The 144,179-nt window shown below is 44.3% G+C and overlaps 1 protein-coding gene across 3 annotated transcripts; it reads left to right on the top strand.

The window, feature by feature from the left end:
- The first annotated feature begins 12,688 nt into the window (after positions 1 to 12,688).
- MMT (methionine S-methyltransferase) lies at positions 12,689 to 95,697 on the top strand. Of its 3 annotated transcripts, none has more exons than XM_086525594.1 (12): positions 12,689 to 13,231; positions 37,961 to 38,157; positions 38,243 to 38,449; positions 38,543 to 38,638; positions 39,393 to 39,581; positions 40,134 to 40,322; positions 40,405 to 40,641; positions 56,052 to 56,186; positions 56,281 to 56,610; positions 80,830 to 81,009; positions 81,086 to 82,021; positions 95,207 to 95,697. In XM_086525594.1, the coding sequence occupies exons 1-12, from the start codon at positions 13,000 to 13,002 to the stop codon at positions 95,507 to 95,509; spliced, it is 3,231 nt and encodes a 1,076-aa protein (XP_086381720.1). In that variant the 5' UTR covers positions 12,689 to 12,999; the 3' UTR covers positions 95,510 to 95,697. The 3 variants fall into 3 exon arrangements, with proteins under 3 accessions (XP_086381720.1, XP_086381721.1, XP_086381722.1); XM_086525595.1 differs by lacking the exon at positions 12,689 to 13,231 and adding an exon at positions 14,228 to 14,246; XM_086525596.1 differs by lacking the exon at positions 12,689 to 13,231 and having other exon boundaries at positions 38,008 to 38,157; positions 38,238 to 38,449.
- The last annotated feature ends 48,482 nt before the right edge of the window (positions 95,698 to 144,179 follow it).

A 144,179-nucleotide genomic window follows, 5' to 3' on the forward strand; every position in this document is an offset into this window, starting at 1 on the left:
TTTGCTCCCACTTGTTGTATGACTACTGTGCGTTTTCTATGTGCATTGGCAGCTCATTTTGGTTGGGATGTACATCAATCAGACATTGTTACTGCTTTCTTGAATGGTGACATATTTGAGGAAGTTTATGTAACGCAGCCTCGCGGTTTTGTCATAAAAGGACAAGAGGACAATGTGTGCAGATGTAAGAAGGCTTTGTATGGGTTGAAGCAATCTCTTCGTGCTTGGTATGAGAAAGCTGACACTCATTTGGTTTAACGAGGCTTTCGTAACAGTCCAACAGAAAGCACATTGTATGCAAAGCGAGAGGGTGATGTACTTCTCATTGTGGTTCTTTATGTCGATGATTTGCTCATCACTGGACCAAATGAGAGACATATTGCTGAATTTAAGGCTGATTTGAATGCTACTTTCAAGATGAAATATTTGGGGCTATTGCATCATTACTTGGGTATGCAGTTTAAGCAGTGTGATGGTGGATTGCCTTGTGCCAGAAAAGTTACATAGAGACATTGCTATGTAAGTTTGGACTTGAGGATTGCAAACCTATTGCCACTCCCATGGAAACAGGTTTGAAGTTGAGTCTACATGATGCTGGCGATCCTGCTGATGTCACTCTTTACCAAACTGCTGTTGGCTGCCTCATTTATGTATGCAACACGAGGCCAGATATTCAGTTTGCAGTCTCACACGTCAGCAGATTTATGCATAGCCCAAGGTCTAAGCATTGGCAGGCTGTCAAGAGGATTGTCCTCTACCTTAGTGGCACTTTACATCTTGGCTTGTTTTATCCCAAGGGGGGATCATTGCCGCCAGGCTTACATGCTTTTTCGGACTCAGATTGAGCCGATTGTTTTGACACGCGACTGTCCACAAGTGGTTTTTGTTTCATGCTTGGCAGTTCATGTATATCATGGTTGAGCAAGAAGCAACCTACTGTGGCCACTTCGAGTTGTGAGGCTGAGTACAGGGTAGTCTTCACAGCTACGATTGAGTGTGTATGGCTCAAACGCCTTATGGCTGATTTGGTTGTTGGACAGGACACTCCCAACACTATCTACACTGACAATCAGAGCACATTGGTAGTTGTTGCGAGGAACCCAGTTTTTCATGCTCGCACAAAGCACATTGAGGTGCATTACCACTATGTCAGGGAGAGGCTCTCAGTAGGAGAGATCAGCTTGGCTTATGTGCCAACACAGGACAACCTTGCATATCTTTTCACAAAGGCATTGTCTCGTGAGAAGCTTGAAGCTTTCCGCAAAGCTTTGGGCTTACTCCCCTTTGTGGACTGATCATGTCCTCAGGGCATGGCACTTCCCTTTACTCATGTGCCAACTCTCGTTCACCGCATCACTACAGGGGGGATTTGTTATCATATACATGTGGTAGTGATGTGTGTGAACACACTAGAACCGTTGGTGCATTTTTTCCCTCTTTAGGAGGTTTTTTCCCCGAGCATTGTATATACGCCCATCGCTCTAGGGCTATCTATCTTTCCATTGCATACTAAGTAACACACTCTCTATTGTGTGCCTTGAGCTTCCTTCGTCTTCTCCAAGCTGTGTGTCTCTCTCTGCAACCCTAATTCCAACAGGAAAAGGTGCCACATTCTTCGGTAGTTGGGAGTCTCATGTTCGCAATGGTTAGCACGTAACCAGTATATTGCATTTGCATTGGGAGTAGTCAACAAGTATATGGAAAATCCATGCAGAAATCATTGGGAAGCAGTGAAGCATATCTTGAGATACATCAAGGGTTCAGATGGCAAGTTCTTACGCTTTGGGAACAATGATGCATCCATAGTTGGATACACTGATTTGGATTATGCGGGTTGTGGACACTAGGAGATCCACATCTGGCTATGTTTTCTTGTTTGTTGGAGTGACAATCTCTTGGAGATCATGTCTCCAAAATTGCATGTCATCTTCCACCATTGAAGCTGAGTATGTTGTAGTTTCTAGTGCTAGCAAAAGGAAGCTATATGGTTATCTCATCTAGTGGGAGACCTTGGTATACACCAGACTCCAGTGCTACATTGTGACAGCCAGAGTGCATTTGCATTAGCAAAGAACCCCATGTTTCATTCCAAGTCAAAACACATCAAGGTCAGGTATCATGTGATATGGGATATTTTGGCTAGCAAATGCATTGAGTTAGTCAAAGTTCACATGGATGACAACTTTGCAGATGCTCTTATGAAGAGCTTAGCCACATAACGGTTTGCACATTGCATTGAGATGATGGGTGTAGGGTGAAGCCTCATGATGCTTCACATTTGTACAGGTTTGTACTAACATATACACTTGGGCCACTATGGCCTTCAAGTGGGAGATTGTAAGGGTGCATGCCATATTGGCCGAGTGCCGCCAATCTTTGTATCTAATCTTATTATTTAATGCATAAAGAAATAAGGAGCAGTGGTGTATTATCCACTATAGCTCCACCCACACATAACGTACACTCTCTTGCATCCTGCACTATTGCACCCGCACTCACACGCATCCGCTCTGCCTCACATTCATCATGTCCACAATATGTTTTGTGTGTAGAAGAGGCATCCTTTTATAGGCCAAAAGGGTTGTCATCTCTCATGAGAGACACCTGTGTGTGTAGTTGCCCTTGAGTAGACATGTCCAAGTTGAACTCTCCCATGCACCCATGTGTGGCCGCCCTTAGGTAGACAAGTCCGCCTGAAACTCAGCCATTCACCCATGTGTAGCCATAGGTAACGAGCCTAAAACTCGTCCACTAGCCATTACGTTCGGCCACCTACCAAAGAATTTTGACCATCGGCCATTGACTATTAAGCACTCGCCAACTAACCAACCGACCATTGAGTTCATCCACCAACCATTGAATTTGGCCACCTTCAAAAGACTTTCAACCATCGGCCATTGACTATCGAACACTGGCCAACTGGCCAACCGATCAACCATTTTTTGACCACTTTTTGATCTTTGTTCGCCCTTGATATTCTAAAAGTGATTTTTTCTCTTGCACAATGGCTTCTCCTCAAAATGGGAGCCTTACAAATGTGTGTTTTTTAGACTAGAAATTACAAGGTGTGAATCAAGTTCCATACTTAACATCACTACTAGTCGAGTTATTTGTAGGCTTTACAATTGTCAACTAAACATAGGGCTTCTCTAGTGACTTGCTCAAAAGTTGTGCAAGCTTTCAAATGCATGTCCTTTTTAGAGTCTCTTTTCTCCAGCCCTCAATAAAGAAAACTGATAGTTTCTCATCTTGTGGTAACTCTCTCACGAGACACCTCTCTATGTACTGTTTGAAGCAAAGCAAAGGTTCCTTCACTTTCTAGCTCTCTCTTTGCTTAAAGGCATAGATCTGTGACACGATGTTGTGTTTGATCCCCTTTTTGATATTTCCCATGCAAATTCTTGCAAGAGTTGTTCCATGTGTGGAAAATCATCTCTATTTAATGATTGGAACCATATTAATGCTATCCCTTCTAGGGTTAAACCAAATCCTTTGTATTGAGTGTGAAAATCCTCCACTAGTTTAGCTCTCAAAACTTGTTTGAAGAGTGATATATGAGCATACGAATCCCTAACCCATTGTACTTTGTCTTGACACATTTAGCCACTTGTGATGGTCTCGTTTGTCGTGGTTCAATCACCACTCTGAAAATTTTTGGGTCTATTGGAGGACGTCTCTCACTCTCTCTTCTTGTCTTGGAAAAAATCATGGTGGAATTCTCTTTGGTATATGCTATGAACTTGATCTCTAGATAGCTTGTTATGCACTATGTCCAGGTCAAATTTTCACTTGCTTAGAGAACTTGGACAATTTTGGGATTTTGACTCGGGTTTTGATGCCCAAATGAGATGAAACTTTGGCATGTAGATCATAGTGGCTAAGTTCAGGCTGAAAAACTTGTGAAAGATACATGGATCACAATCCATGATTGGACAACTTTTGACCCCAAATTTGAACCACTCATAGATGAGAATATTTTTAGGCTATCCCCAAAATCTTTTTTAATTTGGACAAGTTTTGGTCAGTCAAAAGAGAAACCCTAGGTTTGTTTTAGCAGTTTTTCACTTTGAAGTGTTTTAGGCCTTTTTGACCCACTTTTTGAACTTTTTTGGCAACCTTGCTTTGGGAAATTTTGTTTGCATGTGTGTACGTTCCATTTACACAAATCAAAAGAAAATACCACATCGACAACAGTGTGGGGAACCCTTGGTTTGGGTCCCCATTGGGTCATTCTCCTCTTCTATCTCTTTCTCTCTCCCTCTACAGATCTCTACCACACTCTCTCATTCCCTCTCATCAAGGAAGGGTAAAAGGAACCATCATTCAAGCTGAAAGGAATCACTAATGCAAGGAAACAAAGAAAAGGATTTGTGGAATTGTAAAACCTAGATCTTCACCGTTTCAATTCCGCTGCACCTAACAACGACTTGAACAAAAACTGGCCATTAGTAAACATTTAGGAACTTGTAAACTTACTTGCTTTTCCAAAGTTCACAAGGCCCTTTAAATCCCAGTTCTTTACAAGTCTTTACAAAAACTCCCAACCAAAGCACTGATAGTCCAAACATATGCTACAAAAAGCCCCTTGAAAACCTCTGCAAGTAAACATTTAGGCACTTGTAAATTTACTTGCTTTTTTAAAGTTCACAAGGCCCTTCAAAACCCCATTTCTTTACAAAAACTCCCAGCCAAAGTAGTGATAGTCCAAACATGTGCTACAAAACGCCACTTGAAAACTTCCGCAAGTAAACATTTAGGCACTTGTACATTTACTTGCTTTTCCAAAGTTCACAAGGCCCTCCAAAATCCCAGATCTTTACAAGTCTTTACAAAAACTACCAACTAAAGCACTGATAGTCCAAACATGTGCTACAACAAGCCACTTGAAAAGCTCCGCACGACATGAATAACACTCAATACAAAAGCAATACTAGATTCTCATGTAGCCAAAAGCCAAAAGCAATACTAAAATCTTATGTAATGAAAACCATGCAATGTTGGGATACAACAAGCCCTTCAAGTACTAAGCCGTCCACATATTGGATAATAAAGCACCTCTCCTCTGTTCTAAGTGAGTCGTACATGCAATAAAAAATCCACCCTTTCTGAATGACCTTACCAAAAGAGAGTAATGTGCCAATTTAAAAAAGGAGACTCCGAATTAGTTGGGGCATGCTTTAGCGGTAGAGGCAGGAGAGCATGCCGTGAGTGGCTAAGAAAAAGACTTTTGCTATAGCAATGGGGACAAAACACTCAAGCTTTCCTTTCAAAGCAGACTCGGCTCCTTCCTCGTTAATGCTTGCACCTTAAAACACCTGTAATTGAGGCCTTTGAAGGGAGAGCAGAGTTCTGTCCAATATCAACCCCACATCCACTTGCTTCTAGTGCCGCACCATGTCCAGTCGAGTTTGCATGACATTAGCCTAGACTTGTCTGATCAAGCCCCTCACTGGCAAGTCAATGTACTTTGGAAAAATCGAAGTATAGAGGCAATCCCTTGAGTTATAGAGTTGTTTATAGAGGGCCAGTTTTAGGTTGCTATTGCATTCCTCAATTGGGCTTCAACACTATGTAAAAGCCCTTTCAAGCTTGAAATGCATTCAAGAATCTGATTATCAACGTTTTCCACGTTTCCCATCCATAGTGGGTAGCTCAATTGGCGTCTCCTGGTCCTCCGTTGACTCTTGCTCGGTTGCCTGGGGATTTTCTTCTACAAACACACGGCTTAGAGCATGTATGCTATCAAGAACTTAGAAAACAGTAGAAGCTAGGGCAAAGTGTTTTTCAATTATTAGTCGGATTCCATATTGGTGCTTACATTCGCGGATCCCACTTTGGACAATCACAGTAGCTAGATTGCATGCTTACATGATACCATTGGAAAGTGGATGGCTTTTTTTAAATCTTGAAGAGCAAGGTGCTTTCATTTATCACTTCAAGGTTGGTAGAATCAACCTCAAACCTTTTGAGAATCGCTTCACCAAATGCTAATGTAGATGTGTCGCTTGCTTAACCCAACCTGGCTAAAACGACCAGAATCAGCTCGCAAAAGAGTAAGCACAAGAAAGACCATGAGCTTTGAAGTGAGTGTACAATGAAGGACATGCCAATGGTTGCAAACTCCAAAACAAGACCAATAGGATCTTACCAATCTCTTGCTTTTGCTTAAAGAACTCAAGTAGCATTCCTCCAATGTATGTCCCATGCAATGAGTCACCCACAAGTGCATGAAGAAGGACTAGTACGACCTATTTATCTTTGCATCCAACAGAGTATACTTGATATACTGTCATAATCGTTCACCCAAGTTTGTAGTATCCACACTTTCATGTGCAAATAGACACCCAAATTTTGGTCACCGTCTTTGCCACATGCATGTGCTACTACACCAACCATTTGTGACATAACGCACGATATTCACATGTGCTGAATATTCATGCAGCAGCTCTATACATCCTAGATAAAAAAATCTCTTCAGTTTGTGCTTGCTGTTAGGTAAAGGCGGTGTGTCTCACCGTGCTTTGCCCGTGTCCGTCAGCCAGTGTCCGGCCGCCCACATTTATCTCCTTATTCTTTATACATACAAAGAATAAGGAGCTCTCACAATGAGATTTGGGAGCTCCACCCACATCTTGTGTTCTCTCTCTCTCTCTCTCTCTCTCTCTCTCTCTCTCTCTCTCTCTCTCTCTCCACACACGCACCGCATTCGCGCACTCACAATTGGTATCAGAGCTACGGCTTGGTGTGGTGGGGAGCACGACGACTTTGAGAGCTTCGAGGCGATAGCTTGCTCGCTCTCAACGATGGAGAGATCAAGAAAGCTTGGAAGCTTTGTGAGAATGCAATGGGAGCTTGTGAGCTTAGTTGAGAGTGATATATGCTCTTGTGGAAGCTCAAAAAGGAGTATGGAAGATTGTGTGTAAGTGAAGGTGCTGCCCTAAAAACTGTGTGCACAATAGCACTGTTGTCATATTCATTTTTCTCCTTATAGAATGCAGATCTGAGAATTCTGCTTAGACGGGCCCGTCCATTTCGACGTGGTCTACAACTTTTCAAAAGAAACTTTTTGCAAATTCCTCACTGTTTCGTTGATATTCAGCTCAGACTGATTGTATACAAAAAGCTTGGAAGCTTTGTGAGAATGCAATGGGAGCTTGTGAGCTTAGTTGAGAGTGATGTATGCTCTTGTGGAAGCTCAAAAAGGAGTATGGAAGATTGTGTGTAAGTGAAGGTGCTGCCCTAAAAACTGGGTGCACAGTAGCATTGTTTTCATATTCATTTTTCTCCTTATAGAATGCAGATCTGAGAATTGTGCTTGTCAAGGCCCATCCATTTCGACGTGGTCTACAACTTTTCAAAAGAAACTTTTTGCAAATTCCTCACTGTTTCGTTGATATTCAGCTCAGACTGATTGCTTATCAAGGCCCATCCATTTCGACGTGGTCTACAACTTTTCAAAAGAAACTTTTTGCAAATTCCTCACTGTTTGTTGATATTCAGCTCAGACTGATTGTATACAAAAATTGCAGGTTTTTTGTTTTCGCATAGTGTGCGAGTTTGATGCACTTTTGGAAGCACGACAGGTGCTCGAAGTTAGGTGCATAAATTTTGAGCTGAAGATGCAAATTTCAGCTTGTGCAGAGCTTGTGGTTTGAGGATTTTTTGGTAGATTTGGGCAACGCAGTATGGAGGCGTTTACACACCATAGAAGCAGTTTCTTGAGAGACACGGTTTTTGGAGCACACATGTGGAGCTTCTTTCACAGGTTTTCACAAGATACTTAGGCAATGATTTTGTGCTTGGATTCATGATCTTTGCGGATATTTTGCATATGGTGAAGCCACATGGTTGATGCCCATTGTACATGCATTTTGGTGAGCACTTTCAAGTGTTGATGAGCTCGCATTGATCAAGTTTTCGAATTGCAACTTTTTGGCGCTTGCTTATGCGCGGTCGCTTTGTTGATGTACGTTGAGTGTGGATTGCCATTGTATGTGAAAATGTGCAGCCATTTTGGCATTTCTACTCATTGGCATTGAGTAGTGTTATGGTTTATGGTAGAGATTGTACTTGAGTTTTTGCTCAATTTTAAGGGGAAACTCTATCAGATTTTTCCCAGATTCTCGCCATGGTTTATGTGTATTTGCAGTTTGTTCTCTGATGGTATAGTGGTCGATATATTCCCCCTTTGATAGTGACTGAGTGTTTACTCTCACTTTGACAGGTTTTGTCAGTTTGGACACAGTTTGGTGTTCTTGTATCGACTCTCGCAGGAGTGAGGAGTTGTGTATGCTACAGTTTTTTGGCACATTTTTCATTCATTGACACATTTTGGCAGCACTTTTTCACTCACATATATATGTCATTTGTGGCACCGTTGTGTGATACTCCGGCTAGAGCGGTTTGGTTCTGTGTATGACTTTGTGAGGCGATTCCGGACGAGCATATTCCCGGATTGGCCATTTGGGCATTTGTTGTTGTCTCTTACTGTTGAGTTTTTTGCTTCAGCTACAACGGAGACTCTGTCGAAATTTTGCCAGATATGTATGCCTATTGCAGAGGCTAGTGAGCTTGACCGTTCGCTCACCTTCTTTGCTTGAGACAGTGGTTTGCTCTCGGGTGGGAGAGTCTTGTGATCTCAAGAATTGTTTGCCATAGTTTTGGCATGGATATGGAGACGATTATGCTAGAGGCGATTCTCGCTCACGATCGCGACTGACATGTTGGCACTACGGCCACGATGGGCATGTTAGGCGCCGTTGCTTCAGGTGTATGAGGCAACGAAAGAGGCAGTTGCATGGTTCTACTAGCTAAGGACATATGCTAGAGACTATGCACGTGACGGGCATGTCACTTTTGAGTCTAGCTTGCCTTCAGACTACTATGTGTCTTGGGATAGCACATTGTCTACGTGTTTTCACTAGACGAGCATGTAGTTTTTCACATGACGCCACGTCGTGATTTGTTTTGCTCTTTCTTTAGTGAGAGACTTGGTTGTGTGCAGTTTGCTAATGGTTCAACATATGACATAGAGGGTGCTGGAGATGTATGCATGTCTTTACCTAACGGTGCATTGCTTACTCTACGAGATGTACGTTATGTACCAGGACTCAGCCAGAGTCTCATTTCAGTGCGTTAGTTGCAGAGTAGTGGACATTGTGTAGTGCTTGGAGAGCGGTTCATTTCAGATGCATTGGGGATCACTGGTGATAGCCAAAGGTGCTAAGAGTGGTCTAGTATACCCTTTGCATATTTCTGACACTAGAGGCGGTGTAGTCTTTATGTATTTACAGCCATGTTTGGAGCGAGAGATGAGGCATCTCTCTTTTGCGGATGTGTTGCATGGAGAGCCGGTTGTGCATTTGTCTTGTGGTGATGTTCACTCAGACAATGGTATCTCTGGGGATGCAGAGCTTGGTTAGTCATCAGTTGAGATGACATCAATTGAGCCAGAGACCAGAGACCGATGCATTGTTCTATGATGCATCTGATACGTTTGAGGGAGACAGTGTCCTTCAGACAGCAGTGTGTGGTTGCAGTGGTGCTGATCTCTCGGTTTTGTCGTCATTCTCAACAGATATGTCTTTGCCAGACGATGCTGACATGGTGATGCATAGTTAGTTCATTCCTGATGAGGATGCATATGGCACTAAGGTTGCTGAAAAGGATAGGTTGGCACACATAGTGCATGTTTCGTCGGCTTTTGGGCCTCTCATGTCTGACCTTTTGGTCGTGAGACCTGATCTTGCTTATGCGCTTAGTGCATTTGCATTGGAAGTTGTCAGTTGTGCGATGGCTGACATTGGCATTGTGCATCGTGGACCCATGCAGGTCGTCAATCAATACCTCCATCAGGAGTGTCATCGTGGCTCTAGCCCTAATGGTATGCATGTTGCATTTACACTAGAGTGGTTACAGATGCACTCACGTGTTTGGAGTGAGCCAGTGGGCATAGGTTGAGAGCCGTCTTCTCTCACCTCTTGTATATACTAGTTGTAGGCTAGTCTTCTCGCCACTTATCGGCACGCAGCCTTTAGTGGGAGAATGTTAGGTAAAGGCGGTGTGCCTCATCGTGCTCTGCCCGTGTCCGCTGACCAGTGTATGGTCACCCACATTTATCTCCTTATTTTTTATACATACAAAGAATAAGGAGCTCTCACTTATTCTCACATTGTGCTCATACAGTGAGATTTGGGGAGCTCCACCCAGATCCTGTGTTATCTCTCTCTCTCTCTTCCCTTCTCACTCTCCACACACGCACCGCATTCGTGCACTCATACGTGCATCAAATTTGACAAGCGATTATAAACATTGCCTCACTTGTCCTTAGGGACCTATAAATTCAATTGGGCACATTGATTATTAGCAGGGATGGTATGTATTTTCACACCAAAAGAAACACAAAGCTATGCCAACAATTGCATACATGTGGTAGTAGGTTCTCCACCCATGCTTTTTTGACATGGAACCAACATAGAAGCACATGGCATGCAACTTGTTCTAGGTCTCCTGCGTTATCTACTCTCTAACAATGAGGATCTTGATTGACCACCCTCAGGATTCGCTTCTAGCTCCTGTCAGTTCTTGTCAATGACAATAGTTGCAGGCTGAACTTCCCCTAGCTTTGTGAAGACCGTTTTGAAGGTCAACTCCAAAGCCACTTTTTCTTGATTTGTGCCCGCATCATTTGTGCATAACATCATCCAAATGGGAATCCCTATCCCATTATGGTTCGACAAGACTGCAACATAGAGTGGCAAGCCAAAAACATTTGTTTTGAATGTACTATCCATTGCCCACACAATATTACGCTAGAAATGTAGAGCAATTTCCAACATTCCCTCGTCTTGAATAACAATAACAAAAGGTCGCTTGCATTCATCATTTGCCGTTGGATTGTAAGGTTGGACAAAGCTGTCCTATCAATCAACACATGTACATGAACAACAAGAATGAAAAATTGGAACAAAATGTTGAGCTCTCAACGGTACCTTCTTCAAGTCTTGCAATCGGACAACTCTGCAAGCATTGCAGTCCATTCATGCTCTGTAAATCCTCTTAAAGCAAGGGAAGGAGATGCAAGATCAAGTCAATTGACTGGGAATTTCACATGAGACGATACAAAATTCACCTATGAGTTGTTTTTGAAGAAGTGGAAGTACCTTTTGTGCGCATTTGGTGCATCAACATTTGGTATTATGAAGAATCGATGATCACACGATCAAGTGTAAATGCGTGTTGCATGTTAAGGCTTTCCTTTGACTTGGAGCATCCTTGCAACATGGCGGCAAGTGCCAATATCAAACACATCATTCATGCAACATGCGACTATAGAGGATACATTGGCAAGTGATAAAGGTCTGCACAAGAGCCATGTATATGTCCTTCATGAGTGCCTTGGAATTTGATAATCACCTTATCAAAGTCGTCAAAGCGTTGGACAATCACCTTGAATCAACACCCATATCTCTTAGATTTCCTTTCTCATCACTTGTCTGCACCTCTTCGTTGTATGTTGCCCCCTCGATGATACAAGTAGTATTGCTCATGTTTTTTATTTCCCCATCTCTTATCAAAGTCGTCAAAGCGTTGGACAATCACCTTGAATCAACACCCACATCTCTTAGATTTCCTTTCTCATCACTTGTCTGCACCTCTTCGTTGTATGTTGCCCCCTCGATGATACAAGTAGTCTTGCTCATGTTTTTTATTTTCCCATCACAGGCTTGCTGATGCTAATCACAAACAAAAGAGAGATACATTAATACCTGGAGACTTTAAGGAAACAATTGATGTGAGGGTGTCGAGTATAATCCCATGCCTATATGCAAGCTTAGTGATTCTAAGAACATTCAAAGGATGGATACGTTCATAGCCGAGACCATCGAGAAAACAATTGATGAAACATGTAGATTTGTGGATATGAATCACACATAAAAGAGAGGGACATTGAGTGCTAGAGGTATTGGGAAAACCACATGTTGCAAGGTTGTTGAGTATATCATTATGCACATGTGCATGCTTGCTAATGTAAACCACCCACAAAAGACACAGATTGTCGAGCATCACCACAATATGCCTACATTCAATGGCCACATTAATAGCTAGAGGTAGCCAAAAACTACCTCTAACCAAAGGCATGACCAAATCAAAGGGGTCTAAGCCAGAGGACACTGAATCAAATCTTGACAGCACATATGAAGAGAAAAAAAAAGAGGAGAATGAAAGCACTCTAACCTGGCTCCATTCTATGCAGGTCCTTGAGTGTTTGCAGGCTTACCGTGGATTAGCCCCCTTCCTCAGATTTCTCAAACGCCTCTTGCTTTCTCAGATTTCTTAGATGCCCTGCGTGCCCTTCTTCTTTCGCCCTGAAAATTCGAGATGCATGGCTCCTGAGTCAGCATCCCTCTTGGGCGAGTCAGCCTCCCCCCAACCTCCACCTCAGCCACCCACTGCCCCGTCAGCCTGATGTCCGAGTTTACTTTTTAAAGTGTGACATGGACGCCTCATATCACTTCGCCGCCCGCGCCTCACTTCCCAGTTGCATAGCCACTGCTCACCCTTCATTGAAGACCCCGTGGTGCATAGTGCTGAGGGATTGATCGTGTTGATTTGAAACATTTCTTCTTGGTGCCGCTAATAATTGATGTTGATTGTATTGAAGTAGATCGCAAGATTTGAATTTTGAAACATTTCTTCTACCTTAATTGGTGCCGCTAATAATTGCTGTTGATTGTATTGAGTAGCTCGCAAGGGAAGCCAGCTGTTCTGGCACGGTCAACTCGACGCTCTCCTTCACCTTCTTCATTGAAATGCGGGCTAACGGGGGTTGGGCTTGCGCTTGCGCTTGATGACAGGGTACGCAGCATCAGGATCCCCATTGCTGTAGCTTCCCCTCATTCTTGGTCTTCTTAACTTGTACAGCTCGAAACAGTCTTGCGCCGCTCTTCATTGTAAAATAGTGTAGGACGAAAGAGAAGCAGAAGGAGAAGGAAAAAAATGGCTGAAAAGCTGAATGTGGAAATTTTTCTGGAAGAATGTAGAGAGTCTGGGGACAAAGCCTACAATGCCCTCAAAGGAGTCTTGGAGCTTTTGCAAAACCCTAGCACTCGGGTTGAAGCTCGTATTTTTCTCTCAACTTTACAGAAGATTACTAACCACAGCAGCCCGTCCGAGAGTCTTGCTGTCTACCATTTCCGCATCCACCACCTTTCTCTCACAGGTTATGAAGGTGATTCTAGAGCTCAGCTTCTTGTTTCCTGCTGCTGTTTTTAAGTGCTGAAAATCTGTTTCTCCTACTTCTCCTTCATTTTTGTCTGAATGCCATTATCCATTGCTAATGTAAGACAGCTAGTAGTCACATTTATGCATGCTGATCTGTAATCTCAGATCCTTGCATGTAACTTTAGAAAGCTTTGGGCTGGTGGCTTGCATCATATTGCATCTCAAGAATAACCTAGGGTTATGGAAGTGGTCTAAGAGAGATAAGACTAGTAGTGTGGAAAGATCGCACCAGGAGAGAACTTGCCTCTACAAAGATGTCAGAGAGACTCGACAAATAACTTCATCCTAACTTAGTTTGAGCAATGCATGCACATATGTCGTTCAATGAAACATCAAGCATAAAAGAGCGTCTCTTATAATTATTTAGAATTGCTGCCTGGAATTCAGAAGCTTTATAGCTGGAAAAAGACAGTCAAAAAAATCAACTCACCACCTGACTAGCTTGTCTCGTGTCTTTTGCACGTTCAAGAATATAGCACCCTTGCTTTCTGGAATTATTGAATCCTTTTAAGCCTATCTTAAACCTGGAAAAGGACTCAATTACATGTCTACAATAAAAATATTGTTACTATCATACAAGTCTCATTTTTGGTTTTCAAGAAATTTTTGTTAGCTTACCCCTTTGTGTATTCAAAGAGATGTGATTGTATGTAGTGACTTTATGCTTGCGTTCAAAAGTGCAAGGTATTATACACTCTCATACAATTTTGCATTGAGATATGTGTCAATAATGTGGGTAACATCTTGTTAAATTGATCAAAGGAGGGCAGGTAGTGGACCTTATTGTTTAATTGAGGGAAGTCACAGGGAATGTTTTTCTTGGCTTGCTTGAACGTTGAAACACACTTCCACACATTGGGGTTGCCTAAAACGGACTGGAATGCCTAGGATTTTAAAGGGGACATGTGACGGCAACGTTGTGTTCCCGAAACGGCCGGCCGACGGGACAACGATTGCCAATGGTCAGTTCTATTACTCTTTCTGTTAAAGTTGCAATTTTTCAGATTACACTCATCTCTACTGGGGTTCCCTTGGTCCTCAATGGGGCTTTGGGGAGGCTCTTTGCAACTTCCAATGGTCAGTTCTATTACTCTTTTTGTTAAAGTTGCAACTTTTCAGATTACACTCATCTCACTGGGTTTCCTTGGTCCTCAAGCCTCATGGGGCCTTGGGGAGGCTATATGCAACTTCCACTTGAGCCTTGAGACTTGAAGCTCCAATGCACCATCTCTCTTGAGGCTTAGGCATTCTAAGTTCCAATTGAAGCTCTCTCTCTCTCTCTCTCTCTCTCTCTCTCTCTCTCTCAATCAAGCTCCACATCTCCCTCGTTCTCCCTCTAGCTCTACATCTCGCTCGAGGGTCCATCTCCCTCAAGCCTCCCCTCTCAAGCTCTACATCTCTCGCAGCCTTTCTCCCTGTGAAGCATTCTTCCTGCCATCATCCATGGCCTCCTCTTCTCTGGCCCGTCAATGCTCATAGAGGCAAAAGAGGAGTTTATTTCTTAAAGAGACTTGAGATTTTGTTCCCATAGTCTTGGATTAGACTTTCCCATCTTGATAAACCTCCAAATTGGTTGAGCTTTGACTCTTTCAAGTTTCTCGTAAGGAGATCTAATCTTAACTGTTCATCTTATGATCACCAGTATCATGCCACTATTGTCGGGGAGTGGACGAGGTGGGAGGAGATGAACATTGAGCTTTTGTTTGTCGCAGGCGGTGCAAACTCATGGTCTTGCAAGCTTTGCCCATGCAATTGAAAAGGTAGCACTGCCCAAGTGAGGGCACACCTCCTTCATGTCAAGGGCGATGAGGTGCTTTTTTTCTCAACAATGATTTTCTAGAGAAAGCGGCGCTCAAAGAAAAGGATAGGAAAATGTTTGCGAAGACAGCGTGCTGCCTTGCATGCAATGCCATAGACCCTGCTGTTAGATTTACACCACTCTACTGCTTCACAGGTCTAGGGCGTGCATGTATGGCTAGTGTGCCTCCGGGCTGGCCGCCCTTTGCATATGCATATAGGTTGCATTGTCCGGCCGCCCACTTATGGGCCGGCTGCCTTCATTTGTCCAGGCGCCCTACTTAACACTTTTTTCTGCCGGGTTGTGGGGCATTCCTCTTGCATTGCTCGACCTCCCCTTGGGCACCTATATATGTGAGGCCAGGGGGGGTACCCACAAATACATACGATTGGCATTGTACTGGTCTCTTGTTCTAGTGAGCTATTTCATGGTCTTGAGACTAGGCGCATCATCATCAGCATAAGGTTCTTCTCCCAAGAGGACAATCAGCCAACAATCTCTGCAAGAGGGGGTGACACCATCACTTGGACAACGTTTCTCGCGACGGAATGCTCTGCCACCTGTGTTTTTGCAAGAACCCTGCAGATCTATTGTTTTCTCCACTAGCGCTAGGGTCTGGGACCCTTTTCTTTAAAGAAAAACCCCTCTTCCGTGTGTGTTTTTTGCTGCCCCTAGCATCTTTTGAGAGCTGAGTTTTTTGGACAGCAAGGCTGCGTTTTCAGCAGAGGAGGGGAGCGCTAGCCTTGGCCCATCTTGGATCGTGCCTTCCTATACCCGGTTGAGCATCCGTTGCTTTGCCTGCGACAATCCTCTTCATATCCACAGTTTTTAGCCAGCATCCACTGCTGTTTTTTCTGTTGTCAGCCCACTAAGGGCTGCGACTTTGATTTCCCACCCTCCCCAGACCCTCTGCACCCCTCTGCACCGCTTTGGACTGTGCCAGGAGCGTACGAGCACGGTGAAAATCGCTGGACAGCAGCGTTCTCATCACCTTGCAGTTGCATTTTTGGGTGGACAACAGCCACATTGTTTGTGTTTTTCATAGAGGATGAAGTTACCTCATGCCAGGACACCATACGGTGGTGGTCCATGCGGTCTCTCAGTGTGACTGCTGCAGTACACGGTATCTTCGACATTGGCTTGATCATCTATGGGCGTATGATCCTTGGGAGATCCATCGTTTCAACCATCATTGGGCGGTTGCGCAGTCCAGATGGGGTGGTGACTTGTGGTTTGCTATGGACACACCTATTCACTCATCAAAGGAGTTCACACGAGATATGGCCATGCTCATGGCATATGGGATTCCGACATTTTCGGAGATGATACCACCATCTTTGGTGGACAGACACTTGCCACTTGACCTCGACACTCCAGATCACTTGCTTACACAGGAGCATCTACATGGACTTAGGGAGATGATCTTGGATCTCTTCCTGGACAGGTTTATTGCTTGGATCTACAGACTAGAGTGGGATTTCAGTGCTTTGGACTCTCTTGGAGAGTTTACCCACGAGATGTGGGAGATCAGGCATCTCGTGACTACATCCGGAGTCACCCGGGGCTTGGCTTGGATGGTAGTGCAGTTGCTCTTCTACACCACTGATCATTTGGATTGCTACCTTTAGAGTTGCCTACACTCACCCTCGGTAACCTTACAGCAGACTTATCCCCCGAACTGGTCAGTAGGCCACTCCCAGCTCATTCACATTGAGAGCCACACCGAGATGCGGTTTGATGGCGTTGTTTGCGTGAATTTTGTTCTGGTTGACACCGGAGGATTGGAGGCCGGAGATATAGCAAGACAACACAGATTGCTCAGTCTGGCTTCCCTACTTCTTCAGGATGATAATGATGGAGACAACTTGGTCTGACCACACCTCTTCTCAGGGGCCCTTCATAGCGCAAACTGTTGAGTCTAGCTTTCCCCTCATCTTGGATTACCCTACCTACTGATAGGACACCATCCGGTGGTGGTCTGTGCGGTCTCCCGGTGATTGCTGCAGCTTACGGTAGCTTCTACAATGTAGATTGTTTAGTCTGGCTTTCCTTGTCTCGGAGGATGTTTACTACGCAGATTGCTACATCTGGCTGTCCTGGATTTTTTCACAGCTTAGCCACCTGGCCACACTGGGTTACAGGTTCATGCATTGACAGGCTTCCGGTCATTCTCATGACGGTTTGTGGGCTTTCCTATTTTCTCCAGACGATTTGACTACAGACACCACATATCCTAGTGGGCAGAACACTTGCAGGTCTATTGGCACTTCTCTTACGACAAGGAGTTGTTTTCACACTCAGTTTGGGGCCTTCACGTAGTAGATCACCCTGTATCGGCCGAGTACAAGAATTTACTACACTATTCTTTTCACACTCAGTTTGGGGCCTTCACGTAGTAGATCACCCTGTATCGGCCGAGTACAAGAATTTACTACACTATTCTTTTCACACTCAGTTCGGGGCCTTCACGTAGTAGATCACCCTGTATCGGCGGAGTACAACAATTTACTACACTACTTGTGACGGCATTTTACCATGAAGATCTCTCGGAGGTTCGGACACCCGAGACTTCTGCTACACTCATGGAGTCTCCTTCAGTGACACCTTCATCATTTTCCTCACATCTTCGGCTTCATGCAGTTTGTTTAGCATCAGATGTTGAGAGGGGTGTTAGATTTACACCACTCTGTTGCTTCATAGGTCTAGGGTATGCATGTACGGCTAGTGTGCCTCCGGGCTGGCCACCCTTTGCATATGCATATAGGTTGCATTGTCTGGCCGCCTTCATTTGTCCAGGCGCTCTACTTACACTTTTTTCTGTTGGGTCGTGGGGCATTCCTCTTGCACTGCTCGACCTCCCCTTAGGCACTTATATATGTGAGGCCAGGGGAGGTACCCACACAGATACATACGATTGGCATTGTAGTGGTCTCTTGTCCTGGTAGTCATGGGGTTGATCGCCCCCTCTTCCCTACACCAGCGTTTTTGTGGTCTACTCTATGTGTGTGTGTGTGTGTGTCTCACGCTTCCGCTCATGCGCTCACACCTGCCACCATGGTATTTCCCTCTTCCACTAGCTCTCAAGCAGCTGGCAGCTTTAACATTTGCTCCACATTCTTCCAATGAAAAAGTTCATCCGATTGTGCTCGGTGTCGTAAAGTGCCACTTGGGATGAGGAGGTGGATGTTGATAGAGTTTCATCTTTTGTTTGGTGGTGGCTCAAGTATCTTTCAAGAGCAGTTTTAGGAGAGTTGTTTTGTGGCTATGCCCGGTCGTACTTGAGATAGATGTATGTTTTTTGACGGTATGAGCCATGTGTCTTGGCCACCCGGTCGGCTGGCATGAGGTAGGATCCCCTGTTGCTAGGGTTTCTTGGGTTATTCTCAATATTTGCAGTTTCCTTGTGTTTTGTCCAATCGAGGACCAAATTTGGTCCCTTGGGCCAGTTTTTTTATCATTTGAGATGATGTGGTATCTCATTAGGGTGCGTGTCATGTGGAAAAGCTAACTCTTATTTCTAGGGTTTAGGACAGCCTAGGAAGTGTTCTGGCACCCTTGTGAGCCTATGCGTAGGACGTGCATGTCGAGGCACTTTATATTAGTTGCATACCCTCTGATTGCACATGAGCATAGCCAGTGTTTGCGACGTGTAGGCATTGGGGAGTGTTCCTATATAGTTGCATTAGTATAGAGCCTAGGTACATGTGAAGCACCTCTTATAAGTGAGTTTATTAACTCAGTAAGTGACATTTTTAGAAAATTTAGGATTTTTATTGGCATTGCCTTACCCAGCTTTAATCCCATATCTAAGTGACCCCTAGGGGTCACTTCTCGAGCATAAGTCAGTACCCTCGGTATTAGCTAGATTAACCAACATCCCATCAGCACCAACATTTTCAGATTTCAGCCATAACCTCGCCGTAGTGTTGTAGATCCAACCACTAGTACCAACGTTTTTAGTTTTCACCCCAAGGTAGCGAATCAACCAGCGTTTTCAGATTCAGCCCTCGGATCAGCCAGCGTTTTTCAGTTTCAGCTCATCAGTGACATCGGTGACAATAGATCAGTCGATAGCCTCGTCATCAGTTACAGATCCCAACAGCTACCCTAGCGTTTTGCAGTTTCAGCCCTTCATAGCAAGATCCTCTCAACATCTCAGCATCTAGGACCATTGTATCAGCATTTGTTCAATCTAAAGCGAATACCTCTCTATCACCTCTCTAGTGATAGAGAGGGGGGCTCTTGGAGGGGAGTTTGGGACCCCGTCTGGTGCTAGTCCTCTCTCTCTCTCTCTCTCTCTCTCTCTCTATCGCTCACAGAACCTTCACTCATAGTATCATTCTCTCTTCTCTCTAGTCTTTGCACATCTCTCATAAAGTAAAAGGAACCTTGAGTACGCATTGAGCACTCATCCTGAGTATTCACCACCAATCACTTTTGTTGCACCTTACATTGGTATCAGAGCTCGTAGTGTTCGGTATCACCACTCAAGAAAAGACCCTAAAGAACCTCTCTCAGATTTATTTTGTCAAAGAATCTTCATGTTCGTTTCGCAGACCTATTACCTACTCCCACTCTTAGTCCATTGCACATCGGGCGTGCTCCCGTCTTCATCGCTCTGACTTAAGGGCTATGAAGGCATAAAAGTACCATTTTTTTTTTTTGGGCTTGTTTGAGATTGCACGTATTCCAAGCTCACTTGGGCGTGTCAATCTCTAATTTGGAAGAGCGACAGGTAACCCAGAAAAGAAGGGCTTGTCCAGCCTCCCGTCGTGCCTCTTTCCATTCATTGAGAGCGGACCTTGCACATTGCGGCAGGCCAATCGATGTGGCCCCCCCTCTCTATTGCTATAGAGGTATTCGCTTTAGATTGCACAAATGGTGATACAACGGTCCTAGATGTTGAGATGCTGACAGGATCTTGTTGTAGATGCTTGGATCTGCAAGGCTAAGAGCTGGAAATGCAAATCGCTAGGGTAACTGTTGGGATTTGCAACTAGTGACGAGGCTATGGGCTGATCTATTGTTGCCAATGTCGGTGATGGGCTGAAACTGAAAAACAATGGCTGACGCGAGGGCTGAATGTGAAAACGCTGGCTGAATTGATACCTTGGGGTGAAAATGGTATTGATGGTTGGATCTGTGACACTACGGCGAGGTTATGGCTGAAATCTGAAAATTCTGGTGTTGATGGGATACTGGTTGATCTCGTGCAAAAACGCTAGAGGTGCTAAGGTACTGCGGATACTTGGGCTAGTACCGAGGGTATTGACCTATGCTTGAGAAGTGAATCCTAGGGTCGCTCATATATGGGAGTAAAGCTGGGTCGGACAATGCCAATAAAAATCCCACAATTTCTAAAAATGTGACTTACTAAGGAGTCAATAAACTCACTTACAAGGGGTGCTTCACATGCAGATAAATAGCTAGGCTCAATAGTAATGCAATTGTATGGGAACACTCCCTAGTGCCTACATGTAGCAGACACTAGCTATGCTCATGTGCAATCAGAGGGTATGCAGCTAAGCTAAAGTGCCTCGACATGCACGTCCTCACAAGGGTGCCAAATTACTTCCTAGGTTGTCCTAAACCCTAGAAATAGGAAGTAGCTTGTCCACATGCACCTATGGTTATATGCATGTGACATCCCTCCCTTTTCAAGGTGAGGTATTGGTACCGAGCTGCAGGGCTATCGTGTAGTCCGCCAACAACTCTGAGGAATCTGCAAAGAAATCTTCATTGCCCCACTTTGCTGCGTGGGTGCCGCGATACTTGAACTTCAAAAGGATTGCAATGCTTGCTTCTATGGGCCGCGCTGAAAGCGATGTAGAATAATCTGCTTTGGCTCCATGTCTTCAACTTTGTCTATGATCTCGGGTTCATCCTCTTCAAGAATCTCCTCTGGGGGATCTCCTTGAAACAACTTCAACCGCAACTTCATAGACACATCTTTTACTTTTCGGATGACCGAAAAAGGACTATGCTTCCTAAAAGACTATGGATAAAATGCAGATACAAAATGTGAGAGTGTCAAACCTTTCAACGAGTACATGCCAAAAATGTGATCTAAACTTGGATTTTATACCTAAAACTATCGACTCTGGCAAACCCCAAAGGGAATACCAATGCTTGATGGACAATTGGGCTAATGCTTTTATTGTGACTATGTCTTGCCAAGGAATGAGCATGCAAAATTTATTGACATGACCTACAATGATGAAACATTGTGTATTCATCTACCTTTCCTAAAGTGATCTTCATGCTGTTGTGCTCATCTGTGAGTGAATCATCTGCACCGTGCAATATGGCTTAACTATGAGAAGGTAGCACACAAAGATGGTGACAAAAATACCAGAGATCGTCATGAATGAGACTCGTAAAATACATACTGACTTTTCATGCGAACAAAAGATACTTCCTGAATGGGTATTGTGGACCTTGACTAAAGTGTAACAAACTTGGACACTGTCAAGATTCTACCGCGACACGGCAGAGATTCACTTCAAAACAGTTCACAATTTACACTTGATTCGACACGGCCCGGCGTAGTTCCGTGCCTACAGATATTGGCCCCAGAGATTGGCGCGCCTTTCGATATTTCTTTTTGTATTAATCTGTGTCCAAAGCACAAGAGAGTGGGAGGGTGCTCACTCTTAGACTCTACGTCCAGATGGTCAGAGAAGTGAGGCCTTGCCCACTTATTTATTGGTTACAAGGGATGCCCAAAAGCAGAGTCCCAAAAGCATTCACTTTTAAAAGCTTCTTAAAATAAAGCAATTGTGTAAGGTGCAGTGGAAGTGAATGCAGAACTTTTCTCAAGACGAGTGCTCCGAACTGTGCTCAAGGGTTCCTTTTACTTACGGAAGGGAGAGCCTTCCGTTCCTTTAGTGAGAGAGTGCAATGGACACAAACAAAGTGGTGAACACTGTGAATGAAGGTGCATGAGACTGAGAGATAGAGAGAGAAGAATACGACACCAGAATGTTGTCAAACCCTCCTCCGAAGGCCCCACTCTCTATGGCGAGAGCAGTCTACTATTGATTGCACGAATCTCTACAATGCTTTGGACTTGCCGATGATGTCCATGACGACGATGAGACGGGCTGAAATCTGAAAATGCCAAGGGCTGAAATCTGCAAATCTTTATCTGCTGAATTCTGACTCTATGTCGATGACGATGTCGACGACGACGATGCGACGACGACGCGCTGAAAACGCAGATGCTGAAATCTGTGTTTTCTGGGCTGAATCTGCAAACGTTGGTTGATCTGACTGTGCGGCGAGGATCTGTTGCGTGAAGGTGAGATTTGCAAGGTTTGGGGGTGCTATTGCGGAGTTTGAATGCTGAAAACTGAAAACGCTGAGTCTACTGTGATTTTGTCGCGAAGATCTGCGAAAATGCTAGGTCTCTTGCAGAAGCAAAAACGCTAGGCTGATTTGGGATCCTGCTGCAAAAACGCTAAGTCTGTTGCTGTGCAATCTGCTAATGCTAGGGCTGATCTGTCTTCTGCTGGTTTTGCTACCGCCGGTTTGGATCTGCAAAAGCAAAACGCTGGCTGATCTGCTTGTTTTGCAAAACGCTGGCTGATCTTTGGTCCTTGGCTGAAAACGCTAGGTTTACCGCCGGTGGGGGGTCTTGTTGAGAAGGTGCTTGTTGAACAAGTTGTTCCTGCTGCCTCTTCTGCCAGAAAGTGCTAGTGCTAGGTTTCTCTATATACAAACTTAGTAAATTTTTCCTACCTAGTTTCCAACAAAAGTCACTTAAAAATAATAAGTGAAAAATGTCAAAAATAGGGAAAATAGGTCTATGCATTGTAAAATGCTCCTGATGGGTTCTTACTGAAACCTGATGATCATGCTGTGTGCAACCAGAGGATATGCATCTATCTAAGTGTCTGGACATGCACGATCTGCGAATAGACTCACAAAAGTGCCAGATCACTTCTTAATCTAATTGAATTGAACCCATATCATGAAGTAGCTTGTCCACGTACACATAGGGTTAGATGTGTCACGTGACATCCCCTCCTTTTCAAAGTGAGGTACTGGTACCGAACTGTATGGCGTCGAGGAAAATCGCCAATAGCATCCGGAATCCTAGAAAGGACTCTTTGCCGGCCCACTCTAATCTGTGGGTCATGCGATACTTGAACTTCATAAAAGTCTGCAACGCTTGCTTCTTTGGGCCGTACCAAAAGGGACAAAAAGTCATTTGTGGCTCCTTCAATGCTTCAACTTCGTCTATAGTCATGTGTCTACCTTCTTCAAGAATCTGCGAGGGTGAAATTCCTGAAACCACTTCCAACACAAAAACATGAACATGCCCATTCTGTGTAAAGTGAGTGGAATTCTCGTCTTCCTTAAAGACTGTTCATGCAGTGTAGATGAACAAAGAGACGGAGTGCCAAACTGTTCATCATTCACACACAAACAATGAGATCGAATCTTGTCTTTTTGATCTAAATCAATCAACTGTGGCAAAACCCAATGGAAATGCCTATGCTTGATGTTCAATTCTTCTTGTGCTCTTTCGGATATTGGGTCATGCCAAGGAAGAGACATGGAATGTGAATTCCTTGAATGCAAACATTTCGTCTTTCCATGAGTAATTCGTATACATCCGTGCTCATTCATGAGTGAATCGTGCTCAACGTACAATATGTCATGCCTATGAAAAGGGATCACACAAGGACGGTGACTATAATACAGGAAAGCATCACGAATGAAACACTCGAACAATGCGTGCTGACTAATCACTCGTACACATAATACTTCCTGTGGAGGTTCTTGATACCTAGGCTTGAGGGCCAAGATTGGTTCTTCCTGAGCGTGTTCTTTCTGTCACGTGACAAACTGAGCCAAAAGTTGCCAATTCAGCTAAGGGCAAAAGCAGGAATTTCTGTACACTCTGCCACGTCAGCAAATCAGTGCAAAAAGCGGGATTTCCGTACGAATGCCACGTCAGTTTGTCAGCGGGTTTTGCGTCGAGAATTCGGGGACTGTCGTAGAGCTGCCACGTGTCATTGGTGCCAGTCTGGGTGTGTGTCCAGGTTTATTGTCCCACTCTGTGAGTGTGTCTAGGGCCATGCCACGTCACCCATTTGTGACATACTCCCCTCTTGAAAGCATTGTAATCGCCCTCGATTACGCCTGCAAAACAGACAGAGGCCATAAACTGTCTTAGCAAACACTGACTCATCATGTCCATCATCGTCTTGACCAAAGCCTCCATAGGATTTGGTGCAACCCTTGGCGTAGATGTAAGGTGCAGCGGAAGAATCTTTAACTTTGCTCAAGATGAGTGCTCCGAACTGTGCTGAAAAGTTCCTTTTACTTACGGAAGGGAGAGCCTTTCGTTCCTTTAGTTAGAGAGTGAAAATGATCACAAACAAAGTGAGTAACATTGAATGAAGGTGCTGAGAGAGAGAGAGAGAGAGAGAGAGAGAGAGAGAGAAGAATACGACACCAGACGGTTGTCAAACCCTCCTCCAAGGGCCCCCCCCCTCTATGGCGAGAGAGGTCTATGCTATTGATTGCATAAATCTGGTACAATGGTCTAGATGCAATGGACTTGCCGACGATGTCGACGACAATGATGACGAAGACGAGACGGGCTGAAATTTGAAAACGCTAGGGGCTGAAATCTGCAAATCTGCTAACTGCTGAATTCTGACACTGTGTCGACGAGGACAGTGATGGCGACGACGCGACGACGATGCGCTGAAAACGCAGATGCTGAAATCTGCGGGTAGCGGGCTGAAACTGAAAACGCTGGCTGATCTGACTGTGCGGCGAGGAACTGCTGCGGGTAGGTTAGATCTGCGAGGCTAGGGGCGGTATATGATGTGTTTAAGTGCTAAAAACTGAAAATGCTGATGCTAGGGTTGATCTGAAGTCGGGAATCTGCAAAACGCTGAAGCTGATTTGCAACCAAAAACGCCAGGGGATCTGTGTAGCAAAACGCTGGTCTTGATCTACAAACTGCAAAATGCCAGGGCTAGGATTTGGAAAACGCTGGCTGATCTGGGAAGTACCAAAGCGCCAGGCTGTCTTGTGGCTAAAAACGTTGAGTCTCCTGCCGGTTCTTGTTGAGAAGGTGCACTGCCAATTGTTGGAACTCTGCTGCCTCTTCTGCTAGTTAGTGCTAGCGCTAGGTTTCTTTTATAGAACTTGGGAAATTTGCCCTACCCAGTTTCCCAACAAAGTCACTTATTAATAATAAGCGAAAAATGGATAAAATAGGAAAAATGGGTTCTGTGCATTGTAAAGTGCTCATGATGGGTACCGACTGTCATGTTGATGATCATGTTGTGTGCAACTAGAGGATATGCAACTATTTTTAAGTGCCTCGACGTGCACGGCCTGCGCACAAGCTCACAAAGGTGCGAGAACACTTCCTAAGCTGACCTGAATCCTAGACCTGAAGTAGCTTGTCCACATGCACATAGGGTTAGATGTGCACGTGATAGATAGAGAGAAGTTCCTTATCATACACAGGATAATTCTTTTTAGCACTGTTTAACTTTCTATTGAGAAATGCAACTGGACGGCCATGTTGTTGCAGCATAGCTCCTATGGCGCGTTGCTTGCATCTGTCCATACCTGAAAGGAGTCATCCCAAGAGGCAAGGATGAGACACGGAGCCTCAGTCACCGCAACCTTGAGAGCTTCAAAAGCCTCAATGGTTGCCTTGGGCAAAACAACGCGCTGTCGGCGAGTTTTCACCCCTTTCAAAACATCAGTCATGGGTGCGGGAATGCATGTAATTTTTTTTTATATGCGAACTATATGCCTAACATAGACCTAAAAAAGAACGTACATATGCAGTTTTGGGCAAATCTCAATTATGAACCTGTTCTACCTCTAAGGGGTCCAACTTGACATCGTCTGCAGAAATGATATAGCCTAGATAAGTAACTTTAGTCAGAAAAATCCTGACTTCTTAGCTGCAATTTACAACAACTGACACTCATCTATACGGGCTAAAACCCTTTCTACATTCCGTTCATGCTGTTTCCATGAGGCAGATAAAATTGAGAATGTCATCTAGAAAAATAAAAAGATACACGCCAATCATGTCTCCAAAACGACCTACCATGAGATGGTTGAACGTACCCACGGCACTTGTCAATCCCAAAGGCATAACATACTCCCATTGCCGTCGCTCCGTGCAGAAAGTAGTCCTGTAGATGTCACCCTTGAATAGGTTAACCTGATGGTACCCACTTTTGAGATCGACTTTGCTCGTGCCATTGAGCCTATCGGGGATATACTCAATGCGAGGCATCGGAAATTTGTTCTCCACGGTCATCTTGTTGAGTGCTATGTAATCTACACACAAACGAGACGACCCATCTGTCTTGTGGCTGAAAACCTTGATGGAGCAAAAGATGTCGTGCGCACACTCACACACCCAGACAATTCAACACAACACAAGGAATTTACTTAAATTCCTCACCTCACTCACTACCACTCAAAAGCTTCCTGAAAACTCTACCCACAAGCTCAATTCAAACTCCAAACGCCTCGACCTACAAGCCCTTGCCTGCCTGCAGACACTACAAGGTGAGTCGAGGTGATCAACATTTGAAATCATGCTTGATGGTGACCAAATTATACAAGAAAAACCATCAAAAAACCAAAAACTCCAGCCACAAAAGACCACTCTCAAACCATTGCAAAAGCTTCACCAAACTCCACTCTGTTGGACTCTTTGGAGTAGCGCCAACCCTAATGGCACCGATACAGGGTCACATAGTCTTGCAGAAAGCCGCACCTTCTTCCCTCAATTCCTTGCACACACAAATCCATGGAAACCTCAGAACTTCCATAGACTCTCCCAAGTGCAAAATTGAAGAGAGAAAGCTCTCATTCACTCCTCCATACACTCGAAAACAGGACGGGAATGCAACGGGACTGCACTAGACCACCTGTAGGAACCTCGCTTCCTCCCAGACACAGAGGGGTGAAAGTGTTGATATTGCTCTTCCAAAGTCCTCCCTCAGCCTGGACCATCACGGCACCGTGAGTGATGTGGCAATTTTAAGCCATTTCACACCTTTTTTGACCACTTTTTGACCTTTTTTGGGCCAGTTTTGGCCTTTTTTACTCCCTGGCGGACATTTTTTGCATGAAAAACCCCAAACGGACTTCAAAATTCACCAAATTTTGCTCGCTTGATCCTCGATATCCAAAGCACTTTGCCACATCCCCACATTCTATTTTTAACCACTTCTAGGGCGGTGCACGCATCACCGCAGATTAGGCACCGTAAATGGACAGTTAGTGCATGTCCCAAACTTCTTGAGCGGGATGAGAGTACCCACACTTCTCGCTTGCATTATTTACATTCTAGAAAGCTCAAACACATTCTCTAGAACCAAAATAAGCCACCTAAAACCATATCCAAGGCCCCAATACCCTATACGGGCATGTACATGTGTTCGACTGCTAGCACACGAACCTGACTATTCACAATGTGTACACATTGTGAAACCGGCCTGTACAATCCAAAAGGACGGTAGACGTTACTTCAAACCTTGATTTAGCTTTCACCCATTATTAGTCGTCTATTCTACGTGTACTTTCAAGACACAACAAAGGGGAGGGGGATACAGGCTGCTAGATTGCACCTGTATGAGTAGACCGACACCCGATTGGCCCCTAACTTAGGCGCTGCTTTCGGTATATCTTTATTGTTAAAAAGAGGGAATAAACGTTGTGGTTCCCTACAAGCTGCCCCGCACAAGCTCGGCTGAATTTCAACTGTTTCGGCCCGATTTCGGCAGCATAACTGTACTAGGACCCTTCACAGTCAGTATTCCCACGCATTGAATGACTTTCCCGATGCATACGGGCACTTTGCAAAACCTGGCGAGAATGGGGTCAATCGGGTTTAACTGTAGCATCGATACCACGATGCCCTGCATACGGTGGGACATGATTCTCTTCCATAACTTTGCGTCGCAATGGCTTTGTGAACACACAATCTGCCATGCATCATCATGAACCCGTCTTTAAGAAGATAGTGTTCATGACGTTGTCCATCCATTAGCTGCTCGAAGACCCTTGCAAAATCTTCATTATTTGCATACTGTTCTCTCATATCATCAAGTTCATGATGATAAGGAATTGACACAGCTGAAATTTGTGGCTTCCTTGACAAGGCATCAGCCACAACGTTCTTCTTGCCTTCCACATGCACAATCTGAAAGTGGAACATGGACAAGATATTTGCCCATCGCATATGCTTTTCAGATGACTTTGCCTGTGTCAAGAAGTATCGCAAGGTCTGATGGTCCGTTTGGACAACAAAATTTGCACCTAGCAGGTAGTGTTTCCAACTTAAGAGCGCATGAATCACAGCCAATAACTCTTTCTCATAGACCTGCATGGTCATCTCTGGCCCTTGCAAAATTCTGCTCTCATAGGCTACTACCCTGCCATCTTGCATTAGCACTGCACCAATGCTACTACCACAGGCGTCACACTGGACCACAAATGACTTCCTAAGATCTGGCAACACAATGACTGGATCTGAAGTCATCTTTTCCTTTAAGAGATTAAAAGCTGAAATCTCTTTCTGTGTCCATCTAAAGGTGACTGCCTTCTTTTGAAGAGCATGTAAAGGTGAAGCAATCTCAGCGAAATTTCGGATAAACTTTCTGTAATAGGAGCATAGTCCCAAGAAACTTCGGACATCGTGCACCGTCTTCAAATCTGGCCATGACTTGATGGCTTCAACTTTTGCAGGATCCATTTTGACACCATCCTTTGAGACAATGTGTCCCAGAAAGTGGATCTCTTTCAGAAAAAATTCACTTTTCTTTGCATTGATGAGCAACCTATGACTGCGTAGCTCTTCAAACACAATGGCCAAGTGATGCCTATGTTCCTTTTCATTCTTTGAGTAGACTATCATGTCATCAAAGAATGTACCAACAAACTGCTGGTGTGGACGGAAAATTCTGTCCATCATCCTATTGAACGCAGCAGGAGCATTTGTGAGACCAAAGGGCATCACTAAAAATTCGTAAATGCCAAACGTTGTTCTAAAAGCAGTCTTGTGCACATCCTCTGATCTAATGCGGATCTGATGGTACCCACTCTTTAGATCTATCTTGCTAAACATAGCTGCTCCTTCTAACTTGTCCAGAATATCATCAATTCTAGGTATAGAGAACCTATTCTTGATGGTATTCTTGTTCAGTGCACGGTAGTCGATGCACATACGCCATGAGCCATCCTTTTTCTGCACCAACAACACTGGAGAACAGAATGGAGATGAACTGGGTTGAATGAGCCCCTTTTCTAACAGCTCCTGTACTTGGCCCATTATCTCTTTCTGCTGAGCCGCACTAACCCTGTACGGAGGCTTATTTGGTGGGCTACTGCCTGGCACCAAATCTATCGCATGGTCCTCGGGTCTCTCTGGCGGTAATTGAGACGGTAATGAATCGGAAAAACAGTCACTATACTGTTGTAAAAATATTGACCTTTCTTTGTCTAGCACAAATAAATTTGATTCATCACAATCTGACACTTCACGTGCAAAAACCAAGTACGCAGAAAGATGCTTTTTCATTATAGAAGTAATAGCAGAAGTTGATACAGTGGGAATAGACTCCCCTTTAACTTTACATCCAGAATGTGAGTCTTTCCCCCGCTCTGTACAGTGATCTTTTTGTTGTAGGCATCCATGATTCTCTGTACACGAAACAACCAAGGAATACCTAACAACACATCACATCCGTCCAGTGGCACGATGTAAAATTCTTCAGCATCTACATAGGACTGGATATGTAGGCGCAACTTTCCGATGATGGGTGTCACAGCCTCTGTATCGCCAGGACATACCAAACCTGCCTCTACTGTATACCCCATCTCTTCGGGTCTGATTCCCAACTTTGAAGCCAATTCTGGGGAAATGAAGTTGTCTTTGGCCCCTGGATCAAAGAAGATAAGCACTGTTTGATCCCTGACCTTTCCCCATGCTCTGCAAAGCTCACTTGCATCTGAATTTGGCTTATCGTCCACCATATCTGGCACTAGACCAGCCATGGGCTTCTTTCCTTTCCTGTCCTCCTTGTCTTCAGAATCAGCTGGCCTTTTCTTTGTAGGACAATTGTAAGCAATGTGGCCAGGTTGCTCACAGATGAATCATTTGTTCTTTGACCTCAGGACCTTCTTCTTTTGCTCTTCCGACTTGCGAGGAAAACGTCTTTTCCATTTCTTTGTTGGTCCAACGTCTCATCATAGAGGGCCAACAGTAACCTGCTCTTAAAACACGAAAGACAACCTGATACTTGCCTTGATGGCCTGTTTCTTCATGGCAGTGCTCCAAAATCAAGCCTATCTCTTCTTTGTATGGCACTTTTCTCAAAATGCTATCCTTGCCATAAAGCATGAGATTCTCACCTACCAATGTGTAGTTTCTTGCTTTTGCAACTATTCTCTTACGCCGAACCTTTGACATGCCCTCTGGACATTGCCCTTTACCAAGAAATACTTCTTTATCTTGCAATGATTCCCTTCCTGCATACAAGGCTTCCTTGACCTTTAAAGGAGCTACCAAGGCATCCAACTTGTCCCTAGCCAACTCATCAGCTTCTTTATTTTGCTCACGAGGAACATGCTTAAACTGTATCTTCTCAAACTCATGCAAAAGCTTCTTGATGCCATAGAACCACTTCTTCAAATTGTCTTTCTTAACATTCCACAAACCAAGCAATTGATTCATGACTAGCAATGCATCCCCTTTTGCAATGACCCTCTTCAGTCCAAACTCAACACACTGCTTCAATCCAAGGAAAAGCGTGAGGTACTCGGTCTCATTGTTACTTTCAGCTTCATCAAGATCGTAAGCTCTAGAAAAGATTACATCGCCTTTTGGGTTCTTAATGACTACCCCACCACTTGCCTTTTGAAGAACTTTCCTGTATGCACCATCAAACATCATTGTATACGCATCTGTAATATCTACTTCCTCTTCATGATCATCCTTGTCAACCCTTGGGTAAGATGGAAGCTCCCCCCCCTTATGTACCATTATGTCTGCCAAGTGAGCTTTAACAGAACGATCGACTTTAAACTCAAACTCATACTCTTGAAGCTCCAAAGTCCACTTTAAGATGCGCTTGTTAGGCTCAAATGTTGTACTACATCCGGCAAAAGATTCGATGTGGTGAGTATATAGAACTTTTGGGGCAACAGATAGGTTTTGAACCTGCGACAAGCAAGAACCAAGGCGAATACCCACTGTTCCATTTCCGTATAGGAGAACTCACTTACATTCTTCATCTTGCTGTCAAAATAAACTGGCTTGAAGTTCCTTCCTTGCTTTTATAAGAGAACCGAACCTGTCAAAAATTGCCAGCTTCACCTGCTCCCATGTTTGCTTTTGTCTTTCTCTAAACCTTCAAACCACTCGCGAGCTTCTCCTTTGAGCGCAAGCGGAAGTACATGAAGCTTTGCTTCATCATTCACGATGTGCATACCAAGCGTATGCCATTCGAAGTAAGCAATCCAGTCCTTCACATCCTCCTTCCTTGTAAACACTGGCCGACTATACGCCATCCCTTTGAAGTTGCTTCTCCCTTGCGTGAGTAATTCCACAAAATTTGAAGTCTTGCACCTCAACCAAACCACCACTTTTCTTCGATGAAGCTCGAACTTCACAGCAAAACCGCTCCACCTGGGTGCACAACCGGCAAATTTCCGCTCCCCAGCAGGATCGCCAAAGGATGATGGAGCAAAAGATGTCGTGCGCGCACACACACACCCAGACAATTCAACACAACACAAGGAATTTACTTAAATTCCTCACCTCACTCACTACCACTCAAAAGCTTCCTGAAAACTCTACCCACAAGCTCAATTCAAACTCCAAACGCCTCGACCTACAAGCCCTTGCCTGCTTGCAGACACTACAAGGTGAGTCGAGGTGATCAACACTTGAAATCATGCTTGATGGTGACCAAATTATACAAGAAAAACCATCAAAAAACCAAAAACTCCAGCCACAAAAGACCACTCTCAAACCATTGCAAAAGCTTCACCAAACTCCACTCTGTTGGACTCTTTGGAGTAGCGCCAACCCTAATGGCACCGATACAGGGTCACATAGTCTTGCAGAAAGCCGCACCTTCTTCCCTCAATTCCTTGCACACACAAATCCATGGAAACCTCAGAACTTCCATAGACTCTCCCAAGTGCAAAATTGAAGAGAGAAAGCTCTCATTCACTCCTCCATACACTCGAAAACAGGACGGGAATGCAACGGGACTGCACTAGACCACCTGTAGGAACCCTGCTTCCTCCCAGACACAGAGGGGTGAAAGTGTTGATATTGCTCTTCCAAAGTCCTCCCTCAGCCTGGACCATCACGGCACCGTGAGTGATGTGGCAATTTTAAGCCATTTCACACCTTTTTTGACCACTTTTTGACCTTTTTTGGGCCAGTTTTGGCCTTTTTTACCCCCTGGCGGACATTTTTTGCATGAAAAACCCCAAACGGACTTCAAAATTCACCAAATTTTGCTCGCTTGATCCTCGATATCCAAAGCACTTTGCCACATCCCCACATTCTATTTTTAACCACTTTTAGGGCGGTGCACGCATCACCGCAGATTAGGCACCGTAAATGGACAGTTAGTGCATGTCCCAAACTTCTTGAGCGGGATGAGAGTACCCACACTTCTCGCTTGCATTATTTACATTCTAGAAAGCTCAAACACATTCTCTAGAACCAAAATAAGCCACCTAAAACCATATCCAAGGCCCCAATACCCTATACAGGCATGTACATGTGTTCGATTGCTAGCGCACGAACCTGACTATTCACAATGTGTACACGTTGCATCTTTTTTTGAACTTGAAACCACTTTGCAAAGCTCCCGAATGCATGTATTTACATCCTTTTGTACATATGACTATGCATATAAATGCTACTTTGTACACGCCAAAAGCGGTCTATCAACGTTGAGTCTCTTGCCGGTCTTGCTGAGAAGGTGCACTACCAATGGCTAGAACTCTGCTGCCTCTTCTGCCAGTTAGTGCTTGTGCTAGGTTTCTTTTATAGAACTTAGCAAATTTGCTCTACCCAATTTCCCAACAAAGTCACTTATTAATAATAAGTGAAAATTGGATAAAATAGGGAAAATGGGTTGTGTGCACTGTAAAATGCTCATGATGGGTACTAACTTTCATGCTGATGAACATGCTGTGTGCAACCAGAGGATATGCAACTACTCTAAGTGCCTGGACATGCACGGCCTGCGTACTGGCTCACAAAGGGGCGAGAACACTTCCTAAGCTGACCTGAATCCTAGACCTGAAGTAGCTTGTCCACATGCACATAGGGTTAGATGTGCACGTGACAGATAGAGAGAAGTTCCTTATCATATACATAATAATTCTTTTTAGCACTGTTTAACTGTTGTTTCCATGAGGCAGAAAAAATGAGAATGTCATCTAGAAAATTAAAAACATACACGCCAATCATGTCTCCAGAACGACCTACCATGAGACGGTTGAAGTGGCTTATCGTGGATTCATCTAGGTATATACCCACGGCACTTGTCAATCCCAAAGGCATAAGAACATACTCCCATTGCCGCCGCTCCGTGCGGAAAGCAGTCTTGTAGATGTCGCCCTTGAATAGGTTAACCTGATGCTACCCACTTTTGAGTTGACTTTGCTCGTGCCATTGAGCCTATTGGGGATATACTCAATGCGAGGCATCGGAAACTTATTCTATGTATGGCTCAGAATGAGTGAACAGTTGTCACGAGGACATGGCAACTGCTAACCTTAGTTGTTGGTTTCTTTCCAATGATTTTTGTTTGATTTTTGAGACCCTCTTTTTGAAGTTGCAAATGGTCGGACATTGTATAGCCAATGTGAACGGTAGTTTCATCCGCGGATAGGAAGTTGGTCGGCACTGGAACTCGTAAAGTAAAAGGATGTCTAGGCTCAGTTCAAGATCATGTAGGTCCCCCCGTCGCACTTAGCATGTTGGTGGATAATAGGAAGTGAACTCAATAAAGGTACAATGTCAAGGTGGGGTCACCAAAGGAAAGTACCCGACATTTGGACTACATTGCATTTTTGGATGCGGTCCCAATGGGGATTGATGGTCAGATCACCAGTGGGAGTCCAACGGAAGCATCCCCTAAAATTTAGGGAATTGCTATTTTGGGCATTTTATTACTCTGCTGCAAAGTCAACCGATGCACCAGTTGAGAGATTTTTCAGCAGCAGGCTCAATGCGGGAAAATTGTATGCATGACACCGGTAATTGACTTTTTGGAGCAGTTTTGGAGGTTGATAACTGTGATTTTCAACCATTTCTCTCCATTTTTGAGCTTTCCATGACTTTACTAGGACCAAGGAGCTCATTTTCAGCATTGAAAGGCATCAGATGCGTGTTTACAGGGCTGTTTTGCTACGTTTTTAGAGATATGCAGGTTTTGGCAGCCATGAAAATCTTCCCCTTTTTTCATCTATTTGTTCACAGATACATTACAAGTCAAGCGCAGAACAGGGGGCGCTCGATTTATGGTGGGGGGATGCTTCATTGAGAACCTGTCAGGTTAACAGCTATGGAGTGCTTGCTTCCCTTCCATAGCTTGCTTCCCTCTCTCTGTACAGTGTGGTGCTAGGAGTGATGACCTGCACACTACACACTGCTCTCTCTCTCCCCTACGTGCAGTTATGTGATGCCCTACAAGAGGGCTCTTCATTTGACTGGTTTACAGCTGTATGGTTTCATGCTTTTGTGCCGAGGCAAGAGCCTCCTTGAGTAGGAACAGGAGTAGCTAATTGATACTCCAAAGCAAGCACCGGTGAGGGTCATAACCTCACCAAACAGATGCGTTTTCAGCGCTGGTTATGCTCTGTAAATTGACTCTTTTTCAGCCATATGGACGCAAGATCCATTGGGAACAGTGCCCCACTGACAGATGACAGTTCGGGGATTGTTTAGGGCTGAAAACAGGGTCAAAACCAGTAAATACAGCGTGCTGAATTTACTGTTGTTGGGTAGGAATCAGAGGGTTTATGCCAGTGGAAGTGAGCTCTAGCAAGGGAATTGGTTTTGCGCAAGTTTTGGATTGTTATGCTGCCAAAATTTGGCCAAAACAGGTGGTATCTAGTTAGATATAGGTAAAGAATTCCCAGGACTCTACTTTGTAATTTACCCTCTCAAAGTATAAAGAAATACCGAAAGGGGCACCAATTTTGGGGCCTACAGGTTGTCGGCGTTTGCTCGGAGCATTCTAGCTTCCGAGCCGTGTATGCTCAAGTGATAATTCTCGTCGCAGGTTGCCTTTGCACGTTCTCTGTGTGTGTGTCTAAAGTAAAGAATTTCGGGTGAAAGCCAAAGCCTACCGCCCTACGGGTTGGTTTCAACAGTAAGTGCTCAAGGTTACTTTTACTTAGAGAAAGGGAGAGCCTTTCTCGACTTAATGAGAGTAAATGTGCAATGAACAAACACGAGAGTAGAATGCAACTGTGAGTGAGTGTGCAAGAGAGTGCTAGAGAGAGAGAAGAGACAACACCAGATGGGGTCCCTAACCCTCCTCCAAGGGTCCCCCTCTCTAGCAATAGAGAGGTATTTGCTTTAGATTGCACAAAGTCTGGTACAATGTTCTAGATGTTATGGTACTTGATGATGACTATGTTGACGATGAGGATGGAGACTATGACGATGACGATGAAGGTCTCGTCGTCAAGTTCGGGATCTGTGACGATGGCGATGAAAGTGTCATCGTCAAGATAGGGATTTGCAATGACGATGACGATGTCAACGACTTGATGGTGTCGATGACGACGGCGTCAAGGCTGAAAACTGAAAACGCTAGATGCTCTGTTGGGGATCTGCCAAGAGAGTGCTAGAGAGAGAGAAGAGACAACACTAGATGGGGTCCCTAACCCCCCTCCAAGGGCCCCCCTCTCTATTGCTAGAGAGTATTTGCTTTAGATTGCACGAAGTCTAGTACAATGCTTCTAGATGCTATGGTACTTGATGATGACTATGTTGGCGACGACGATGGAGACTATGACGATGACGACGAAGGTATGGTCGTCAAGATAGGGATCTGCAATGACGATGACGATGTCGACGACGATGGCGTCAATGCTGAAAACTGAAAACGCTAGATGCTCTGTTGGGGATCTGCCAAGAGAGTGCTAGAGAGAGAGGAGAACACCAAATGGGGTCCCTAACCCCCCTCCAAGGGCCCCCCTCTCTATGGCTAGAGAGGTATTTGCTTTAGATTGCACGAAGTCTAGTACAATGCTTCTAGATGTTGTGGTACTTACTTGATGATGACTATGCCGACGACGACGATGGAGACTATGACGATGACGATGACGATGAGGGTGTCGTCGTCAAGTCCGGGATTTGCAACAATGGTGACGAAGGTGTCGTTGTCAAGATAGGGATCTGCAATGATGATGACGATGTTGACGACTTGATGGTGTCGACGACGACGGCGTCAAGGCTGAAAATTGAAAACGCTAGATGCTCTGTTGGGGATCTGCTATTGTGGCGGTATTGCGGCTTGCTTCGCCGGGCTAGGGCTGAAATGCAAAAACGCTGGCTGACCTGGCTGAAATCTAAAAACGCTAGGCTGATATGGGTCTTGATGGGGAAACTGGCCAGGATCTACAACCGGGTGGGAGCGAGTTCTCGCCAGGCTAAGGGCTGAAAACTGAAAACGCTGGCAGAACTTGCTGAATCTGCAAATGTTAGGCTGATCTTGTGAGAAAACATTGGGGCAAGCTATCTGGTTGCACTCTGCACTTGTGCACTGAGCTTCTACTGAGTGCCTACTGGGTTTCTTTTATAATTTCTTAGCAATTTGCCCTACCTACTTTTCCAACAAAAGTCACTTATTAATAAATAAGTGAAAAATGTGTACTTTGGCAAAAAGGGTTCAATGCTCTAAAAAATGCTCATGCTTGGTACTGTATCATGATACTAATGATCCTGGGTTGTGCAATCAGAGGATATGCAGCTACTTTAAGTGCCTAGACATGCACGGCCTGCGCACAGGCTCACAATGGTTCCAGAACACTTCCTAGGCTTCCTAAACCCTAGAAGTAGGAGTAGCTTGTCCACGTACACCTAGGGTTAGATGTGCATGTGACAACATCGCAGCATTTTCACCTCAGATATGTGTCAGAATTTGCTGGCCTCATTCACACACACAGGTACATGATGCTTTAACTGGTGTTGATCCTACTTCATGCCTTAGAGATGATGGCCTTACTTGGCGGTTCTATTTTGATTGTTGGGATGTTTTGAGGACACCTTTTGCTACAGGGATTTCAGCACGTTTACTAATAGCATATGGAGCGCATTGCGCATGAATGCATTTCTCTTGAATCCTCAATGTTTTGCCAGCAAGTGTCACCTTTTTTTATACACCAATACATCTGGATATTGGAAGGGAGGCCATATGTTCCTCCAATTGTAAACCATGAAACATAGATGGGGAAGGGTCATGGCATCTTGAATCATTTATTAAGAGGCGTGATAGGTTTGACTGCCAAATTGTACTCCATGTGACTTGAACCTGTGACCTAGAGGTCGAGAGAGGGATAAATTTTGATGGTTCAACCAAATTTTGGGGCAGTCAGGGCAGCTTTTTTTCATTTCTTACTTTACAATCTGTATTCATAAGAAGTTTGATTTTGTTTGATAGATTGGAGGATCTTTTATTCAACTAGATGACTTGCAAAGTTATCATTCAGAGCATTTAAAAGAAATAAAAAACCTCAATTTGCATCTTTCACTGATAGGACATTCCAGGTGAAAGCACTATTTCTTAGCTGTTCTCTTGGCCTGCTCTTATCCATGTATTGTTGGGGCAGGTTTTCGGGAGGACAGGCAAAGCCTCACTCTTCTGGAGCTTCCTAGCATTTTTATTCCAGAAGATTGGTCCTTTACTTTTTTTGAGGGCATCAATCGGTTACCAGATAGTGTCTTCAGGGATCGTGATGTTGCAGAGCTTGGCTGCGGAAATGGATGGATATCCATTGCACTTGCTGAGAAATGGTCTCCAAGAAAGGTACCATAGGAGTGCCAATAATTAACAAATTTAGCTAGTTTGTGTATATCTATTGATCAATTGTTGGTTTCTATTTATAGCACAGATGTATGGTTTGGATATAAATCCCAGGGCAATAAAGGCGGCTTGGATCAATCTTTATTTGAATGCTCTTAATGAAGATGGCTCTCCTGTTGTTGATCATGAAGGCAAAACACTTCTTGACAGAGTAGAATTTCACGAATCAGATCTACTTGCTTATTGCAGAACGCACAATATCTCACTCGATCGCATTGTTGGCTGCATTCCTCAGGTTGGACTCTCGTTTAGATCGTACGTTTTGAAATATGGAGATAGCTTTTTTCAAGGTACTCTTTTGATATGATGACTGATGTTTCACATGCAGATTTTGAACCCAGATCCTCATGCCATGCAAAAGATTGTCTCTGAGAATGCGAGTGAAGAATTTTTGTATTCTCTCAGCAACTACTGTGCCCTTCAGGTATAATCGAGGTGACAAAAGGTTTTAGAGAGGTTTCTTTGTAATACTTTGCTTCATTTTGTTTTCACTTTGCTTGTTGCTTTTTGCTTTGTTATATGATGTGTTTTATCTTCACGTCCATGCTTTGTCTATATATTACCATGCTTTGTCTATATATTGATAATGATATACATACAGTTCTAGCTACTCTCTTTCACAATACACATCATGATCCTCAGGGTGTTACCAACCTCCTTGCTTTCTTCATCTTCACTGTTTGTCTCTTCTTTTTTTCATCAAATGATGCTGTTCCAGCTTTCATCCAAGAGAGATTTATCTTCATACGGGAAACCTGGTGTCGAATTGATTTTGCGTATAAGTATATTATGTAGTTTGTATAGTTGTGCTATTTGTATGTCGATAAGAAGGCACATAAGTATCCAGGTTATTTGTTATTTGTCTGTAGCTCTGGCTATGCTCTTGTGGATTTTGTAGATCTAGTTAAGTCTAGAACATGATCGAATAATATCACATATGAGTTTGAATCAATTTTTCTTCACAATTTAAGACCTCTTGCCCTGGTTTGATTCTCTTAATGCTTTTTGACAGATTGCCTTGTTATAGTCAGGCTGCTTTCTTTATTGCACACTGTTTCTGCTGTTTTCTCTAATGTGTTTGCCAAATAAATCGTTTGGACCTGACTCCCTTGCTCGAGCTGATTTCCAGGCAGCCAGTTGCCTGTAATGAGAAAATCACACTTTTCTTGGTTTACCAGGGGTTTGTTGAGGATCAATTTGGCCTTGGCCTGATAGCAAGAGCAGTTGAAGAAGGAATCTCTGTTGTGAGACCATCTGGCACCATGATTTTCAACATAGGCGGTCGACCAGGGCAAGCTGTTTGTGAGCGTCTTTTTGAAAGAAGGGGATTCAGAATCTCTAAATTATGGCAAACAAGGGTAAATCAGGTAAGTAACACTGCTTTCAAACTGTAGCCATTTGGAGGCTGATATTTGCGAAGTGAATCTGTCATGTATAATTTAAAGGAAAAAAAAAAGATATATTTTTGGTCTTGCTTTTGTCTACTATAGTTTTCGTGATAAGAAAGGGTGGCTGTGGGGACATGTGAATGAACAAATGGAACAAAGAACTAATCCATAATGCTCAAGTACTATTTGCTTGTGTCATTCTCGTATTTGATGAAAATCTGTTGCTGTAAGTGACAACCTGGCAGGGAATGTAATAATTTGGTTACTTTATCCTCTGTCTTTGTGCTATAATTTAAGCCGTGTGTTTTTTTCTGAACATCTGAAGTCAATCAACAAATAACAACTTAGTGTGTTGCTTCTGGTTCAAGATGGGCCATTTGCATGGTACTAATGCATTGAAGGAGGGACTGGGCTCGTTTACTTTTGGTGCAGAGCTGATTGTTTCCTATTATGGGTCCTATGTACCAGTGGGAAACCTGTGTAATCCTAGGCCTATGGACTTCTGATACCTATGTCCATGCATTCATGCAGGCTCCTGACACGGATATTCTAGCACTGGTTGAGATTGAGAACAATAGCCGACACCGTTTTGAGTTTTTCATGGGACGAGTAAGTGAGGAACCTATTAGTGCTCGGACTGCGTATGCATATTCTAGGTGTGGAGGCGAAATTTCTCATGGGCTTTCAGTGTATAGTTGTCAGCTTCATCAACCAAACCAGGTTTGTATGCACTAGATGCGCTTGAGAAAAACAGATCTTGAATTTTTCATGTTCTATTTCTCTTAAGATTCTCTCTTTGCAGGTCAAAACTATATTCAAGTTTCTCAGCAAAAGCTTGCCAGAAACGCGTGGTGCTCTAGATTTGTCTTTCAAGGATGATTCAGTTGCAGATGAGAAAATTCCTTTTCTTGCTCACTTGGCACGTGCACTTGAATTGACTGCAAGCATTCCCTACGAGTTGCCCGTGGGAAATACACGATTCAGGAATCTTATTGCTGGGTTTCTGTGTTCGTATCACGACATACCAATTAGTCAGAATGTAAGATTTCTTTTGATGATGAGGTAGAGCTATATGCAGGTGATTGTGTATAATTTGATCTTTAACTTTTGCTTAAGCACAAATTGACAGATTTTAACATGCACGCTTGTAGAAATGTTTCATTGCAATAGCAACTGTTTGTGCTCCTAAGCGCCGATGTTTGGATATGCTTATATCAGGTTGAAGATAATAATTGCTTACAAGTAGAAGTCATTTACGTGGAATGAAGGGATCATTAGTGGATTCGCCAAAATACAAAGACAACCATAGAGGGGCACGAGCAGAGGGATGTAATGAACGGTCAAATAAGCATCATGTTGATGTGCATTAGCAAATGCTATTGCCCAATGGAGCAAAATAGTTACTTTGGGAATTTTGATGAACCGTCAAACCAGGAAGATATGGCATAAGTGTCTCCCACAGATTTGGCGCATGTAAAACTGCAAGCAAATAATTTTGTTTTCACACATTTGTGTGTCAGCATGTGCATGCAATGTGAGAATTATTAGTAGGAGCAATGGAGTTGCTGAATTCGCAAGCTAGATTTGAACATTGGACTCCCAAGGCTAGTGCCTGAAAGAGTGCCATTATTGAGCTTGATAACATCATTCGCTTAAACCAAGGCTCTGAGTACAAACCTTATAAAACTCCGGGCATCATTATAGACACCATCACTACCACATGCTCCCAATTAAGAATTGAGCCATTGACCCACATCCCTTGCATTAGGCATTCTACCAGGGAATAATAAAATAATAGCATTATTTGTGAATGTGCCCTGGAGACACAATATCAAGTAAAGGAAGATTCACCACATACTCTGGAGGATCTTATCAGCATGTTCTTTGGTTTGATAATGGCAGAGCGGCCTTGGCGCTCCGCATCCTAGCTAGACACCAATTTCTTCAGAATTTGAAGAAGAAGCCTTGATAGAAGAGGCTCGAATGCAAATTTTGCTAGAAGGTGGCAGCTACAGCAGGTTGACAAGGACTTGTAACTCGCACAAACACGAGCGCACACGCACACCCACAGATACAGTTACACAAACCTACATTTGTTTTAGATGAAATTTGCATTAATTACAATAATGTACGGGACACAACCACCCAAAATGGATGGAGCCATGCAAGAAGGCTAGAAACAGTCATAGATGGCTTCAGACTGCTGTCATGAAATGTCTCCCAAATGGAAACAAGCATGAAGCACCGGAGGAACTGAGTACGAAAGTATGGTAAAACAGAAGATATGTTGCCATGCCTATAAAGCCTGCTGAAGTTGATAAATTGCCCAAAGGGCCCAGAATGGCACCCAAGCAAGACAGTAGTTGTACTCTAGTACTGGTGGATTCAATGGATCAAAAACAGGAGGAGCATTCAAAAGTGTAGCTAGAGAAATGATATTGCAGCCATTGTGTAATCTCACCAAGAAGACCTTGAGTATGAGAGAAACACAAAGCATATGAGGTAGTGTCTTTAAGCGTATCGACGGCAAGAACAACATAAAGTAGAAGCAATACCTCGGCGTGCCAGAAGAGCCCCGACAGGGAGCACACTTGTGATAAAACATAAGTCCTCTGTTTGAGATGCAATTTGCACTTGTAGAATACTATTAAACTAATGGGATAGGTTTGGGCAAATTTGATGACCGATTACCATGCTTAAAAATCTAGGGTGAGGGAATAAGCAACCGATATGCATTGGAAGCATTAAGCACATCAAAACAAAAGGAGAGGTAGCTTGAATGATCAAAACACCAATGCCGCAAGCTCTCGTCAGTCTGAAGGGGAGGAATGTGCCAAAAAGGTGTAAGAAGCTGAATAATAGCCCTCCATATTGGTTGATGATGCATCTCCAGGTGCCTTACTCAAACAACCACATTAGCATTTGTAACAATCATATCGTGATATCATCAATGAAAGGTATACCAGTTCTAGAGAGACTATGATTTTCGGGGATAAGCCAAGGCCAATGACTGCAAAGAGGCTCTACTCCAATGTATGCTTTGAAAGTGAAACTAGCTACCCATGTGTTGTGGCTTGTCCAGAGCAATGGAGGTAGTAGCAGAATATTTTTGCCAAGCCAAAATCAAAGGGTGAAACCAGGTATACGACCAAAAACATGTATAAAAATGAGATCCACGTAATCAAGTGTCCAACGATCATAAGTGCAAACTCCTATGTCCACGCAAGTCTCCTAACATCAAAGGGTGAAACCAGGTATACGACCAAAAACATGTATAAAAATGAGATCCACATAATCAAGTGTCCAACAATCATAAGTGCAAACTCCTATGTCCACGCAAGTCTCCTAACATCTTAGTCCAGACTCCAGGGTGATTATTGTTGAAGAGATGTAGGCAGCAAAGGGGCCTTTCCGGCAAGCATGTGGTAATTAGCATCAAGAATATTGAGGCCTCCATGCATCTTAGGTGAACATACTAAAGTTCTTTTTATCAAATGCACACCCTTTGAATTAGATTGGGTTCGCCACAAACATTCTATGGCCTTGGACATAAAGTGGACAATGCCCATTGCATTCCAAGCCAATAATGGAAGATAAAACTATATGTAAGCCATGAGGATAAATTGAGTTATCTGTAGATGTACATGCAGTGGCCATGTGGAAAGCTTTGATGAATCGATCTTGCATTCAAGACCAATCAAAACCCAAAAAACCCCCTCCTTCAATGAGACATCCCAACAATTGGGGTAACCAAGATGTCGAACTAATTGACCATTAGGAATAATTTGTTGGGGCCATAGATGTGAGTGCCAAGTGCTAGCCATAATGAGGAACAGGCAAAAGACTTGACAACACAAAATTGGTATGTAAACCCTTTGAGGACATTCAGAAGCCATATGACCTAACTTCTTGCAAATAAACTTGTCCCAACAAATACATCCCATTTCAAATCAAAATATGCAAGCCTTAAAGAAACTCCATCAACATGTACCATTATGGAAGGAGGGGTAACATCCGTCTCCCATAGGGTACAAAATCTATTTGCATTGTCATCAGGGGGAGGTGGACAAATGACAAAGAAATCTTGTTGCCTTGTCATATTTTTCGACAACAGTCTTGCTTGGGTGACTTTTGCCCCGCAATGCATGCTCCTCTAGAGCGTTAGGTTGCGTGGATGGTATCCTGTAATCACTTCTGACGAGGGATCGAACGGAAACACAGAGATAACTGCAATCTACACACTCGGTGACACTTTAACACTTCAAAACACTTGAATAATTGTGAGAGAAAGAGAGTAGATGACATGACACGACGGAGATCCGAGCCAAGACGCACTGGCCCCAAAGACTAGCGCCCCTTTCGGTATTTCTTTATTATTACACTTCGCAAAGTACAACTCCAGAGGGTTTGACTCTCTCCAAGACTCTGCGTCCAGCTGCTCCCAAGAAGTTGCCCTATAGGCACTTATAAACTTAGAAGGGATGCCCAAAAGCAGAGCCCCAAAAGCATCAGTTGTCACGTGCACATCTAATCCTATGTGTAGGTGGACAAGCTACTTCATGACAAGGGTTCAATCCAGTTCAGTCAGTCTAGCCTAGGAAGTGTTTTGGCACCTTAGTGAGTCTGTTCGCAGACCGTGCATAGGCACTTAGAGTAGATGCATATCCTCTGGTTGCACACAGCATGATCATCAGCATTACCATCAGATTCCATCAGGAGCATTTTACAGTACATAAAACCTAATTTCCCTATTTTTGCCATTTTTCACTTATTATTTTTAAGCGACTTTTGTTGGGAACTGGGTAGGGCAATTTAGAACAGCAAGTATATAAGAAACCCTAGCGCTAGCATTTCTGGCAGAAGAGGCAACAGGAACAAGAGCTCAACAGGCACCTTCTCAGCAAGATTCCCCCCATCAGCAAGCCTAGCATTTTTTCATCCACAACAAGCCTAGCGTTTTTTCATCCACAGCAAGTGTGGCGTTTTTGCATGGCAGACCAGCCTCGGCAGTAGTAGTCTCCAGCAAGTAGCCTAGCGTTTTTGCATCAAGCTCCAACTCAGCCCAGCGTTTTTGATTTGCAGATCAGCCTCGGCGTTTTGAAGATCCATGGTGCAGATCAGCCCATAGCCTCAGCGTTTTCAGTTTTCAGCACCTAGACACCGCAGAAAAAGCCCCAAACCTTGCAGATCTCACCTTCCCGCACGGTCAGATCAATGAGCGTTTACAGTTTCAGTTCGAAAAACGCAGATTTCAGCATCTATGTTTTCAGCGCGTCGTCGTTGCATCATTGTCATCGCCGACATAGAGTCAGAATTCAGCAGATACAAGATTTGTAGATTTTAGCCATTAGCGTTTTCAGATTTCAGCCCGTCTCGTCGTCGTCCTCATCGTCGTCGACATCGTTGGCAAGTCCAGAGCATTGTAGAGTTATGTGCAATCAATAGTAGACCGTTCTCGCTATAGAGAGTGGGGCCTTCGGAGGAGGGTTTGACAACATTCTGGTGTCGTATTCTTCTCTCTCTCTCTCTCTCTCTCTCTCTCTCTCTGTCTCATGCGCTTTCATTCACAGTGTTCACCACTTTGTTTGTGTCATTGCACTCTCTCACTAAAGGAACGGAAGGCTCTCCCTTTCGTAAGTAAAAGGAAACCTTGAGCACAGTTCGGAGCACTCATCTTGAGCACATTCACTTTCGCTGCACCTTACATTTGTCCTAAAAGCACTTGAACTCAAAAGCATATGCATCCAAAAGATTGTGTGAAAACTTGTCCATGGTTGCCAGCGCAAAAAGCGGAAATCCGTATAGTTGCCACGTGTCATGTCAGCACAAAACACGGGTCCTGCCATATAGCCTACCACATCATCATGCTCTACGCAATTTGGACAATCTCTGAGTGTGCGTGTGCTTTATTGATCTGTTGGGCTCCCTAGGCCAGTACTTGTAAGTTGGTAAGGGTTTAGGATTATTAATTCCTTACCCTTTACTTTGGGCCACTCGGCAAGACTTCTTAAGTTGGGATTTCTTCTGTACCTTTTTCCTTTTCTAGGCTTTGGGCCTCTCGGCCGGTTCTTGCAAGACCCACTCAAGTTAGTCCAAGACCCGAAGGTCACAGAGATGTTCCTAGCACCATGCAGATGTCTTTAGATACAAATTCTACATACAAAGAACTGATCATGGCACCGAGGATTCCGGCTTTGTTCAAGAGATTGGTATGGACTACCTTTTTAGGGAAAGTGAGTTTGAGGCGGGCCAAATGAATACATTGATCCGATGTGTCTACAACCTCGACGACAGAAACCCTAACCCTTAAACCTGTTACAAGTAGAAAAGCCTCTCCTGAACACTGCTTGCCCGGTTGCGCATACCCTCTCCCTCTCTGCCCATCTACCGAGCTGTTGCTCAAGAATGGATGCGTACAACCGTGCCAATGTGTGTCCAATCATGATAATGCGATAATTCCCAGGCTCCATAGGGTCTCCTGACTTGATACAATAGTAGATAGGCTACAAGTATCAGGCAAGCCTTCACACATGGCACGGTTAAACATAACTGCCAGAAGTTGAAGAAGAAGAAGAAGAAGAGAGAGAGAGAGAGAGAGAGAGAGAGAGAGAGAGAGAGAGAGAGAGAGAGAGAGAGAGAGAAATGAAAATGAAATGAAATGTTATATTAACGTCTTCAAAAGGCCAAAATGACCTATGAGACCAATCAGTTACAAAATAGTGAATCTAATACCATGTCTGGGTACAAAAGAACTAGAAAAGAACTAGAAGTGGAACAAAATACTACTACTGCTACTACAATCTAAAACTACGTGGGTGTAGCAGCTGATACAATAGGTACCCGGTAAACTGGATGTAACAGTGTGTGAAACAAAGATGGAAGAAATGGTGAGGATCCATCCTCATCTGCACTCTGGATGTCGAGAGAGTATGGCTCGAATCTTCTGTTGTAGTCTCCGTCGATGCTGTGTAGCTCCTCTCCTCAGTCGCGGTCGTCTGTATCTCTGTAGCTGCAATGCTCGGTCGATGAGAGTGCCAGTAGTGGTCGAATGAGTGTGGGACGAGCTCTACAGTGGTGGCTGCTCCTCTGGCTGTCCCATATCTAGTGAAAAGAAATCTGTAATGTGTCTCTGGGACTGCCTCTCTCTAGCTCTCCCCAGTAAAGTGTCTCTATACCTGTGTAACTCAAGTAGATATAGTCCAAGACATCTCTGATCCTCATAACTCATGACCCTAGATAGAGGACCAAAACCCTCTCTGAATAAGCAGTGGAAACGCCCCCGTATCTCATAGAACACTGTGCAATGACATATGTAGTGCAACTCTGTCTCTGGCTCTCTCTGGCATAATCGGCATATCCTGCTGTCTGCTGGTATCCCTCTGAATCTACCAGTCTCAATCTCGAGCTGATGTGAGGATGTGCGTATCTGACCAATGGCACAACGCAAACCATGAGACATATGTGTGTCCATGTAGCTGGGTCGAATCACAAACCCATCTCCTGTGAGGTGGAGAAGATGCTCTCTATAGAAAGCCATCTTCGTGCTCAACTCCTGAGGCGGCTCTATCCATGTCCTCCTGGTGTCGAGCTGGATCAGGTCCTGACGAATGAGTCTAGTGATCTCCACCCGTGTAAGAGACAGCGAGGGTGATCTATATATATATATATATATATATAGAGAGAGAGAGAGAGAGAGAGAGAGAGAGAGAGAGAGAGAGAGAGAGAGAGAGAGAGAAAATGAAATGAAATGAAATGAAATGAAATGTTATATTAACGTCTTCAAAAGGCCAAAATGACCTATGAGACCAATCAGTTACAAAATAGTGAATCTAATACCATGTCTGGGTACAAAAGAACTAGAAGTGGAACAAAATACTACTACTACTACTACAATCTAAAACTACGTGGGTGTAGCAGCTGATACAATAGGTACCCGGTAAACTGGATGTAACAGTGTGAGAAACAAAGATGGAAGAAATGGTGAGGATCCATCCTCATCTGCACTCTGGATGTCGAGAGAGTATGGCTCGAATCTTCTGTTGTAGTCTCCGTCGATGCTGTGTAGCTCCTCTCCTCAGTCGCGGTCGTCTGTATCTCTGTAGCTCCAATGCTCGGTCGATGAGAGTGCCAGTAGTGGTCGAATGAGTGTGGGACGAGCTCTGCAGTGGTGGCTGCTCCTCTGGCTGTCCCATATCTAGTGAAAAGAAATCTGTAATGTGTCTCTGGGACTGCCTCTCTCTAGCTCTCCCCAGTAAAGTGTCTCTATACCTGTGTAACTCAAGTAGATATAGTCCAAGACATCTCTGATCCTCATAACTCATGACCCTAGATAGAGGACCAAAACCCTCTCTGAATAAGCAGTGGAAACGCCCCCGTATCTCATAGAACACTGTGCAATGACATATGTAGTGCAACTCTGTCTCTGGCTCTCTCTGGCATAATCGGCATATCCTGCTGTCTGCTGGTATCCCTCTGAATCTACCGGTCTCAATCTCGAGCTGATGTGAGGATGTGCGTATCTGACCAATGGCACAACGCAAACCATGAGACATATGTGTGTCCATGTAGCTGGGTCGAATCACAAACCCATCTCCTGTGAGGTGGAGAAGATGCTCTCTATAGAAAGCCATCTTTGTGCTCAACTCCTGAGGCGGCTCTATCCATGTCCTCCTAGTGTCGAGCTGGATCAGGTCCTGACGAATGAGTCTAGTGATCTCCACCCGTGTAAGAGACAGCGAGGGTGCCTGAAGAGAATACTGGAAAGGGGGCAACCTGTCCATGGTGAAGCCATGCGTCTGAAACCATGAAGTCATCTGTGCATACCAGCATGAAGTGTCCCCCTGTAGAGCTAACTGTCTGGAAGACTCAAGGGCCAATCTAGCATATCTGTCTCTAGTAGTATCCCATAGGCTGTGCACAAAGGACACTGATCTGGTAAGCGCCTCAATCTCCATGGGGGGGGCAGCTAGCTCTGCTCGAATGATCGCGTGAGGTACGGAGGCCTTGGCTCTAATCAATCGGGAGATCATAGATACCAAGGGCCTCTCCATACCTCTCCAACCATCCTGGCCTACAGAAGGTCCCCATACCTGTACCCCATACATCATAGCTGAGGCTACTAAAGTATCAAAGAGCCATAACTTTGTCCGAGGTTCCTGGAACTGAACCTGCGAACACATCCTCTCCAAGCCTCCCAAGGCCGCATAAGCTCTGGTCAGTCTAGTCTTTGCTGCTCTCCCCAAAGAAAACCTCGGCCCAGTGAAGACTATCCCAAGGTAAGTGTATGCATCTGTATACTCCACAATCTCTTGACCATACGTGAAGGTCGGTGCCGATCTCCTGATCCACTGCGGTGTGGTGTTAAACACCATGACCTTGGTTTTACCAAGGTTTACAGACAATCCACTATCCTCTGCAAAACTGTGTAATGCATCCAACTGTCGCTGCATACCCTCTGGTGAGTCAGAGATCAAGACAATATCATCAGCATATAACAACAATGGGATCCACGTCCCTGCCAGCTGGGCACCTCTATCACCCTCTCTGTCAATGTAATCAGACACCTCATCAACATACATACCAAATAGAGTAGGAGACAATGGGCAACCCTGTTTCACCCCGATAGTGGAGTGAACTAAGTCAGATATCCCCTCTGGGGTGCGTACATGTCCCATCACTGATCTGTATAAAGCCATAATCCCCCAAATCAACACTGTGGGCACCCCCATCTCCTGCAGTCTGCGCATCAGTCGAGCTCTCGGTACCATGTCAAATGCTTTGCGGAAATCCACAAAGCTACAATAAATCCGTCTCCCATGTGACCTGCCCTCCTCAATGATAGCTCTGAGTGTCAGAATATGGTCAAGAGTGGAGAAACCCCTCCTGAAACCTGCCTGTCCCTTTGCCCGTACACCCTCACCCTCTGCCCAGTTACTCAACTGCTGCTCAATAATGGATGCATACAATCGTGCCAGTGTGTGTCCAACCATAATAGTGCGGTAATTTCCAGGCTCTGTAGGATCACCTGCCTTGAATATAGGCACAATAGTAGACAACCTCCAAGTCTCAGGTAATCCCTCACACATGGCACGATTGAACAACACTGCAAGAACCTCCATCAGCATATCCCTAGCATGTATAAAGTGCTCCGCTACTAGACCGTCATGATCGTAAGCCCTCCTGGTCCTCATCCTGTCAATGGCTCTCTTTACCATCTCAGTGGTAAAGAAGGTGCTCGTAGGTGGACATGGCTCTGTAGGATCTGGAAGGGGATCCTGCCCAGGAACCGTATATAACGATGTCGCATACTGGCCCCACACATCAGGAGAAGTAATCACTGGGGGAGGGGAGTGCTCATGGAAGAGTCGCCATGCCTCGCCTGAGTCTCTACTCAAGAACAACTGATACAAGTCTCGCTCCATCTGGGCCAGGTAAGCTCGTTTCTTCTTTCGCACAAGGCGCCGGAAAGCAATCCGCGACTGTCTGTAGGTGATGACTCCTAAATGAAGATCCCTCTGAAGCTGGGCTCTCATCTCTCTGCACTCCTCATCATACCAACTATTCTGGGGCATGCTCCCAGAATGTCGCCTCCGATCCGGTTGAGTGTGTGGGTATGCCTCTGATGCTGCATCATGTAGTGTCTCAGTCAATAAAGTAGTGCACTCCTCTACTGAGAGGCCTGGAGCAACTGTGCATAGACGATCCCAGAGAGAGAGAGAGAGAGAGAGAGAGAGAGAGAGAGAGAGAGAGAGAGAGAGAGAGAGAGAGAGAGAGAGAGAGAGAGAGAGAGAGAGAGAAAGAAAGATTTTTAACGTCTATGTCAGGCCGAAATCGGCCTATGAGACAAATCAAATGTACATGGTGTGTATGTCATCCGTCTATCGGAAAGACAAATGAAACAAAACTGATACAAAACTGAACTGAATGTAGGTAGTGGAGTATCTGAGGAGGGATGGAGCTCTATCTCTAGGGGTATATGCATGTCTATATGCTCAAGGTAGTACAATCATGAGAATGCATCAAGCTATCTAGCTCCATCCTGTACTAATGGGGGGATGTAAGATGTGGTACATGGGCGGGTCTGGTGCCAAGGCTACCCGGATGAAAGCTGTCGTGTCGGCCCTCATCTGAGCCACTCGCTCCTCAGTGGCACGGCGCTCCCGGGCTCGGATCTCCTCGATCTGTCGGTGGTGGGAGCTCGCGCCCCTGTAGCCTGTGACTCGTGGTCGTCGTCTAGCTCGGCTCACCTCCGCCTGTGGGAGTGTCACTCCCCTCTGAGTGTCTGGTGAGGGAGGGGCGGCAATCCTCTGAAAGGAGTCTGTGAGCTGCGACTGTCTCCCCTCTGTCTGTGTAGCTGTGTGTGGCTATAGTAGTGTGTCCCGATGGCTCTGTATCTCTAGTAAGAAACGTCCGAGCTGTCTCTGATCTCGAGAGTCCATGATCTCTCGGAGAGTGGGCTGTCCTCTGAATAAGGCCTCATACCTGCCTCTGATCTCAGTGTATGCTCTGCATCTACATACAAAGTGCTCCTCACTCTCCACCTCCTCTGTGCAGGCTCTGCAGACTGACTCCTCCCTGGGAACACCAGTATGTCTCTCGATCTCAATCTCTAACCTGTGTGAAGCCACTCTCAGCTGACCAATCGCCACCCGTGAGCTATGTGGCATATATGTGTCCATGTAGCGTGGTCTCTGTATGAACCCCCCAGACAATATGGTGAGAAACTGGTCTCTGTAATCTGACATCCTCGTCCCCAAGCCAGGTGACTCCCAGACTCTCCTAGTGTATAGTTGCCACAGATCCTGTATAGTTGCCACAGGTGACTCCCAGACTCTCCTAGTGTATAGTTGCCACAGATCCTGTCTCAATACCAAGTTCCTCTCACTGCGAGAGAGGTGAACATATGGTGAGTGGGGGTCGTACTGGAATGGTGGTAGGCTCTCCATGTCAAGACCGTGTCCCTCAAACCATGCTCTGACCTGTGAGTACCATGCTCTCTCATGCCCACTCTCTGATAGCTGTATAGCTGCCTCAAATGCTCTACGAGTAAGTCTGTCAGGAGGTAGCTCTCTCATCCTCTGGATGAAGCAGACTGTCTGGAATAGTGCCTCTACAACCATAGGTGGTGTGGCGAGCTCGGCTCTAATAATGTCATGTGGCACTGTCTTCTTGCTGCGGAGCAAGCGTGAGATCATACATACCTGTGGCCTCTCAAGCTGTGTCCACTGGTCAGCTGTCAATCCTGGTGCCCATACTGTCGCCGTGTACATCAAGGCCGGGGTGACTAAGGTGTCGAAAAGCCACCCCTTCGTGCGGGGCTCCTGAAAGTGTGCCTGGTGGCATCTCCGCTCTAGCATGGCCAGAGCTGCATATCCTCGGGTGAGCCTGTCAACAGCAGCCTGCCTCATAGTGAAGGGTCCTGGTAGGCTGGTGAATGTGATGCCAAGGTAGACATAGGAGGTGACTACATCAACCTGTCCTCCTGCTGCTGTGAAGGTGGCAGCGCTCCTCACTGCACTGGATGTGTGAAAGATCATAACCTTGGTTTTGCCAAGGTTCACAGTCAACCCCCTGTGTGTGTTGAATTCGTCCAAGGCCTCAAGATGGCGTTGCAAGCCCTCGGGTGACTCTGAAATCAACACAATATCATCAGCATATAACATGATGTGGACCGGAGTACCTGCCAAGTTGCTCCCCTCTCCTCCTGCTCGTAGTATGTAGTCGGAGATCTCGTCGATGTAGAGCCCAAAGAGTGTCGGGGAGAGTGGGCATCCTTGCTTAACACCAATGGTGCTAGCAATGGTCTCTGAAAAACCGCCTGGGCAACGAACCCGACCCGTCACCCTCTCGTAGAGAGCATATATGGCCCAAATCATCTCTGTTGGTACCCCAATGCTGTGAAGGCGCTGGAAGAGTCTCTCGCGTGGGACTGTGTCAAAGGCCTTGCGGAAAGCCACAAAGCAGCAGTAAAGCCCCTTCTTCCGCGCCTTTGCCCCATCAATGAGGCAGTGCAGAACGAAGATGTGATCAGTGGTGGAGAAAGCTCGTCTGAAACCTGCCTGGCATGGAGCTCGTAAACCCTCGATCTCTGCGTAGCAGCTGAGCTGTGCCTCAAGTACTGCTCCATATAGCTTGGCCATCGTGTGGCCAATCATGATAGTCCTGTAGTTCCCTGGGTCCAAGGTGTCGCCAGATTTGTGGATAGGCACTATGGTGTGCTGTGTCCACTCCTCTGGGAAGCCCTCCCCTATAGCCCGGTTGAAGACATGTGCAATCAACGGGGCTATAGTGGAGGCCGCATAAATGATGTGCTCACTCTGTAATCCAGTATGGTCAGCTGATCGTCTGTGCTGCATGCGGCGTATGGCCCTCTCTACCATCTCTGCTGTAAAGAAGGAGGAGCACGTGGGGCGTGGCTCGTGTGGCTGTGGGATAGGAGGCTGCCCTGGCACCTCATAAAGTCGCTTTGCATAATCATGCCATATCTGTGGATCCTCAATAGCTGTAGTCGGATGTGGCTCGCGCAGGGTGCGCCATGCCGTCGCGCTATCCATGCTCATGAATAGGTGGTATAGCTCAAGCTCCTGTGCCTCTTCGAATGCTCGCCGCTTTTGGCGTGTCAGCGTCTTCATATGCCGTCTGGCCTCTCTCTCTGTGATCTCTCCTAAGGCTCGCCGTGCACGGAGGTGTCGGTATAGCTCTCTGCACTCATCATCATACCAGCGGTTCTGAGGCATAGTCCCGGGGGGGGGGGGGGGGGAGTGCGTCCTGTGTGAGTGGTGTGTGGAAAAGAGCTAATAGCTGAAGTGTGGAAAACGGAAGAGATATGTGATGTGAGAACTGAGAGTGGTGTGGATGGGTGGAGGAGGCATAGGCCATGCTCGACCTCGGCCGAGTAAAGAGAGGCTAGCTCATGTGTGAAATGGATGGTGGTGTGTGGAGTGTGTGCTGTGGAGCTGTGTGGGATGGTATCTCCGGTGATGGAGAAAGAGAGGTATGTGTGGTCGGCTCCGATGGGTATGGGTGGAATGGTGAAGGATGTGATAAGGTGTGTAGCCTCCCTGGGTCCCAGAATATAGTCGACTGTACTCCCCCCTCCCTCTGCAACTCCATGTGGCATACAAGTCAGGCCCCCTGAGGTGGGCCACTGGACCATCCCGTTATAAATAACGAGACGGTGCTGGGAGCCAAGTCGAAGTAGATGTCGTCCATAGGCTGTGACTGGAGCTCTGTCTGTTGTATCTCTCATAGTAGCCTCCTCATCTAGAGTGTGTAGTGCCTCTGGGTCCTCGTGGTCATATGCCTCACACTGCTCACTGCGCGTACGAGCATTGAAGTCTCCCATAAGGAAGACTTCACCCAGTGTGGAGTACTCCATAATCTCCTCCGTGAGGCATGCGTACGGTGACTCCTGCTCAATAGGGGCGAATCTGGAGCCTGTGGGAGCAAAGTAGCAAAGGGCAATGTAGATGATCCTGTCTCGTGAGAGAGAGAGAGAGAGAGAGAGAGAGAGAGAGAGAGAGAGAGAGAGAGAGAGAGAGACTATGTGTGTTGAGGTTGGTTATTGCATGCTTTGTTTTCTTGTGCTCTATAAATAGATTTTTGGGTGGGCATGTGCATATGGGTGCGTGCGTGCACGTATGAGTGGGTGTGGTGAAGTCCGTTGCTAGAGTAGGTTTCTCGTTTGTTTTCATTGGTTTCCTTGTTTTTTTGTTTTCTTTCATTGTGTTCCTTACCTTCCGCGATTTCTTGTGTTTTCCTCTCATTGGGTTCTTTGGGTTGCTGCTGTTCGCTTGTTGCTTTGTTCTCTACTTGCTTTGTTAGTGTTCTACATTAGGTTTCCAAAAAGGTGGCTGTCATTAGAGCCTCCTTCACTGTCTTCTTGGATTCCTTCCTGAGCTCTGGTCCTCAAGAGCCATGTGCAGCAAGTGGACTGATTTCTATCTTGACTGATAGATCCTTGTTAGCTCCAGAGTAGTGCTTCTTTGCTCATCTTGTGGCATCCTCTTGCAGTTTCTTGGTGATGTCAGTTGCCTCATCCCCCGCGTCTTTGTCATCAAGTGCTCTCTCTTTTCTATTTATCCATTGCCTTTTGTTGTCAGATCATACCAGTTGGCATGAATGCTCGATGTTAGAGCTCTGGCCATTGCAAATATTCCTTGTGCTTTTCACTGCTGGTGGTCTTTGGTGGTTCAGGTTTTGATGTACAGTAGCAAAGTTTGCTTTTGGTAGAAGTGCCTACCTTTTAGAGATTGTTTTCATCCTCTCTCCATGTAGCTTGCCAAGGCACTTTTTACTCTCTGCAACTGTCTAATGACTACAAGACTGAAGGCTATCTCACAGACTCGCATCACTTCATCTTCATTTGCATCGGTATCCTCGCCTTGTTTCCTATAACCTAACTGCACTGGCTCCTTAATCGCACCTCATCCTTTTACCGTCGTCGTGTCTGCTACTGGTTCTATAGAAAATAGTCCCAATCCTATCCCTTGATTGGTATTGTGCTACACCCTTGGTGTTTTGAGTCCTGCTTTGGAATCCATGTGTGCACTCACCCTCTACTGATATGAGTGGCCTTGATGGGGGGCACCCTTCTTGCTTGTGGAGCATGTCGGACGGCGGTGAGGGTTGACCTATGGCGGCTCAGCCGATGAAGCATGGGGGAGTAGTAGGGCTGCACAAGACAGGCAGCGACAGAGATACATCATAGGCTGCAGAACAGTGGCAACTCAGAGCACCACATGCAAAGCAGGCCGAGTGAGGTGGCACTGGACGCTCGCCATAGGTGCGGGCGACTGAGCGAGCGATTTTTGTCTTACCCTTTGGTTTGATTAATGCTCCTGCTACATTTGTGCAACACTTTATCAGGGACCAGAAGGCTATATTGGATGAACTTATGCAAGAACTTGACTTTGAGATCAGTTACAGGAAAGGATCCAGCAATTGAGTTGCTAATGCACTCAGCTAGATTCTTGAAGGTAATGCTTTATCCATAGCTGCAATCTTGACGGATTGCATATATCAAGAGGTCGATTAGGCCCACAGCTCCTAGGTGTGATAAGCGCAGTCTGGAAGGAACCTGGAATCTGTCACATTATTTACAGGCTAAAATGCCTCTTTAAAATTTCGGATTCATTTGTCTTTGAAATATAAACAGTTTGACATTGGTACTCTTCAGCCAGTAATTAGTGTATGATGGATATGATTCAGCAGAAACTGTGGAGCTTTTATTATCTATAACTCATTTTAAGTTTAAATCAAGAAGTGTGAACACATCGAAGTGCATTACGTTTCAGTACTTAGACATCACTCTGGATGCAATTTTTATATATATTCAATGTTTATATAGCACTCTTAGATGCATATATAACATCACTTTATTTTTTTTTGTCATAAGTCCAACTTTGAAGTTTCGTATTTTTGTTAGCTTTGTACTTTTCCTATTTGCAGAACATCATTGTGTATCCTTCCAGAGCAGTCGCAATCGAACATTTCTTGTGCCTCTTTTCACCGGAACTTGCTTTAGTGGATGGAAGTCTGACAAAGTTATTACCCCACAAATGGCTCACTACGTTCTCTGCGGAGGTGTTTTTTTGCAAGCATACTTCTGTTCTAATATTTATTATATGAAGTGATTGAATTATCTTGGTTGTAACAGTGGTATGCATGTTTCTTTCAGCAATTTGCAAGCAGTCCACGTGCAAGTTTGTTTGGAACAGATATCACTGTGATCGAAGCACCAAAACGAGCTGATCTCATCTTGAAGCTGCTGCTTATGCTGAAACCTCAGGTTGTTGTGTCTAGCCTGGCTGACTTTGAGATGAAGTCTTCAACTGCGTTTGAACGACTTCTTGATGCCTGCTCTCAATTTGGTGCTCGCCTACTACTGGATATTTCAGATCATATTGAGCTCTCCAGCCTGCCTGGGACAAACGGTGTACTGCAGTATCTTTCTGCTCAAGCTTTGCCTTCACATGCAACCATTGTTTGCGGGCTTCTCAAAAACAAAGTAAGAAAAGCTTTGTGCACTGTTTACACCTCAAGTGCATGGTTGTATTTGTGGGTGAAAGATGCACAGCCGGCAACTCTTGAAGTGTTTTAGTGTATGATAATGTATGTTTAAGGGACAAACTCATAGCTGATTAGTGTTTGAATAGCTGTCTATTTGCAGCAGATGAAATAACATTCTGCATTTCAGACAGGCTAGGGCAGGGCTTATTCTGCTGCTTCGGTTTCTTTATGATTCACAGGACTCGTGTAGAAAGAAGGATAGATTAGTGCCTGAAAAAGATCAAGGTGGCCTATGAGGCCCAAAATGTGTACAAGTATTGTGTGTCTCATCATTCAGTTCAACCAAAATGAAGAGGTCCTAAATACCATTTCTTTTTTCTCGTAATGAGCATTATTGCATCATTTCAAATTCATCTTTTTAGGGGGAGCGTTCTTCTACTGTAGATGGCAGGATTTATGATGGGTCTGCTGGGCTGTTTTGAGGATGGCAGCTTAGCGACAGCATTTCAGGTTTGTAGACTTCCATATTTCTCACTAGTCCTTGAGAGATCAGAGTGACATTACATGCCGCTTGATTGCACACTCTTCATGTCATCTGCCTTAGGCATGAATGAACCAAATTATTGCACCAAAGGTGCTATACTACAGAGCGCACTTCATGAGCATCTCGGAGGAGGATGGATTCATACAGAGACCTTGATGCATGGAGGGGCTTTTATGACATGGTGCCAAGATGATGATTGGTCAGCTTAGAGTATCATCACCCCATCTTTGATGATAGAAGCGGGCAGAGCAGTGGGAATTCCTATGACACAGAGGATGTGCAGACTATGCCAACAGGAGGTAGAGATTGAAGAACATTATGCCGTAAAACGGTGAACATTCTTTGCATGAATGGTTCTACAAGGGGCAATTGGGCCATCTACGGTGTAAGTTAGACTATTAGATGCGTATTGCTAGTCTTGCACTGGCCGACATCGAGAAGTATGAGGTGATGTTTTTTTTTCCAAGAAAGAGATCCTTCTATTAGTTAATAAAACTGCCCATAGGGCTACAACCACCTCTACTAGAGAGGGCTACATCAACCATGGGGGGAGACGCTCTCAATGAAAAACAGCATATGTACAATGAAGGCTAAATCAAGAGATGGGAGGAGGGAAAAGCCACACAGGTGGGCGGGAGTGCCATCTGGGCTCGCCCCGGACCATGGTGAAGAAAGGCCCAAGGTGCCAGAGTCAAAAGAGCAACTCTCTGCGCTCCCGCATGCAGATGGAGCTGCCTTGAAGTCTCTCGAATTGTCCCCTGAGAGTATGGATCAACTCCATCAAAAATCTCGAACAGTCTCTGCTGGTGGCACAAGGCGAGTCTCGAAGATGCGGAAGCAGCGGGCCCGCCAAATGAACTAGAGTGTCAGGCCATAGACGAGCTCTCGACACACCTCTCTCTCTCTCTCATTGCACCACTCCTGTGGGGTAAGCTCTGTAGTCAGCTGGAGTGTAGGTTGGCCCCTTTGTATCACTATCGTCCTGCTGGTGGAGGATAGCTCAAACTGTAGTGCAGGTCCCGTGAGAGTGGACCAAGCAGTTGCACCCCAGGTGTACTGTCGTGCTGTGGAAAGAGCTGGCATCAGTCTAAGTATCCGAAGCCAAACCTGCTGTGCCATAGGACAGTCCCATAGGCAGTGATGCTTAATCTCCAAAGGATGGTCACAACCTGCGCATGTTGCCAAAAGGCTACTATGTACTAGCCAACTCCCCACTGCTGTAGCTCTGTGTGCAACTAGCCACCGGAACAAAGTGACTTGCCGCGGCTGTCTGGCATCCCATAGCGGAACCGAGTTGTGAGACGCTCCTCCTGCCAATGAGGTGCTGTAGTAGGACGAGCCTCTCTCCGTGCTGCCAGTATGTGACGTCCAAGTCGAACAATGTACTGAAAGAAAGGGACTCCTGGATGGTCGGCTGAGGAGAAAGGGTCCCTCCAAAATCACTCCAAGATCCCGCTGCACTCGTGCAAGTGGACAACTCTCCCAAGCCCAAAGCCTCCAATGGCCTATCTCAAGAGCTGCTGGGTCACGATCGATGACACAAGTCCTCCCGTAGACGCTTACTACTCGGATCCTCTGAAAACAGCACTCTGCAACCTATGGAGCGTTTATTGAGACTCAGTGTAGTCGACCCTCGCCGTGTATCTCGAAGAACATGAAGGGTACAATCTCTGAGCAAGCACGAACTACGATGAGGACCTCCAATCGCGTGAAGGCCCCCATCCATCTGTGAGCTGCTATCTCTAGAGGTGTGAGTCACTGAGTTGGTAATGCCTTTGTGATGTCCTAACACATGCTCTGCACCCGCACCCCTCTCATGCTCTGCAGCTGGATGCTATGTCACTCCTCTGGCAAACTTGAGAATTGAAGCCAATCACCTAGAGTGCGTGCTGGACCCTCTGCCATGGGACCCCAAGAAACATGGGGCCTACTACCAACCAAGTGGCCTCTCCGAGTGCTGACCAGGGGTTTCAAACAAGGACTGTCTCAAGGGCTCCTCCGTGTAGGTGGGCTGGTGCTACTCCAGGCCTCTCCGTAGCTGCTCCCATGAGCGAAACAGGCTCATAGCAAAACGATTTTTTAGTCTCTTGCTCATACCAACTGTGCGCATCTTTGTGAAGATCCATCTGATGGAAGGTCTCCAAGGGTCTCCTGCCTGAGGTACTCGAGCTCTAAGCCACTGAAGCAAAAACTCCTTCCAGGGCTCCTCCCCTGGAAGCAATCCTCTGACAACAAACTTCCCAAGAAGGGTTCTACTCTGCTATGTTGGGTCTATGATCCCCAACCCCCCCTGAGAACAAGGTAGAGTGATGACCTGCTAGGCTACTTTGGCCCGGGCTATCTGAGTGTCCTGCCCTGACCAAAGAAAGTTCTTGATCCGCCTCTCTACTTGGCTGATTCAGGAGCTCGAAAAGATCCAACAAGATGATATGTACCACATAGTAGCCAACAACACCTGGTTGGCCACTACAACTCTACCTACCAAAGAGAGTCGTGCGGAGCTCCAATGTAACAACTTCCTCCTGACGGATAGGAGGAGGGGAGCAATTTGCTACTTAGGAGACAAGTCCAGGCCAACTTGACAGCCCAAGTATCGAACTGCAGTCCCTGGGGGGATCCATCTAAAACCCTCACCTGGTAGCCAATCAGGCGTAGGAGCACTGCCAACCCAAAAAGCCACTGTCTTCCTCCATTTGATCAGTGCGCCTGATGCACAACAAAACGTCGCTAGAGCCTGCTTACACCTGTGCGGGTTGGCCTCCTGGCTCTCCAAGTACAAATCTAAGTCGTTTGCAAACTCAACATCTAGTAGCTCATCGCCCTGAATAGGGAGCGCTAAGCCACGTAGACCAACCTGTTGTGAAACCAAGAATCTGCTCATCGCCTCAACATAGAATAGAAAGAGGAAGGGAGCAAGAGGACAACCTTGCCTGGCCGAACGTGTGAGCATGAAACGGTCTCCTCTACCTCCTGCCAAAAGCACTTGCTGTGTGCACGTCTGTAGAGAGTTGACACACCTCTGATCCAAGCATCTGAGAAGCCCATCCTGCGTAGAGTGCCCTCCAAAAATTCCTAGTCGACTCTATCGTAGGCCTTCTCAAAATCGAGAAGAAGTATCGCTAGATGCTCACCTCTGAGGTGTGTGAGAGGAGATGTCTCCCAAAAAGTGAAGATGTTGTCAAGGATACTCTGCTCCTTGAAAAAACCTGTATGGGTCCCATGTATAATGCTCTCTAGAAGTGGCTGAATCCTCAAACTCAAAGCCTTGGTTAGAATTTTGTAGGCTGAGTTGAGGATGGTGATGGGCCACCACTGTCGAATCTCATCCAAGGAGCCACCCTCCTTGGGAATGAGGTAGATCAAGCCCTCACTCATGCTGCTGGGCATCTCTCGTGTGTGCAAGATGTACTGAAAAGCATTGCAGAGGTCTGAGCCGAGCAAGTGCTAGTACTCTAAGAAAAAACTGGGAGTCAAACCATCATCACCGTGACAACTACCTCGGGGAAGTGCTCTGAGGGCCGCATGGAGCTCCTCTAGTTGAAGAGGCAGCTCAAGCCTCTGGCACATCTCCTGAGTCACAAGACAAGGCATCTATGCCCAAACCTGTTCTTTGCATGCATCCTAACGCTCTGACTGAGGCTTTGCTGACAGCAGGTCATGGTAAAAGTCAGTATCAACTGCACGCCTTTCCTCTGGCTCTGAAGCAACTAACCCCTCGGGCCTCCTCAACTAGTTGACACTGGCGTGCGCATGTTGGGGTCCCACTGCCTCAAAGAACGCCCCAGTCACTATGTCACCCACCTGGGTCCACTGAGATGCCTGTTGATGGAAAGCAAACTCATGACGCCTCTCCTGCGCCTCTCCTCTAAAGAGCCACCACTTGCTCTCTGAGCTCAAAGTCCAACAAGATCCTCTCAGGGATGCGTAGCATCGTGCTCCCCCTCCTCTGTCTATCTGTTACAGTGAGGATCACTGGTGCATGGTCTGAAAAAAATGTCTCAGCCAAAATGAAAATTGACCTAGCCAAGTCACATATGTGGTCACTAGCGTAGAAGCGATCTATCCAAGATAGATTCACTCCTCCCACTCTGCGGTCCGAACAAGAGAAGGCCAGGCTATTTGGGGGCCTCACAAAGCGAGAGTGCTGTCAAACATCTGAAACCCTCAAAGTCATACATAGCCTCTCTCTACTTGCCAACTTAGCTCCGTGCACAGTAGCATGGCTACCTCCAATCTTGTCAGAGGGGTCCTCCAACATGTTGAAGTCACCCCCAATGCACCATTGCTCTGCATGCGGCAGAGACTCTACAATGTGAGACCAAAACTCTGCACGTGCACTTGCCACATTGGGTGCATAGATGTTCAGGAAACCCAAGAGGCAGCCCTGAACCTACATGGTAATCCACTAAGCCCTGCCAGGCACAATAATACCTCTGTCCACAATGGCATGCTGCCAAGAGTCCGCAATAGTCACATACCCCTCCTTGTATACCACCATGGCGGGATCTGCGTGTCAACAAAGAAGTGTGCCACAATGTGTCTACATCCTGCTGAGTTTGGAGGTGTCACTGAGCATTTGGCCAACGGCCACAGAGTCTGTACAAGGTCTGTAACCCCCAGGCCTCCCATGTGGTGAGAGAACTCGAGGGCTTGTGCTTGTAGCCACCCCATCACTGAGTCCAGAGTCCAGTCAGACTGGTCCCTGACACATAGGGAAAAAGGGAAGCCAACCGCCCGCTAAGTCCATGGCCTCTATCCCTCTAGCTGCAAGGAACAATACATGAACTCTGAAAGAAGCTGCCTCGAAGTCTGGTGAAGGGTTATCGAGAAAACGTGTGAAGTCGTAGGCAAAGAAGTCACACCTACGACGAATGTCAAAGCTCGTCACGAGGAACTGCTGCAAAGGGAGATGTCTGCACCAGAAGGAAGGTTCGCAAGAAAGATTGTTCCTCTCTCTCGCCAAGCGACTCATGGCTAAAGCGTTGCCAAGAGGGACGCTGCTGCTGTCTGTACCCCTCTGGTCTCGCCATCACTATTGCCTGCCCCCGCCCTCGCGTAGCTTCATCCCCTCCTCCTCCTTCACGTAGCCCTCAGCCCGCCCCCTGCGCGCTACAGCTCCCCGCAGCCCCACTTGCCCGCCACGCTACTCGCTGCCCTCCCGTTGCCCCCTGCCTGCTACACTTGCCGCTGCATCCTCCCGCTTGTTGCCCACAGCCCGTTGCCCACCCGTCCTGCCCGTCGCTACCCAACCCCCCGCCTGCCTGCCCTGTGCCTCGACCACCAGCTTTCGTCTACACTCCATCGACTCCTCTTTCTTGCTTGACGGGTCTCACCGGCACCCTCGACATGCTCGGTCCAGCAGGATCTCCCTCGTTCGTCGACGCTCCTCTGCTTTCTTCACAGCAGCAGACACAAATGGAGGCTCATGCTTCGCCACAGAGGGACTCCACGGAAGCCCCCTTGCCCGACCCCACTGAGCCCACCATTCGACTTGCTCTCTCACCAACAAAGCAAGTGAGCCTAGCCGCAGAGGTGGACCTCCTGCAGGCGACTTCCGTCATCTGCAAGATTCTCGGTACTAGATCCAATAGAGGAGAGCTGCGTGATCTTCTCTAGGCCCGTCTTCTTGCAGAGGTGGGCAAGATCTTGGACGTTCAGTTTCTCGGACGAGGCTATTATCAGATCGAGTTTGAGACCTTCGAGATGGCGTCCAAGGTCATCGCCATGAGCCCATTGACCATCCGAGCAGTACGAGCCTACTTTCGACAGTGGAGACATGGTTTTGACCCTGCTTCAGATGTTCTGGTAAAGGAGGCAGACCTTCCCATCTCCGTTTGCTTTCTTGGCTTGCAAAGGGAGACCTACGACTTTTGTCCACGATAGGCTCAACGATTGGGACTGTCCTGGAGACACCTTGCACGGCAGCCTCAGTAGCTGCCAAGGCGGCCGACATTCCCTCAGTTCGTGTTCTGGTTAGGGACACCCACACTCTCCCGAAGGTCATCCTACTTCCTCGGGTGAGTGGAAGTTGGTTTAGATAGAGCGTGGAATATTCGGGCCTCTCGAATTAGTGCTGATTTGTCGACAGATGGGCCATTTTGCGAAGGCCTGTCCACAGAGGAGGCCTCGACCTACACCACAGGCCCAACCCCAGCCTTCAAGGATTGGCTAGCAGCAAAACAGGTAGAGACACAGAGCACACAGGCAGAGCCACCCTCCGAGCCTGGGGCTCCGCCGGAGGAGGGATTGTAGCAGGTTCGTGGTCGACGAGAGCATGGGCCTCAACGACAGCCTGGCACTCAGAGTGGTCCTGAGGCGCTTGCCCAGCAGCACTGGGTTCCCACGGGGAATTGATTCGGTCCTCTTCAGCAGGACGAGGTCCTTGCTCCAGCCTCCACCCAGCTTCACCCTCGACACACCCCCCCCCCCCCCCCCCCCCCCCCCCCCCCCCCCCCCCCCCCCCCCCCCCTTGTTCCCTCCGCCTCTCCTCCTCATCCCCCTACTTTTGCCAATCCCCCTCGCCCCTCTTCTCCCCCCCCTCCCATTGCTCCTGCACCCCCCCTCCCCCTCCAGTCCCACAGTCGACCCAGGGGGCAGGGCCGTCTTCCGCTGCTAGGAGATCTCTTGGCAGTGCGTTTGCTACGAGTCGCTTGGCGAGAGAGAGACAACCTTTCTTGCGACCCCCTCTTTTGGTACAATTGTCTCCCTTTGCAGCAGTCCCTTGTGGTCTGACGAGCTTCGAAATTTGACACCGATGGGACTTCTTTGCCTACAACTTTACCCGCTTTCTCGGCGACTCCTCACCAGACCTTGAGGTAGCCTGCTTCAGGGTTCATGTTGTGTTCCTTGCAGCTAGGGGGATAGAGACCTTGGACTCGGTGGTTGGCTTCTCTTTTCCCCTTTGCGGCAGAGACCAGACTGAGTGGACTCTCGACTCAGTGTTGGAGTGGCTACAGACACAGGTCGTAGAGTTCTGTCATCACATGGGAGACCTAAGATTTACAGACATGCTTCAGAATCTTTGGCCGTTGGCCAAGTTTGCTGTGACCCCTCCAGATGCAGCAGGATGTAGACACATTGTGGTTCACTTCTTTGCTGATATGTAGTGCCCACCATGCTATGTACACATTCATGAGGACTCCTGGACAGAGGACGTTGCTCTACGCACGGCTCGGTCTACTTGGGCTTGGGCCATACACTCTTTGCAGTCACACCTATCTAGAGGACGCTCGGATGCGGATAACTCACCATCCAAGCTAGCCTCGAAGATAGCACGTTTAGCTGCTGCGGCAGCATCTGTTCTCTCTCGCTCCCCATGAGGATCGTCTCATGGAACGTGCAGGGATTAGGTGGGTCCCAATTTTAGCGTCAGAGGGGCCGACTGCGTCAGGAGCTTCAACGATGCCTTGTGGGAGGAGAGATTGACCTCCTATGCTACAAGAGCATCATCTGTGTGAGAGCCGCATTACACGTTGTGGTCGGCTTTTGTGTGGACGATATGATACTTTTTGGTCAATTGCTTTTGGACCTGGAGGCATCCAGGGTGGGGTATGTATGACTATTGCGGATTCTTTGCAGCAGGCCATTGTGGGCAGAGGGATTATTGTGCCAAGCAGGGCTTAGTGGATCACTATGCAGGTACAGGGTTGCCTTGTGGGCTTCCTGAACATCTATGCGCCTAATGTGGCGAGTGCATGAGCAGAGTTTTAATCACAGATTATTGAGTCTCTCCCTGACTTCAACATGTTGGAGGACCCCTCTGACAGGATTGGTGGTAGGCATGCTACTGTGCATGGAGTTGAGCTGGCAGCTTGGGAGAGGTTTTGTATGACTGAGGGTTTCGGATGTGTGGCAGCATTCTAGCTTTGTGAGGCCCCCAGACAGCCTGGCCTTCTTCGTTCGGACCGCAGAGTGGGAGGAGTGAATCTATCGCGGATAGATCGCTTCTACACTAGTGACCACTTTTGTGACTTGGGTGGGACAGTTGGCATTCTGGCAGGGACTTTCTTCTCGGACCATGCACCAGTGATCCTCACAGTGGCAGATAGGCAGAGGAGGGGGAGCACGATAGAGAGCGAGTGGAGGCTCTTTGGACAGAAAGTTTAGACATGCAGGATTCTCCTGTTGATAGAGTGGCCTCGGGACTAGCTCAGCTTAGTCGATTCTTTCTTGAGGAGTCTTTGGCTCGCCTGGCTGCAGCGAGAGAGGAGCAGCAGCGTCTCCGACGGGGCATTGCTTCCTTGTAGAGGATGCATGAGAAGCATCCAGACAGTCCTTGGTTGGAGGAGCAGTTACAGCAGGCTCGCCAGGAGCTTGTTAGCACAGAGGAGCGGCGCCATGAGTTTGCTTTCCACCGACAGGCTTCTCAGTGGACGCATGAGGGTGACAGAGTGACTGGTGCTTTCTTTGCGGCAGTGGGACCTCGGCATACGCATGCAAAGGTCAATGAGTTGAGGAGGCCCGATGGGTCAGTTGCTTCTGAGCTAGAGGATGCATGCAGTTGCTACTGACTTTTACCGTGAGTTACTGTCTGCAGAGCGCCAATCAGAGCGTCAGGATGCATGCAGAGAGCAGGTGTAGGCATAGATGCCTTGTCTTGTGGCTGAGGAGATGCGTCAGAGGCTTGAGCTGCCACTTCAGCTTGAGGAGTTGCACTCGGCTCTTAGTGCACTCCCTCGTGATAGCTGTCCAGGTGAGGATGGCTTGACTCCCAGTTTTTTCTTGGAGTATTGGGACTTGCTTGGCCCAGATCTCTGTAGTGCTTGGCCCAGATCTCTGTAGTGCTTTTTAGTACATCTTGCACACAGGAGAGATGCTTGACAGCATGAGTGCTCAACTCAGCCTACAAAATTGTGGCCAATGCTCTGAGTTTGAAGATTCAGCCACTTCTAGAGAGCCTTATACATGGGAGTCAGACAGGTTTTGTCAAGGAGCGTAGTATCCTTGACAACATCTTTACTTTTTCGGAGGCTTCTGCCCCAGCGGGGCTCCGTGGTGAGGATCTGTTGATTCTTCTTCTCGATTTTGAGAAGGCCTACGACATAGTTAATTGGGACTTTTTGGAGGGCACTCTACGTAGGGGTGGGCTTCTCAGATGCTTGGATCAGCGGGGTGTCAGCTATGTACAGACGGGCACATAGTCAGGTACTTTTGTCAGGAGGTAGATGTGATCATTTCATGCTTACACGTTCGGTCAGACAGGGCTGCCCTCTTGCCCCCTTCCTCTTTCTGTTCTATGCTGAGGCGATGAGCAGGTTTTTGGTGTCGCAGCAGGTTGGTTTACAGGGCTTAGCACTTCCTATTTGGGGAGATGAGCTACTGGACGCTGAGTTTGCAAATGACTCAGCTTTGTACTTGGATGGCCAGGAGGCCAACCTTCACAAGTGTGAGCAGGCTCTAGAGACCTTCTGTTGTGCATTTGGCACACTGATCAACTGGAGAAAGACAGTGGCTTTCTCGGTTGGTAGTGCTCTTGTGCCCGATTGGATGGCAGGTGAGGGTTTCAGGTGGATCCCCCAGAGACTGCAGTTCGGTACTTGGGCTGTCAGGTTGGTTTGGACTTGTCTCCCGAGCAGCAGATTGCTCCCCTCCTCCTGTCTATCAAGAGGAAGTTGTTACATTCGAGCTCTGCACGACTTTCTCTGGCAGGCAGAGTTGTAGTGGCGAACTAGGTGTTGTTGGCTACTATGTGGTACATCACTTCTTGTTGGATCTTCTCGAGTTCTTGTATCAACCATGTAGAGAGTCTCAGGGTGTGACACTCAGATAGCGCGGGCCAAAGTGGCTTGGCAGGTCATCACTCTTCCTTGTTCTCAGGGAGGGCTTGGGATCATAGACCCAGCACAGCAGAGCAGAGCCCTTGTTGGGAAGTTCATCGTCAGAGGACTTCTTCCAGGTGAGGAGCCCTGGGAGGAGTTCTTGCTACAATGGCTTCGTGCTAGGGTGCCTCAGGCTGGAGGCCCTTGGCGACCTTCGACCAGATGGATCTTCACAGAGATGCGCAACGTTGGCTTGAGCAGGAGACCGGAGGACCACTTCGTTGTGAGTTTTCTTCGATCTTGGGAGCATTTGCGGCGAGGCCTGGAGCAGCGTCAGCCTACTTGCACGGAGGAGCGCCTGAGATAGCCCCTCGTTTGGAACCATGGTTAGCACTCAGAGAGGCCACTTGGTTGGTAGTCGGCCTCATGTTTCCTGGGGTCCCATGGCAGCGGGTCCAGCACGCTCTTTAGGTGATTGGTTACAGTTTTCAGGCTTGTCAGAGAAGCTGCAGGGCTTTCAGCTTCTACAGGGCATGAGAGGGGTTCACAGCATGTGCCAAGACATCTTAGAGGCAGTACCAGCCGAGTGGCTCACACCTCTCGAGCCAGCAGCGCCCAGATGGATGGGAGCCTTCACACAACTGGAGGTTCTCATCTCAGTCCGGGCTTGCTCAGAGACTGTACTCTCCTTGTTTTTCGAGTTACAGGGTGAGGGATGCTTACGGCGAGTGGCAGTAGAGGCCCCGCAGGTGGCAAAGTGCTGTTTTTAGAGGATCCGAGTGGTGGGCATCTGTGGGAGGACTTGTGTCATCGATCCTGACCGAGCAGCTCTTGAGACTGGACACTGGAGACTGTGGGCTTGGGAGAGCTGTCCACTGGCACGAGTACAGTGGGATCCTGGAGAGTGGCTTTGGAGGGACCCTTTCTCTTCTGCAGACCACCCAACGTCCCTTTCTTTCAGTACACTGTTCGACTGGGGCGTCACATACTGGCAACACAGAGAGAGGCTCCACCCTCCACCTCAGCCTCACCTCGATGGAGCATGATATCCCAATATCGCTAGGAATGGCAATCGGAAGAGGAGACTCCACAACACCCTCTGTACTCTGTGCAATAGCCTCCTGAATCTCCTGCAACTGAAGAAAACGCTCCTCATCCTTCTCCTTGTTAAGCATCTCCAAAGTGATCTCAATCCTCTCATAGCCGCGCTCTTTGATCTTGCACAAGAGCCTCAAGTTGGTGTGTCTGTAGACAAGCTTCTCGGTATGAGCAGGGAGTAGCCGATTTCTTCTCTTAGTGTGAATGAGAGAGAAGGTGCTCCAATTCTTTCACAAGGAGAGGCACATGTCCCTTGAGAAAGCACCCTAAGTGCAAGAGTCTGCAATGTGGGCATGCAAGCCCCAAAAGTCTCCCACCATTTCACACCCTCTTGCATTCTCTTTGGATCCTTCGCAATAGGATGAGCAAATGTCTTTCCTTCATTGATAAAAGTGTCCAACTCATCAATGAGGGTACCTTGCATGGTTAAATCTCCCTTTGTGTACTTGTTCAACAATATCATCCACCCATCATGAACCTTACTACCACCGTACTGTCCTCTTCGCTGCCAAACAAGATGTAACAAGTATCCCACAGCATGCAGTGGTGTGTGCATCATATTCCATCTGTCAACACACGAGTCCTTGATCTCTTGCATCCTTGCCGCATCAACACCTTGCATGTTTTGAACTTGCTCAACCATGCGATCTGTAAGCTCATACACAAGCCCCATGGTGGCTCCTTCCATATCAGCCAAACGAAGGATCTTCAAGATGGGGGCACAAATCTTCAAAATCAACTTGGCCTCTTGCCAAAAGGATGCATTAAATACAATGTCAGAGACCACTGTGGCCTTTAGAGTTTTGGAGGTCTTCATCCTCACAAATTTTGGATCAATCATAAGCCTACGCACACCTTGCATACATTTGTCATCTAGGAGACTAGCAAGCATGATGTAGGCAAATTGAGTGGCAGTGGGTTTCACCAAAGCTTTCTTGCTAAGTGTCTGAAACAATGCCAAGAGAGTGGACTTCCTCGTGACAAATGTAACCACCTTTGTGCCATCCTCAAGGATCTTTGCAATCCAAGGGAGCTTCCCAATGTCCTCAAACAACAGGTCCAAGCAATGGCATGCACATCTGGTGAAAAAAATATGTTTCCACTCCGCTTCAACCATTTTTCCAGCCCCAACACAATTAGTTGCATTATCCATGCATACTTGCACAACATTAGCGGGTCCAATCCCAACAATCACCTCCTTAAGCTGCTTGAAAATAAACTCTGACGTCTTTGTCTCCCCAGATGTATCCACTGATTTCAAGAACACAAAGCCATGTATAGAGCATGCAAGAAAATTAATGATAGGCCTGCGTCTAGTGTCAGACCATCCATCACATACAAATGTGCATCCATGCTTCTTCCACTTCTCGCGCACATCCATGATCTCATGACCAATGATTTGACCTCATCATTAAGCTCTGTGGTGCGCAAAGCATTATAGGAGGGCGGCACATAAGACGGGCCCACTTGGCCAATAGCTTTCACCATATCCAAGAAGAAAGGACTTCTCACTTTCCATTTAGGAATATCCTCTGCATAAAAAAACCTGCCAAGGCTTGATCTGCTTTCTTGCGTGCCTGCACGCCAAATGAACTCGCCAAATCTACTTGTGCAACCTTCCTCTTCTTGCTTGAGGATCCCATAGTGGATTCTGAAGTGCCACTTGCATGTGCACTTTCAGATTCATGCGATCCACTTGCATGAGATTGAGAGGCATCACCCCCCAAATCATCCATCAAAGTATCCACAAATGCATTTGGGTCCTGTCCATCACCCCATACATCTGCATGCAACCTTCTGACAACCACTTTAACTTACTCAGAAACTTTATCGCATGGTCCCACACCACAACCCGTGATGGCCAACAAATGTGCCCGAATACGATGAGGACCCCTGTCCCAAACATGCCCACAATAGTTACATTTGCAAGTCCATTGTCCTTTTGCCTGAGGTTTTACCTTTTGCACATATTGCCACTCGGGACGCTTGGCTTGGCCCATCTCGATTCTTTGCTGAATTCAAACGGTCACAATTGTTTAGCACACGAGAGCTCTGAGCTTTGAGTGCGAGTCACAAGGCACAGACTACAGTCACCAGTGTATGGACCTGTCACTTCTCTGTTCTCTGGTCTCTGGTCTTTTAAGTTGGGGCTCTAAAAATTGTACGCTATCTTGAATCCCGAAAAACGTACGCTGCCTGGTATATTTTAATCGCACGATAGGGCAAAGCGTTCGCACATTGATGAGATGCCCATCCGGTTCAAAAACACCCAAAATCTGGACAATTATTAAATTTGCGAGCGGTGAGGCAGCGAACGCGGGGCAAGAGTGTGAGGCAGCAAATGCGGGGGCAGGGTTGGAGCGCGAGGGGAGAGAGGGAGGGGGGGGGGGGGGGGGGGGGGGCTGTAGCGAAGGGCAACGGGAGTGAGGTTGGGGTGATGGGGAGGCAGCGTGAGCTATGCAGGAGTGGAGGCGAGACAGCAGCAGCGAGGCAAGATACCAATCGCTAAAATTACAGTATGAGGTGATGATTAGATGCATGCTTTACCCAATGTGTCGTTGCAAGTAGACTTGGTGCAGATTTGACTATGGCACTTGGAATTGACACTTTGGCAGAAGTCAATGGCAAAAGTCAATGTGTTGTTGCAAAGTATACTTGGTGCAGCTTTGACTATGTGTTATGTCCTGTTCAGGAGAGGGGATCTAGCCCCTATGCCGTAGGGATGGGCGTCCATTGTCCGGGCGGACGTAGTGTGAACCCGGCCGGTGTGGCCGGTCATTATTTTAAAAGGGTGAGGCCATTTACAGTTATCGACCCCCACTCGCAGAGTGCCAGTGGTTAGCCTGCGAAGCTAGGAGTGCGCGAGGTCACCTCGAGGAGGTGAGGCCGGGTGGTATGGGATGCTCGGTCTTACAGGTGCATGCCTACGTCCTCGGACGTTGGCCCCAACACGGGAGAGCTGCCGGATGGTGGCTATGGTCGGGTGGTTTGTCCGACGCGTGTCTGTAGGCGGTCCGTGTAGCCGGGAGATCCTCCCATCTCCGTGTTCGTTTCATGGTATCAGAGCCGGCTTGGGTGCACGAAGGATCGTGTGCACACCTACAGACTGGTTTAAGTCGGATAGCCTTTGTTTCATGTAATTTTTTATGAATTACCTGTTTAATTGATTGTTTTCTTCTCGTGAGCATGTTTACAGGTGAAATTTAATGAGCTGCCCGTTGGTTTTTGATAAAATTCAGCAATTTAGCAGGGGGAAGTGCTGAAAATCAGAGGATTTTTACTAACTTTACTGGTTTTCGATGAAAATCAATGTATTTATCATTCATTTGCTGGTTTTAGATTAAAATTCAGCATTCTGTAACTTTTCAAATCTCTTTGTAATCTCCATCTCTGTGCAAAGTGCAGAGAGAGAGAGAGAGAGAGAGAGAGAGAGAGAGAGAGAGAGAGAGAGAGAGAGAGAGAGAGAGAGAGAGAGAGAGAGAGAGAGACTCTCTCAGTAGCGAAAAAAGAGAGAGAGTGGCCTCTTGGAGAGGGAAAGAGCTGAGCTCTTGCGCTGTAGAGGAGGAGAGAGAGTTGCGCAAGTGAGGAGAGAGAATTGGCGCAAATGGACAAAGAGAGAGAGAATGCAAGCAACATTTCAGGGTGGATTTTTTTCCCCTCTCTATTGAGGAGGAGAAGCGAGCTACTGCGTGCTGGCCACGGGTGGGAACACGCCTCCCACTTTTCTTCTCTCTCCACTCGTCAATCACGAGCTCTCTCAACGTTTGAATTATCTTGCACTACCCTCTTTGATTTTTTTCCCCCTTATATGTTTAAGTGACCCCCTTTATTTTAATAAAGGCCAGGATACTTTGGATTTTTTTAAAAACATGGTATGAAACCTGCAAATTATAAAAACCCACTTACAGAGAGTGACTTTTCACAGAAGAACTCAGTTTTCAGTCCTCTGCTTCTCTCCCAACCGCTCCTCTCTCTCACCTGCTTGCACTCCCGCACTCCCGCCATCACTGCTCGCCTTTGGATGCTCACGCCGACGTGTAGAGCTCTTCAAACTTCGACTTTTCGCGATCGAAAAGTGTAGAAAAGGCCCTGTTTCGCCTGAAAATTCCAGTTTTTCGCGCACTTCGCCATGGATTCCTCCAGCTCAGATGTGCAGCGTGACGATGCGCCAGGTAATATCCAAATTCCATTCACGCATGCTCTCTATACATGGATGTCAAGTACTTTCCGGAGTTTCGACCAGCATGTTACCGCTTTGGAAAACGCGAACGTTCAGACAAACATTCGCTTGGCCTCTCTCGAAGGGGTCGTGCAGGGGCTTAGTTCCCTACTCTCTACTCTCGAAAATATGGCTCAGTCGACGACTGCGCGTATTTTCGAGGGCGAAACCCATGTCTAGCAATTGCGGACGCAGATTGTTGCTTTTGGGCGTTCATAGGGAAGTCCGACTGCCACAATTCCGTACAAAACTACAAACTTCTCAGGGGAAGAGGAGGAGTGTACGGAACTGGTCGTAAATAACTGGCTGCACCAGTGGACCATATACTTTGATCTCCATGGGGAGCATGATGAACGGAGGATTCAAACGATTCCTCTCTATCTGCGTAGTAAGGCGCTTACCTGGTGGCGTGACATGATAGAGAAGCCTACGACGTGGGCTGATTTTTGTGTGAAATTCAAGAGGGATTTCGCTAAAATGGACCCTTTGAAGGCTTATGCCAAACTGTAGAGTCTTTCGATGAAAACTGTCTTTTGATAAATATACGATAGCTTTCAAAGAGGCGCTCACCTTCTGCAAGGTGGATTCTACGCACGCGGTGCATATGTACCTGCTGGGACTACATGAGGATTACCGTTGTGCCTTAATCAAAGATTAAGCCCGACTGGCGTCGAGGATGCAGTGGCAAAGGCTAGGACGTTCCATTTAATAAATGGAGCGAATTATGAGAAGAAAAGAACTGCAGACCATCAATCCGGTGAGGGTGCTTCGAGGAAGCGATTCCGATTCCAACATAAGTCCAAATCACCGCCGAGATCTTCTCAGGAAAAGAAGAAAGCCAGAAATGCTTCAGTTGTTGATGCAGTGAAGAAAGGGGCTTGCTTCGGATGTGGCCAGACGGGCCAGCAAATTAAGGATTGCCCTAAGAAGAAGACGCAGAAACCGCAAGGTCGTTCTTCGGTTCAGATTCACGAGATCTCAGGTAACTCTGATGTTGTTCAAGTTGAAATCCATCATTTAGCACACAGTTCATGCACTAACTGTACTTTTAGCACCAAAGTGTTTGATAAGCATGATCTTCTTCGTTTCCTCGGGAAGATCAATGGTCACGACGTGATCGGACTCCTTGATAATGGAAGCTCATACAATTTTGTGGATGCAAAATTGGTGCAGAAATTGAGCCTTCGGACGCGGGACAGTGACCATGAATATCGCGTGAAGATGGCTCGTGGCGTGGATACGGATGTATGGAATCAGATGGTTCCAGACTTGTCGCTCGAGCTGGCTGATTACAAAGAGAACCTGGATTTCCACATCATGCACCTGGACAGAGCAGATGTTATTTTTGGAATTCCATGGTTTTATGATAAACAAGACTCGTTGTATATAGACTATGTACATCACTCTCTTGTTTTTGTTAAACAGAACATGCCTCATGTATCTGTGTCGCTTTGTAATCAGAAGTCTGTAAAAAATGGTTTTGCAATACCAGTTGTTACTGCTTTGGAAATGTATAAAGAAATAAAGTCTTCTGATGTTGACTTATATCAATGTGTACCATATGCTTGGTTTGATTCATTAGTGCTTGGTACTTCTGTCACTGAATTTCGTAAAAATGTTTCATGTTCCTCTGTTCAACTTGGGGATTCCGACGAATCCAACCTTATCCGAGAAATCATGACTGATTTCAAGGATGTTTTTCTTGATGATCTACCTCCTGGCTTGCCGCCTTCGAGAGGAGTAGATCATGGCATTGAATTGGTGGTTGGTAGTCAGCCCTTCTCAAAGCAACCCTATCTGTTTAGTAAAACCGAAGAGGACGAGATTCAGTGGCAGCTGAAAGATTATCTCGATAGGGGTTTTGTTCGGCCTAGCAAATCCCCGTGGGAAGCGCCAGTGCTACTTTCTCGAAAGAAGGATAACACTATGCGCTTCTGCGTGGATTACAAGGGGTTGAATAAGCTCACTGTCAAGAACAAGTATCCGCTCCCGCGTATGGACGATCTGATAGATCGGCTCCATGGAGCGTTGTATTTTATGAAGATAGACCTGCGATTAGGCTATCATCAGATATGGATCAGAGTGGAAGATATTCTTAAGATAGGCTTCCATACGTGTTATGGTCACTACGAGTTTTTGGTCTTGCCTTTTGGTTTGACCGATGCTCCAGCTACGTTCCAGCAGATGATGAATGATCTACTGAGACCATTTTTAGGCAACTTCGTTGTTGTATTTTTCGATGATATCTTGATCTACAGCTGAAGTTTGTCTGAGCACCTAGTGCATATACGCACTGTTCTCGAAGTACTGAGAACTGAGAAGCTTTACGCTAAGGCTTCTAAGTGTGAATTCTTTAAGAAAGAGCTTCTGTACTTGGGTCACATCTTTACCTGCGATGGAATTCACGTTAACCCTGAAAAATTGGATAATGTGGGAAATTGGCCCATTCTGAAGATTGTACTCCAAGTAAAGTCTTTTTTAGGCTTTACTGGATTCTTTCACAAGTTTATCAAGGATTACTCTAAAGTTTTTGCTTCGCTTACGCAACTATTAAAAGGAGGGGTGAAAGGGCCAAAGACTTCGGGCCCTCATCGTAAAGGTAATCCCCCTGTTGTCTGGAATGAGCGTCTCGACGAGAGCTTTCGGACACTAAAGCACTTGGTGACTACTGCGCCAATATTGCACATTGTGGATCCTAACAAACTGTTTGTGGTTGAAACGGATGCTAGTGATTATGCTATTGGTGCAGCATTATACCAGGATGGACTTCCTGTTGCGTTTGAAAGTAAGAAGCTTTCTGACTCTAAGATGCGTTATCCAATGTATGAGAAGGAGCTTTACGCCGTAGTCCATGCCCTAAGGAAATGATGGCACTACTTGTATGGCTCTACGTTTGTTTCATGGACAGATCACCACTCTCTGCGCTATATCTGTGATCAGTGTGATCTTAGAGGCCGGAAGGCTAGATGGGCTGAGCTTATGCAAGAGTTTGACTTTGAGATCCGTTATAGAAAAGGATCTAGCAATCGAGTTGCCGATGTGCTCAGCAAGATTCCTGAGGCCAATGCCTTGTCTATGGCTGAAATCTCGACGGATTTCTATCTCTCTCTTCGAGGGCTATGTCGTTCCGATGGCCATTTTGGCAAGATATGGAACGAGGTCGAAGTGGGGCATGACTCGCATACAGGCTTGGGTGGTCCGGAGACCCAAGTGAGTCGTGTTGGAGAGACGAGACAACGACAATATTCCATTAGAGGTGGACTATTGTTCAGAAATGGTAAAGTCTACGTGCCGGAAATCGATGAGAATAGACAAAGGATTTTGTGCGAATGCCACGATGTTCCTAGCGCTGGGCACCCAGGCATCCAGAGAACTTTGGCTCTGGTCAAGCGATATTTTTATTGGCCAAGGATGCGCTCGTACATAGAGAGCTATGTGAAGAGATGCGCTCAGTGTCAGGTCAATAAGGCAGAGCGCCTTAGGAAAGCTTGCCTGCTACATCCATTGGAAATCCCAGATGCCAAGTGGCAGAGTATTTCCATGGATTTCATCGTTGGTTTGCCAAATACTAGTCGGGGCAATGATGCTATTTGGGTTGTGGTCGATAGACTCACAAAAATGGCGAAGTTTATACCAACGAAGTCGACAATAAAAAGCCATGAGTTGGCAGTTTTATTTGTCGATCAGCTTTATAAGCTGTATGGTCTGTCAAAGGATATCGCAGAGTTACCAGGGAACGCCCCTACCAAGGCTTGGAACACCGGAACGGCGTTCTGGCCGGATGTAGGTGCCCGGAATGGCTAGGCGTTCCGACAGACCAGGGAATACTGGAACGGCAGGGGGGAACAGGGCCGGAACGTCTCGGAACGGCCCGGAACGCCGGAACGGCAGCAATGGTAAGAAAGCATTGGGTGTGTGTTTTTCCTTATAAATTGCTCCCCCCTCACCCCTTTCCTTCCCAAATGCAACAAGCCTCAAGGCTCTCTCTCTCTTCCTCTACCCTCGTGCTCGGGCCTCAAGCTCTCAAGCTCTCTCTCTTGGGCTTGCCCTCAATTTTCAAGGCTTCAAGCTCTCTTTCCCTTCGTCTCAAGAAGTGAAGCCTCTCTCAAGCTCTCTATCTCAAGCATGCATTGTGTCTGTTGTGAACATACTATGACCGCGCATCACCACACGATGCAATCAAGCCATAATAAGGAGGGAATGGTATGTTTTTTGTGAGTATTAGAGTCAAAGGACTCTAACACTACTTGTATTCAAAGTTCAAACACATAATGCTAAAAATTGCATTATTTGGGTGTTTTTTAATGCCTCCCGTTCCGTGCTGTTCCCGTTCCGGACCCCTTGCCGTTCCCCCGTTCCGCAGGGAGGCCTGTCGCCGTTCCCGTTCCGCGGTCCGCGTTCCGGGTAACTATGGGATATCGTCAGTGATCGAGATACTAAGTTCACTGGCCGATTTTGACGAGGTGTGTTTGCTCATCTTCAGACGAAGTTGAGTATGTCGTCTTCTGACCATCTTGAGTCCGACGGACAAACTGAGAGGATGAATCAAACGTTGTTGAGAGCCTATGTCTCTCATAGGCAGTCTGATTGGGAAAGGTATCTTTCACAATTAGAATTTGCCTATAATAGTAGCAAGCATTCTGCTACTGGACTTAGCCCGTTCATGCTGATGTATGGATTCGAGCCTAAATCCCCGATTGCTATTGGCTTAGAGAAAGTCAAGGAACGCCAAGCTCGTGATTTCCTGTATGACATGCAGGAAATGCTCGAATCGGCTAAGGATAGTATAAGAATGGCTCGTGATCGAGTCACTACTTATGCTAATCAAAAAAGGTCTCCAAGGACTCTAGATGTGGGACAATGGGTCTATCTAAAGATACCCAAGGATTCCAAGACTATGCGAACAGGAAAGCATTATAAGCTTTCAGCTAGATATTGTGGTCCATTCTTGATCACAAAGAAAATTGGCCAAGTTGCCTACAAACTGGCTCTTCCTTCGAATGTTAGTGTATATCCAGTGTTTCATGTCAACCGCCTTAAAGTGAAATTGGGCGAAGCCGACATTGTTGTGCCTATCGAGGGAAATGTATGGCAAGATATGCAAACTGAGTATATTCCTCGAGAACCAGAAGCAGTTTTAGATCATCGTACCCGTCATTCGTGCTAAAAGGCTTATGACAAGTACTTAATTAAATGGAAGGGTTAATCTGAAAGGTTTGATACTTGGGAACCTGTTAGAGCTTTGAAAGCTCAGTATCCCCACTTCATTGATGAGGACATCAATGGTTCTTAAGGGGGGAAGTATGTTATGTCCCGTTCATAGGAGAGGGGATCTGGCCCAGATGCCGTCGGGATGGGCGTCCAGTGTCCGGGCAGATGTAGTGTGAACCCGGTCAGTGTGGCCGGCCATTATTATAAAAGGGAGGCCAAGGCCTCATTTACAGTTATCGACCCCCACTGGCAGAATGCCAATGGTTAGCCGACGAGGCTAGGAGTGCACGAGGTCACCTCGAGGAGGTGAGGCCGGGTGGTATGGGACACTCGGTCTTACAGGTGCACGCCTATGTCCTCGGACGTTGGCCCCAGCACGGGGGAGTTGCCGGATGGTGGCTATGGTCGGGTGGTTTGTCCGAGGCGTGTCTGTAGGCGGTCCGTGTAGCCGGGAGATCCTCCCATCTCCGCGTTCGTTTCATTATGGCTCTTGGAATTGACAATTCGCCAGAAGTCAATATCAAAAGTCGGCATCACAAGTTAGGGATTGAAAGTCAGCAACCAAGTGAGATGAATTCTAAAGGTGCCAAAACTAGCATAAAGGGAGGAAGATCTCATTATCTGACAAGTCAAAGAGAGAGAGAAGTGGGGGAATCAAGAGACTTCTTTGAAAAATAATATATATGTGGTAGGAATGCCTGACCACTTTTTGATAGGTATGACCATTGTTGACCAAGGGTTGATTGACGAGAAAGTGCATGGAGAAGCATGACATATCAAAAAACTATCCACAAATTTTCTTGATGGTTAAATATGGTTGTTTTTGCTCCAATAAGCATGAAAAAGAAGCTTTTTGACATGACATCCCAATTCGTCGGTGGGTATAGTGTTTTAAGATTTAGATCAGATGGTTTGACATTTTTGACTTTTTGAAGATATATGTGTAATGCCTATGGTGGATAGATCAACGAGACATTCATCATAGTAAGAGCTATTATTTCCAAGAAGAGATAAAAAAGTAGTAGTGGTGGGAAATTGGCATTGGGGTTGGATATCGTGGGAGTATTGCTTAAGGGAGTCAGACACTCGTGCAATCGGGCAGAGGTTTTGGGCGGCGCCGCAGATCCGGGCCATTGCCCAAGGTGCAGATGGACGGGTAGGCAGTGTAGTAGGCAAGAGCAGATGACCGGGCAAGCAGTTTAGCAAGCTGGAACAAAAGCAGCGCGGCTTAAGTGGGGGGGATAAAAAACTCAATCACAAGGTGACAAGGTGGGTATAGCGAGGGATGACAAGGGCAGCTTGACGTGTCATCAAGCTCCCATTTGCTCGCTCCTTACAGTGGTCCCACAAGCTTAGTGAGCCGCCATTTGCTCAATCCTTACAGTGGCTCCACAAACTCAGTGCTTGAGCTCTAATGCACACACCGCCACTTGATCCCACCAAAAAATCTTTTCTTTGTCCTTTAGGCACACACTTAAAAGGCGCACACACATAAAATTAACCAATGAGTAGAAAATTGGCAGAGAGATTAAGCATAAATATGAAGATTTAATCAATGTGCTGCAGCTTGATGCCTGGGTAAAAAAATGGCATAGGTTAGTGCATTGAAAATTTATGAAGGCGTCTATGCACACACACACACACACTCGATTAAATGCTTTCAAGAAAAGTAAAGCGGCTCGAAAAAAGTGGGAAGAGCATGAAACAAAGCACGTAATCAAGCAAAAAGAAGAGAAAAAAAAAGCATAAAACCTAGAGCTCGATCAAGCAAAAAGAAAACAAAAAAAAAGCATAAACTCTAATCACTTGATTAGGGAAGTGACCATGACACATGTAGACATACGCAAATCCAAAGAGAGATAATTAGGCTTGAGCTTAATTAGCTTACTTGTAAAGAGTTATGGATCAATTTAGTGCTTAGAGAGAGAGTGCACTAAATCTAGCTAGGGATCTAACCGGTGTAATTAGGAAATGCTAATTACGTGTTAGCTCTGAATCATATGTAATGCCTATGGTAGATAGACCAACGAGGCATTTATCATAGTGAGAGCTTCATAACAATTATGAATAAGTAGATTAAAGAGAATGTACTCAATTTAATAGTAGGAATGAACTTGTTTGATTGATTAGAATAAGAGAGGAGTTTACAAGTTAAACATGGTGGCCTCATGGTGGAAAGTGGAAATTAGGCAAGAGGGATATGCCCCAAAAGGGGAAAGGGGGCAAGTAGCATGTAGGCTACAACATGTAGCTTTTGGCTATAAAGTGTAGCATGTGCACATGGAGTGAGAAGCATGTGTTAGGGATTCTCACATAGGGATGCATGCTAGTATGCTTGGCTTTAGGGATTGTTCATGTATTGAGTGTAAGCTAAAAGGATCACCTCAACAATATGAAGTGTTCCAGCCCCTTTTTAGTTCATAAGTTTAGACCTTATCGAGGAGGAAGATCTATCTTGGTAAAGTGGCAAGGTTGAAATGAATTGAAAGTAGATATCATGATTCATAGTCACCTTGAACGGGAAGTGGGAACGAGACTTGGAAGGTCATCAAAGACAGAATCGTCTTGCTCATTCCATCGGAATGGTTTAGAAACTGCTTTCTATAGGTATTTTGTGTTATAAATGTTTGGAACTCCCGAAAGAAACTAGAAATGGAGGACTTTGGAAATGGAGTTTCCTTGTAACTATAATCGACATCCACCTCAATAAAAGAAGGGCCAAATTATTTAAATACCAACGATTTTGTAACATACCATGCTTATAGGGGGTAATCCCTTGTTTTTTTTTTGTTCTCTACTGCAAGTGAAACAAGACTAATCAAATCTGAAAATCATGGACAATTCAGAATATACAAGGCCAGTAGACAAAAGGAAACCTCTACGGCAAAGCTAGTTCTTAGGGAGGAACACAGGAGATACTGGACCTTCCAATTCAATTCTTTAGAAACTAGTACTTGTCATCATTCTGGCTGTCATTTTGTTTGCTCAGCAGGATTGTAATATATCTTGTATATAGCTGCATTTACTGTTCTTTCTGTACCTCCTGTAATTTTTAAGTAAACAGTACCTTTCTGGTCTAGAACTCACCTTGTAATCTCTCTCTCTCTCTCTCTCTCTCTCTCTCTCTCTCTCTCTCTCTCTCTCGGATGATGGCCTTGTTACTTGTGTCAGTAACCTGGTCAATCATGCTAGTTGATGTGACAGAAAAATGTGATGCATGTCTTTCATAGAGAAGCAGTCTTGGACTAACATGTATATCAATCTTGTATACCCGTGCGTATGAGGGGTAAAGTAGGAATATGGAGGTCGTTGTATGTGTAAGCCTGTGAAAGTGAATAAAGAATAAAGGGAATCTGGTGTCAACTGAGAGTTATCGGCTTTGATCAGGTCTATTCGGATTTGGAAGTTGCTTTTGTCGTCTCAGAAAATAAAGAGGTGCTGGATCTCATGGGAAAAATGGGGGAACTTTTAATTGGAGGGACTGCAATATCAAGTCAGTTCTATTACGGATGTTTATTTCAGGAGCTACTAGCATTTCAGCTACCTGGTCGTCACACAAAACCGAATGTATGCCTTCTTACCTTTTCCTTCAGAAGGTTTCCTGTGGATAATTCTACTAATTTCTTCAGTCTACATGCTACAGAGAATGCCGCTGAAAGAGGCAGAAGCTCATTTCATAAAAGTGCCAGCAAAAACGCAGGAATGTCTTGAGATGTCAGAGTTGTCAATTGAGGAGCAAGGATCAGAAGGGGCTTTCACTAGTTCAGTCGAAAATCTTCTTGCAACACCTAAATCGGTAACAATGGCTATTTTTGAGAGCTTTGCACGCCAAAACATCAGTGAGATGGAAACAAATCCTACAACTGAGATGCACAGATTTGTGAAAGGGAAGGTGGGCATTCCAGCAGACTTTTCTTCGAATATAGTTCTAAGCGACAGTTCAAAGGCCCTGTTCTCGAAGTTGGTAGTGGGCTGTAGGGACAATGGTGGAACCCTCTTCTTTCCTGTCGGGTCTAATGAGGCATACATCTATGCAGCCAAGTTATTGGGAGTGGATGTTAGGATGATTGAAACCAGGGCAGAGACATCCTTCAAGGTGACTGAAAGCATTGCTGATGAGACATTTGCAACCTCAGAGAAGTCTTACTTATACATCAGCGGTCCGACAATTTATCCCACAGGATTGGTTTACTTGACCTCTGAAATCAAAGCTCTGATATCTGCTTGCTCAAAACACGGTGCACATGTGATTGTCGACACATCGTTTTCTGGACTTGAGTTCAACTCTTCAGGGGCCGTGACTTGGGACTTGCAAGATGTCAATTGCTCAAATGTGACATTATTTGGAAATTTCTCCTCTCCTCTTCTTGTAGGAGGCTTAGAGTTTGGCTATGCATTAGTTCAAGATTCTTTTTCAAGCAGCTTTAATGATTTGTGGAATATCAGCAAGCCTCATGGTACCTTGAGATATACAATGCAGAAGCTATTGAGGCTATACAATGACAACGACATTACGTTACTTGAGGAACTGAATGAGCAGCGAAAGTCTCTACATCAGAGAGCAGAATCACTGTGCCAGGTAAAGCAATGAAGTTTCTTGTTGAGTTCATATGTAGTGTATATATATAAAAATTGGGCACCACACAGTCCAATTACTGTACAGTACAATCTAGAACCCGATTTGTACAACGCTCTTCCAAATACTGTACAGTGTTCCTAAATTGTGAATGAAACCAAACATAAGACATAGGTACTGAAATTCAACACATCTGATCATGCCTAGTTGTGTTCTGGGTACACTGCTTATTTTACTTTCTGGCAAATTTGGTATTTTGTTGTACCAATTTTGGTACTGTGTTGAAATCAGCAGCAACTGGGCATGATCAGGTGGGTTGAATTTCTGTACCTATGTCGTAAGTTTTTGTTTCTTTCACAATTTACGAACATTGTACAACACCACAATTTGTTAGTGTGTTGTACAAATTGGGTTCTGTACAGTATTTGGACTGTCTGGTGTCCAACTCGGTACTAGATGTACCAAATTTGATATTTCACACTCTCTCTCAAAAAAAAAAGGGCGTAGAGAGAGAGAGAGAATCTGCGAGCGTAGAGAGAGAAAGAGGATTGGGGGGGGGGGGGAGGGGTAGAGAGACAGAGGGTAAAAGGGGGGGGGGGGGGGGGGGACAGCTTTGTCCTCTTCTTCTCTTCTCTATCTCTCTCCCTTTCCTTTTGCGGCCTTCAATCATGAGAAAACAAAATGGCAAGGATGACTCTATGGAGGATGCCATTAAAAAATGCAAAGAAGAAATGAGTGAGTCCATCAGCAAGATCAATCGCCACCTCCTAGGTACTATTAACGCACTCGACGAGCGCGTGGCGGCACAAGAAAGCAGGATACATACACTTGAGGATCGTGTGAAGGCTCAAGATGAGGAAATCGCACTACTCAAGAAGAGCTTGAGGATCGTGTGAAGGCCCAAGATGAGGGAATCGCACTACTCAAGAAAGAGTTTGCAGAGGTGAGATCGCAGAACGTCCTCGAAGATTATGATACTTCCGAGGAGATGCTTAGGGAGCTGGACATTACAGAGATGGGCCTATCCAGACTATCACAAGATGAGGAGTACACTGAGTATGGCATATACTTGATAGATATGGGAATTGCACATAGATTGGCCATTTTAAATGGCCTACAAAGATTCTCAAGAGCTGGAGGTTTTACTTGCTTCCCACACCGACATGGTGCTAGTAGAGTGGATTATGTAATGGCCCAGCCAGGTCTCATTCCATTCTTTCAGGACTTTCATGGTGGGCACTAGGCCAGTTGGAGTGACAATTGATCATGCTATCTTGGCTTTACCCTGACGTTTCAGTTCAGCACAGCTCCATCAGGAGAGGTCCCCACGCATACTCAGTATACCTTCATGAGGGAGATGGATTCTGTGTATATGGATGAGATATGTAGACAGCTATGCACTCAAGAGTCGGGACAGCCACTAGCTGAACTCACTCAGATATTGACAGAGACGCTCCATGATGCAGCATCAACGGCATACCCCCATAGTCAGCCTACACGGAGACGGTCTGGGAGCATGCCCCAGAACAGTTGGTATGATGAGGAATGTAGAGAGACGAGGATCAGATTACAGAGGGAAGTGCTCATGGGTATTACCACACATAGACAGTCACCACGGATTATCTTTCGCCGCCTAGTGCGATGAAAGAAAAGGGCTTATCTATCTCAACTAGAGCGGGATCTGTATCAACTATTTATAAGACAAGACTCAGGCGAAGCATGGAGGCTATTCCATGAGCATTCACCACCACCAGCGATCACCTCCACAGAGACGTGGGGGGAATATGTCACATCCCTCTACACAGCATCAGGGCAACCACCTTTTCCGGACCCACTAGAGACATGCCCGGAGACATGTACTTTCTTTATTGCCGAGAGGGTAAGGAAAGCCATTGACAAGATGAAGACAAGGAGAGCATATGATCATGGTTTGGTAGCATAGCTCTTCACCCATGCCAGAGACATGCTTGCAGAGCTTCTTCCTATGATGTTTAATCGAGCCATGTATGAAGGCTTTCGTGAGACTTGGAGTATGTCTACGATTGTGCCTATTTTCAAGTCGGGAGATCCCATGATTTCCGGGAATTATCGCACCATCATGGTTGGTCACACATTGGCTAGGCTGTATGCATCCGTTCTTGAACAGGAGCTGAGTAGATGGGCAGAGCGAGAGGGCATACGAGCACCAGGGTAAGCCGGTTCAAGAGAGGTTTCTCCACTCTTGACCAGATTCTGACACTCAGAGTCATTATTAAGGAGGGTAGACACCATGGCAAGAGGATCTACTGTAGCTTTGTGGATTTCCGCAAAGCCTTTGACACAGTGCCAAGAGCTAGACTTATATGCAGACTATAGGACATGGGTGTGCCTATAGAGCTGATATGGGGTATTCTGGCTTTATACAGAATAGTGATGGGGTGGGTACACACTACTAAGGGAATGTCTGACATGGTCCACTCCACTATTGGAGTAAAGCAGGGATGCCCCCTATCTCTGACTCTCTTTGGGATGTATGTGGACGAGTTTTCAGACTATGTAGAGCGTCAGGGAGACAGAGGGGCTCAGGTAGCAGGGAGATGGATTCCGTTGTTACTATATGCTGATGATATTGTGTTGATTTCTGACTCTCCAGAGGGGATGCGGTGTCAGTTAGATGCTTTGAATATATTTGCTCATGACAGTGGATTGTCTATCATCCTTGGGAAAACCAAGGTTATGGTATTCAACACAACACAGTGGGTTAGGAGGTGAGCACCTACATTTACGTATGGTCGGGAGACTGTGGAGTACACAGATGCATATATACCTATCTTGGGGTAGTTTTCGGTGGACCTGTGTTTTCATTGAGGAGAGCATCAGAGACTAGACTGACGAGAGCATATGCAGCCTTGGGAGGACTAGAGAGGATGTGTTCGCAGGTTCAGTTTCAGGAACCGCGAACAAAGCTATGGATTTTTGACACTCTAGTGACCTCAGCTATGCTCTACGGAGTCCAGGTATGGGGACCCTCAGTAGACCATCATGGGAGATCTGACAACACAGATGGATGGACATGTAGGAGAGGCCTCTGGTCTCTATGATCGCTCGGATGATTCGGGCTAAGGCATCCGTGCCGCATGAGATTATCCGAGCCGAGCTACCCCCCCCCCCCCCCCCCCCCCCCCCCCCCCTCCGTGGTTGAGGCATTGACTAGATTAGTATCCTTTATCAACAGTTTATGAGATTTCCCCAGGGACAGATTTGCTCAGCTTGCCCTGGAGTCATCTCGACAACTAGCACTACAAAGAGATACAAGATGTTGGTATGGACAGATGACAGCATGGTTTTAGTCACATGGTTTCACCATAGATAGATTGCCTCTGTTTCAATACTCCCTAGATGCACCCTCCCTGTCTCTCACACGGACAAAGATCACGAGACTCATACGCCGGGATACGATTCAGCTAGATACCAAGAGCACATGGATACAGCCGACACAGGAGTTGGGAACGAAGATGGCCTTTTACAGAGAGCATCTTCTCCAACTCACGGAGGACGGTTGTAAGGTGCAGCGGAATGAATGTTTGAACTTTGCTCAAGATGAGTGTTCCGAACTGTGCTTAAGGTTCCTTTTCATTCTTATGGAAGGGAGAGCCTTCCGTTCTTAATGAGAGAGTGCAATGGACACAAACAAAGTGAATGGACACAGTGAATGGAAGTGCATGAGACTGAGAGATAGAAAACCAGAGACGTTGTAAAACCCTCCTCCGAAGGCCCCACTCTCTATGGCGAGAGTGGTCTACTTATGATTGCACAAATCTCTACAATGCTTGGGCTTGCCGACGATGTTGACGACGATGAGACGGGTTGAAATCTGCAAACGCTAAGGGCTGAAATTTGCAAATCTTGTATTTGCTGACTCTATGCCGATGACGATGTCGATGGCGATGATGCGACGACGATGCGCTGAAAGCGCAGATGCTGAAATCTGCGTTTTTCGGGCTGAAACTATAAACCTTGCAGAAACTGACTGTGCGGCGAGGAACTACCGCGGGAGGTTCGGGGGTTCTTCTGCGAGTGCTAAGGGCTGAAAACTGAAAACGTTAGGTTTTTATTTATACAAACGTAGCAAAATTGTCCTACCTACTTTCCAACAAAAGTCACTTAAAAATAATAAGTGAAAAATGTCAAAATTAGGGAAAATAGGTCTATGTACTGTAAAAATGCTACTGATGGGATGTGACTGGTATTTGATGGTCATGCAGAGGCTTCGCACCACCCTCCTTGACAAAGAGAAGCTTGCTGTGGAGCAAGCGGCCCAAGCAACAAAGGATTTGTGGGAGACCAATGGCGTCTCTCTTCTTGTAGATGGATGGAGCGACACCCGCAAGCGGTCCATCCACGGGGTGGTGGCCTACTCTCGGGGGGAGATGTACTTTGTGGAGTCACATGATGCATCCGATAGTGGCAAGGCCGCCGAGATGCTTGCTGCGGAGTGGACAAGCACCATAGATCACCGGCCCGGAGAATGTCCTTTGTATGGTTAAAGATGGAGAGGCGTCAAATAGGGCAGTCGGAGCTATCATTGAGGGTATGTATCCCAGCATCCATGTCACATTTTGCATGGCGCATTGCCTCAATAACTTCCTCAAGGACATAGGGAACTTGTCATGGATTTCACCCACCATTGGTGATGCCTCTCGAATTGTCTCCTTTGTGCTCAACCATCAAAAAGTGCGCCATGAATTCTCAAAGAGGAGCCACTTGTCTTTGCTCAAATATTCAGAGACAAGATTTGCATTCAATTGGCTTATGCTAGGTCGCTTGTCTACATGTGGCGGAGCCTTAAGGGGCCTCTTTCTCAGTGATGAGTTCCAGGCCATGCCGGAGTCTACATCAGCAGTAGGATTGAAATGCCGAGAATGGGCCGACGACGCCGCTTGGTGGGAGGAGGTGAAGACTCTTGACGCCATGGTCAAGCCTATTCTACACCTACTTCGAGTGGTGGATGGCTTGCAGCCATGCATTGGCAAAGTCTACGAAGCCATGGATCGGATGATAGAGGCACTTGAGAAGCTTGTGCCTGACCCTGTTCAGTATGCGGAGATTCATGGCTTGTGTGAGTCGAGGTGGAATCGATACTACTCTCCACTTCATGCGGCAGCTTATGTGCTTGACCCTGAGTTTCAAGGAAGGCGTCAAGAGACCGACAAGGAGGTGAGCAAAGGATGGCGGCTTGCATTGGAGCGCCTTGAGCCTAGCAGTGACATTAGGCGCAAGATTAGAGACGAGCTACTCAACTACAGGCAAAAGAAGGGCTCCTATGGATGTGTAGATGCACAGCTTGATCGCAACAAGATTGGCTCGGTTTTGTGGTGGGAGGACTATGGAGGAGATGGCCCACATTTGCAGCGCTTGGCTGTTCGTGTCCTTAGCCAAGCATGTACCACTAGTTGCTTGGAGCAACTATGGAGTGTGTACAGCCACATTGCCTCTAAGAAGAGGAATCGCCTTGGGGTTCAGAGGGCCAATGATTTGGTGTTTGTGAGCGCTAACTTGCGCATGCTTGCCAAGAGCGTCACACACAAGGCAGATCCTTTCACTGAGTGGGAGATGGCACAAGAGAATCCATCTATGGCCGATACTCTTTTGGAGGAGCTAGAGGAGGATTTCGAGCCTCAATGCGAGCCTCCCGAGCCGGAGCCCTCATACGTCGCTGACGACCTCGACTACGACGGCGATGTGGAGATTCAGCAGGCGAGCACTTCTTGAGTTTGATGATCATTGATCACTCGACTCTCGAGTCTAGACTCTTGAGTCTATGACTCTACCTACTACATAGCCCTTTGTACTTTTTGTTATCCTTGAGGCCTCAGGCTTGTCCTAAGTCCTTTAGGCTTTTTGACTCTTGAGCCCTTGTGGCATGCACTTCTCATTTTGTATCCATCGATCATCGATGTTTTATTAGCACATTTCAGCCTATATGACTCGTGTTCTTTGATCTATTTAGTGTAAATTTATGGTCAAAGTGATGCTCTGTGTGTGTGGCATGTGTGTAGGTCAAAAAATGCCAAAAAAACTCTTTTTTTTTTGCCGTTCCGAACCCCGTCCCCGTTTCCTGACTTTTGCCGTCGCGACCCCGTTCCCGACCTCGACCCGCCGTCCCATGTAACTATGGTGTCACGTGACATCCCCTCCTTTTCAAAGTGAGGTACTGGTACCAACTGTATGGCGTCGAGGGAGATCGCCAATAGCATTCGGAATCCTGGGAGGGACTCTTTGCCGGCCCACTTTGATGTGTGGGTTGTGCGGTACTTGAACTTTATAAAGGTCTGCAATGCTTGCTTCTTTGGGCCGCGCCGAAAGCGACACAAAGGCTTCTGTGGCTCCTTCGATGCTTCAACTTCGTCTAGAGGCCTACTTCTTCCTTCTTCAAGAATCTCCATGGCTGAAAATTCTTGAAACCATTTCCAACACAAAACCATGAACCTATTCCATGTAAAGTGACTGGAAAAAATCTTCTCTTGCTAAAAGACTCTGCATGCAATGTAGATGAACAAAGAGACAGAGTTCCAAACCGTTCACCACACACACGCAAACAATGAGATCGAATCTTTCTCTTCTGATCTAAAGCAATCAACTGTCTCAATTCACAACGGAAATGCCCATGCTTGGTGCTCATACTTTCATGTGCTCTTTCTACAACTGTGTTGTGCCAAGGAAGAGACATGGAATGTGATTTCCTTGAATGCATACTTTTCAGCTTTTCATGAAAAATCCGCATACATTTGTGCTCATTCATGAGGGAAACGTGCTCAACGTTCAATATGTCATGCCTAGGAAAAGGGATCACATAAAGACGTTGACGAAAATACAGGAAACGATCATGAATGAAACACTTGTACAATGCGTGCTGACTAATCATTCGAACACATAGTACTTCCTGTGGGGGTTCTTTGGACCGAGGCTCGAGAGCCAAGATCGATTCTTCGTGTTTGATCGAATCTTCCTGTGGGGGGTCTGTGGACCTCGACTCGAGAGCCAAGATCGGTTCTTCGTGATTGATCGAATCTGCAATGAGGTTATCTTCGCTAGAAAAAGTATCAAGTAACACATCATCCTTGTGAACAATCACATCATCTTCATGCAACTCATCATGCTTGTGAGAAATCACATCTTGATCATGCAAATCATCATGCTTGTCATTGTCATCCAAATCATCATGCTTATCATTATCATCCAAATCATCATGCAAATCTTGTGTGTCTTGCTTTGGAGAAGAAGAGACTGAGAGAGTCTCCTTTTCCCGAATCTGTGCAAACTAAGCCTGCACAATAGAAAAGAGTCGCAAGAACTCTTTTATGTGTTGGTCGCTCTGTTCTTGTCTTGCTTTGGTCTCGCGATCAAATGTTGCTTGTCTTTCGTTGTTCTCGCGATCCAATTTGGCTCGACTTTTTTTGGCTTCCAAGTCGTACTTACGCTCTATAGCTGCCACGCTTTCTTCTTAGTCACGATCTATGGTTGCCATTGTTTCTTCGTAGGCCTTTCTTTCTGCTTCTCTTTCTTCGCGTTCTAACTTTCTTTCCATAAACAACTGCTTCAACTCCTCCATAGGAGTTAATGCAATCCTTGGCGTAGATGGGAAAGGCGGAGGGTCGGAAAAACCTCCTGGTGGGGAAAATTCTTCGTCCCTCTCGCATGCTCATCACCTCCAAGCAAAGTATCCATTCCGCTTCGAGTGATGACCATCCACTGAAGTCTTGGGTTCGTAAGTTCACGAGGAACTTGGGTTCTTGCGGGTCTTGGTTCTTGGGGTTCTTGAGTTCTTGAGGTTCTTGCGGGTCTTGAGGTTCTTGAGGTTCTTCTTTCTCTTGCAATGTGTGTTAGAGAAGGATCTTCTCTTCACCCGAGTTCTGCTCTTTTCCGCGGGTGCCCCCCTTGGCGGCCTTGCGCTCACACCAAGGTGCTTTTTCCCACCTCACGTCGATTGGCCGGCCGCTAAGTGCACGTCCTCTCTCAATGAGTGAAAAGAGGCACAAGGGGAGGCTGGACAAGCCCTTCTTTCTTGGGTTTCCTGTCACTCTTCAAAAACACGATTAGGAATTGACACGCCCAAGTGAACTTGGGTTCGTGCGACCTCTACAAGCAAAAAAAATTCTTGTGGTTTTTTCCTTGAGTGATAAAGAACACTGCCAAAGCTCTGATACCAATGTAATGTGCAGCGGAATGAACGTTTGAACTTTGCTCAAGATGAGTGCTCCGAACTGTGCTCAAGGTTCCTTTTCATTCTTATGGAAGGGAGAGCCTTCCGTTCTTAATGAGAGAGTGCAATGGACACAAACAAAGTGAATGGACACAGTGAATGGAAGTGCATGAGACTGAGAGATAGAGAAGAGAATACGACACCAGAGACGTTGTAAAACCCTCCTCCGAAGGCCCCACTCTCTATAGCGAGGGCGGTCTACTTATGATTGCACAAATCTCTAGAATGCTTGGACTTGCCGACGATGTTGACGACGACGAGACGGGCTGAAATCTATAAACACTAATGGCTGAAATCTGCAAATCTTGTATCTGCTGAATTCTGACTCTATGTCGATGACGATGTCGATGACAACGCGCTGAAAACGCAGATGCTGAAATCTGCGTTTTCCGGGCTGAACTGTAAACCTTGCGGAAACTGACCGTGCGGCGAGGAACTGCTGTGGGAAGGTGAGGTCTGCGAGGTTCGGGGGTTCTTTTGCGAGTGCGAAGGGCTGAAAACTGAAAACGCTGGTGTTTCTTGAGGTTCCATCTCTCAGAGAATCTGCAAAACGCTGTGTATGATGCGGATGCAAAACGCTAGGGCTGAAAATCTTCCGGGGCTGATCTGCTGTGCACAAAACGCCAAGGCTGATCTGATGCAAAAACGCTAGGTCCTCAAATGGCTGAAAACGGTAGGGCTACTGCGGGTGTTGGTCTTGCTGAGAAGTTGCCTGTTGAGCAAGGTGCTCCTGCTGTCTCTTCTGCCAGAAAGTGCTAGCGCTAGGTTTTTATTTATACAAACGTAGCAAAATTGCGCTACCTACTTTCCAACAAAAGTCAAAATAACGGAAAATAGGCCTATGTACTGTAAAAATGCTACTGACGGGATCTGACTGGAATCTGATAGTCATGCTGTGTGCAACCATAGGATATGCATCTAATCTAAGTGTCTAAGTGTCTGGACATGCACGGTCTGCGAACAGACTCACAAAAGTGCTCGATCACTTCCTATTCTAGACTGACTTGATTGAACTGAACCCTGATCATGCTGTAGCTTGTCCACTGACAGATAGGGTTGGATGTGTCACGTGACAACGGTTTTGTGACTAGGCCTGCATACATGGATACACACTTATCTCATGGGATACGGTCTGCTATTGGGCAGATACGCACATCCTCACATCAGCTCCAGATGGAGATTGGCCGATTTCGAGGGGTGCCAGTAGGGGCCAGGATATGTCACCTATGTCACTTAGAACCAAAGATAGAGCTGCACTACACATGTCATTGCCTGGCGTACTATGAGATACGCGGCCGCTTCCACTGTTGTTCAGAGAGGGCTTCGGGCCATTTTCTAGAGTCATGAGATACGAGGATCAGAGATGTCTTGGATTGTTTCTACTAGAGATACGTAGACTCACGAAGAGCTTGCTGAGGACATAAGGGGAGAGACAATCTCAGAGAGGAATCACAGATTTCTTTACACAAGCCAGGGGAGAGGTAAAGGAGCGGTCACCACAGCAGATCTCAGAGTCCACCCACACTAGAGGTACGTTGATTGACCGAGCCATGGAGACAAATCCAGACACCCACGACCATGAGGGGTCTCCCACCATCGACGAAGGCTGCAGCACTCGTGGTCTCCCACCATTGACGAAGGCTGCAGTAGAAGATACAGATCACTCTAGCTCGACATGCAAGACGCCCAACCAGAGTATTGACCATGGAGGATGTGGATGAGATTTGAGAGCGACCGATGAGAGATTTCATCTGAACCCACCAACCTCCTATCCCCCCCCCCCCTCGAATGAGCTTCAGATTCATTTCCTTAATTTTTCTTTGTTAGTTCTTTGTACTTTCCATACTCTGACATGATATCAGATTCACCAATTGTAACTTTTTGGTCTCATAGGTCATTTTGGCCTTTTGAAGACGTTAATATAACATTTCATTTCATTTCTTTCTCTCTCTCTCTCCCTCTCTCTTTTCTCGTGAGGCATGGTGGCTCTTTCATGAGCACTCTCCCCCCTGCATCACTTCTACAGAGGCTGGGAGCCAGTATGCATCATCTCTGTACACAGTTCTTGAGCAGCCTCCCCTTCCCGACCCCCTCGATCCATGCCCACACACATGTGCTTTTTTTCACCGCTGAGATGGTGAGGAAGGCCATTGACAGGATGAGGATTGGGAGAGCATGTGATCATGATGGCTTAGTGGCTGAGCATTTCACGCATGCCAGAGATTTACTAGCAGAGTTCTACCAGTTATGTTTAACCATGCCATGTGTGAGGGCTTGCCTGATACTTGGAGCCTATCTACTATTGTACCTATCTTCAAGTCGGGAGACCCTATGGAGCCTGGGAACTATCGCACTATCATGATTGGACACACATTGGCATGGCCGTACGCATCTATTCTTGAGCAGCAACTGAGTAGATGGGCAGAGAGGGAGGGGATAGGCGCAGCCGGGTTAGCATGTTTCAGGAGGGGTTTTTCTACTCTTGACCATATCTTGACACTCAGAGCCATCATTGAGGAGGGCAGATCGCGTGGGAGACGGACCTATTGTAGCTTTGTGGATTTCCGCAAAGCATTTGACACAGTGCCCAGAGCTAGATTGATGCGCGGATTACAGCAGATGGGAGTACCCACAGAGCTCATTTGGGGGGTCATGGCATTATACAGGTCAGTAGTGGGGCATGTACGCACCCCAGAGGGTCTATCCACACCGGTTTACTCCACTATTGGGGTGAAGCAGGGCTGCCTGCTCTCTCCTACTCTATTTGGTATGTATGTGGATGAGGTTTTTGACTAAATTGAGAGAGATGGTGATAGAGGTGCACAGCTGGCAGGGACATGGATTCCACTATTGTTATATGCTGATGATATTGTGTTGATCTCTGACTCTCCGGAGGGGATGCAACGTCACTTGGATGCTTTGCATTGGTTTGCGTAGGAAAGTGGTTTGTTCGGCAACCTTGGTAAAACCAAGGTCATGGTATTTAATACCACCCCATAGTGGATCAGGAGGTCAGCGCCCGCATTCACATACGGCCAGGAGAAGGTGGAATATACAGATGCTTACACTTACCTTGGAGTGGTTTTTAGTGGGCCAGCATTTTCATTGAGGAGGGCAACAGAGACTAGATTGACCGGAGCCCATGCAACATTGGGTAGATTGGAAAAGATGTGTTCACAGGTTCAGTTTCAGGAGCCTCGGACGAAGCTCTGGCTCTTTGACACTTTGGTGGCTTCTGCATTGCTTTATGCAGCTGAGATTTGGGGACCTTCACTGGATCATCACGGGAGGACAGGCCGCAGTGATGGAAGGGGGGACATGGAGAAGCCTCTGGTCTCTATGATCTCGCAGCTCATTAGAACCAAGGCTTCAGTACCACGTGCTATTGTACGAGCAGAGCTAGCTGCCCCCCCACTAGTGGTTGAGGTGCTCACCAGATCTGTCTCCTTCATACACCGCATGTGTGAACTTCCCAGAGACAGATATGCACGCCTTGCACTTGAGTCCTCTCGACAGCTAGCCATGCAAGGAGATACGACATGCTGGTATGGGGAGATGACATCATGGTTTCAGGCGCATGGGTTCAGCATAGACAGATTGCCTCCCTCCCAATACTCACTGGATGCTCCCTCTCTGACTGTTACACAATCCGAGATCACCAGGCTCATTCGCCAGGCCTTGACTCAGCTAGACACCAAGAGGCCATGGATACAACCAGTAGAGGAGCTGGGCACGAAGATGGCTTTCTACAGAGAGCATCTCCTCCAGCTTATGGAGGATGGTTTTGTGACGAGGCCCAGATACATGGACACCCACTTGTCACATGGGATACGATGTGCTATTGGCCAGATACGCACATCTTCACACCAACTGCGGATCGAGAGTGGGAGATACAGTGGAGTACCAGCAGAGGCCAGGACATGCCCCCTGTGTGACATTGAGCCTGAGACAGAGTTGCACTACACATGCCACTGCCCCGTCTACTACGAGATACGATGCCGCTTCCATTGCTTGTTCAGAGCATAGTAACAGGGAATGGCCGTTTTCAGGTCTCGGTTCCCCGTTCCCATTCCAAGTTCCCGTTCCGAATCCCCATTCCGTGTTTCAAACATGAGTACCCGTGACAGGGAATGGCATTTTGTTCCGCGTTCCCGTTCCCCGTTCCTGTTCCGGTTTCCCGTTCCTGGTAACTATAGTCTCAAAGACATATCACAGACTTCTTTAGAGCTGCCACTGGACACCCGAAGGGGTTACCACCACAGCAGAGCTCGTCGCTTTACACCAGAGGCATGCTGATCGACCGAGCGACTGAGCTGGGGAGATCCAGATGCCCACGACTGTGGAGGATTACACAGCATCGACGGAGGCTGCATCAGAGGATTCGGATCACTTTGGCTCGACATGCACGACTCGGTCAGACTACTGACCATGGAGGAGATTGATGAGATCCGCTAGCGACCGATGCTGGATCTCCTGTGATCTAGCTATCCCAGCTAGCTGTTTAGCTGCTAAGTTCACACCTAGCAGTTTAGGATTCCATAGTATTTTATTTTGTCATTCTGTCATTTTGTTATCTTGTTACTCTGACTTTGTATCAGATCCACCACATTGTAACTTTCTGGTCTCATAGGTCAATTTGGCCTTTTGAAGACGTTAATATAACATTTCATTTCATTTCTCTCTCTCTCTCTCTCTCTCTCTCTCTCTCTCTCTCTCTCTCTCTCTCTCTCTCTCTCCTTATAATTCAATCTATCTATCTTCTTATATGTACACTCTCAACCTACCCCAGTCTTAGGAGGCCAACAACCTCTTCTTGGGGTCATTGTCTTTAGGCTTGTTGATGTGGTTTCAACATTTATGGTATATATAAATAAATAAATAAATATATATTGTTAGCTTTTAGGATATTTTTTGTTTCCGTTATCCTTATTTTTTAGCTCATGCAGGTTCTGCAAGATTCTGGCTGGGAGCCTGTGAAGCCTTCAGGAGGAGTATCATTAATTGCTCGTCCGGTTGCTTATGAAGGGAAGAAATTTTGTTACAAGAAATTGGACGGATTGACAACAGAGATAGAATTGTGCAGCAGCAACATCATGAAGGCAATCTTAGATGTTACCAAGTTTCATTTCAGTAATACTAGCTCATCCTGCATTCCTGGATACTGTCAGTTTGGCTTCTCTCTCAAGGAACAGGATTTTCTTAATTGTTTGGATGCTTTGAAGAAGATGAAGGAAGTCGGCAATCTATGAGTGATGCAGAAAGAGTCGGCTTATTTAATTCATACCCTAACAAGAATAATTTCCCAATACTAAACAGCTTCTTCAGTTTTTGTCAATCAATACAATTTACTATATACTGCACTATGGCCTTTTCATGTGATTTTCATTTTGATAATTGGCACTACTATTCATAATGTCACTCAGTACTTGCAAGGGTCCATCCAGATTGTTAACAATAAAAGGTTTCATAGTTCTTTAAAATGTGAAAAATGGTTTTACAGACATCTTATTTGATATGTACACTTTTTAAGTAATATCAAATCAACATGTGACAGGCACAAGGGTGATTGTAGCTTGCACTTGAAACCACTCATTAATTTGTTTCATTTTTTTAACGCAATGATGAATTACAGTAGCAAATTAGGGTTTAGGGTTTAAGGTTTAGAGCTGAGATTGCTGGCAGAGAATCAATAGAGCCATGGAATGCTAATTACAAACCATGCCTATCTGGCTATGTACAATGGTCAATGTGAAAATGCTAATGAGTGAGCTAGCAAGGTAAGGGCCATCGCTCTCTTTCAGGATGTTTGGTTATTTTCCAGTTCTATAGATCCCGCCACACATTTGGCTATGTGCAATGGTCAATGTGAGATTCCTAATGAGATCTGTCCTGTAGAGAATGAGAGTTACAAGATTGGTTGGGATTTATACGCCGACAACTTCAGGACTTTCGATGAGTTTTTGGGCGAGCACGAGTTTGACACCAAAGAGACTCTTAGTTACATTTGGATAGAGAAATCTGAATTTGCCCCTCATGCTTTGGTGACAACACGGTTATCCAAAGTGGATAGGATGAATAAGAATTTCGTTGCATATTTCAGGGAGAGTCCCAAGGGGACTTCTATTATGGCCTTGTGTGATTTTGCAGATAGGTTGCACATAGATGCTGATGAGGTCCTTGACATAGGCAGGGTCATTTGCAGCATTAGTTTATTGCGGATCAGTGGATTTTTGATGTTTTACATTCCAGAGAGGAGGTTTGGTCTCATGTTCAGCTAGTGGTTACGGAGGCTACGTGCCATCATTTATAGGCCTCTTCCACTTTGCAGGAGATGCGTGAGGCAGTGGCTGGTCTTTCTGGCTTGCAACACATATTGACACAAGAGATGCTTGCCACCATGTCTTCAGGATCCATTTCTCTTGAAAGGTGGAGATGCATCGTCCCTCTGTCGGGGGGGGACCGATCACTCTCATGTCTTTGTTGTATAAGATTTTTGCTCGCATGATTAGTATGTGTTTGAGGCCTTTCTACTGTTGGGGTTAAAGGCGGATATGCCTTTGCCCCAGGCTGGACGTCCAGTGTCCGACCGCCCACTGATCTCACTTACTCACTCACTTATTCTTTATATACATAAAGGAATAAGGAGTGAGTGCTTCTTGCCACTCTGCTCCACCCCACACAACGTGTCGTTTCCCCTCTTCCCCTTCCCCTTCCTGCATGCATGCATGCATTGCGTGCTGACAACTGGTATGAGAGCCTTGGTGACGATGACGGAGTATGATTTTGAGAGCTTCGCGGTGACACTTCACATGTGATCGATGGCCACAGAGCTCGGTGTCTAAGCTCGCCGATCTGGATCAGTTGGAGCGAGGAGCTCTCGGCTCGACCTGCCTTTCCGGTGCGTGCACGGCAGGGGAGGAGCTAAGGTTCAGCCCACAGAGATCTGCAGAGAATCAATTGCAGCAGGATCTGTAGAAATTGAAGCTTTTAAAAAACGCTTTGGGGACATTGGCCTAAGCCAAGCAAAGCTTGTACAAAGCACTATGAGCAGATGAAGAAATCGAGCAGATTGAAGCTTTGCAAATTAAGTAAAAGCAGCTCGACAGCGCTGGATTTCAAGTGGAGAACCTTAGAAGCTTTTAAAAAGCTTGGGAGCTCACAGATTTTTGGCAGTGCTGAATTCTGAAAGAGCTCGGAGCAGTAGTGCTAGCAAAGGTTGGAGCTTTTGTAGCACAACAGAGAAAGAGAAGTGTGTGTGCAGCGCGCATGCACACGCACACACACACATTTTTGTGTGTGTAAATCTTTGGGATTAATTTACAAGTGGGAAACCTCAAGGTGAGGAAAACCCATAGAAAAGAGCAAATCGTGAACACTGAAGTGTTCATTGGCGAAAAAGGGGCTAAAAGCATTCACAGGCATTCACAGGCAAGCTGATGCATGTCTGAAGCGATATCACCCACTTCCCAGGCAAAACGTAAGGATTGCCTAAGGGAAAGCTTGAGAAATTGAAGTGGATTTGCATCAGCACGAGGGAACATGCATCTGTTGCTTTGACGCCACAGGGTCCAATAGGCCCAAAATCTAACCCACATAAAGAAAACTGCAAACAGTCGTGCGGATGGTGGGAGAATGCCGAAAGCCCAAAACCTTTTATGGAAAACCATTGAGGGGAATCGGAGCCGCATGGCTGTTGCTCTACCACGAAGAAATTCTCTAGTAATGTAGCAATCCCAAAGGAGGTGACTAACAGTCTCCTCTGGAGCCGAGCAACAAACACAACGGGAGTAGTAGATATGATGCGCACTGAGAAAAGAACCCATTGGAAGAACTCAAAGCAAGCATCGCCAAAGAAACAATCTCTCCTTCAAGAAAACGCTTTCCTCCACCAAATGTCAGCAGGCTTGTGCATTGACCACAAGGCATTACGATGATCAGCAATCGAGGGCTGAGTCAAGACGAGCATAAATCTTACTGGCCAACATAGAGTAAACACCAATCAGACATGCGATCCCCAACCAGCAGAGGCGGAACATGCAAAAAGTCAGCCAGCATGTGCTGAAGCTGTTTCCAAACCTGACGGTAATGCATACCCAATCCAAACCGACCAGCAGCAAAGGGAAACTGGAAAGTGTACCCCGCGTCATCAATCACGTCACCAGCCACTCGAAGACCACGACATGAGAGAAAATAGGCTTGGCGAGGCGAGTGGTTGACCAAAGTAAGAGAGAACATCCGACTCCAATGAAGACTCTCTAATCAAAGCGAGTTCTCGTCCTGCTGCTGTCGACCTTGCCATGACAAATGCATTGTAACTTCCTTCCAATCAACAATGAGGTTGTAGGTGATAGGGCATCCGGGAAACGCCCTTCCATCTTGCCAAACACAACCTCCCAAAAGGCCTGGCTGCCAATGGCCAAAGGAGGAAGTAACAACATGTCGACACAAGGAGGCAAACATAAGAGCCCACGGCCGAGTTTGTTGCACGAGAGTCAAACAACACACTTCCGGGCAAGAACATGCCAATGCAAGTCCAAAATTTTGAGTCCACTATAGCGCTTGGGAGTGCAAACTTTCTCCCTAGACATCAAATGCAAGCCTTTTTTGTGGGCATGCGTACGCCACAAATGAGACAAAATCGATGACATAAGCAAAGCGAGACAATGTTGAGGCCAATACAACAACGGTAAATAGAATTGTACATATGCCATCATGATATTTTGGACAATTCTCAAACGAACATGCAATGGGCCATGTAGACAACTTCCAATAATGCAATTTGGCATTCAAACGTTGCATAGCCCAATCAACTTTTTGAGCAAGAGTGACATTCTAGCCGATTGGATACCCCAAATGCCTCACAATCACATTCGGAGGAACAATCTCTCCTGGCCACATCATCTCATGCCAATCACAAGAATTCAGGGGGAGAAGCTTCGATTTACGAAAGTTGACTCCAAGACCATGCGCAAGCCCATACAGGTCCAAAGCTTCCATGATAATCCGAACATAAGCTTGGCAGTTACGGGGCGTAAATGACGAGTCGTCAGCATAAGCTTGCCCAACAAAATTGTGCCCCGACAATAACTGCCGGCCATGAAGACAACGAGCAGAAGTCAAGTGATCTAGATACATCAACAAAGGGTGTGTGGGAATGGCATACAACAATGCACTAAGAGGACAACCCAAAAGGCACCCCTTTTCTCAAGGGGCAACCCTGTCTAATCGAGCAACCAAGAGGCCAGAAATCTATCAACTCACCGTCAAGAAGCCCCGAAGATGAACTGCGAGCATACAAGAAATAAACAATATTGGCTAATTTAGGACCAAACCCAAGACAGCGCATCGTGGTTGCAATGCAGTCCCATTGCACAATTTCAAAAGCCTTTTCTATATCAGGTACATCCAACTGCGTGTACTTTGCATATTCCATGCCAATCAGAACATTGGCCAAGTTGTCATTGATTTGACGACGTGGTATGAAACCATATTGAGCTCGATGTATTCCTTCAAAAAGATGATCCTTAATCGGGTTAACCAACAACTCAGCCAATATCTTATACACTACAAGCATCAACGTAATCGATCTCCAATGCGCAAAATGCTCACAAAGTGCCTACTTGGGCAACAATTTAAGCAAGCCTTCTTTCCAAGAAACTGGCAAATCTTGTTTCTCCTCATCATGAAAAGTAGCGGTTCTTTCAGAGACCCAAAAAAAAAAAGAACTCCACAGTAAGCCCATCCCAACCAGGGGATCGTCAGCGGCCCAATGAAAGCAATGCATTATGCAATTTTGAATCAGTGAAAGGTTCCTCAAGAGATAATGCATCATGTATTGCATCTATGGTAAGCAAACTAAGCAAACTTCCTCGCTCAAGAGTTGAGAAAATCCCTGATTTGGTTCATAGCAATTTATGTGGGCCTATGCCACACAAATCTAGGGGGAGCACTATACTTCCTGACATTCATAGACGACCTACTCGGAAAGTGTGGGTCTACCTCGCGAAGGGGAAAGACAAAGTGTTTGCTACATTTTAAAAATTCTTAGCCATGGTTGCGAACCAATCTGGTAAAAAGCTAAAAGCTTTTCGAACTGACAATGGTGGAGAGTGTCTTCACAGAGTTCAAGAACTTATATAGAGGGATTCAATAACAGTTTACTACACCGTATATCCTGCTCAAAATGGCGTTGCTGAGTGTATGAATCACACGATTCAAGAAAGAGTCACAACCATGTTATCTATGGCAAATTTACCACCTGAATTTTGGGGAGAGGCTATTATGATAGTTGTACAAGTCATCAATAGATCGCATTTGCTCGGTGAATTTCAAGATTTTGCAGGAGATGTGGACTCGCAAGAAGCCCAATTATGATAGAGAACATGTATTTGGGTGTGAGGCATTCTCACATGTGCCAAAGAGCTTAGGCAAAAGCTAGATCCCAAATCACACAATTGCATCTTCATTGGTTATGGTGCAAATGGAGAAATGAGATATCGTCTCTCGAACCCGAAATCAAGAAAGGTTATTCGTAGCTCACAAGTGATATTCAATGAATAAAAAATACATAGACAACCTCTTAAAGAGGTCGAATATTGGAAAGTTATATTTGAGGATGTAACCTCCACAAATTTGAGAAAACCAACTCAATCTACTGATGATGTTCCTACCACTAGTAGTGGTCCAAAGAGAGCAAAATCCAGTAGTCAGGCAGCAAGGAGATCTATGTGTGTGTTTTGTGCACTTGAGCATTTTGAGTCTGGATTGGACTGTGTTAGTCAATGACTGCGATGAGCCTACTTGTTACAAAGAAGTTATTCAAATGGAAGATAGTGTGAAGCGAGAGCAAGCTATGCAATCTGAGTATAACTCAAATGTGAACAATGAGACGGGGGACTTGTTTGAATTGCCTTACCTTGCAAATGGGTTTACAAGAAGAAGTTTACATGTGATGATCCTAAGCTTAAGTACAATGCTAGATTGGTTGCTAAGGGATTCAAGCAACAAAAGGGAGTTGCTTTTGATGAAATCTTATCGCTAATGGTTAAGATGACTCCATTGTGTACGGTGCTTGGCCTAGGAGCCATAGAGGACATGCAGCTTGTCCAAATGGATGTGAAGAAATCATTCCTTCATGGAGATTTAGAAGAGGATATTACATGTTGAAACCTGAAGGTGTTGAACAACCTAGCAAGGAGGATCTTGTATGCAAACTCCAAAAAGCACTTTATGGCTTAAAGTAGGGTTTTAGGCAGTGGTAAAAAAAATTTGACACTTTTATGCGGTCCCATGGTTTTAGAAGGAGTCAAGAGGATCGCTGCTTGTATACAAAGAAATTCAGTGATGGTTCTCTAGTCTTTCTTATTTTATATGTAGATGGCATGCTCATTGCAGGAAAGTCCACTGAGGAGATTGCCAAATTGAATCAAATGTTGAGCAAAAACTCTGCTATAAAATATTTGGGCAAATCAAATCGGTTTCTTAGTATGCGTATCAAGAGAGACAGGAAAAGAGGCATTTTTGAGTTATCTCACGAATCCTATATCCACAAAGTCTAACAACGTTTCAATATGTAGGGAGGAAGGTAGTGAGTATCGCACTACCATCATATTTAAAACTTTGCAAGAACGATTCTCCCAAGTCAGATGTTGGGAGAGAAAAAATGACAAATGTGCCATACTTTTCAGCTGTAGGAAGTCTTTTGTATGCTATGGTAGCTACAAGGCCAGACATTGCATTTGGATTGGGAGTGGTTAGTTGGTATATGGCTAATCTTGGCAAGCAACATTGAAAAGAGGTGAAACACATCCTCAGATACTTGAAGGGTACAAGCAGGTGTTTACACTTCGACAATAGTGATGCATCTATTATTGGTTACATGGATGCAGATATGCGGCTTGCATAGATAGTAGGAACTGGCTACATTTTTATATTTATAGGAGGATCCATTTCTTGGAGATCATCTCTCCAAGATTGTACGTATTCTTCTATTGCAGAGGTTGAGTACGTTGCAGTGTCAGATGCCATCAAGGAAGCTATATGGTTGGCACCTTTAGTGGGAGATTTAGACATCCAACAGGTTCCCATTTTGCAGTGCGATAGTCAGAGTGCCATTGCTTTGGCAAGGAATCTTGTGTTTCATTCCAAGTCAAAACACATTGAGGTGAGGTATCATCTCACTTAATGGGTGTAGGTTTGAGAAGTTTTGTACAATGGTGAGGCTGTTGTGCTTCACGGTTATACATACTAGCTTTAGTCGCCACTTACAACCATGTTGGCCTTTAAGTGGGAGATTGTTGGGTAAAGGCCGCTACGGCCACCAACTCGTGTGTACCTTCCCTATACACTCTAACTCCACTAAATGTTTGACATTTCTCTTATATAAAAAAAAACAATAAAATGACACAAGCTGAGATACTAATAGCTGCGTGTTTTCCCCAAACCGTGTTCTCTCCTCTTCTTCTTCCCTCTTCCTTGCACGCACATGCACATGACAACCTTCCTTTCAGGATTTACAATCTGGCTAAAAGCATTCATGGGAGAGTTGATGTATCTCTGTAGTAATATCACCAACTTCCAAGGCTAACCATAAAGATTTCCTAGGAGAAATCTTGAAGAACGGGAATGGATCTACATGAATGTGATGGAACATATAGACATTACACTGACGCCATAGGGTCTAGTAAGCTCAATATCTGACCCACATGAAGAAGACCACGAATCGCTATAATGTCGATGAGAAAATGTCAAATGTCCAAAATTGTTTATGGAAAACCATTAATGGAAAACGAAGCCGCATACATGTCGATACACGGCGAAGTAAATCTCTAGTAATGCAACAATCCCACAAGAAGTGGCAAACATTTTCTTCTACAATCGAGCAACGAACACAAGAAGAAGGGTGGAAATGACATGCCCTAAGAAAAGTTCCCATCGGGAGCACTCCAAGCAAACAATGCCAAAAAAACAACCACTCCTTCAAAGGCAAATGGCTTTTCCACAGGGCGAAGAGAAGCTTCCACCAGATATCAGATTTGTGCATGTACCACATGGCAATACAATGATCAGCAAGCCAAGTTTTTTGTAGAAGAAGAGCATAAACTCGACTAGCAAAAATATCTTGAAAAGGATTTTCCCAAAGATTCCCATCGGACATGCAATCACCATCATGGAAAGGTGAAATGGGCAAAAAACAACCAACATGAGCTGAAGTTCTCTCCAAAACTGGCGATAATGCATGCCCAATCCAAAATGGCGATTGGCAAAGGGAAACTTAAAGGTGTATCCGACCGCATCCACCACATTCTCAACCATCCGAATGCCACATCAAAAGAGGAAGTATGCCCTAGCGAGGTGAGCGGTCAACCAAAGTAAGAGATAATGCCCAACTCCAATGAAGATTCTCCAAATGAAGTGAATTTCCTTCCTGCCGATCATTCCATGATAGATGAATCATAACCTCTTTCCAAGCAGAGAGAAAAGTGGAAGAAAGAGGACATCTAGGAATATACCCTTCCATCTTACCAAATACAACCTCCCAAATAGATGATTGCCAGTGGCCAAATGAGGACATAACAACATGCTCGCTCAAGTGTGCAAACATAAGAGTCCAAGGTTGAATTTCTTGTGTGAGTGTAGGCAATATCGTAGCTTTACTAGCAAGAACATGCCTACGCAAGTTCAAGATATTGAGACCACCAAAACGTTTAAGAGTGCAAATCTTCTTCATCGACATCAAACACAAGCCTTTTTTGTGAGCATGAGTTTTCCACAAATGAGACAAAAATGGCTAACATAAGAGAATTGAGACAGTGGCGAGGCCAATGCATCAATGGCAAGAAGAACTAAACATATGCAATTGGGATACTCTGAACAACTCGTAGGCGAACATGCAATGGCCAAGTGGATAGCTTTCAGTAATGCAATTCGGCATTCAAGCCTTGCATAACCCAATCCATTTTTTGCGTGTGAGTGACATTCCATCTGATTGGATACCCCAAATGCCCGGTGATCACATTCGGAGGAACAATCTCACTTAGCCACAATAGATTGTGCCAATCGCAAGAACGAAGTGGTAGAAGCTTTGATTTACAAAAGTTGACTTTAAGACCAACTGCAATTCCAAACAATTCCAAAGCTTACATAATCACTTGGACATCAAACTGCTGCTTTTGAGACATAAATAACGAGTCATCCACATAAGCTTGCCCTATAAAGGTATGACCCGAGGGTAGCTGCAAACCATGAAGACGCTCAGGGGAGGTCACATGATCAAGATACATCAATAGGGGGTGAGTGGCAATGGCCCATACAATAAAACACTAAGGAGGCAGCCTTGCCTAACCGAACAGCAAAGTGGCCAAGATTTGGTCAACTCTCCTTCTAGGATCCCCAAAGATGTACTACCAACATATAAGAAATAAACCACATTGGCCAATTTAGGACCGAACCCTAGACACCTCATCGTGGTGAGAGGTCGAAGTGCAAAACAGACCCGGTGGCCTCTACACCAAGACTATGCATGATGGCCTCATCATGGGAGGTACACGATAGGGGCACCACCTAGCAAGATATGCGGCTAGGATGCATATATATACACAATCAAACATGCCATGGAAAACAATTTCAAGATCCACGCCCAAGTGTGGGATGGGGTGGTCGGAAAACAAGATGAGAGGAATGGTGAGTGAGTGAGAATGGGTTTTCTACTCGTGCATGTAGTAAGTAAGCTAATGAGGTAAGGGAGACTACTTGCTCACTGCTCATGCCAGAGGTGGCGAATCCGCACACCTTAAGATGCAAGTAGCAAGATGAGAGGAATATGAGACGGAGAGAGAGTGTGTGTATGGTGGCGAATCCGCACACCTTAACATAAGCAAAATGAAAAGAACAAGAATAAACCATACTCACAATGAAGTGTATCCCAAACGACACAAGGTATGGCACCAAGATAGAGTGTGTTGATTGCTTGCAAAAGATGAATACAATAGGTAGCATAGGGAAAGAAGAGGAGAAGGGGACAAGAACGTATAAATCATAATGGAAGGATGGGAGTTGATGGTGAGGAATATCATGAGTGTAGCCATCATTCTTCTTCTTGAAATTGTGCTTCAATCCTTCATTACAAGTGTGTGGAGATATGGTGCTCATTTTGTGCATGTTGATGGTGATGGTGTTGTGATTATGTGATTAGGGTTCATGCTACTAGCATGTAGCACAAGGGTGTGTATGTGTAGGTGTGTGGGTATGTGGGTATGGGATAGTGTGCATATGGGGTAGTGTGTGTGTGTGTGTAGTGTGTCCGTTTACAAAAGAGGAGGCCTCCTTCTATAGGCCAAGAGAGTGATTAGGAAAGAGATTATGGGAAAGAGGAGTTATCACAAAGTAAACTCAGTTAGAGGCATTCCCCCAATGACAGAGCTTCGTGTGACTTGCTTATTGACCAATTTCCTTCTAATCGCCTTCATCATGGCGAGCTTTGTCTCCATGCCACCTTCCATAGCTTGAGTCCAAGAGCTTCCTTATAATATTTGAGAGAATCTTGATAAAATAAGAGAAAATATAGCAATAATGGAGGGGAACCTATAAGAAATTGTGTGTGGAGTTGGATAATCATGACTTCTTTCCATGTGGACATATAGGCTCCACCATTTGGGTCATATCTTCCAAACTGCAGCTCCAAAAATTATTTAAAAAATAGATAGAGACATATAATCCTAATGCCTACAACTTTGCTGTTGAAAGCTTTTTCTAATTTGGAATGGAGAAAATCCCACAAAAATATGTGTCTGCCTTTTTCCTTCCAAAAGTCTGCCAAGTGGTCCCCTCTTGACTCCATGTGCAAGCCTTGTATCCACAAGTGAATTACGCTTGAATTTGATAATATTTTGTTGACGCCTACTCCATAAATACATAAGATTATCTCCCCTCTCACTATTGTTGGGGTATAAAGCCCAATGTGGTCGCCCAGGTAAGTGGGCGGGCCGCCATGTATGTACACATATTCTTTTGTTAAAACCTAATAAGAACTCACTATGCTCTACACATTACAGTAGAGCGAGTTCACCATATCGTCGTGCTCTTCTTCTCGCACTCTCTCTCCCATCGCACTTCCGCTCGTACTCCTTCAACTGGTATCAGAGCTCAGATCGAGGCTCAGGGCAGCACTGCAGGAGGCTAAAGTCACCAACTCAGATTGGAGTGAAATTCGACAGGCGAAGACACGGCCCCAAATCTCGTGGGCGAGCCCGAAGAGCTCGGTGTTGTCAGAATTTCATTCTGAGGTCATCTCGGCCACCGTTCGGCTTCGACAAAGGTCTGCGCAGGCCATTTTCGACTACGTGGTCTCGGCGGGTGCATATCCGACTCTGCAAATTTGGGGTTTTTGGCCTACGACTGCAGGTGCTGAGGATATCGACACTCCTAGAGTGTTGATTTGTGGCTGTCTACACATCAAAGGACGGCTCACAGTTCTTGGAGGCGTGTCACATACGACACGGGCGCATCTACACACATACTGTAGGCGACATCCACTAGTTCATCAGGTAGCTTGTGTTTGCTGCTTGATATTCCAGATTTCATCATGACATTGCAGGTACTTCCACATGGGATGTATTGTCAGAGATGATGTATGTTTGTTGAGGGTTTGCTGGCTGTGAGTCACGCAGCAAACAACCGCCGCAGCGGTTACATCATATAGTGGGAAATTTGTGGATGTATGACTTTGTAGGAAGTCTATGTACTATCAGATTTACTGCAGCCTTTGTTGAGGGTCGAGTGAGGTTTTATTGAGCTGGGGGATTCTCGAATGTTGAGATCCTTTCGGTGATACAGGTCTTGGAGCGATCCCTCGAGCACCCTTAGATAGGCAGCTAGGATGTATTGACTGCGAGTTAGACATTTGGGATTGCATCTTTGCTTTACTGCCGTTGAGGCATTGTCACAGTCTATGCTTACAGGACAGTGACAGGACAGTGAGAGACAGTACAGGTGCAGGACAGGTTTACCCGCAGCTTACAGTGTCAGAGAGACAGTGTTTTTTGAGCTGTTTTTTGGTCTATTTTTTGAGTACACCAGAGCCATTTTACAAAGGAGACTGCCGAAATTTATGCAAAATCTGAAGATTTCTTGGTTCATTTGACAGGTTGATATTGGTTCAGAGGTCAGTTTACAAGGGAAACTCTGCCGAATTTTTCCCAGGAAAGTAAACCACTGTGAAGCGTAGCTATGGCTGGATCACAGGACACTGCTCTTTACAATATCAAGAAGCTGGATGGAACCAATTTCCCATTGTGGAAGAAGCAGATTTGGCACGTGTTGGTACAAAAGAAGCAGATAAAACCTATAAAGCTCAAGGGGATAAAACCAGAAGATATGGACGAAGATGAATGGAGCGAAATGGATGAATTGGCACTTTCTACCATTATGCTGACTTTGGCAGAAAGCGTTTACTTCAATGTAGCAGACGAGATGTCGGCTTATCAAGCATGGTTAAAGTTGAGTGATCTTTATGAGAAGCAGAGTGCAGCTTCACAGGTATACTGGCTTAAGAAGCTTGTTGACTTGAAGATGAAAGAAGGGACACCTATGTCCAATCATCTGAATGAATTCAACACAATCTATAGTCAGTTGTTAGCTCAAGGTGTCAAGTTTGATGAACCTGTTAGAGCTATGTTCCTGTTGATCACATTGCCAGAAACTTGGGACACTTTTCGCACAGCTTTGAGTAATTCTGCACCTCCATATGGTTTGAACATAGTAGGTGTAGAAGGAAGTCTGCTTACTGAAGAAACCAATAGAAAGACAATGGACAAAGGCAAAGGAACAGCCTTAGTTGTCAGGGGAAGGACCAAAGAAAAGTACAAAGGTGGAAAGAGGAATCAGTCTCGTAGCAAGTCCCGCAGTGCTAAAGGCAAGAGTGACATAGAATGCTACCATTGTGGCAAGAAGGGTCACATGAAAAGAGACTGCAGAGAATGGAAAGCAGAAAAAGGCAAAGAGAAAGCTGAAGACCATGGTGAGAAGAACAAGTCCTCAGTGAAGATTCAAGAAATAAATGTGACAAACACTGTTGCAGAGGATGACAGTCTAGTGTCAGGAGACATCTACTTCTTGAAGAATACAATGGACTCAGCTCTTCTTACAGCATCTGATGGAAATGCACTGAGTGACTGGATTATAGACTCAGGGGCATCACTTCATGTGTCTCCAAACAAGGAGTGGTTTACTTCTTATGTGACCACTAAAGATCATGTTCGGCTAGGCAATGGGCAGACATGTGAGATCTTAGGTGTTTGAGATGTTCAATTGAAGTTTCAAAATGGCTCTTCTTTCACGGTGAAGAATGTGAGACATGTTCCCGCAATTACAAAGAGCTTGATCAACACAGGTTTACTTGATGATGCTGGCTACGTCACCACTTTTGGACAGAACATGTGGAAGATATCCAAGGTTCTATGACAGTAGCACATGGAGCAAAGTCTGGAGGACTTTACATGATTTATGTATCAAATGTCTCTAAAAATGTAATCAATGTAACCGAGCAGCCGAACGTTTCTTTGTGGCATAGCCGGTTAGGACATATGTCCAAGAAGGGAATGGAAATCTTGTCTCGTTCTGGTTATTTGCCTGGCTTTTCATTTAATGATTTTGAATGTCCAAGAAGGGAATGGAAATCTTGTCTCGTTCTGGTTATTTGCTTGGCTTTTCATTTAATGATTTTGAATTCTGTGAACATTGTTTGTATGGTAAGCAAACACAGCAGCCACATAAGCATAGAAGCAGTAGAAGAGATACACAGTTGGCACTTGTTCATAGTGATTTGTGTGGACCTATGCCTAACCTATCTCTAGGGGGAGCTTCTTACTTTATGACATTTATAGATGATTACTCGAGGAAAGTATGGGTTTACTTTCTCAAGCACAAGGATGAAGCGTTTAGTGTTTTCAAAACATTTGTGACACTTGTGGAGAATCAGAGTGGCAAGAAGCTTAAATGCTTACGCACTGAAAATGGTGGAGAGTATGTTTCAAAGGACTTTCAGGACTTTTGTGAGTCAAAAGGTATAAAACGTGAACTTACTGCTCCTTACAATCCTCCTCAAAATGGTGTTGCTGAGAGGATGAATAGGACCATACAAGAGAAGGTCAGAAGTATGTTGTCTAATGCACAGCTGCCAAATGGGTTTTGGTCAACAGCTGTTCATCTTGTAAATAGATCTCCTAGCAAGGTTTTGCAGAAGGATTCAGTGCCAGAGATGGTATGGTCAGGCAAAATGCCCTCATACAAGCATCTCAGAGTCTTTGGCTGTGAGGCATATACTCACGTTCCAAAGGAATTTAGGAACAAACTTGAGCCAAAGAGTAGAAAGTGCATCTTTCTAGGCTATGGTAATTCTGGTGAGATGGGGTACAGACTTTGGGATCTCGAATCCAGAAAGGTTGTCCGCAGCAATGATGTTCACTTTAATGAATCCAAATATCATTCTAAACCAGAGAGGGTTGAGGAGATTAGAAGAGTTGTCTTCCAAGAAGATGGACCTGCACGTGCAAGACAAAATGTCAGGGCTCAAGAGGAGCAAGGACAAGATAGATTGGAACCACACGTTGTGGCTGAGCCTGTGCCACCTATTGTGCGTAGATCTGGACGTGTCACGCGACCTCCTGATAGGTTTGTTCCATCTATGAACTATGTCATGTTGACTGATTGCAATGAGCCTTCATGTTACAAGGAAGCAGTGCAAATGAAGGACTCCGGGAATTGGCAATTGGCCATGCAGTCAGAGATGACAGCTCTGCATTAAAACCAGACATGGAAGCTAGTTAAATTACCACGGGGCAAAAAGGGTCTACCTTGTAAATGGGTTTACAGGTATAAGATCACCGCTCATGATAGTCAGCCAAAGTACAAAGCAAGGCTTGTTTCCAAGGGCTTTAAGCAAGAACAAGGCATTGACTTTGATGAAGTCTTCTCTCCGGTGGTCAAAATGACTACATTGAGATGCTTTCTTGCATTGGTTGCCATATTAGATTTGGTGTTGCACCAAATGGATGTCAAGACAGCGTTCTTGCATGGTGATTTAGATGTGGAAATTTACATGCAGCAACCAGAAGGGTTTGTTGAGAAAGGCAAGGAAGATTGGGTATGCCAGTTGTTAAAGAGTCTTTATGGCTTAAAACAATCACTGAGGGCATGGTACCATAAATTCCACAAGTTTATGCTTTCTCAAGGCTACAAACGTAGTGAGTTTGATCACTGTCTATATACAAAGAAGGCTAAGGATGGTAGTTGGTTGATCCTTATTTTGTATGTGGATGACATGTTGATTGCTAGCAAGCACTTGGAAGAAATTTCAGCTTTGAAGTCAAAGATGGCAAAATCGTTTGACATGAAAGACATGGGTGAGGCAAGTCATATACTTGGTATGCGCATTGAGAGAGACAGATCAAAGAAGTTGATTTGGTTATCTCAAACAGAGTATATTGACAAGGTTTTGCAACGTTTCAATATGGAGAAGGGAAAGGCATTGAGTGTTCCATTGCCACCATATGTGAAACTTAGCAAACAAGATTGTCCTGTGTCTGAGGAAGGACAGGCTGAAATGGATAAGATTCCATATGCGTCTGCAGTGGGTATTTTGATGTATGCAATGATTGCCACTCGCCCAGACATTACATTTGCAGTGGGAGTAGTAAGTCGATACATGTCAAACCCAGGCAAGAAACATTGGGAGGCAGTGAAAGGAATATTGAGATACCTGAAAGCTACAAAGAGTATGCATATATGCTATGGGAGTCAGGAGCTAATTGTAAAGGGTTTTACAGACTCAGATTATGCAGGTGACTTAGACAACCGAAGGTCTACGTCAGGGTATGTCTTTACATTGGCTGGTGGAGCAGTATCATGGCGTTCTAGATTACACGATTGTGTTACTCAGTCTACTACAGAGGCTGAATATGTTGCAGCATCAGAGGCATGCAAAGAATCAATTTGGCTTAATCGACTAGTAACAGATTTGGGAATCAAAGAAGAGATGCCTGTGTTATATTGTGATAGTCAAAGTGCTATACAATTGGCTCGCAATCCAGTTTATCACTCAAAGACAAAGCATGTGGATGTGAAGTATCATTTCATCAAGGAAATGCTCGAGGATAAGCAACTTCAGCTTGTCAAAGTTCACACCACAGAAAATCCTGCTGATCTACTAACAAAAGGACTTCCCTCAGAGAGCTTTGCGCATTTTCGCAAGCAGTTAGGTATAGGGTAGTACATCACTTCTCTAAATCTCTTGTATATTAGCTTGTATAGTAGCTTCTCTCACACTTAAAGTACCACATTGGACTTTAAGTGGGAGGTTGTTGGGGTATAAAGCCCAATGTGGTCGCCCAGGTAAGTGGGCGGGCCGCCAGGTATGTACACATATTCTTTTGTTAAAACCTAATAAGAACTCACTATGCTCTACACATTATAGTAGAGCGAGTTCACCATATCGTCGTGCTCTTCTTCTCGCACTCTCTCTCGCGTCGCACTTCCGCTCGTACTCCTTTAACTATTGACATTTACTCTTCACCTGTAGTGACCGTCAGGTAGAATCGACATCTAGTGAAATTTTCTTTTTCATAGGGTTTGTTTCTACCTCTCCTTATTTTTGAGATCCAAATGTGTCAAAACCTTAACTATGTACAAAATAAATAGATAGATTTTTTTGGTGATTTTCATGCATCAGGTCCTTTCTCCTTTTAGGGTCCTTGAAGCCTTGCCACCAAGTGCATACCAAGAGAGAGGTGGAGCAAAAATTTGAAAAGCGGCCCTCATTAGCTCTCCCACTGAAGCTAGAGGCATTTATGTCTCTAGCTCTTTAGTTGATTCTTCTTCAGTTGAGGTGGAGGAGTCTCCCTCCGCGAGGATTTCCATCATAGGTGCTTGATCAAACCTCAAAAAGTACTTTTTCAGTCTCCATCCATTGACACGTGTTTTGTGAAGCCTACCATCTGCATCCTTCAGTCGATAACTGCCATTGTTGTAGCACTTTCTAATGACAAATGGCCCCTCCCATCTGGGTGAAAACTTTTTATCCTTCGTAGTGTCAAACCTGTTATCATAGCTTAGGACCAACATACCTTTCTTGAGACCTTTTGCCCTAAGTCCCTTGTTGAAGGTAACTTGATATTGCTCTGTTTGTGCTGCATAATAGTTGATAGCATTTTATCTGTGTAGTTGAAGCCTCTCTAGATTAAGAATGTGGTTGTGAAGATGAGCATTAGGGCATTCCATCTGCCTAGCTAGCACCCTGAGACTAGCCAATTGTACTTCAATGGGTAAAATGGCCTCCTTACCATACACCAAGTGATATGGCGTGAACCCAAGGGATGTGTGAAATGAAGTGCAATAATCCCAAAGTGTAGCCATAAGATGTTTGTCCCAATCACTTTTGTGATTATTTACATGTTTAGTGATGATCTTGCAGATCATACCATTTACCTTCTCCACCAAACCGTTGCATTGTGGGTAGTAGGGAGTTGAGTGTCATCGTGAGATACCCAGTTTCTCCATCAGCTCTCCTACTAGGTCTCCTCTAAAACCTGGTCCCCTGTCAGAAATTATTTCAAGAGGAGTGCCAAAATGGCAACAAATGTTTTCAAATACAAACTTAGCCACTTCCTTAGCTGTAATCCGGGTGGTAGCAACTACTTTAGCCCACCCGGTCATGTAGTCCACACCCATGACGATATACAATTTACTGATTGGCTCCTTGGAAAAGGCCCAATGGCATCAATTCCCCATTTCTCAAATGGTCCATAAGATATTATAGGGGTTTGTGGCTCATATGTGAGCCTCCTATCACCAGCCTTAAGACACTCTTTGCATGTTTTGCACAATGATGCACATCTCTCTGCAAACTAGGCCAAACAAACCCGGCTTGTAGAACCTTCCTACTAGTGATGTCAAGTGCAAAGTGGCCTCCTCAAACACCATCATGGAAACTTGAAATTAGAATTTGATCCTTACCCTTGCAATAGAGGTCATCATTGATAAGGCGGTATTTTATTGCCTTGTGCACAAGCCATTTCTTTTGGCCCTTAGTAAGATCTTTAGGACACTCTCCTGTGTCCAAGAAACTGATGATGTTAGGCATAGCATTGCTACCTTGGAAGAGAGGTAGCTTCAACTTGATAGTACCCACCACTGGAACATCTTATAGCTTCTCTCTAGCTAGAGCATCTGCTTCTTGATTTTTTGCACGAGGGACATAATGTAATTGTACAACTTGAAACTTCCCTAAAAGTTCCTTAACCTTGTGCAAATGGCCTAGAAAGCTATGATTTTTACAAGGCCTAGATCCTTGTATTTGTTTTACTAAAAGCATGGCATCACCAAATACATTTAGCCATTGAATACCTTGTGTTACACACCACTCTAACCCAAGAGTTAAGGCTACATATTCTGCTCCATTGTTGGAGTGGGATCCAAGAATGCCCAATGGAGAACACCTTTTGCCTTTGTTCGGTGAAGACGACAATGTTCACTGCAGCTTTGTCAAATGTCCTCTTATATGCTCCATCAAAGAAAAGAGAGTGAGACCTCTCTATCTTAGGGAATTCCAACACAGATGCTACTTCCTTGTCACTTGTCTTGATTTTCAGCTTCTTTTCATTGTGGCAATGGGTGAGAGTGCTTCCTAGACTGGCTCTTGTGGAGCTTTCACTTGCATTGTGTAGTCAAACTCTTGCAACCTTGTGAGCCATTTGGAAATCCTAGAAGAAACATCCATGTGTTGCATTACATAAGGAAATACTTCTTCCATTGTTAAGATTGTGAATGGTCTAGACAAATAAGAGCGAAATTTGGTGGTAGCAAACATTAATGCAAGCACCATGTGCTCCACTGTCGTGTATCCCTTTTCTGATGGAGTCATCATGCGACTAGAGAAGTAGATAGGACGCATGAAAGAAGTTTGAGGATTCGTTTGCATCAATACCGCCCCAAGTGTGTCATTGTCCACACTAGGGTTACATAAAATGGCTCGTCCCACTTTGGAAGTGCAATGGTGGGAAGTGAGGCTTGTTGTAAAGGGAGAACCACTTGAGAGAGCAGGTGAATGAACCTACTGAAATACCTCACCTTTTGAAGAAAAGAGAACAACTGCTTTGTTGTGGTGGGAGAGGTCAAAGCCACCAAGGATTGAACCTTGCTTGGGTCAGCTTCAATGCCCTTGGCAAAGATCACATGGCCAAGAAGAGTAACCTTGCTTTCACCAATGTGGCATTTCTCCACGTTGAGTTGGCCACCCAAAGCTTTCAGCCTAGCTAGACCTTCATAAACTTTCTCCAAATGAAGAGAGTGGGAGCTATAGATACAAAAGTCATCAATAAAAACACAGATTGATTTTCCAAAGAATGGCTGAAAAACAAATGTCACATAGTGTTGAAAAGTGGTCGGAGCATCAGTGAGACCAAAAGGCATAACTCTGTAAGCAAAACACCCCCATGGTGTGATGAAGGTTGTCTTCTTTTTATCTTCTTCAGCGATGCTAATTTGGAAGTAGCCTGAGTAGCCATCAGATACCGTGTAGCACTCATGTACTGCTACCTCATTGAGAATTTCATCTTGAAAAGGAAGAGTAAAATGGTCCCTCTTTGTGGCTGCATTAAGGGGCTTGTCATCAACACAAACCCTCCACTTACCATTCTTATTTGGTGTGACTACCACTGGAGAAACCCACTCCGAGTCTTCAACATGATAGATAAAACCTACTTCTAGGAATTTCCTTACCTCTTTGAGCAAGGTGTCTTGTTGAATTACTCCTAGCCGCTTGAACTTTTGCATTACAGTTTTACTTCCCTCCTTGAGCTTATTGTGATGTTGAACTACTGTGATACCAGTAATTTTATCATATTCATGAATGAACAATGTGGTAAAATTACTTAGCATTAAAATATAACTTCACCCTCCTTCCCACACAACTCACTAGAGAGCATTCAATGTAGCTTACTTGCTTCTACCAGAGGTTGTATAACTGGTGTCTCCCCTTGGTTTGATGATAATGCATAAGGTTGATCCATCCTCTTAGGGTCCTTGAGAATGACCCTCATCCATTCAATGCTACTGTCGCTTTCTTTAGTTCGTATTGACTCCTCCTCTGAAGTGGTTGAAGAGTCACTACTAGAAAACTCATCCATAGAGGTTTCTAGATCCATGTCATGTTGCCAACCTGTCTTCATGTCATAAGTATTGGCTTCCCTTTGGCATCCTTCATTTGGATTTTTTCGTGACCCAGTCCTGCTTAGCTCTCATAGCCATAAGCCAAGGCCTCCCTAGAATGATAGGATAGCCCTCCCCTTCGTGTGGCATGAAAAAGTTGTCCACGTCTACCTCGGTGTTGGATGCCTTTATCCGAATTTCATTTATATTTTGGCTCGGCATGGTGCTGGCCTACTCACCTCTAAACCCAAACGATGCATCATTTTTTTTGTCATGACGCATATTTGTGCGCCACCATCGATGTAGATATTGGAGATGTGTTGCCCTTTGATGTGAGCATCCATCACTGGTAGTCTGTTATCTAGATTCCTCCCAGAGATAGCCCCATCTATCTTTGGCTTTGGTCGTCTCATGCTAACCATCTTTGTCAATTGTCTCCTCACCCTAGGTGCTAGGTGGAGTAACTAGGGCCATGTGATTTTTGGGCCCTGCATAGAAACATCTTGAACCAAATCATATGATTTAGAACATTCACCCAAAGAGAAATCTACAATGTCAATTTTACGGCATGACTTGGACGGCTTTTTGCTAGATTCACCTTCAATTTTTATATTTTCTTCCTTTTGATAAGATTCACCCTGCATAGCGTGCTTTACCTCCATGGAATCTACTCCTTTAAACTTGGTCTTACCTTTCGCCACTCCCTTGCTATCCTCCTTTACTTTCTCCTTTCCCTTACCTTCAAGACTGATGATACTTACTGTGCCTGATTGCCAACTAGTGGTGGGAGTAAGGGTGGAATGAGAGGTTGTGGTGGTGGTGGTGATGAATGTGGTTGAATGATTGGTTGTAGGATTTGCACAGGTGGTGCTTGTTGTGGTGCCCTCGGTGGTGAAACCTGGTTTTGTCTGGCTCCTCTGTTGAAATTCTACCTCCTTGGATGTGGGCAGTAATACATGCCATGGCCATCCTCCCCACAATTTTAGCAGTGGTATTCTTGGTTTTTTTGCCCTCGTTTTCCTCTCCCTTGCTCTTGATTACGGTTCTGTGCATGCCCTTGTTGCACCAACTACACATATAGATTCTTAAGGTGAATAGTGATGCGACTCAAAAGTTCTTGCTACTCTTCTGATGTCTCTTGTGGTTGGGTTTTCTGAGCGGCTTTCCAGTCACTCGGTTTAGTCGGACTGAGCTTGATTTCTTTGACTCGTTGACTCTTGCTTGCATGTGCAGCTTCTTGTCTTTAAGGTGGGCTACTTCCAGTGCCAACTCATATGTTGCAGGGAATCTCCCCTTCACCTTCTCTTTAAGTGGCGACCATAGGCCAACAATGAAACGGCCCTTCTTCAAGAAATTAGCTGCTCCTTCACCTTCCTCCAGTGAGGCAATCCATCGCTCCCACAAATCCACAAACTTGGATTCATAAGTGGCATACTCTAGCAGACCTCCTGCTTTAACTCTGTCAGCAGCTACCATAAATTTTTCTAAGGTTGTGCCTCCACCAAAACTCTTCACAAAGGCAGCACGTAGTAAGTTCCACGCATCTTTGGTAGCTTGGAGCAAAGCATTGTACGAAGACTTGGCCTCTACTTTCATCAGTAGAGGAATTATTTGTAGCCGTGAGGCATCGTCATCCTTGTTGGAAACCACACAAGCGATGTCAAAGTTATCCAAAAAATTGGTGGTGATGTTTTCTCCCTTCTTGCCACTAAATGTGGGAAAAGAGACACTTGCCATGGTAGTAAATCAGTGAGCAGTCAATTATAATTTTTTTTTATTTTTTATTTTGGAACGACTTAGTGATTCATAAATGTTTATACATGGGTGGAAAACTTGAGTAGGAGTTAAGAAGAGCACAAGGCTAGAATATAATAAAGATGCTTACATCAAAAGAGTGGTAGTAATCAAGAATGGGCAAGATGATGGGACATGGGGATCTAAAGATTTCATCAAGTATCTCTGCTCCGAATAGGAAAACAATCTTTTACTACTGGTAGAATATCTTCTTATCATTGTACATGTTTACATGTATGTGTTGCAACAAATAGAAAGGAAAAATTTTCTGGCCTATTGTTGTTATCCATGTTGGGTGGAGAGAAAGGCTTTAACCACTAGATTTGCATACCTTAATTGTTGACAAGGTGACACCTTCACCATAGGACTCTACCTCTTGTTGAAGTCCACATAATCCTCCATATTGGGTTAAAACAAAATCGGTGAGAAGAGTCTACCTCCATCGACTTTCCATTTTGCATGCAGTGGTGATGCTTGGGTGGTTGTACTTGACTTGAACTCTCTAGGACTAGAGAGAGCATAGGCTCACTTGCTTCCACCAAATGCTTTAGGCTTTGTGGCTTGGACTTTGTGGTTGACATAGTTAACAACTCTTCTCAGACCATTGCAGAGAAAACACTTGGTGCTACACAAAATTTGACTGATGTGAGAGTGTTGATGTGGTTCTCAAAAGCAAACTCGCTGTTCTTTCTTCACCTCCTCTGTTGGTACTCATTGACAAAATGCTTTGGTTGACAACAATGATGACATTTCATAGCCCTCCCACTTGATGCTCTTGATTTGTGCTTAGCACGAGCAATGTGAGATGAGGAGCTTACCTCTTGGATATCAACGATGCTACACTCTGGCAGTAGCACTTCGATGAAGATCTTGAGTGCTTCTACAGTCTCCTCTTCTTCAGTCCTCCAATTTGAAAAATCTTGTAGCCACTCATCCATGATTGATGGCATGCATGGCTACTCTTTATTGACTGAAGCTCTTTGCAAAGCCCTCCTCAGTGGGGCACCAATTGAGAGATGGAAGTGCAAAACAGACCTGTTGGCCTCTACACCAAGACTATGCATGATGGCCTCATCATGGGAGGTACACGATAGGGGCACCACCTAGCAAGATATGCGGCTAGGATGCATACATATACACAATCAAACATGCCATGGAAAACAATTTCAAGATCCACGCCCAAGTGTGGGATGGGTGGTCGGAAAACAAGATGAGAGGAATGCTAAGTGAGCGAGAATGGGTTTGTTACTCGTGCATGTAGTAAGTATGCTCACTTCCCATACCAGAGGTGGCGAATCCACGCACCTTAAGATGCAAGTAGCAAGATGATAGGAATATGAGAGGGAGAGAGAGTGTGTGTATGGTGGCAAATCCACACACCTTAACATAAGCAAAATGAAAAGAACAAGCATAAAACATACTCACGATGAAGTGTATCCCAAACGACACAAAGTATGGCACCAAGATGGAGTGTGTTGATTGCTTGCAAAAGATGAATACAATAGGTAGGTAGCATAGGGAAAGAAGATGAGAAGGAGAGAAGACCGTATGAAGCATAATGGAGGGATGGGAGTTTATGGCGAGGAATATCATGAGTGTAGCCATCATTATTCTTCTTTTAATCGTTTCTTCATTCCTTCATGACAAGTGTGTGGATATATGGTGCTCATTTTGTGCATGGTGATGGTGATGGTGATGGTGATGGTGTTGTGATTATGTGATTAGGGTTCATGCTACTAGCATGTAGCACAAGGGTGTGTATGTGAAGGTGTGTGGGTATGGGATAGTATGCATATGGGGTAGTGTGTGTGTGTGTATTGTGTTCGTTTACAAAAGAGGAGGCCTCCTTTTATAGGCCAAGAGAGTACTCTGATTAGGAAAGAGATTATGAGCAATAGGAGTTATCGCAAAGTAAACTCAGTTAGACGCATTTCCCCAATGAGAGAGCTCCATGTGCCCTACTTATTGACCAATTTACTCCTAATCGCCTTCATCATGGCGAGCTTTGTCTCCATGCCACCTTCCATAGCTTGAGTCCAAGAGCTTCCTTATAATATTTGAGAGAATCTTGATTTCCGACTTTGATACACGTCCTTGGGCACTGTTGAAAAGTGTTCGTGGAGATAATGGAAGGTTTTGATTGGTTGTTGATGGGTTGATTGTCTTCATTTGTCGTTGAACTTGTTGAAGAGGTTCAATTCGCTACAGCATCGTAATTGGTCCGAAGTTGTTTGATGTGAGAGATGATGTTGCATTTGTCCGTTGTAATAGCATAATGATGAGACTGCTGTTTATTTAGGAAAAGTATGTACAAAGGAAGTAGGGTGATGAGGTTCTACATTAGGGTCTAATACCTGGATGACCAAAGGAAAAAAACCCAATGGGAAAAAAGTGCCTTTGGGATACGCACATTATTGGAGTATGTATTAGCATGGGAAACATTAATTAAGTACTCAAGGGATTATTTGTTGATAGATTGGAATTAAAAAAGGCAGCAAATATGAGAGGGTAGCATGATGGAACATTGGTTTACCTGTTGTAGTCCACTCAAGGTGCATACATGGAAGCAAAAAAGAGTGTCTAATGCATATGTCCAATGATGGGACATCGGCCTATTTATGCATAGAAGGAATGCATGGAAAACAACATGCTGTGCAAAAAGGATTTTGAGGGGTTCTTCAGAAAGATGGTGTACCTATAAAAGCGTATCACATGGCTTTGCAAGCTGGCACCCCTTTAAGAATGGTTTTTGTTGTCGAGGATATGTGCTCTCATCTTACTATGCATTCTGCGTGGGCGTTGGACTCTACGACACTCCACCAATTGTAAGTTAATAGACTTTGACTCTTATGCTCATCTCATCCAGCATAAGCAACATGACTTAGATATGCTCAACTCTTCCAGCTTGAGCGTTAGCCTAATATCTACGACTCTTAGCACAAAGTTTAATGTGACTTGAAGCTTTGGGACTAATGCTTTGCTCATTTTATGGCTCAACAACCCGACTTTGACTATGCCAAAGATTTGCACCTGTAAGAAAATAAGACGTAGCTAAATAGATTTTTGAGTAGATTACTTAATGGAGAGAGATAGATTTCACACACAAGAGATTATAGAGTAGAGAAAGAGAGAGAGAGAGAGAGTACACACGATATACGTGGTTCACCCAATGTGGGCTACGTCCACGGGAAAGCAGCCACTCAATGGCTTTAGCACTTCAAAAGAAGAAGTAGTTTACAAAGGGATTAAACCCTTGATAGAGCTCCCGCCTTGCTTCACTCTCACCACCTCACACTCACCTTGTTGCATCAACTTCACACTATGAAATGTGTGTAGAAATGGCCTCCTTTTATAGGCCAAAAGGGCTGCCCTCTCTTATGAGAGGCAGCCATGTGTAGCCGCCCTTGTGCGAATAAGTCCAAATCGGACCCTCCAATCCGCCCATGTGTGGCCGCCCTTGAGAAGACAAGTCCGCTTTTGAATCCGGCCACTGGCCATTGAATTCGGCCATCGGCCACCGGCCATTGACTTCCGACCACCGGCCATCGACCATTGACTACCGGCCACCGGCCAACCGACCGGTTGTTTTCCGACCACTTTCTGGCCGCCGTTCGGCCATAATATTCCGGCGAAAAGGAATATTCCGGTGAAAATTTTTTGGTTTCCGGTGAGTGATTTTCGTTCACGCACGATGGCTTCTCCTCATAATGGGGGCCTTACAAATGTGCGCTTTTACCACAAAAAATTACAAGGGTAAGGAATATTCCGGCGAAAAAAAAATCTCGGGGGCCTCCGTCCCCGAAGCCTCTAAAGTTGCCCCTGATTCTTGTCCGTGAAAATTTTGGTTTCCGGTGAGTGATTTTCCTTCACGCACGATGGCTTCTCCTCATAATGGGGGCCTTACAAATGTGCGCTTTTACCACAGAAAATTACAAGGGTAAATCAGGCTCCATACTTAACAGCACCTTAGCAACTTGACTTTTTACATTCTTGTGCTTACTACAAACATTTCTTCAGGTAAAAGTAAGCTTGAATCCTCAAAAAGAGGATTAGCGAAGGACCAAGTTGGCATTGAAGGTTTCTTTTGCCATACCTGTTTTATCATCTTTGAATGTGCACTCTTGTTGGTTGGGTTGTCCTTCTTTGACTGTGAAGACTCCATTATCTGTTTGATTCTCCAATTGGGCCTGTTGATAGGAGTCTTTGATGTTGCTGTAGACCTTTGTTGACTATCCACATTTGGCTTTTGACTAGGACTAGCATTGGAAGACTTAGGAATCCAAATTTCTTGATGACCTTTCTAACTCCTTTGTTGACTTTGTTGAGCTCTAGGTATTGTTGAGCTCTTGAGATCTTCATGCAAGTCTGGTGTAGTTGCAGTTGTCTTGTGGTTGACTGGTAGCCAAATCTTTGTATAACCTGTGTAGAATCCTTGTCTAAGAGGAAGATTCTTTGAGATTTGTCTCCGTTTTGTATCCTCTTGAGAGTTGTGGTAGAATTTAGCATCTTTCGATGTTGTTTTGTTGTATACCTGCTTCTTAAGTATCGTAGGATATTGTCGAGATTGATACCTGGTGGGCCTTCTTTCTTGGGAGGGACTTGATGTTACTTCATATGCCCTAACCCGCGGTTTTGGTACCCATATTTGTCTGTTCCCTCTATAGTACTCTTATTCCTTTAAACTCCATTGTGATGTTATCCATCCCATGTGTTTGTTCTTTTGTGTTGATTTCTTATCTTTAATCCAAACCGGATCATTGACTTTGACTAAACTGCTTGGAACAAACACTTGCTTGACTTTCCTTTGCTTTCTGGAGTACTTTGGCTGATATATCTTTGCTTTTCTGGGTGGCTCCTTAGAGTTGTTAGTTGGGTCAGCAATTCAGTTGAAGTTTTGGAAGACTTTCTTGCTTAAAGAAGCTGATCCATGAGGGTTATTTGATGTAGAGGCATATGCTGTCACACCTTCTTTGCTAATCGGTGGAGGGTCTATTTTAGCTTTACCTTTGTCTGCAGGATTTGTCTTCGATTCTTGTGACTTTTGAAACTCTGAATCTAGCATTAACGATACCTGTAAATGTTGTTGGCTACCTCTTGGAGAAGAGAGTATTAGCAATTTATCTTTCTTGTAGGCCTTGTGTTGGTCTAAGCATTGATTTCCAATGATGACATCTGCAAGCATTTCCTTTGAAGGCTATACCTGAAACTTTACCTGCTCTTCATGTTTTTGGATGCTAAAGGTAGCAACCATTTCTTTTTGACCTGTATGCAAACCTAGCATTGTTTTGCTATCATGTTTGCATGGAGTAATCTCTAGAATGCTCTGAATGTTGTCTGCAACCATATTGTACTTTGCTTCTTTATCCAGTAGGGCAATGCATCTGACACTTGCTCCTTTTGTACTGCTAAGAACTACAACTATTCTCATTGTTGGCTCTATTGAAGATTTTTATCCTGATTTTGCCATGGTCTCATCTTGATCTAGCTGTGTCTTTATGGAAGGTGTCTTGAGACTATGATTTCCAATGTGACTTTCATCAGCTGCTTTAGTTGGCAATGTTTGATTGATATTTGAACTTCCTATTTCTTCCTGGTTGTCTGTAACCTTGTTCTTCTTTACTTCTGGCTTTGGTGGCATTCTCTGCTTAATAGCTATCGTGGTTGCCCTTCATTCTGTTTGATCTGCACTGGCATTGTCTGATTTTCTTTAAAATCTTCTGAAGTTCTGTTCGATGGAGATGAATCATCTTCAATAAGATTTGCTTTGATATTAGTCTCCATTTTAATTGTGTTCAAGGACTTTGTGCTGTCATCCGTGGTTAGCCAGTCTTGGTCTTCATTCTTTGTTGTCTCTGAAGACTACGTCATGTTTGCATTCTACATCTCTAACATCTTTTGGGCCATTAACATTCCCATCATGACGTCATCTGGCATATCTTTTGCTGTGATCACATGAAATTGAGCTATGATTATCTGTGAACCTACTTCAATGGTGGTGGAGATGACTCCCCAGCATTCTGCTCGTTTGTCTCCTGATATGCTCACAAATCCAGAAGCATCTTCCAATTGTGGTTGGCCACATCTTTTCCAAGTGCGAAAAGACATGAGGTTCTTGCCTAACTCAAAATCTAGCTTTACTTCTCTTGACAGCTTTTCTTCGTGCTCACCAACAATGTTGCACTTGATCGTCTCAGGATTTCTTTCTGTATTGACTGCTTTTGTTGTGGTAGTGTCCTTTGTTTGAGCTTTATATTCATTCTCTTTGCTTTGAACATTTTCTTCTATCGATGTTGACTCCATTGGCTATAATATTGCACCTTTTTGCAGCTGTTGAGCATTGTCTACCTGCATCTGAGAAACCTTTGATCGTAGAAGATCCACTGTACTTTCTGGTAGAATCTGTCTCTTTGGAGGAGATTTTGGTGGTGACCTTTGTTTAGCTTTCTCGACTTTTTCTTTCATTGATTTTTCATTTTCTGTCACTTGTTCTGGCAGCTTGAGGCTTTGCATCATCTTTAGATAGTCCTTGACTTCAAGTTTAGCATATGTAGGGGCTTGTACAAGGTCATGAACCTGTTGAGAATCATTGCCATTTGCATCTTGATATGCATATGCAAGCTTGGTCTTGTGCAATTGCTTGAGCACTATGGAATTTGTAGGCTTTTGGCTTTTGCTTGTGGAGATCATCTGAAACTTTTGTCCTTGATAATCTTCATAGAAGAATTTTTTTGTAGATTTAGATGGAATCTGGGTCAGTGGAGAACTTCCAACAACCATATAATCTTTCAATGGTTTTTGCTTTAAGGGGTCTACTGGCTAGAAGTTCTTGGGCTTCTAACTAGTGTAGCATTTTCTGGTACTAGATCTAAGCTTGATAGATTTACAGCTCCCCCTTTCCTAGGGTGAGCACTATAGCCTGCTTCATTGTAAGAGTTCAAAATTGTTTGGCTCTGGTTTAGTCTCACATTTTGGGACTGTCAAGTCACACTTTGGGTAGCACTGTTGATGTTTGGCATCTGTAAACCTTCTACATAGTTTCCTATGTATCTCCATGAAACATGACAAATTATTTCCGAAGTCAAGCTGTAGATAGCATTATCTTCGCCCTGATATTGTCTATCCCATGGGTCTCCTATGATATGAGCTTCTGTGATTTCAGGACCCATGGCATCATAGATGCGAGACTCTCGTCTATATCTATGATTGTTTTGGTCAAAGTATATGCTCGTTTGGTCACAAGATCAAAGCTTGATTTCCGATGGAGGAGAGTTTGGCTCTGAACAAATTTCTGGGTTCACTCGGGTAATATCCTTCAGCTCTAGAGAGGATGGCCTATAATAGATTCTTTCCTCTAAAATAAACCATCCTTTTTTATCTATCACTGAATACACTTCTATGAGCTGGTATGTGGACCGTTCAAACATTGGTTGATCCTTTTTTTACAGTTTCCCTTTTTGGTCTACATAGTGTGCATATGAATTATGGGTACCATACAATGCTAACAACATTCTGTTTGATGTGTCCTTTAGACTCGTGAATGATTGCACATTTGTGGTAGTGGATGCAGAATCATTTGCAAACCTAATAGTTTTTTCAACCTTCGGTGATATCTAGACACCTTGACCAAATTCATGCAAGAATTTGTTGTTCAAAGAAGTCAATTTTAATCTTTTCATGTGCATGTGCATCTTTATGCTGATTTTGAACTTGTAGTGCTTTTACTGGTGCTTCTAACGGTAATGCAAAATCATCTAATTGAATTAAAAGTGACAAGTTAAATGCACTTACATCGAGATTCACATTTTCAATTTGCTCTGTGTCTTGCTTGTTGGCAGTTGATGTGTCCCTATTGTCTGGGTTTCTTGGACAATCTTCAGAAAAATGTCCACCTTTTCGTCCACAATCTGAGCAATACGCCATGGATGGTGGTATTTCATTTGTTTCTGTCATGTCAAGCTCATGCTGAGAAGTTTCTGTTTCTATGATTGTCAAATTGTCGGAATTTTCTTTTAAAACATTGAGCATCAAGCTATAGACTGCCTCGTCTTTACCTTTGTATTGTCTTTGGCTCAGTTCTCAATTAGACTGGCTTCAATTGGTTGATCTGTTGGATCTTTCATTTCTAGTTCTTGACTATAGATCTGACCACTGTAATCCATGTACAATGATCTTGATTGCATATGCACGAACTGTATGTTTTGCTGACTTGTGTAGATTTCTGGATAAACACTTGAATCCATCTTTTGCACTTCTATCTGCACCTCGTCTTTGAGCTTGCAATACCTAGATCCACTGAAGTCTATGAACATCTGGGAGTTCTCTAAATATGGCTTCACTCTGATCAATAGGATCGTGGTTCCTGTGTTGCTTTTGCTGCTCATCAAGTATATATGGCCTTTCGTTGCAATTGTACTCTCGGGTCGACTTGAGTCCATGTTGACTGGTTCTGTAAAAACTATCTCTTAGCAGATATCGATGAATGTTGATTAGCAAAATTACTTCTACTCGAGTTCGATAAGACTGCTTTTGCCAAAGTACTTTCGGCGGTTGATTTCTCTTAGACTCACAAGAGTTGATTAACTCTAGCTCAAAAGTGTCAGAATGAATGAAAATTTGGGCTTTAAATAGCCTAATCAACAATCTAGAAACTGAGTGAACATGTACCAATTCAAACCCGATGGAGCCCAAACTTGACTAGTGGCCTTGTATTATGTTGTTCTAACAATGTACAAGGTCAAAAGTCCAAACTTCTGTCTCTGGGCTCCAATAGTAAATAATTGTGATTATTTACTTTTCTCAGTTTCTACACTTTTTAGGCTTGTTTTGCCAAGTACTCACCTTTTTGTGATCTTTGGACAAGTTTGGTTGAGTTTGAATAAGATTTGTCCAAGTTATCAATTGTTTAGTGTCCGTAGACTTTGATTCCAAGAATCTGTCTTAAGTCTCAATCTTGTGATCCAAATTTCACCAAATTTGATTTGTGGAGTCTACTTGATATGATTGACCCTGTGGTATACTCAATTGTGCAAAATTTCTCTATTCTGGAGCAAATGTAAATAATCGCGATTATTTACTACTGAGTTTTTTTTTCAACTTTTTGCCAAAATGTTGATACCAACTGGTTAAGCAACTAAACTTAAGCTCCCTAGCGAAGTTTCACCAAGTTTGAATAATCCCTGCTCACATTTGTCAACAATTTTCTGTTTACAAACTGACTTTACAAATCTGGCCACAATTTTCACTTCAATGATCCAAATCTTACCAAATTTGATTTGTGGACTTAATATAACATGATAAAAGTTATGGTATGCTTAGTTGATCAAAAAGAGCTGAAAAATAGGGCAAAAGTAAATAATCACGATTATTTACTTTTCGTAAATTTTTGCATATTTTTGGTCATTTGAGCGTATACATTTGTTTAACACTTCAATCTAAGCCTCTAAGTCAAGTTTCATTGAATTTAAACAAAGATTTACCAAGTCACTGAATTTGAACAAAGATTTACTCAAGTTCTTGATATTCAATACAGATTTTAGTTTTTATCAAGGTTTTGGCTTGTTTTGTGATCCAAACTCTATGAGCATTCACAAAAGATGTTTGTAATCATGCATAGAGTTTGTGATATTAATCTTGATCCATTTTGAGCCAAATGCAAAAAATACGATTATTTACTTTTGACCTAAAATGAGCACTTTTTGCAAATTTTTCAATGGACAGTCTTTTTATGACCTGTTTTAAGCCTTTGAGTCATCAAAAGTTAATTTGAATAAGATTCATCTAGTCAAACACAATTTTTTGACAATCAGTACGGATTTCAATTTTTGCCAAGTTTTTGGTTTGTTTTGTGATCCAAACTCTATGAGCCTTCACAAAAGATGTTTGTAATCATGCATAGAGTTTGTGGTATCAACCTTGATCCATGTTGAGCCAAATGCAAAAAATGCGATTATTTATTTTTGACCTAAAATGAATACTTTTTGCAAATTTTTCTCTTTTTATGACCTGTTTTAAGCCTTTGAGTCAAGTCAAAACTTAATTTGAACAAGGTTCATCAAGTCAGACATAATTTCTCGACAATCAGTGCGGATGTCAAATATTTGCCAAGTTTTTGGTATGTTTTGTGATCCAAACTCTATGAGCCGTCATAAAAGATGTTTGTAATCATGAGAGTCTGTGGTATCAACCTTGATCCATTCTGAGCCAAATGCCAAAAATACGATTATTTACTTTTGACTTAAAATGAACACTTTTTGCAATTTTTTCACTGGACAGTCAAGTCAAAACTTAATTTAAACAAGATTCATCAAGTCAGACATAATTTCTCGACAATCAGTACGTATTTCAGTTTTTGCCAAGCTTTTGGTCTGTTTTGTGACCCAAACTCTATGAGCCTTCACAAAAGATGTTTGTAATCATGCATAGAGTATGTGGTATCAATCTTGATCCATTTTGAGCCAAATGCAAAAAATACGATTATTTACTTTTGACTTAAAATGAACACTTTTTGTAATTTTTTCACTGGACAGTCAAGTCAAAACTTAATTTGAACAAGGTTCCTCAAGTCATATATAATTTCTCGACAATCAGTATGGATTTCAGTTTTTCCTAAGTTTTGGGTCTGTTTTGTGATCCAAACTCTATGAGCTTTCACAAAAGATGTTTGTAATCATGCATAGAGTCTTTGGTATCAACCTTGATCCATTTTGAGCCAAATGCAAAAAATGCGATTATTTACTTTTGACCTAAAATGAAAACTTTTTTGAGCTTTTTTAGTGGACAGTCTTTTTATAATCTGTTTTAAGCCTCTGAGTCAAGTCAAAACTTAATTTGGCCTAAAATGTCAAGAAAAAGTAAATAATTTGAGTTTTTGCAGACTTTTAAAAATTTACCTCAAATGCATCCTTAAGCTTATCCATTGGTTCATACAAATTTTATGAGCATAATCTCAAGCCGGTTCAATGATTGATAGTCTTTTGGTGTTGTTTCAAGCCGTAGACCTGAAACTCTGCAACTGCACATAAACAACTCAGACATGATTCCTTTAGAGTGAGCAATAATTTGAGATCTCACCTCGGATTCTACTTACCCTACTCCTAGGTTCTACTGCACTGGGTTGTGAAAAGTGTCAACAAACACTTGTTTTCTTGTTTTTTATGGTTTCTTGAGCATTGATCTTAAGATTTGTCTTGTCCATCAATCATTCTCTAAATCCTAACCTAATCCTACAATCCGACAATCCTACAATCCTATAAGGTACTTAACAAGTACAATCTACTCCCAAGCTACCTCTACATAGCAAAAGACGACACTCTTAAGCTATGTGATTTTTAAGAGAACTCCAGGTGAACCTAGAGGAAGTTAATGGACAACTACACAAGGCGCTCGTGTTCTCCCTAGTTTAGGTCTATTCGTCCCCAGCAACGGTGCCAAATGTGGGACGGGTGTCTAACCTCACTCCTATCTTATTGCAGACATAGCGAGAACCACGAATATAATTGTCAATCTATGGGATGAAGCTGACTTGACTAGTGCATAGAGTCTACAAGAGGTTGCCAATCTCTTGGAAAACAACAAACAACTCACATCTAACTCAAGCTGCACTCAAATGACCGAAATCACCAAAAGCCAATCGCTCATCGGCAAACAATTCACAGCCGTTACAACATCAGATGACATCCAAACGTTATGAAACTTCTAGGGTGTTTGCAAGACCTAAGCACACATGCTTATGGTCTCAAATCTCACTTTGGATCAAGTACAAAATCCACGATTATTAACAGCAGTGAGTTTTTGACCTGGTCGTTTTCGACCCAGAATGCATATAAATGCTTAGCTATGATACCCCAATATCCCGCCTATACTTATTTTATGATTTTAAAGCGTAAATTCCTACTTATGATGAAATTAGGCTGCGGGTTGGCGACACCAAAAGCTACGGAATACTGTGAAATGCTTACGTCAATGCATAGAGCTCTTACCTGCAGTTGCAACGCAATAGACGCAACTGCAATGTGACAACTTAATAATAAACTTTACAAAGTTGGATTTTATACCTTAGCCAAGGTCTAAAATGTGTAATGTTCGGCGCCCAAGACCTTTGAAGCTCCACACTTATTGTATCTGCAACCTAGGTACACTAACTGACCTATGCTTTACATCTTGAAACTCTTATTGAACCCGTAACACGTTACAATTATCACAATGGCTAAATAAATCGAGAAATTACAATACATGGCCATTTTGGAAAAATGTGAAAAGTGTGTAACTCCAATCTTCACTGCTTCTTCATATTCATCTTCAATGTACATTCATAAGGCTTCGATCTTTAGCAGCTCCTATTAACTGACATCAGCTCAGTTAGCAGTGCATCATATTTTGAATGCATGGAAGCCATCCAATTTTTTGAGACCTATGCTTCATCAAAAGACAGAGGTTCATCAACATCACACAAGCCAGAAACAGCCAAAGCGTAAAAACTTGATGCATAAGATGCACAGCAATAACATGAACAAGTACGACTAGACCAAGGTGCATCCAGTTTACTCTCATGCAGGTATGCACCAACTATTTTGGCATATCGCTGGCTTGCTCATTCTCAGCGCTTTCCACATCAAGTACATCCTAGGTTGATCTGTAACATTTTCAAAAGCCCACATAGGCTGTACATTTGCCTAATTCAAATTTACATTTAAATTTCCACGATTGAAAAGAGGCAACAAACTGTCATAAATTTCATGTGATCTAACATTAATATCTGTAGCACATGACAACAAGGGTTGAACAGAATCTTCCACAAACACATCTTGTGAAACCAAGATACGCTTTGTTTGTGGATAGTATAACTTGTAACCTTTGCTTTCAACACTATCACAAAAAAAAAATGCATTTGACAGTCGTATCATCCAATTTTTGCACTATGTTTGAGGCACAACAGCATAAGCCAAACAGCCAAAAATGCACATGTGACCAATAGATGGCTTTCGATCATGCCATGCTTCATAAGGAGTCATAGACTACAAATCTTTTCTAGGACACGTATTAAGTACATAGGTAGCACACATGATGGTCTTCAAGCCACAACAAATGTGGTAAAGCTTGACTCTTGACCATGCATCGTGCCATCACCGTAAGCGACTTGTTTTTCCTCTCAGAAATACCATTTTGCTAAGGTGTATACAACATTTTACATTGGTGTTTTATCCCATGACTAGCTAGAAATGCATTAAATTCATGAGACATATAATCCCCCCTCGATCAGAACGGAGGGTGCCCATAGTATATTTGGAGACATTTTTAGCCATAGTCAGAAATTTCTTGAAGCACATAAACACTTCAAACTTAGCTTTAAGTGGATACACCCATGCATGCTTGAAGTAATGATCAATGAAAGTCATAAAATACAGGTAATTGCATAAGGACTGAGTTTGCATAGGCCCACAAACATCACTATGCACAAGATGCAACTCGCATGTAGCCCTTACTAAACTATCCTTTGGAAACTTTGAATACTGCATCTTACCCAAAATACAGCCTTGAAAAACATGCTTCACTGTTGCTTCAAGAGGCGGCAAAGAAGCAACCGTATCATATTTTTGCAAACGCAGCAAACTAGAAAAATTCAGATACCCAAAAAGTGCATGACAATGCATCTAAAACAGCCTTAGAATCCACAACAGCATTTGCAAAATTCTTCCCACACTTGTCATACAAAGTGATCCTATACAGCCCATGGCATAAAATACCAGATACAATTGTCATCCACAAATTTGACAACAAGAATAAGTCTAGAAAGTGCAGATATAAACAAAAGGTTCTTTTTTATCCCAAGTACATAAAGTCCATCAACAAGTGTGAAAGAACTTCCATTCACGGTTGTCACCACAATCTTTCCAACTCCATTGACCAGATAAGAGACATTGTTGGCACAAGTGGCCGAATTCCATGAGGGACATCCTTGAGAGAGGAAAACAAGTCATGATGAGAGGTAACGTTCTTTGTAGCACCACTGTCAAAGTACCACACATGAGAATCTACAACAACTCACATACATGCATCATGGACAGAAGGATCATAAGTACACTCTGTACTAAAAACCCATTTTGCAACTACATTAGCATCACAAAAGACTCTACAATTGTTGCACTTGTAATAGAACTAGCCTCTTTCTTCTTATCCTCTTTTGCCTTCAATTTTGGACACTGCTTGATCAAGTGATCATTAGATTTACAATAATGGCCACGCATCTTCTTTTTGCCCTTTTCATAGAATTCCCATACGAGGTGTTGCCAACAAAAGCATTGGAAACAAGTGATTTTCCACTTGTCAAAGAACCATGAGAAGTGGCTACATTGTTGTTACCACTTTTCCTCTGAGCCAAACTTGACAACTTTTGGGTTTCCTTCGGTCATAAGTCTCCAAGTACTAGCAAAAGTCTAGTAATAATCTGGCAAAGCGTCAAGAATAGTTTGCACAAGGGAACTATCAGAAATGACTTTGCCTGCAAAAATAAGTTGCTCATTGATATCCTTGATACTAGTAAGGAAAGCATCCATTTTATCTTCCTCATGCATAATGTTTGACTCCAGATCTTTACACAACAATGCAATTTTAGCCTCATTGTGACTTACATAAAGACCAGACAGAATATTCCGAGCCTATTCTGTAGATTTAGTTGAACGAATGTGAGAAGTACTAGTACGCTTCACGGATAACACAATCAATGCATGAGCTTTCACATCTCTAACGGCTTGGGATGTATCAGCTGCATAGAAATTGGATTGGGTAATCTAACATCTCCACTCCAAGTTCAATTATTGAAAATTGTCCACGTGGCCACTACATTCGCGTCTTTTGATTGTCCAGTGCATTCTCGTGGCTTATGTGCGGTTTTACTTGCCTATGTTATCGTGGTCTCAGTTGTGCTTGCAATCCCTTATGTCTAGCACGAAGGGCCTTCGGCTTTTATCTATGGACAAGCTCTGTTCTCCCAAGCAGCTTTGAGGATTGAATATTTTGAACTTGCGATGTCATGTTCTAGCTCAAAAAGCTATGCTATTGCCAGTCTTGGTGGAGCAGCAGCAACCTTGGGGTCTCATGGTCTCAAATTTGTGTATGCATATTGTCACACCATCTTTTGGTCAGAAATCGACATATTGGATGTTGTTTTTTGGAAGCTTGAAGGATGCATACTTGGATGTCCCTTTACTTCTTCTCTGATTGTTGATTGGAAGGTTGTCACTTTGCATTTGGCATGGCATGGTGGACAATCATCTGTGGGTAACTCCCTTTGTTTGGAGAGTTTGCATTGGAAAAAGGCCTTCTCTTCCAGTTTGGTTTTAGCGGTCTCCTCCCTATGAGTATTTCGTTTCTCAGAAAGGAATCTGCCAAGTGCATCTCATGGTGGATGACACGGGTCATAATCTTTCGTTCACTAATGCGATGTCTCATTTTTAGTTAGTTCTTCATTATTCTCCTTTTTGGTAGCAAATTCAAAGGATGCTTGCTGATCACTCGCCCATTCCTCCTTTGTATGTGGACTCCTGCTTCTCTAATTGGAACCTTGCTACTACCAAATTGGATTGCATTTTGGTTGGCAATGTATATGCCCTCTTGCTTTTTGATGTGTGAATTGTGCATCATGGTAATGAGCTAATGATCACTCTCCAAGTCATCCTTGTGATGGCAACCAGCATTGTCCAACATTTTCATCTACCTTTGACGGAACGTATTTTCTTATGGTGCTGCTTAATGAGAGCTCTACCTGTTGGCAGTGTATTACATGCATGGCATATTGCACCTTCTCGTTGTTTGAGATGCCATGAAGCTGAGGAGACTATGCCACACTTATTGTGGGGTTATCGATGCTCCAAAGCCTTCATTCAACAAGTGCCGAATTCTCTTCGGCTGCGTTTTCCTTCCGGCATTTTTCACAGACGGTTTTGGCACCTTAAGAATAAGTAATAGGGGGTGTTCATACCATTGCAGAATGTCAAGTCACCCCTAGTGTATTTAGGAGTAAGTTCCACCCAAAAAAATTTTAAAAAATAAAAAAAGCTATGCCAAAGCTGGGATAGGACAGGCAGGGGTTCAACTCACTAGGGAGCTTATAAGTTATAAGCATGAAGTAAAAAGGTTCTTTAGGGCTATAAAATTTCCAAGAAGAGAATTTTTAAGAAAAAGTTTAGGTTATAGAGGAGTGTTGAAAGGTGATATCGGTCCTACTGGTCAAACAATAGTTAGGCCACACAAATGGTAAATTCTTCTATACAAAAAACCAACCAAAGTATTTGACTCAAGCTGAGATATTGTCAGAAGGGACTTGGCCCCAGAGGGGGCTTAGTTTAAAAGCCTCCAATGGAAGGCCCCCGGGGAGGCCACAATGTAAAAATTGCATATATCATGTACGAACAAGAGGTATTTAAATAATCCTTACCTTTAGATTTTCAAGTATTATATGTACCCCTTATGTATGCATTTTTGTAAAAGAACTAGCCCTTATGTATGAATTTTTTCACTTTCTCAATTAAAATACCATTTATGTAAGTACATTTTTCTATGAATGTGCATAATTGCAAATCCCTTATTTTGTTTGCACGTGCTATCTTATATATTTCCAATTGGATGCATCGGGGAAGGCCTTTCCACCATGAGTAGGGTCAGGTCCAAAATAGTATTGTAGTTTAAAATTTTGAGAAAGAAGTTTCAAAGTATAGGATAGGCCAATAGTAAGTCATAAATAAAGTGATATTGCCATAAGACATGTGTATATGTATCCTCTAGACAATGTAACAATTGGTCCCCAATAGGCATATTTATCTTAGCCATCTAGTTATGCCAAGATAATACAAGAAGAGGTTAAACCCAAGGGAGGAACAATTGTATACTCATTAGGTCCATTATGCCCCAAAAAAAAAAAAAAATCTTCACAGATACACACGCAAGGTAGCCACCCAAAAGACAAATAAACATCAGCTACATCAATAGTTCAAGTGTATGTGTATGTGTAGCTAGGTGAATCAATCATAGTCAAATGAAGTAACCAAGAGAGTGTGTGTGTGTGTGTGCGCGTGCGTGTGTGCGCATAGGCTTTGATTGGCCCTTTAATGGATCGGGTCAAGTCTTACTTAGTTCATGGGTTTCCTAGGTGTAGGGTAGGTCATTATTAAGACACAGATGTTGGCGACATGTGTGTGTGTGTGTGTGTGTGTGTGTGTGTGTGTGTGTGCGCGCGCGCACGCGCGCATGCCCCCCTACCCTAACCCATGCACCATACTCAATGTGTCGGCAGTAGGCCCATTGAGTATGGGGCTACTGCCTCATGAAGTTGATGAGACTAGAATAGTCAAGTTTGAAGCCAAAGAGCTGTATCATATCATAAAATCCATGAGTCTCATCAAAGCTATAAGTGACAATGTTTAACAGATAGGATTATACTTCAGTAGTAGAAAATAGTATGGATGCCGTTCATAGTCAGTCGTAGAAATTTTCCATGCTCTTACGAGTTTCTATGGATAGTCCCCAATTTAACCGTCCATCCAAGAGTAGTCTCTTTATAGGTAAAATGTTCCTAAACTCATAAGAATCAAAATAATTACACAATGGTAAGTAACTTTGGATTAACGTGCAACATAGAACCAGCAGAGTCAAAGACTACAATAGCTACGAGTAGGGATCCGATCTATAGACAAGGAGAGACCACCTAACAACAAATTGTAGACAGTGGGTCCATCAAAACCTATAGACAGAAAAATTACAAAGCTAGCGGCCTAGTTTCCCAGCGTTTTTGGAGAGCATTGTGTTTAGGACATGTGTATTGTTGTATTAAACTTATACTAATACACAAGCGAAGATAAAGTTCAAAAGACAACTAGCTTTAGACAAAGGACAAAGATTAGTACAAAAATGATTGTCTTAGCTTCATTTTTGTACATCAAAGTGAGAATGAAGTATCATTCCAATGGAATATACATGAGATAGTCAAAAAATATAACCTATCAGTTTTTATGCATGTCCTACTTAAAACTATTCAACTTAAACCTACTATATAGTGCAAAGTATTTAGGAGACTAACAACCCAACAAAGAGTAAATATATAAATCCAGGTGACGTGTATATCCATATGTTTTGATATTGATCAGAAAGCCATAGCCCCTTCTGATCCAAGTGTCAAAAGTTTCCCTTAATTTTAGAATTAGAAGTCCACCACCCCTTCTGATCCAAGTGTCAGAAAGATCCCTTAAAACATTTAAGTATATAATCTAAAAATGTAAATCCATATGTTTTAATAATGATCAGAAGGCCACCCTTTTTTTGATCCAAGTGTCAAAAGTTCCCTAAATTATAAAGATTATTCATTGTGATTAGAAGGCCACCACCCCTTGTGATCCAAGTGTTAGAAATAACCCCAAGGTAAGTTATGCAACTTTCTGACTGCAAACCAATATACATATTTTATTGTTTATGCGGATCAGAGAGTCATCACCCCCTTTTGATTTAAGTGGTAAAACCATTACCAAATAAATTAAGTTTATTGAAGTCTATTTTGAGTGATCTTTTCTTATGCTCTTGGATTTCCATTAAACTCTTCTAAACTATTCCATAAAACATCACTTATTGTGGAAGTTCTATAGCTCAAAAAAATCATCTATAACCATTGGTATCAACAGTCTTTCATAGGTATGTGATTTCTCAACTTGCACTAAAAAAAGTAAACAGGTATCGACATAAAAGGTCAGTAGGTATTGGCATCCCAGTCAGATAATCCATATATTAAACTTACAAAAATCATTATATACACTATAGTGTATTAAAACAAAAAGCTGATTGTAAGTGCTTTTACACTATCAATATGCTTAAATTAGGGCTTAAATTACAACCAGACACGTCATAAAAGACTATCATTTATGTTAGTTTTTAAGAAATCTTAGTATAGCCAGGCAAAAAGTTAGTTGCACTAGCCTTGATTAACTAGGAAATCGTGATCAAAAACTTCATTAAATTCCATTAAAACTTCATTGAATTAATGCAATCTAAGCAATACAACTAGTTGGTTTCATGAAATACAAGTCAAATCAGCAGTACAAGCCTGATAGTAAAATAACCATCAGATCATAGGATGAGAGTAAAGAATAGTCATTAATATGGTATGAATCAGCTATATTTTCCAAAACCTTAAACCAGGTCAAGCAATAATGTGGTTATAACCTATCAGTGTTTAAGGTTTCCTTGTATCAGTATGAAACCATACTATATGAAGCTAAATGCCAGATGTACAAATGCTCAAGCTAGGAGCCGAAATTATGCTACATTTCTCATGCCATAACAAGGTAAAGTAATAGTATTAGGAAGGTCTTAGAAATTTCTTTTTAAAATGAGTAAAAAATATCAATTGTCCGATTTAAAAGGTTTGAATAGGTTATAGTCCGTAGCCATATAAAGACTAGAAGTGCTTTCCATCAGAAGTAGAAGTTACTCCCACCAATTATCAATCAAACCAATCAATCAACGGCTCAATATCTTGAGTGCAAAACAATGCAGTCTTAACATTATGTCAGCACATTACTTTTAGCCGACCCGCCAGAGAAGAGAGATCAATTATTAATGAGAGATAACTAGCTACCTACAATCTAAGAAGGACTTATGGGAAGGAACATACATTGCTCAATCACTCCCAAAAAAAATAAAACAATCATACCACAGGTTCATTTTAACGCCATAAGTCAAAAACCAGAAGGTAACTGAGATTTTGTCCTTTATTGAAAACAACAACCTTCGGATGCTTAGAATCGTTTCCTCAAAGCTACCATAACATTGACATCAACCAATCAAGGCAGAAAGTGTCAAAAGCACATACAAGAATGGTATTTTTTTCAACCAAGAAGAGAGAACCAGTTCGGCCTCAATCAGTAAGGTAAAATGTCTCACAATAGAAGTTAAAGTCAATGCTTAAAATAAACCAAAATAGAGCTTCCACAGTTATAAAATCAACAGTATAAAGTAATTTCTATGCCAATATGAGAAGCTTCACCCTTCTCAATGGTTTCCATATTGAAGATAGCAAACCAGTAAGAACACTATGACAACCTTCTCTCACACAAAAGGCAAGAAAAAATAATAATATTCAAGACTAAGTGAGGGGAAGACTCAACCCTCACCTCAATAAATAGCAGAAGGTGGAAGCCAATCCGGCCTGTTATGAACAAAAATCCCCCAAGATTTTCTTACAAGATCGGCTCAAGTACCTCATCTTTCTGTGTACATAGCATTCAAAAGATCGACAATGACACCCATAGGTTCCGCTTCCAGAATCATCCTAGAATCCAAGTGAGCAGGCAGAGCCATTCACCAATTATGCATGCATGAGTCTATGGTGGTGGATGGAGAGAGAGAGAGAGAGAGAGAGAGAGAGAGAGAGAGAGAGAGAGAGAGAGAGAGAGAGAGAGAGAGAGAGAGAGAGAGAGAGAGAGAGAGTAGGGATCAAATATAGTGCGGATAATGATTAGGTAGGGATGAAGCACTCAGTGAGCCTTACATCTCGCTCTGGAGGAGAACCACCATTCAAGGGTGTGTACTCAAAAGTGCTATGGTAATTAACCCCTTGAGAATAAGTAATAGGGGGATGTTCATACCACTATAGAATGTCAAGTTACCCCTAGTGTATGTAGGGGTACTAAGTTCCACCCCAAAGTATATATATTAATTGTCCAAAGAGCTATGCCAAAGTCAGGATAGAATAGGTGGGGGTTCAACTCATTAGGAGAGCTAATAGATTATAAGCACTAGTACTATCGGCCTCCTCTGTGTGTGTGTGTGTGTGTGTGTGTGTGTGTGTGTGTGTGTGTGTGTGTGTGTGTGTGTGTGTGTGTGTGTGTGTGTGTGTGTGTGTGTGTGTGTGTGTGTGTGTGTGTGTGTGTGTGTGTGTGTGTGTGTGTGTGTCCAACCTTCCCTAGATCTTTTTTTTTTCTTTTTTCTTTTACCCCAATGATTGGACCCTCAGTCCTTAACTGATATGTATCTGATGGCTTCACTTAGAAGAAACGAGTTGATCTAATGTTTTTTGTGATGGTCTCATGGGTCATATATGACCTACATGGATGATAAATCAATCAATCAATCTATCTATCTCTCTCTCACACTGAGCACGCTGGTTGTAGGGCACACTGGCCGGACTGAAGAGGTACCGCCACGTGTCCGAGGGGAGGGGTCGGAATCCCTTCCCCCATTATAATAGTATAGATTAAGTCAAAATGTCCTTTAGGGCTAAATTGTTTCCAAGAAGAGATTCTTTTAGAAAAAGTTTAGGTTATACAAGAGTGTTTAAAGGTGAGATCAACCCTACTGGTCAAACAAAAGTTAGGCTACACAAATGGTAAATTCTTCTCTACAACAAACCAACCAAAGTATTTTACTTAAGCTAAGATATTGTGAGAAGGGATTTGGCCCCAGAGGGGGGCTATAGTTTAAAAGCCTTCAATGGAAGGTCTTTCCATGAACATGGTCAGGTCCAAATTAGTAGCATAGTTTAAAATTTTGAGATATAAGTTTCAAGGTATAGGATAGGCCAATAGTAAGTCACAAATTGCGATAAGATATGTGTATATGTATCCTTCAGACAATGTAACCACCATCAACCCCCAATAGGCATATTTATTGTAGCCATCCATTTATGCGCCAAGACAGTACAGGAAGAGGTCAAACCCAAGGGAGGTACAACTGTATACTCATCAGCTCCATTGTATCCCAAAAGAATTCAAATTCTTCACAGATACACACTCACGTAGTCACCCAAAAGACAAAATCAACTAAATCAATAGTTCAAGTGTAAGTGTATGTGTAGCTAGGTGAAGCAATCATAGCTAGATGAAGTAACTATGTGTGTGTGTGTGTGTGCACGCGCGCGTGCGCACACACGCATAGGCTTTGATTGGCCCTTTAATGGATTGGGTCAAGCCATACTTAGTTCAGGGGCTTCCTAAGTATAGGGGATGACATTATCAATCCAAAAATTCCAATGACACGTGTGTGTGTGTGTGTGTGTGTGTGTGTGTGTGTGTGTGTGTGTGTGTGTGTGGCTTGCATGTACACATTGAAGCACGATTCCCTTCTCTTGCTCCTACCCTTCGCACGAGTTTTGCTTCAGCTCAACTGCACGAACTACTGCTCCAACTTGCTCGCATGAATCCCTGGGCCTGCTACAGTCCTATCCTTTGTGGTTTGGAGAGTAGTGCTAGATCAACCCTCCTCTGTGTGCAAAGGCTTCGTGCTAGTCATCGATTCCCTTCTCTACATAGGTTTCTATGCAATGCTTGATTGTAGATGTATGGCCTCTGTGGGTTATGTATATAATTCTTGGGGCTTCAACTTTTTGTACATAGTTTGTAGATACAAGCTTAGTTCTTACAGTGTGTGCTCCAATAGGCTTTCTCCTTTAGCTGTGGTTTTGTTGCTATATGTCAAAGTTTTTGTGTGTATACAAGCGTCAAGAAGCTATGGATAATTCTTCGGAGGCCGCCTTTGAAATCAAAGCTTGTTTGTATGAGGACACGATTTCTTATAGGTTTCCCTCCATTATTGCTGTATTTTCTCTTATTTTATAGGGGGGAATGTTAACTGATCCGATGTCAGTTAATAGGAGCTGCTAAAGATCGAAGCCTTATGAATGCACATTGAAGATGAAAATGAAGAAGCAAGGAAGATTGGAGTTACACACTTTTCACATTTTTCCAAAATGGCCATGTATTGTAATTTCTCGATTTATTTAGCCATTGTGATAATTGTAACGTGTTACGGGCTCAATAAGAGTTTCAAGATGTAAAGCATAGGTCAGTTAGTGTACCTAGGTTGCAGATACAATAAGTGTGGAGCCTCAAAAGTCTTGGGCGCCAAACATTACACATTTTAGACCTTGGCTGAGGTATAAAAGCCAACTTTGTAAAGTTTATTATTATGTTTTTGGATAATGAAACACAGCGTGAGCTAACAACGCTCACTTATCTCCTTATGGTGCTTCCTACTCCCTCCCTGTTTGTCATATTGCAGTCGTGTCTGTTGCGTTGCAACCACAGGTAAGAGCTCTATGCATTGACGTAAGCATTTCATAGTATTCCGTAGCTTTTGGCATCGCCACCCCGCAGCCTAATTTCATCATAAGTAGGAATTTACGCTTTGAAATCATAAACTAAGTATAGGCGGGGTATTGGGGCATCATTACTGAGCATTTAAATGCATTTTGGGTCGAAAACGACTAGGTCAAAAACTCACACTGCTGTTAATAATTGTGAGTTTTGCACTTGATCTAAAGTGAGATTTGAGACCATAAGCATGTCTGCTTAGGTCTTGTAAACATGTCCTAGAAGTTTAATAATGTTTGGATGTCGTCTGATGTTGTAACGGCTGTGAATTGTTTGCCAATGAGCGATTGGCTTTTGGTGGTTTCAATCATTTGTGTGTAGCTTGAGTTAGATGCGAGTTGTTTGTTGTTTTCCAAGAGATTGACAACCTCTTGTATCCTCTATGCACTAGTCAAGTCAGCTTCATCCCATGGATTGACAATTATATTCGTGGTTCTCGCTATGTCTGCAATAAGATAGGAGTGAGGTTAGACACCTATCCCACATGCACTTATAGAAAATGACACATGGAATTTATGTGATATGCCTCTTGGAAAAAAGATCATTGGTACAAAGTGGATTTACAAGTTGAAATGTAAGCTGGATGATGAGATTGATCACTATAAGGCTATACTTGTTGCAAAGGGTTATGCACAATAGAAAGGCATAGCTTATGAAGAGACTTTTGCTCCCAGTTGTCGTATGAATATTGTGCATTTTCTATGTGCATTGGTAGCTTATTTTGGATGGGATGTACATCAACCACACAATGTTACTGCTTTCTTGAATGGAGACATATTTGCATAAGTTTATGTAACGGAGCCTCACAATTTTTTCATTAAAGGGCAAGAAGATAAAGTGTGAAATGTGAGAAATTTTTGTATGGGTTGAAGAAATCTCCTCATGCTTGGTATGAGAAATCTGACACTAATTTGGTTTAATGAGGCTTGCGTAACAGTCCAACCAAAAGCACTTTGTATGTAAAACTTGAGGGCAATGTACTTCTCATTGTTGTTCTATAACGGATGATTTGCTGATCACTAGTCCAAATGAGGCACATATTGCTGAATTCAAGGCTGATTTGAATGCTACTTTCAAGATGAAAGATTTGGGGCTATTGCATCATTACTTGGGCATACAATTTAAGCAGTGTGAGGGTGGTATTTCATTGTGTCAAACAAGTTACATAGAGATATTTCTATGTAAGATTGGACTAGAGGATTGCAAACCTATTGCTACTCCCATGGAAACATGTTTGAAATTGAGTCTTCAGGATGTTGATGACCTTGCTGATGTCGCTCTGTTGTTGGATGCCTTATTTATGTGTGTAACACAAGGCCAGATATTCAGTTTGTAGTCTTGAAGGTCAGCAAATTTATGCATAGCCTAGGATCTAAACATTGGCACGTTGTTAAGCAAATCTTTCACTATTTGAGTAGCACTTTGTATCTTGGTTGTTTTATCTTAAGGGGGGATCATTTCTGCTAGATTTACATGCGTTTTTGGACTCATATTGGGCTGGGTCTTTTGATATGAAGTGCCCACAAGCGGTTTCTGTTTCATGCTCGACAATGCATGCATATCATGGTTGAACAAGAAGCAACCTATTGTGGCCACTTCCAATTGTGAGGTTGAGTAAAGGGCAGTCTACAGAGCTATGGTTGAGTGTGTATGACTTGGGTGTTGGACAAGACACTACCAACATAATCTACACTAACAGTCAGAGCGCATTCGCGGTTGCGAGGAACCCAGTTTTTCATGCTAGCATAAAGCATATTGAGGTGCATTACCCCACTATCTCAGGGAGAGACTCTCTATAAGGAGAGATCAACTTGGCTTATGTGCCAACATAGAACAACTTCGCATACCTTTTCACAATGCATTGTCTCGTGAGAAGTTTGAAGATTTCCACAAAGCTTTGGGCTTACTCCCCTTTGTGGACTGATCATGTCCTTAGGGCATGTCACTCCCCTATACTTTTATGTTCCAGCTCTCGTTCACCACATTACTCCAAGGGGGGATTTTTTACCATATACATGTGGTGGTGATGTGTGTGAACACACTTAGGACCGCCGATGCATTTTTTCCATCACTAGGAGGTTTTCTCCCCCGTGCATTGTATATATGCCTATCACTCTAGGGCTATCTTATCTTTCATTGTGCACTAAGCAATACATACTCTCTATTGTGTGCCTTGAGCTTCCTTCATCTTCTCCAAGCTGTTTGTGTTTTCCTGCAATCCTATTTCCAACAATTTGCTTCGAGAATTCTTGTGATCCTTATTTTTGGCACGATTATCGGTGCAACCTCTTTGACCTCTTCTACTAGCAACATATGCATCAGCTTGCTTTGCAAATTCCTAATATCTCTTCATCTCTTCACGAAGTAGACTGAAAAGTCAACATCGTAGGCCAACTTGCCCTCATGCATAGAGTTGCTAATCATTGTGCAAAATCTATCCCATGAAGAGGAGAAAGAGAATAATAAGAAGATGAACCGCACTTCGTCATCAAATTGTGATATTATTGACTGAAAAGTATATTGAATGCATTCAAGTGCTTGAAAACCGTGTCACCTTTTTTCATGCAAAGCTCAAATAGCTTCTTCATCACGTACACTTTGTTTCTTGCACTTTTGCTCTCATATGTATTGCATAGCTTATCCCACAAGGATTTAGTAGTGGCTTCACCCACTATGGTGAAATACATAGATTCGACTAAGTGTAGGAAAATATTTGACCTAGATTTTGCATCTAGCATCTTCCATTGTGCTTTTGTACAGCCTTCTCTTTCTTACACTCAAACATTGTCTCTAATTGACCTTTTTGGGTCAGCACATCCTGGATTTTCTATTTTGACATAGAGAAATTCATGCCATCAAACTTTCTAATATCGTAAATGTCCTTCTTACCAAACGATGCCATTTTTGGAAGACTTGAACACTATAAAGAGAATGCCAAAAGTATCATTGAAGGTACTCAACATTCAAGAATACCCTAGCTCAATAAAACCTCACACAAAACCCTCCAAAAGGCTAAGCACACACAAAGACTAGCCACAATTTCAAAAAGGGCTCGTTCAATCCAAGTCCCAAAAACAATCGAGAAACTATCAAAAATGCCAAAAAATGGTGCCACATGGTGTAAAGTGGATAATATCCACAACTCAATGTACATGAGTAAGAAACAATGCACAAACAAGTGCTCAATAGCATTGTGTGTGCTCAAGAAAATACTCATATGTCAATGTACAACAATCCATAGTGAAAACAACTCTTAAAACCATTGCCAAGAATTCTTGTGAAGGCATTGTATATGTGTTTGTATGAAACCTAGAGATAGTGTATGCACACTACAGCTTGTTAATGTGTGTCAGGATATAAGAAGAGTATGCGCTTGCAGGATTAAAATCCCTCATGTAAACCTGCTATAGGAAAAACCTATATGTCATTGTCGATTGGAATCCGATGCCAACTTTCATCATCGAGATGGAAGCGCTAAGAACGCTAATGCTCGAAGCCAAAACATAGGTAGCTGAGTGTCGGATGGAACACTAAGAATTCTAATGCTTGAAGCCAAATGTTGATTCTCAAATCCAGAACTTGTAGGTAGCCGACATTGGGGCTAAATGCCTAAACCTTCCACATAAGTGTGAGATGCCAAAAAAACGATGAGGTTAACCACCACGTTGTGCAGTTTCCATTCAATGGAGCTAGTCAATGAAAGGAAATTTGGCTACCATCCGATGATCTACACGGGCAACGATAAATCAAATAGAAAATGTCTCTCTCACTCTCTCAAGCGATGCGGGTAATCAAA

This window comes from Adiantum capillus-veneris, chromosome 12, assembly GCF_014529385.1.
Source record: "Adiantum capillus-veneris isolate H3 chromosome 12, ASM1452938v2, whole genome shotgun sequence".
Lineage (NCBI taxonomy): Eukaryota > Viridiplantae > Streptophyta > Polypodiopsida > Polypodiales > Pteridaceae > Adiantum > Adiantum capillus-veneris.

Excerpts from the sequence above, each read along its gene's own strand:
- MMT (XM_086525594.1), top strand. The coding sequence starts at position 13,000 with ATGGCTGAAAAGCTGAATGTGGAAATTTTTCTGGAAGAATGTAGAGAG. Across the intron at positions 38,158-38,242 it reads AGAAATGGTCTCCAAGAAAG|ATGTATGGTTTGGATATAAA; the intron begins GTACCATAGGAG and ends TTTATAGCACAG. Across the intron at positions 56,187-56,280 it reads TCACTACGTTCTCTGCGGAG|CAATTTGCAAGCAGTCCACG; the intron begins GTGTTTTTTTGC and ends TGTTTCTTTCAG.